The sequence below is a fragment of the Rhamphochromis sp. 'chilingali' genome, assembly GCF_963969265.1.
Source record: "Rhamphochromis sp. 'chilingali' genome assembly, chromosome: 7".
Lineage (NCBI taxonomy): Eukaryota > Metazoa > Chordata > Actinopteri > Cichliformes > Cichlidae > Rhamphochromis > Rhamphochromis sp. 'chilingali'.
Genome location: NC_137934.1, coordinates 27,522,331 through 27,666,509, shown reverse-complemented (window position 1 = coordinate 27,666,509; position 144,179 = coordinate 27,522,331). Strand labels below are relative to the sequence as shown.

Below are 144,179 nucleotides of genomic sequence, written 5' to 3'. Positions count from 1 at the left end.
TGGTCCTTAGGGACTAAGTAAAGCGCTATACAAATACAGGCCATTTACCATTTAAAAACATTTCCACCTCTGTTTCTTTCTCCCAAGAGTAAGCTTGCATGCATAAGTCTTGACACATTTTTGTTTCTTTTCTTTTTTTCCACTTTGAGCCTGAACATAGTCTCACAGGATGTAAAATATTTTTTTTAATATCACACAGCATGTTCAAAAGGTTAACTTGTGTTGTCTCTTTAAATTATTCCTTTCATATTGTTCTTTTCACACAATAAATAGCCATACTGTTATTCACGTTTCCTTCACTGTCAGTGCTCTCATTAACAATGCTTTTCTTTCTGACTTCATTGATGTTAGTGTTTCTTTTAGTGAATAAAAAAAAATAGTGGAACGCAGAACGAGCAGGGAAATAACACCTCAGAGTCTTACAGTCAGATCCTAGCTGGAATCTAAAATGCCTGTTGTAACTACATGGACAACAAAATACTGCTATTGTTGACCTTGAGGTGTACTTGGCAGTCCAACAACCGCCGCTTCACTCAGTTCATCAGTCCAACTCTGCGCGTACTACTACTTGCTGTGATGTGAATACACGCAAGTTTTCTTCCATTAAAGTGCAAGCGTCTCCTCAGCTCTGACTCCTATCTCATCTTTCTTTCAGTCGGTGCCTAACTGGATATTTGTCTTCGTTCCGGATGCTTTTGATCCTGCTGCCTACCGTGCTTCCCCTTCATCTTGCTGTGATCAGCTCTCTGAATGACCTTTACATTAGTTAGGAGTGCTGCGCTGAGCTGTGCTTTGTGATGAGTCGGATTCTTTGGTATACTCGAGGGCACGGATGGCTGCAGCAGTTAGGGCAGCCTTGAGTCCTAATACATGGCCCTGCAACTCAACAGCACAGGCTCCTTATAGTCAAACATACTCAGCATATTCAAGCATATTTGCTATTATGCAAAAAAGTATAGATTCTGCAAGTGTGTGTTTACATAAAGGAGACAGTTGTGCTTGTCTGAGCAGCATAGTTGAACTGTTCCTAGGCTTTTTGAAAGAAGCTATTGACTGCATAATAAAACACACAGAACCTAAAGCAGCAGACCTTTTTCCTATCAAAGCCAGCATAACATTTCTAGTCAGGCTATGCTGGAGAAAAACAATGATCAGACAATCTCGAGTTATGCGCTTGCTAGGGATGGTAATTGATAGGGGTTTAATGATACTAATGCCATTATCGAATATGCTTATTGATTCAATTCTTTTTTTTATCAATTGCCATATGGTTTCTTGACCAAGTTTTATATAAGGAAACGAGTAAACGCCAGCTACTGGTAGACAGAGCAGTCAGCTGAGACTGCAAGACTAGTCTAACTAACCTGTGCACTGCCTGGATTGATTACAAGAAGGCCTATGACTCTATTGCCCCATACCTGGATCCTGGAATGCCTAGAATTGTACAAGGACCCAACATCAACAGGACCCTAAGAGCCTTCTTCAGGAACTCAATGAGGATGTGGCAGACAACACTAGAGGCCAACTTCAAGCCCATAGCACAAGCCAGTGCAGGATCTGCCAAGGAGATGTGCTGTCCCACTGATGTTCTGCCTGAAGCCCCTCAGTGAGATCATTGGCAAGACTGACTATGTATCCCTACTACGGAACAGAGTAATTGTCCTGAGGTCTAAATGGGAGACGCCCCCTAGGGTGGTCGAGAATGACCAAGCTAAGATCCTGTGGGACTTCCAGATACAGGTGGACAAAATGGTGATGGCTAATTAACTGGACATAGTAGTGGTGGACAAGCAGAGGAAAAGGTCTGTAATGATAGATGTAGTAATACCGAATGACAGCAACATCAGGAAAAAGGAACAGGAGAAGCTGGAGAAGAACCAAGGGCTCAGAGAAGAGCTGGAGAAGTTGTGCGGGCTGAAGTTAACAGTGTTCCAAGTTGTAATTGGAGCACTTGGTGCAGTGACCCCCAAGCTAGGTGATTGGCTCCAGCAGATCTTGGGAAAGATACTGCGCAAGAACCCTCCCAGGCCTCTGGTAGAGGACCCGAGCTTGAAGGATAAAGTCCGCCTGCAGGGGCGAAAGGGGAATTTACAGTGGGGCAAAAAAGTATTTAGTCAGCCACCGATTGTGCAAGTTCCCCCACTTAAAATGATGACAGAGGTCAGTAATTTGCACCAGAGGTACACTTCAACTGTGAGAGACAGAATGTGAAAAAAAAATCCATGAATTCACATGGTAGGATTTGTAAAGAATTTATTCGTAAATTAGGGTGGAAAATAAGTATTTGGTCACCTCAAACAAGGAAAATCTCTGGCTCTCACAGACCTGTAACGTCTTCTGTAAGAAGCTTTTCTGTCCCCCACTCGTTACCTGTATGAATGGCACCTGTTTGAACTCATCATCTGTATAAAAGACACTTGTCCACAGCCTCAAACAGTCAGACTCCAAACTCCGCCATGGCCAAGACCAAAGAGCTTTCGAAGGACACCAGGAAAAGTATTGTAGACCTGCACCAGACTGGGAAGAGTGAATCTACAATAGGCAAGCAGCTTGGTGTGAAAAAATCAACTGTGGGAGCAATCATCAGAAAATGGAAGACATACAAGACCACTGATAATCTCCCTCGATCTGGGGCTCCACGCAAGATCTCATCCCGTGGGGTCAAAATGATCATGAGAACGGTGAGCAAAGATCCCAGAACCACACGGGGGGACCTGGTGAATGACCTGCAGAGAGCTGGGACCAAAGTAACAAAGGTCACCATCAGTAACACACTACAACGGCAAGGAATCAAATCCCGCAGTGCCAGACGTGTTCCGCTGCTGAAGCCAGTGCATGTCCAGGCCCGTCTGAAGTTTGCCAGAGAGCACATGGATGATACAGCAGAGGATTGGGAGAATGTCATGTGGTCAGATGAAACCAAAGTAGAACTTTTTGGTATAAACTCAACTCGTCGTGTTTGGAGGAAGAAGAATACTGAGTTGCATCCCAAGAACACCATACCTACTGTGAAGCATGGGGGTGGAAACATCATGCTATGGGGCTGTTTTTCTGCCAAGGGGACAGGACGACTGAGCCGTGTTAAGGACAGAATGAATGGGGCCATGTATCGTGAGATTTTGAGCCAGAACCTCCTTCCATCAGTGAGAACTTTGAAGATGAAACGAGGCTGGGTCTTCCAACGTGACAATGATCCAAAACACACCGCCCGGGCAACAAAGGAGTGGCTCCGTAAGAAGCATTTGAAAGTCCTGGAGTGGCCTAGCCAGTCTCCAGACCTCAACCCCATAGAAAATCTGTGGCGGGAGTTGAAAGTCCGTGTTGCTCGGCGACAGCCCCAAAACATCACTGCTCTCGAGAAGATCTGCATGGAGGAATGGGCCAAAATACCAGCTACTGTGTGTGCAAACCTGGTAAAGACCTATAGTAAACGTTTGACCTCTGTTATTGCCAACAAAGGTTATGTTACAAAGTATTGAGTTGTATTTTTGTTATTGACCAAATACTTATTTTCCACCCTGATTTACGAATAAATTCTTTACAAATCCTACCATGTGGATTCATGGATTTTTTTTTCACATTCTGTCTCTCACAGTTGAAGTGTACCTCTGGTGCAAATTACTGACCTCTGTCATCATTTTAGGTGGGGGAACTTGCACAATCGGTGGCTGACTAAATACTTTTTTGCCCCACTGTATATATAGGTGGTGTGAATTATTAAGGGGGAAAAATCCAAACCTACATGGCCCTGTGTGAAAAAACAACGACTCAGCAACGACTGACAGAAAAGTGGAACAGTGGTGAACCTTCCTAGGAGTGGACTGCAGGACTCACTTGCCTCAGTTAAGGTCAGTGTTCATGACTCCACCATAAGATTAGGCAAAAATGGCCTGTATGGCAGAGTTCCAAGATAAAAAAAAACTACTGCCCAGCAAAAGGAACGTAAAGGCTCATCTCAGTTTTGCCAGAAAACATTTTGCTGATCCCAAGGATGTTTGGGAAAATACTCTGTGGATTGATGACGTTTGGAAGGTGTGTGTCCCATAACATGTGGCTAAAAGTAACATAGCATTTCAGCAAGGGAACATACCAACAGTAAAATATGGTGGTGATAGTGTGATGGGCTAGGGCTATTTTGCCCTAACCCATCACACTAAACCACACCAAACCTTTTGCTGAATGTTTGCTGTGGTAAATGAACCATGAATTCTGCTGTCTACCAAAACATCCTGAAGGAGAATGTCCAGCGATCTGTTTGTGACCTCAAGCTGAAGCACACCTCAGGTCTGCAGCAGGACAATGATCCCAAATACACATCAGAACGTCCACCTTTGAATGGCTTAAGAGAAACAAAATGAAGACTTTGGAGGGGCCAAGTCAAAGTCCTGACCTGAATCCAATTGAGATGCTGTGACATAACCTTAAAAAGGTGGTTTATGCTCAGAAACACTCCAATGTGGTTGAATTATAACAAATCTGCAAAGATGAGTGGGCCAAAATTCTTTCACAGGGCTGTAAACGACTCTTGCCAGTTATTGCAAATGCTTGATTACAGTTGTTGCTGCAAAAGGTGGCCCAACCTATTATTAGGTTTAGGGGTCAATTTTTCACACAGAGTCATGTTTGTTTGGATTTCCCCCCCCCTTAATAATAAACACCTTCATTTAGAAATTGCATTTTTTGTTTATTCGTGCTATGTTTGTCTAATATTTAAATTTGTTTGATGATCTGAAAGTGTGACAAACATACAAAAACAGGAAATCAGGAAGGGGGCAAACACTTTATTCACATCACTGTATGGACAAACAAGGACTACTGAAATTGATGCGTCCTTTTTGTTTTATTTTAATAAATGGTTTAAATTTATCAGCTGGATGACATTCTCTTCTTTGCTGATACCTAGAAAAGACAGGGCCAGATCTCACCTCGCGCTACATTCAGTGGTGGTTAAATGAGATTCTTCTTCAGTATTTTATCTATTGTACATATTAACCGGCATCTGTGTGTGGACAGCAGAGAAAGAATTTCATTGTACAGAGAAATGCTTTTTCTTGGTACACATGACAATAAACGCTTTGAATCTTCAGTGGCTGCCATGCAAGCCTGAGTAGACAAACACTGTCCACCATTACTAATATAGCACTACACTCTGTAAAACATGGTGTTTACTGGTTATCCTTTTCCGATCTGAACACATTCATCTTCTCTGTGTTTAGTCAGGAAGCTTCCAACAGGAAGAACACCAAATATCCTTCTTAATTGACTGGAAATCGCTGTGATGTCTTTCTCCTGAGCCTCTTGACAGCAGGATATGACGAATCAGCGAGAGTCACATCATGAAGGACTTACTGTGTCATTTCAGCTTCATTCTGTCTTAGTGTATTTTATTTTTTATTAAACTGTAATATTTTTTATTTTATTTTATACATTAGAGTTTTTCAAATTCTGATTATGCCAGTTTTTGGCCACTTTTCTTTAAATAAATCACTTACTTAACACCTGCATTAAAGGCTTTTACGTACATCAGCATTCGGCTGTGAGTCCCACATTTAATACAAAAAGTTCCTCTTCACCCATGAGAAAAAGGCTTTTATTGCTCCCTGTCTCCATAGCACGTCAGTTATGGCTTTCATACCCATATGCTCTTCCAATTACTTATCAGTATTAACATTCATAAATGTGTCATTAGAGCACACATGCTGGCCTAATACAGTGTTCTTTATGGGTTGGGAAGGTTTTGGCTGTCATCCCAGCCTGACATTCATCCGCAACAGTGGATGTGATGATCTTTAGATAATTCTTTTTAATTTGTATGTCAGCTCCTGTGGGACTCTGATCTGCATCCATCTATAAACACTATTGGCTGGCGATGTTACATCTGCATAATTTAACGATGGAAAGGTTAACTCTAGCCCTGTAATTTGCAGCTTCAATTTTTCTTTCCCCTGAGTGGTTTATATGTCTCTGTTCGCCTTTAGTCTTCAGCAAACACCCATGACAGCTGAGATTTGTGAGGGGAGTGAACTGTGTGTGATGCAGAAGATTGAAAACAGGCTATAGAAAGTTGGTGCGTGAAATCTGATAAAGGAAGCATGTTGTGTGTATATCATACTCAGGGAGAACCTTCCCAGTGGGGCTGTAGCTGATTTATCCATCACAATAAACCCAGAGATGAGTTTAACCATAATGGGACCAAGGGATGTGGCTTTTAGTGAGACACCAAAGATCGATCCCCCACAGACTGCAGATCCTCGATGCAACTGGTGGCTTACTGGTAATTTCCTACTTAATGTGTCATGCGAATAACGCAGCCACTGATTTGCAACCTTAATATTGCTGCTTTGAGGGACATGCATTTAGTCAAAGGTGCATTCTTGTTTCAAAGGCAGAACCATGAAAATCTCTGTGAATTAGGTCTGGAATGAAAAAGACTCTCCTGACTGATCTGTTACATCTGCCAAATGAAGAAATAAAATTGAAGAAAACAATCAGAAAGCACTAACCTCTACCAACACTGTAGAATCATCTCAAAATGTTATTGTACTTGAGTACATTTTGGGAGGCTTTTAGTCATTCTAGTGACATTAGTTTGCCCGTGGTAATGTTAGCTGGTGCACCGTTGTGGTGCAGGTGTATACACGATCTTCTGCTTTGCATTAAGGATCACCACCTGGGGACATTTGACTCTTTCTCTTGTCCTTGTCCCTCCAAATGGCCACGGCCTTCCTATATGTTCACTTCTAATTCGGTCCAGGCTTGGCACTCACAACACTAATCTCGGCATCTTTAACTGAGATACTTCCAGCTCTCACCAAACATTCCTTTCACTAATAATATTTTTCTTTTTCTTTTGTTTTCAATTTCAATTTCATTTTATATTTCTAATAAAACATTGCCCAGACTTTTCCCTAAATCGGGATCAATTTGCTACAGCCTTTCTAAAGTACTTTGGGCAACTGTAAAGAATAAAGTGTATTATTGCTTTCTTAAAACCAACACATCAAGATACAGCAAAAGTAAATTAGCTCTCTGAGAGCTAAACCATCATAGGTGGTAACCCAAACCCTAGCCCCTATGCATTTTTTCTATTTGTTTCAGTTAGAATTATTACTTTCTATATTGCTAGGACTTAGAAAAACATACATCCTTCCAATTTCTTACGCTTATCCAATTTAGGGTCGAAGGGGGGTCAAAGCCAGTCCCAGCTTACATGGGGTGAGGGGCAGGGTGTGCCCTGGACTTGTCACCAGTCTGTTGCAGGAATAACGCAGAACGACAGACAACCATTTGCACTTACATTCATTATGGGCTATATAGAATCACCAATTAGCCTAACCTCACTAATCTCCTGTCTTCAGACTCTGGGAGGAAGCCTGGAGAGAACCCATACAAACATAGGGAGAACATGTCAACCCCACACTGTATGTTTTTCTAGAGTTTGGCGTGGGGTGGTCAGCAATGGCTTAGAACTCAGATAAGGTATATACAAGGCCGATGAGCAGGTCACATCTGAATCAAGTCACTGGCTGACTGAAAAGTGGATCTTTAATTGAAACGAATCCACATTCACATGCTCACCATTCCTGCTCCCTGCTCTCTCTACAGAGTAAAATGTCATCTGCAGTCATCATCCACAGAGACACTCGCCTGATCTTTTCAGTCAGCCTGCCTATCACCAATGCAAACAGAAAAAGGGAAAGTTTCCTGCCAACTTCCTAATGCGACACTACTCCTCATCTCTAAGTACTAAGGCTGGACAGTCATTCTGACATCAGTCACTGGATTCTGCAATGTGAAATGGATTAAAAAAAAACCTTAAAGAAGTCCAGTTGCTGCTACCATGACCTGAATGACTGAGAACCTACAAAGATATTTTTAAAGTTGTGGGATTTTGTTGTTGTTGTTGTTGTTGTTGTTGTTGTTGTTGTTGTTGTTGTTGTTGTTGTTGTTGTTGTTGTTAACTACAAGGGGTCATATTTGGATGAAAGGGTAGATTGCAAGCAGCATCTACACATGCAGTAGTGTACAACAGTCTTGAAACATGTCCAAACATATATGACAATACAGTGTATAATTAAAAAAAAAAAAGTTTGTAGAACTTTAGTGTGCATGAAAGTCAATATTTACTATGATATTATTCTGAACTGTATTATCAAAAACTTTCTTGCCTAAGGAACAGTTCCTGCTTCAAGAGGAGTTCTTCGTGCTTCTTGCACAAATTGGACCAATATCTCAATGAAATGCTCCAAATGGTACCAACAGCACTAGCAGGGATGAGGGGTATAGTGCAGTGACTAGACTTAGCTGAGATGAAGCTGTAGTTTTCAGAGTCAGCCTAAAGTGGGCACACTTTTAGGAGACAAAGCTTTTGTAACTGTGGCCCCCAGATTGTGTGCTATATAAATACGATTTTACTACATATGAAACTGCAATCTTTACAAACATTGTATTGCTTATTTGTGGCCAGAATCCATACTCTGCTCACTAATCTTTACCTCTCTTCATAACTTTCTACAACTTCACTGTAGTTCATCAGCTTCATTGCTCTATTGTTAATGCTGATGCGGTGAGCTTGTATGCACATGACAGACAATTCCAGGTAATGCTGCACCTTAAAGCAGTGGTAATTAATGGCAGCCATTCTAATGGAATGAATGTGTTTATCTCCTTCAGCGATAATGATGATGAATGCATGGCTTTGAGTGTTCAATTAAGAGACACCATTAGAAAGGGAGGAAATGTGTATGGTTTGACTCATTCATTTGATTAAACCAAGACCTCTGAAACTCTATAGCAACAGTGACAAAACAGAAAGCTCAATTCTTTAGAGAAACAACATCTAAACAGAGGAGCTCAGTGCATCCTCTCTAAAAGGTATATGAGTCAGACTTTGGATGAGACCACAATTGGGAGCCAACCTGATATCCTCATTAAGCCCAAAGAGGAGATGTAATGAGGTTTCTGAACTGTAACACGGTAGTGCCAAAAGGTACAACACAGCAGAAAGGTTTATGTTTATGACATCAGTCAGTCTGTGTTTAGAAAATAAACTGGCTTAAAATAAACTTCCTTATGGACAGTAGTGAAGTTTTGGGAACTTTTTGTAAACCTACTTTCAGAAACTGAACCTGTCATTTGTTTTTAAAATAATATTATATTTTAAAATAGCTCTTTCAGAAAGATCACAACACACTTCATGCTTAGCTGAGCTGGAAATAAATCCAAAGTACACATAAGAACAGATCTAGTAAAAGGACAGTGAAGGGACTTCAAACTTCATCAAAATATCATGTGAAAATGCAAAAACAAACATACTCAATTACTCATTGTTTACTGTCAGCCAAATGACAGCAAGGTGTCCAGGTCCTGTGGCTGCAATACAAGGCAGAATCACCATAAAAACCTCATTTGTGCTGCCATGTTTCTTTCTTCCTTTCTTTCTTTTTTTTAAATTTATTTTTTAATAGAAGAAGCTTTATCCTGGAAACCCATCTAAACAAGCAGGGGTGATAAATTAATTTTCCAGAGCTTGTCTTTGTTAGTTTACTTTGAGCACTGCACAGTGTGACCTTGGGGTGACTTTGCACAAATGTCCACTCCTGAGAAGATTGTGGCCTTGTGTTCACACACAGCTGAATGGTCCAGACCAGAAAACTGCCAGAATTTGTGTTTTTATAGAGGCAGTCACACTTGCTGACATCATTTAATCAAGTACATTTGATCAGCAACACCTGGCTGTGTCATTGTCGTCTGAGTCCTCCTGTGGTGGCACCTGCTTTCTCTCGCTATCTCTCTCGCTCTCCCTCTACTTTTTGCTACTCCATCCCTTTTCCCCGTCTGAGCAAGTGTGACCATGAATGGTCATTAACCAATTTCTTCCATCAGTGGGCATGGTCTTTGGAAACTCTTGGTAGGCCCGTCTGTCGTCCATCAACAATCAAGCTCAGTATTTGAACTCTGGCTTTACCACTGTACACTGCCAAATTGTTAACCTGCTCTTGTGGTAGTGTTGTTCAGGTTTTCTGTGTTCAGGTCCGTTTTCTGTGAATAACTCACTCACCTTTAAAGGCCCGTTCAGTTCTGTTCACAACACCTCTGGAGAACCCTCCTGGAGCCCATTAAATTACACTCTCCCGTTTCCTTGAGGGAAAAGCGAAGTCCTGTCACAGTAATCCTGCACATAGATAGGGAAGTAGGGAGAACTAGCTGAGTAAACCTGCTTTTTGCTCAGGAAGTGGACCTAAAGCCATAATGAGCCCAGATCAGAGATTGTTAACCTTTTCCACTAAGTCCCCTGCACGCACAAGAAGAACATGCAAACTCTACATATAATAACACACAGCAACATAGGGACAGATGGACTTCTTCATGTCTTTTATTTATGAAACACCCCAAACAATCAGTTAAAGAGCAGGACAGTGGACAATTGCCTTTGCTTTAACTTCTTTTATCACTAACAACTCATATCAGATGTTTCCTAGTTGTTTATAAGACAATGTAACAACAGGGTGGAATTTTGGCTGCTTTCATGTACAAATCTCTTTCAGATAAGTAATGCTTCTTGGATGTAAATTTGAAGAAATTTCCTCTATGAATTCCTGTAATACAGTCATGTGAAAAAGACTACGCACAGGACTACACAAAGTCCTGTGGAAAACAGTACACCCTATGATTTAATAGGTTGTAAAATCACCTTTAGCAGCAATAACTTAAAGTAATGGTTTTCTATAGACTTTATTAGTTTTTCACATTGTTATGTGGAAATCTTGTCCAACTCTTCTCTGCCACATTTCTTCAGCTCAATGAAGTTTTTTCATGTACAGCTTTCTTTAAGTCCCACCACAGCAGTTTACTTGGGTTGAGGTCTGGACTTTGATGGGGCCATTGCAGTACCAAGACTTTTTCCTTTTCACCTTTGATGCTAGAATACTTTGTATAAAGAGGAGTTCACGGTCAACTCAATGACTTCAAGGTGTCTAGGTCCTGTGGCTGCAAAACAAGGCAGAATCATCACACCTCTCTTTGTCCCCAAACATGATGCTGTGTATTATGGCCAAACACTCGGCTCTTGTCTCATATGTCTGGGTGTCAGTACCCTAAAACTCTTGTCATTTCTTCATATGCAACTTACAAACCTAAGCTGTGCTGCCATGTTTCTTTCTTCCTTTCTTTCTTTTTTTATTTTATTTATTTTTAATAGAAGAAGCTTTATCCTGGAAACCCATCTAAACAAGCAGGGGTGATAAATTAATTTTCCAGAGCTTGTCTTTGTTAGTTTACTTTGAGCACTGCACAGTGTGACCTTGGGGTGACTTTGCACAAATGTCCACTCCTGAGAAGATTGTGGCCTTGTGTTCACACACAGCTGAATGGTCCAGACCAGAAAACTGCCAGAATTTGTGTTTTTATAGAGGCAGTCACACTTGCTGACATCATTTAATCAAGTACATTTGATCAGCAACACCTGGCTGTGTCATTGTCGTCTGAGTCCTCCTGTGGTGGCACCTGCTTTCTCTCGCTATCTCTCTCGCTCTCCCTCTACTTTTTGCTACTCCATCCCTTTTCCCCGTCTGAGCAAGTGTGACCATGAATGGTCATTAACCAATTTCTTCCATCAGTGGGCATGGTCTTTGGAAACCCTTGGTAGGCCTGTCTGTCGTCCATCAACAATCAAGCTCAGTATTTGAACTCTGGCTTTACCACTGTACACTGCCAGATTGTTAACCCGCTCTTGTGGTAGTGTTGTTCAGGTTTTCTGTGTTCAGGTTCAGGTTCAGTTTTCTGTGAATAACTCACTCACCTTTAAAGGCCTGTTCAGTTCTGTTCACAACACCTCTGGAGAACCCTCCTGGAGCCCATCAATTTACACTCTCCTGTTTTCTTGAGGGAAAATCCTCTGGCTTATGGAAGCCAAGTCCTGTCACAGTAATCCTGCACATAGATAGGAATGTAGGGAGAACTTTAGCTGAGTAAACCTGCTTTTTGCTCAGGAAGTGGACCTAAAGCCATAATGAGCCCAGATCAGAGATTGTGAACCTTTTCCACTAAGTCCCCTGCATGCACAAGAAGAACATGCAAACTCTACATATAACACACAGTAACATAGGGACAGATGGACTTCTTCATGTCTTTTATTTATGAAACACCCCAAACAATCAGTTAAAGAGCAGGACAGTGGACAACTTAACACTAACAACCCATATCAAATGTTTCCTATAGTTGTTTGTAGGACTGATGTATTTATTGTTATTAGATGTATTCATGTCAAAGTTTTTAAAGGTTCCCTTAATCCTATCCCTCATACCATGCAGCATCTGAACTAATTTAATGTCAAAACTCTGACATTCACAAAACTTATTTTTTGGCTATTAGTTTACTTGTGTGCTTGGGTGCAATTGCATTACTCATCTTAGTTTCAGATCAAGAGCAGCAGCCCCGATATTTCATTTCTAAAATTTCTTGATATAATTTTTAATTTGTAAATGCAAGGCTTCCATTCTATGCCTCCCCTGTCTACCACATGTGCATCCATGTGTGTTTTCCCCAGCTATCTTTCTCTCACCCATCTGTGTCCCTGGCTCTCTCACCCTCCCTATCTCCTCAGTCTTTTTGTCCCCATGTCTGTTCTTACCCCAGTCCCAGTGTCAAGCCCATATGTCTTAGTCTGCATTTTTCCTGTGTTATTTTGGCAGTCTCTCCTCCTGTGTTTAGTTTTGCTTCACCTGTGTTATTATGTCAATTCATTCCAGCTGTGTTCTCCATGTGTTCCCACTTCCCTCGTCATCTCTCTGTATATATATTGTGTCAGTGTCCCTTTGTTTTTTGTCAGGTAGTCTGTTCACCATGCTCCTGTTATCATGTTCTGTGTTCTCTGTGTTTAGTGTATAATTTGGTTTAGTTTAGCTTCTCCCAGTTTAGTTATAGTTTAGCTCCCTCCCATTTTTTTTCTTTACCGTTCATTGCAGCCTAAGTAAAACACCATCCCTTTTGGTTTCACGCCTCGTTTTGTATCTGCATTTGGGTCCACACCCTGCACCAGCCTTCCAGCCCTGACAGACACTTAAGAAAAAAAGAAAAGTTTGAATTTCATTGTTTAAAATTATGTTTAAAAACAAACAAAATGTGCAAATCTTTTAAGACAGAACTCTCACTTGAGTGCCCTAAATTTTCACATTTCCATTCATATTTCTTAAGGCCAACAACCCTTGTCTTCAGTGTTAGTAAATGGATGGATTTTTACATATTTTCTCTTTTTTCATTTTTGTTCTGTCCTTTTTCTTCTCTTTTTTTTTTTTGTTTTACCTGCACTTCAGTTTTTGTGATTCATTGTGACTGCTGACCTCAGTCTAATGAAAAACAAGAAAACAGAGTTTTCATTCTGAAGGGTTACTCTCAGTCAGTGGGGACAGCTGCTGTTGTTGCTGTCGGTCCTTGTGAAAATAATGCTGATCATGTTTCTTTTTAATGATGTTTTTGTTGTGAGAGCAGTTCCAATGTGGTTAGGGTTAGGGCTTTGAGAAGAGGTACTGATACTGGAGAGTGCTGCAGTTCTTATCAGTGATACACAAAAGTATTAAGCTTTTCATTGTTACTGAGACAAGTGATCCTGACCAAATCAAAATAATACGTTTTTTTTTCAGTTTGCTGTCTTAAACAGATTTGTAGCCAGTTAAAAAAATAGTGGGTATGTTACTACACCACATTAAGGGTCACAGCTGGTACCTTTTTAATCTGATGCTTGGATTGACTGTGAGATGTTGTGATTGAGACCACAGTGTGAGTCACTACACCCTCAGGTGTTGCTGCTCAGGCAGAAAAACGCTAAAACATTGATTTTATCTTCTCATTCACTGGCAGCTGCAGAAGCTGATTGAGACAGACTGTAGTGGTGATTATGACTGAGGCCAGGGGATCTCGCTGTACCAGTTAATGTGGCTAGAACACATTAGTTTAAAATGAAACTACATGCAGCAGCTGTGTGAGTGCACTGACGCTAATGTGTTGGCAGAGAGTTTTATTGGAGCTTTAATACTCATGAACTTCTGTGACATGTTGTTAATTCATCTGTAACATGATAGGTACACAACTCATATTAACACAGTGAGATTTGTTAATGCTAACACACACAACTTTAGCCAAGGAAATAGTTGTAATACAATATATCAGAAATACACTCACTGGCCACTTCATTAGGCAAAAGTTCAAGTGCTTGTTAACCATCTCTATGGTTTACATAGAATGATCTGAAAAAGCAAAAATGGTTTGTTGCTGTTGCCATCTTATGCCAGAGGTCACAGGAGAATGATAAGTAAGTCAGTAACAAGCTAAGTCAAGTGTGTGTGTGTGTGTGTGTGTGTGTGTGTGTGTGTGTGTGTGTGTGTGTGTGTGTGTGTGTGTGTACATACAAAAATTCAAGCATAAAAAGGCACTCAACTCAAGGCATGAACCAGTGTTGTGTCACATAAAACGTGAAAGGGAAAGGCATTGAATAGCCTGCCCAAGATTAGTGAAACAGAGCGGCATCATCTTGACAGAGAATGGAACAAAAAAGTAAGACAAGATCTTAAGGAGAGCTTTGGAATGTCCTTAAAGTAGTCTGGCGAACTATTCCTGACTACTTAAAGGAATTACAAGAAATCTTGCCTAAGAGAGTACCGACTGTGAAGAATAAAAGTGGTCCTGCTAAATAATGACTTTCAAGCAGTAATAAAGAAAATCAGTTTTTGCACTATATATTGTATTAACATGTATGCTTCTACATGTTTGAATAAATTGCTCCCCTCTTTTCCCATTTTCCTATCGAATTATAAAAATATGAAGGGCATCTCAAATCGTTTACACAGTGCTGTTTAAAGTAGCAGAAAATGGTCACTTTTTAGCCTTCAGTTCAATTTCTAGTGACAAACAGCACACAAAACTAATAGAGAATAATGTGATTTTCAGATAAACCATTGCATTATTATTCCTCTGGTGTAAATGTGTTGCACCTCTCTTCCTGCAAATCAGCCTTGCAACCACTTTACCCTCTTTAACATCTTTAAATGTGTTTCTAGCTGGACACCTCTCTCAGCAGTACAATTAAATCCAGCCTTCAAATAGCTCTGTGAAATCATTTGTAAAACACTCCACATATCAGCTGAACATCTAAACCCCAACTCAATTGAACACAAATTTGGAGTGAGCACACTCCTCCACATTGACGGTACCTTGCTATGTTTGGGGCGAGCCTTACTCACATGTGTGCACACTCACACACGCACAATTGTTTAATGTGGGGGAAATGTCAGTAAATGTCAGTAGCTGTCTTTATTTTTGTCAGTATCTGTTCATTTACAACATATTTTTATTTGATATTAATAACAGTGCTTCAGAAATCGTTGAAAGCACTTTTAACTGATTAGGAGGCATCAGTGGAGTAAAACAGTAAAACATGAAGACAGGAATTAAATATCGGGCAACATAAGGATGAAAAGGCAAAAATTAGAGCAGTGCCTTCCAGCAAAGCAATAATAAAATAAATACTTTGTCTCTGTTTCAACCCTTAAATCACCTTACTTATCTTCATAAAACCTTCCCCCGCATATGGGTCGACATCATCCTGAGGTTTTTATTTTGAACTTTAGGAGGAAGTAAGTGTCACATATGGGCGACGATGAAGTCCTGAGGTGATGAGCGGATACGTGACACATCTGAATGAGCTAGTCCCATCAGTTTCCGTTCAGGGTTCACAGCCTTGTAGTGTCTCTTTGAGCTGCATGCCCCCATGCAGCTGCAAACAGCATGTGTCTAGCAATGAAAACACACACTGTACACAGGAAGGTTGTTTGAAAGTCACCACCAGTACACAAAGGAACAAATCTGGACAAACAGAAAAGAGGTCAGCCCTAAGCTAAAGGTTAAAGAACATTTTTTTGTACACACCAAATGAACTGCTGAAATCTGGCAGTAATATAGGCACTAACCTTCTGGGTGGGATTCACACACAGTTCAGATCCTAGCTAACATTCATTAGTAATCCAAAATGTAATTATGGTAGTTTTTGTCACATGAATGTTGTTTTTCACATACTGTTGATATAGCTATTACTTTGTACAGTGCAAGCCAACTGGGATTCTACTCAACAGGCAGACTGAGAAAACAGAAAATGACTCATCTGTACTTCAGGATGAGTGCATTAGAAAGATGTGTGTGCACACGTGTGTATGTGTTTGAGCTTCATATATGTGCTTCTTATGTACACAGAGTCCCTGGTGGTTTAGTGTTAAAAAAATGAACTTTGTGTGTTTTACAGAGATGAACTGGGACATCATATGTAAAACATGACTGAAACTATATGTACAAGAACACCTTATTGATTTGCATTCATAATGACTCTGGGGGTCATCGAGGCTCCGTGTTCTGCTTGTCTCGGCATCTACAAGAGGACACATGTATAACCACAGGGAATTTCGTGAAATTTTAGAAATTTGGTGGCAGACACTTTTGGGTTGCGAAGAGAATAAAATGGGTTGTGGCTAATGTTTTTTGTGGCAAAATATAACAAATGGGAATGACATTGAAGACAGCCACAAGTACTTGGGAATGACAGCAACATCAGGAAGAGGGAACACGAGAAGCTGGAGAAATACCAAGGGCTCAGAGAAGAGCTCAAGAAGATGTGGAGGGTGAAGGCAACATTAGTCCCAGTGGTAATTGGAGCACTAGATGCAGTGACCCCCAAGCTAGGCGATTGGTTCCAGCAGATCCGAGGAACAACATCCCAGATCCCTGTTCAGAAGAGCGCAGTCCTAGGAACAGCAAAGATACTGCACAGGACCCTCAAGCTCCCAGGCCTCTGGTAGAGGACCTGAGCTTGAAGGATACACTGCCCATATGGGTGAGAGGGGAAGTTGTTTTGAGATATTACATATATAATATAATATAATATAATATAATATAATATTATAATAAACAGGATTGTATCAAATATATATATTAGTAAACTCTTCACAGTCTATGTATGAATATTGATGCTTGTGCATTAAAGAAAGATTTTTGGTCCCATGGCTTCCAAAAGTCTTGACTTTATCAGTAATTTTAGATCTGAAGATCCTCATTCCAAAATCAAGCCTACTTGATGTTCTCTTGTCAATGTTTCTGTAGCAGTTTGGGTTTTACGGTTTTATGTGTAGTTGCTAGCCCTATGTGCACCTGCGGCTCCTTTCTTATCAGGGCTTGGGATCACCCACGGCAGAGTTTTGTTCACAGATACCCAGGTATTTTTATTTTAAGATTAGTTCATTCATAAAGTCACATTTTCAGTAGCCAGAAGCTGCAGTGGTTATTATTGTACAAGTATTGTGTCTAATGAAGCTCCCCATAACAATGATTAAGGGTAAGTGATCTAATCATTAAAATAATGACAAAAGGTTGATGCCAGGTAGCATCATAACAAGGAGTCATTGTGTTTTTGCCTATGAGCACCAAAAGCTAGAGCTAGAGTGTAATTAGAGAGGTGGCGTCCAAAATGTTCATTTGAAGTACTTTTGATACAGTTAGAATGTCTGTTATGTTTCTTTGAAATTAACTGTTTTGCTAGTTGAAATTGCTTACTTGTGAGTTCTGGTCAGATTTTTGTCTTGACAATGCATCAAAGACATAGCACACATCTACTAAAAACAGTACAAAATCACATTACCTTGAGCTTTGTTCTGGCTCCATGATATAACTCATTGAATGTACACTTAACAATTGTTCTCCTACTGTACTGTAAACTCATATGTACAGCCTAATCCCTGTATAAGAACCCTCAGGCACTCTTCTCCTTGTCACAGGTGCCGCAGACAGCAGCACCTGTGAGAAGGTGGTCTGGTGACAAAGCCAAAAGCACCGTCTGTCACCCGCCGACCTATATGCAAGGTGCCTCCAACGCACACACTCGCGCACATACAAACACACAGACACGGCGCTGCTGTCAACCTGCACTGTTTAACTTTACTAGAATTGTTTATATAAAGTTTCCAGAGCAGCAAAACATTTTTGAAAAGGCACTCTTACTGTGCTCCTGGAACACAGCATGTATAGACACTGCCGGGAACGTCAAATCTATCATAAACCACTTCCTGTTATAAGTAAATGTACAGTGTACATGAGAAACAGATACTATCTGTTGTATTATATTATTTTTTCACAAGCATTTCATGTGACTGCTCAAAAGTAAACAAAAAGCACTGAATATAACCTGACAGTTAAAACAAGGCTTTTAGCTTTGCTAATCTGGTCTTTGCAGCAGCCTTAGGCTTATGGGTATGGCTGTAGTGGCACGGTACTGTGTATACCTACAGAGAAGACACAGAGAAGAGACATTTGTGGATTGATTTTTGTGTCAGGTGACCCTGAATCTTTTATTAGTTATGCTGCAATAATCCTAGCCTGCTAGGGGCTTCCCAGGATACCCGTGTTTCTTCTTCACTCACTTTTTTTCACTCATTATTTGGTCTTTTCCACTAGTCCCTACTCAGCTTGACTCAATGTGACTCAACTCTGTGAGTGTAGGGTCATTATAGCAATGTGACCGAAAGTCCCGAGGCTTCATTTGTATGTGACTTGAACACTACAACAATGGTGGACACCGAAACGATGGTGTAACTGCTGCATGGTGTTTTGCTTTTTGTCAGACTCTGGGATCATGGTGTCAGTTTTTATGTAGCCATTTCCCTTGTTGCTGGGTTTGACAGTGACAGTGATTGACAATGGTTTTTATTTTCGTCAAGCAGTCTGTCTCATGACTCATCAAGTAATGCCACTGATTAGCCAATCAGTAGAATGCAATCTGTTGTTGCCCAATTTTCAGATCACTTAGATCACTGGAACCCTGGCTGAGTAGGCACTAAAAAAGTAGCTGGTATCAGGTACTACCACCTAATTGAAAACCCAAAAAACAGAGACCCGCGTAGGTACTAGTGGAAAAGGGCTATGTGTGTTTATGCCACACTGCATTTAATCATATTGATTAAACTGCTTGAGCTTCCATTCAGTCATTGCTTTGAATACACAATGACGGTCCACATGAGAAGTCGACAAGTCCACATTAACATGCTGTGGGAGCAATATGCGCACTTATTTGCTTTCAAACTGTATTTTGAAAATTTGTCATGAAAATTCACTTTCAATTTTTCAGTTTTTAGCTTTGGAATTGCAAGAATATTCTGATAAAAATTAATAAGACAAGTTTATTTCTCCCATATTTCGTAACTGATTTTGTCAGGGTCCTGGTTGTTTGACACAGGGTTTTTAGTTTTGTTCTGGAGTTGTGTTATGCTACCAACTGGATTCATTGTGCAGTGATGAAGGACAACATAAGACTCAATTACAACATGTAGAAACCAAAATACAATTTAAAAATAAATATATAAAATACAAATAGTGTCTCAGTCAAGAGAGATTCAGTCCTCCTTGATTCTCTGAGTGTCCATCCCAGTGAGTTAAACACCATTCTTCCAATGATGTTGGAGACAACAATCTAACCAGTCCCTTTTATATTTTTGTTTTAGCTGTGAGATCTAGATTCTGAAGGCTACTATATATGATTTGCATTATGTTTGCACTTATCAAACCACTGAGTTGCCTCATGTGCTCTCCACATCAATGCAGACCAGTGCCTGTTCTTTTTACATCACTGAACTCTCAAATGTGCATTCATCTTTGCAAAGAAGGCTTTGTGCACTGGAACTCTGTTAAAATCTCCTTTCAGTTGACATTCTGAATCAACGAAGAACAAGTTGTTTTTCTCTTTTTCTTTCATTGACTTATTCACACATTTATCAAAAGCCATTTAGACTGTGGTAGTTCAATAAAAAGTCACTAAGAAACCTGCAGAAAAGGATCACATTACCCTGCTCCTTAAGACATCGCCCAGTCTACTCACATCTCTCAGAATGAATTTTAGCACTCTTTGATTTGCATATAGAGTTTTAAACAACTTAAAACAAAACAAAACAGTGAGACTCTTATTTTTTGCTGCTGTCAGATCACTGAAGTCCTTCAGAGCTTTTGTTTTCTGTTTCTGTTCCACTGGAGTTCCAGGAAGGTGGGTTTCATTTTTAAGCCCTTAAACAAACGGAAAATAGGCCTTAAAGCAAAACAAAACAACACCCAAATTAAATAAAAGGCAACATTCATTTAGGTAATGACTGCAGGTAAATGACTGTAATCGGTCTGCGCTGCTGGTTAACTTGATTCCAAAAGAGGCCACACCTCTTATGGCTGTCATGGCTGACAAAAACTTTGGCCCAGTCATTTTTTCATTTAGTAATGCAGGTCTATATGACAGATATTATAATTTACTGTAAAAAGGTCTGCCTTGACTCTGTATATAACTCAGGAGTTGTGATGTATTCTGCGTGGGTGCCAACATGTTGTGATTTATGACAGTCAAAATAAAGATGGACATGCAAAAGGTAATCAGGAGGAAAACAACAAAAAATTAACAAAATTGTTGTTCCACATAAATGCTTCATATTTAAACATTTCAAGATCTGCAGTCACAGGGGGAAAGAAAGCAAAGTACTTCCATAGGAAGTGATCGGATGAAGAAGATGGAGATGGATAAGACAAGTCAAGAAACAAGGCAACAACATTACCAGACAAGTCCTAACATAGAACCTGAAAGAAAGGAGTAAAATAGAAAGGCCAAAGAATGCATGGTGAAGATGCCCCCAAAAGGGATACCGAGCAACTGTGATACACCTTGCATGAGACCGAATGGCTCAAGACAGAGGCTTTGGGAGGGCCCTTGTTTACAGCCGGTACCCCAGGAGGCATAAATAAATAAGCTTCTCACCATTTTCTCAAAAACCTGTTGAGCAATCAAACCTGAGTCTACTGCAGGAAAAAGTACCAGCACTATGGAAGACAAAGAAAGCCACCTCTTCTGGCCTTAATGACTTCAGACCAGTTGCTTTGAAGTCACATGTCATGAAGGTGCTGGGGAGACTGTTTATTGCTTGACCTAGCTCGCAAATGAAGTCTTCAGTTTGCCTGCCAGTCTCTTGTGGGGGTAGGTGATACTGTTATATACCTGTTGCAGCATGCTCACTCTTCACCTGGATGGTATTGGTGGCATTGTGAGAATCACATTCTTCTATTTCTTTTTCCAAGATCCTAAACAGATTTTTGTATTATACCTTAATGCAGGTGTTGTTATGTACTAGTAGACTGTACATTTTTTCTCTTTATCATGCTGCTGTACCACATTTTTGCTTGTGGGATCAATAAAGATTCTAGCTATCTAGCTATCTATGAATTATACAACTAACAATGCAAGCTGGACAGGAAGCCAGGACTAAGAAACTAGGAAACTACAGGGAAAAAAATCAGAAATTAGAAACAAAAAGGAAAAAAAAAACCTCAGGATATAGGAACACACAGTATATAGGTATGAAGGAAAACACATCAAAGGACAAAGGGAGACTGAGACACATACATACAGGTAACAAGGGAAGAGGAAACAGGTGGGAGCTCAGCTGACACTAACCGCAGGGGCGAGACAATGGTAGTTAAACTGAAAACAGTGCACACAGTATGAGGGACTATTAAAATAATACAGAAAACTGAGACAGAGACTGAGCCATACAAACTTGATATAGACAAAAAAGAAAACAGACATGACTGACAGAGGAAACAGAAAACACATGACTGAATGAGAAAGTATGGTGAACTTAACAGATGAGAACAGGAGGACTAGACAAGGGAAATGGGAGACAGACAAGTATGGATGAGATTAAGACATCAGGGAACACAGAAGAGAACAAATCAGGGAAGATGAGACAGAGGGACAAATGACTACAGAAAATAACAGAAGCCAGACCCATGGCTGAACTTGAGGGAAATAGAAACACAGACTAAACATCAAAAGGTAAACACACACAAGACTGACTACACACATGAGACTACAGGACAAAACAGATGAGACAAGGACAGATACGGAAACATAAGGGAAGCAAGAATACAAGGGGACATAAGGAATAAACTGAAACCAGGAACAGACTGAATAAGAAACTAGATCTCTGCAAAATAATGAAACAAATCGATAAATTAAAAAAAAAGACGAAAAAAACTATCCAAACACTGATACATGCAAACATTTTTTGCATCTCATACTCTGCAAAGACACTTTGTATATATTCTGTTTTACTTAATATTTAATATTGTACTGTAATTTTTTGTCTTCAGGTCTGTATTTCAGATGGAATCCAGACATGATCACCGTTCCATTTCACAAGCTAAAGCAAAAAACCAAAATAAAAGCAGTGAGATTTTGGCAGTCTGTAACAGTTTGATATGCACAGAAGCACTTTTGCAGGCAGACTGGAGCATCCAGGGCTGGAACCCCCATCAGTCCAGTTAGAAAACAACCTGCTGTACTTCTAGAGGCACGGTTGTATACAGTGCTTCCCCGTTTGATTGAAATATGTTAGAACATTCTATGTTCTATCATGGATAAAATATGGGTTTATGAGATTTACAGATCATTGTATTGCGTTTTTATTTACATTCCACACAGCCTGAACTACCTTTTTGGAATGGGGATTGTAAAGTGATACGCACAATACTCAAAAAGCAACTATGATTCAGTAATATTATGGATATGATTCTGTAGAACTTTTATTTTGGGTATTTGGAGTACAATTTGATGCAAAACCTTTGTACTATTTGGGTATTTAAACAGAACCATAATTTAAATCTTAACAACTCTAAATACATGTTTATCCCTTCCTAAAACAGGTATTCAGTGCAAAATGAGGTTTAAACTTTTGTGCATACATTTTTCAGGAGCTACATCTGCATGGCAGTACGGAGCCTGAAAGTTATCCTGTGTTATCCGTTTATGCAATTAGAGTACAAACCTCGAACCTATAAACACACCGTTTTCCCTGCTCGTGAAGACTCCACTCGCTGTTTTCCCTCTTGTCAGCGCGCATCTGCGTCTGTGTGTTCTGCTCCATTTCAGGGAGGAGCGCAAACTGTTTGGCTCTGTCCAGCACCGGCTCCTCTCTGCGTGTAAATGCGCACTGTCTCACTCACCGGACACTGGAGAGAGACCGGGCGGCATTAATACCGGCGAACTGTCAGCCGGCTGCTCAGTTCATTGGGTGTTGACAGTCGTGGAAATTTAAGGAGGAAATAGTTTGTTGTAATCTGTTTTTTCTACTTTTCTACATGCACTTTGCAAAGCGAGCATAGATGTCATCGCAGAGCATGCTTATCACTGGAAGCTCACGATTGAAATGGACGGACGCATTTCTTTACTTGGGTCTGTTCATGCAGTCGGCGGTTTGGGAAACGGTGAGTCCAAACGCACAGCTTAACCTCATCTGTCTTATCACAAGGAGAGTTGGAACATGAAGTAATGTGTCTGTGTGGGTGATTTTAACACGATTTCAGTCACATTGTTTTTATACTGACATGACTTAAAAGATTTGAAAATTATTTTTCAATCAAATAAGATCAATTCTTTTACTTTTTTTTTTTATTAACTTTTACTTTTATTCACTTTGTACATTTATGAATTATTTCATTGTAGTAGTGGGACTGTACATTGGGTTTATCATGAGTGTAGCCTTTGTTTGAGCATTGAGGAAAGGGAATTAGGGATCTTTGCCCCTTTAAATTAGAAGTTACAGACTAACAGACATTTTGTGTGTGTAAAGCTTAGAATACAAATACAATATGAACAATAAAAAACCCCAAAAACGATAGTAACTGTACAATCTATATTTGTGACATTTTAAGATTCTCTTGTTCAGCTTCAGTCTGGGAGTTTAAAAGAAACATAACACATTTTAGTCTTATTATTATAGGCAGGCAGGATTGATAAGGTTTGCTGCCTAATGGTTTTTATTATTAGCAATTAGCCATTAGTCACTACCTCAATGAAAACAGATGGCTGATATATCTATTGAGTAAGTGCTAATAGTTAAATAGTTAAATGCTGTTGAAATGGGAGCTTTACTTGCTACACCATCATATACGTTACTCTCCCCAAATGTTACCTGAGCAGATTCCTCCATATTTTGTTGTAAACAAATTCATTTTACATTAGATGGACTTTTGTGCAAATGGTGAGTTATACATGACGCTGGCATTTTTGTAAAGAGCTAAACTAAACATCTAAATTGTAAAATATATATATATTTTTTAAATCAAACTGCACTGTATACATTTGCATCAATATTCTAACATCAAACATTTATTTTGTCATAAATAGAAAAGCATGTTTTAAACAATTTTATAAATTAAAGTGTTATAATAATTTTCTGCTTCCAACGTAATCATGATCTTATGTGAAAATCACTAATATTTGCATGAGTATTTCTAAAAATTTAAGGTGGAAACATCGCATCCATCATAATCACAGAATGTGTAGATTAGGAGTTGTTTTCTGATATTGACCTGCTGCGTTCATGTTTGTCTGGCACATCTGATTCGAACTAGGATGATAATTACTTGCTAGATGACTAATTTGTCTCCAGTGGTGACAAATCGCCACGGATCACGTGACTTAAGAACCAATACATGCATGCATTGCATGTCTGTCTGACTTTTGTTTTTCTGCTTTGATTTTTCTTTCCTTTATAACGAAAAAGTAGAATTTGAGATGTACCTCAGCCATCAAGAGGAGGACTGGATTTCAAAGAACAAACTCGTATAGCTCAAATAAATATTGAATAAATAGTATCTCCTGTGACTCCATTAACCCTCATTGCTCACTTGAGTCTTCTCTGCTTTTGGCTTCAAAATTTTTTTTCAGTAATGAGAACGTAGAAATATTTTCTCCCTTTTCCCCCATTTCTACTATGCATGTGGGGTTTGAAATTCAAATGGCGTAAACAATTTAGTGTGAAGCACATTTCTTTTGCATTTTGTCCTTATATGAATTTTGATTCAAAACCATTGTGGAGTTTCTTCTTTTGGTGCTATGGAGTGATTTGTGTCTTTTCCCTGATCCCGAATGCTCATAATAATCCTGTGTTGCCTCTTCATTTATTAGCTCTTTGCTCCAGATGAAAAGATCAGATTGTCATGGACTCAAGATGCCTTTAACCCCTTTTTCCTTATAGATGGCAGCAGATCAGTATCTTTTGTGAGTTACTGATCAGCTGGAAAACTTTATTCAACAGAAAATGACTGCCTTTTATTACTTTATTGCTGATGTTTTCAGTGTAAGGTACAGTAACAGTCTTTACTTAAAACCCTGGGTTTTTCATATTTCTCTTTCAAAATCACTGCCATCCATATCTGACTCAAAGGCTTTTGTCGAAAAACATTTGACCACATGGAAACACTTGATCTTGATTTAGTCTGCAAACATGAGATGGCGCCTGCATCCGATTGAGATTATATAGCTAGTCGAGCGCCTTCCAGACCTGCACATTCGTAAGTGCAGTCACAAGAATGTATTCTGTGTCTCCCAGTACAATCTCAAGTGTGTGGAGGAAATATCGGAAAACTGGTCATAACACTAGGGGAGCTGGACAGGGCTGTAGAAGGGCATCAGTCAAGCAGCAGAATTGTACCAGGAAAAACAGGAGGAGCATTGCCACTTGCACTGACCTACAAAAACTCCAGTAGGCTACGTGTGCATGTTTCTGACCAGACAGAAACAGTCTCAGAGAGGTTGCCATGAGGTCCTGAGGAGGCATGTCTTTGAAGGACATAAACCTCCATAGGCTAGCCAATAAATACTCTAAATGCTGTTAGGTATGGAGATATAATGCTCAGACCCATTGTCAGAACTTGTACTGTTGCAGCTGTTCCTGGATTCCAAACACTGTCTATACACATTACTGAGCCATATGATGCAATTAAAAAATGAAAAGAAAAATTAATAATATAAAATCCAGAGAAAATTGTAACTTGTACATTAACAAGTTGAGTGCACTCAAGCACAAGTCTAAATGGTTTTAGCATCATGCAAGGTGTTACCATGAACCATAACCAGTACATATGCACCAGGCAATAGCTTTTAGGTGAAGAGGTGTTCTGGTGTAAGTCCAATATTGATTCTTCTGTCATCCAGCAAGTCTGTCTCTATAACAGATGAAAATTTTAGCCAGAGATTTTTATGAGAATGCTGACTGAACCAAAATGGGAATAATGTGGACTAAAAAGTAAATCATAAAGATATCCCAGTGCAGAATAAGGTAATTGTTCCTAGTTTGTTTGATAATAGGAGGCACACATACAGTACAGTACAGTGTAGTACAGCTTTGAAATGTTAGTTTTTGATCTCCATGAAGTTGTTTTTCAGTACTACATTCCCATTTTGAGTGCATGTGCACACCAGTGAGGCCACAGACATCCCTACTAATGGCTTTACACGGTTCCTCTGATCTACAAGCACTACATAACAAGGAAGGGAGTTATACAACTACAGCTGTCTTCTTCTTCCCTGTTGTGGGTGAAAACATGAACGTAAATAATGAAGGTTTAAAATTACCAAGAAAATTCAACACTGCATTTAACTGATGGAGAAGAAAGCTGCTATATTAGAATGATATGTATCAGCCAAGTTCATAAAGGTGGGTTCAATAAATTCTTAGGTTATTTAATATAAAAAGTAGTGCTGTCAGCGTTAATCTAGTTAAAATGACATTAACGCGGAAAATCTCCGTTAACGAGTTAGCATGGATCGCCCCGTGCTTGGGGCTGCACGGCGTTAACGAGCTAACTGCACTAACGCATTGATGCTGTGCAGCCCCATGCATGGGCCAATCTGCACTAACTCGCTAACAGAGATTTGCCGCATTAATGCGGTTATGGCGTTAATGTCATTTTAATGAGATTAACGCTGACAACACAAAAAAAAAGTATAATGTGTTCATAAATATGCATAGATTACTGTGTAATTATGTCTGTTATATCAAGAAATTGATGCACTCTGACAAACTTATTGTCAATCCATTGAAAAAACATAGGAGCAGGTTTTTGGTTTGTGGAAGCCTCCATATTTAATATTTACAGTGGTCAGGAAGGACATTTTTCTTCAGATGAATTCTGCATTTTTTGGATGTGGCTAGAGACAGGCCACATACAAACACTAAAGACCAAGGAGGGGAGAAGTGGTGTTTGCATGCCATGGAGGGAGATTTCAATTCATTTTTTTTCTATTTGAAAAATACAAATAGAACTACCTTTAATATCCTAATAGCAGGTCTTGAGTAACAAGTTATAGATTGTAACGTTCCTATCGCCTGCAGAAGCCTCTCCCATTAGACATCAAATAACCTGTTACCCTCTGTCTGCAGCCCAAGGCAAGCTCTACCTTAAAAAACAAGCTGTAAAATGCTAAAATCAATTCTAAAGGCCACATGTAACCAGTGCAGAGAAGCCAACATGAGGAAATGTGCCATCATCCTGTTAGTGCCCTTCTGATGGCTGCGTTTTTTTTTTGAAACCGAAGGCAGTCAATTGATTTTTGGGGGCAAATAATGAGTGACATTAACTCAGTTGCTGAAAAGACAGGAAGGACTTTTGTGCCTTGAAATGAAAAGATTGACTTCACAGTTGATTTTCAGCATACAGATGGTTCACTCTTTTATATCTTATAAGAAAGTCTGATTTTAGAGAAAGTATATAAATAAAGTATATAACGCCAGCAATTTAGATAATTTAAAAATGTAAAAAGTATAAAAATATTTTTTAAAATTTGATTTAATCCTTGCACTCCTCTGGAACCTACAGTAAGATAAACATGTGTCCTTTTCAAGTTTTTTTATTTGACCTTAACAACGGAGTAAAATATAACTCACATTAATCAAAATACCATCACAGAGGTAAGGAAGCACCTCGACTTTCTTTCATCAACTACAAGTGCATGGATAGAGCTGGAGTTCTTTAAGTATTTCCCAAAGCCTTAGATCACAATTTTAGCAAAAGGTTTCTATCAAAATATTACAGATCTTAAACAAACTACAAAGTGTTAAAGTGAAAATGACAAGGGCTGGTCTCTGGATCTATGGGTTAGCTTTAGATGAAGCTGGGTTTGCTGTTTCATTTACAGTCTTTGTGCTAACATGAGCAAATTAACTGCTGTACAGACATGAATATGAACCCTTAGTAATAAGGCAAACATGCATGTTTACCAACATGTGAGACATTTAACAAAGAGGACAGACAGACAGACTCAGGGACCAGTGTATGTTAAAAAAAAAAAGGAATGCTAACAAGTGGAACTGACTAAAAATTGGCTGGAGGTGCCTGCAATAACGACCTGTTTTAGATAGTGATTGGATTTAAATGACACCACAGCCGCATAAACTCTGCCAGATAGGATGGAGAGTTACAATAATTAAAGTGCTGCTCAAATGGCACTCACGCTCTTCTCTCTGAGTGAGTCTATTATTCGGCATCTGTTAAAGGAGAGAAACCATCAGCAAGCTTGTGTTGCTCATATGAGCTATTCCAGGTTCACTGCGCATCACTACATTCGAAAGTGACACCCCGTGCTGCTCCATCAGACAGTATGTCATGTTACGATCTTGCTTGTATAAAAGAGGCTTGTTCTATAAGCCTACAGGGTAGATAAGAAAGCACTGTCTTGTGTCACAGTGAGGCTGTGCTGCCAGATCAAGTCTTCAGCCACGCGCACTCACGTGTTACTCCCGGACATTTGAACTATTAATGATGTAGGAGTTAACAGGCCACCCAGATGGAAAACGTTACGGGAATATTTAATATTTTCACTGTAAATTCTCCTCCCTCGTGTACAGTAATATGTTTAAAGGGCTGATAGAAACAGTACTTAAAATAGAAAATAGCTGGTGGAAAGATGGCCTTCTATGTTTATTAATGACGGAATATAACAAGAAGGTTTTTATACAAGGATGTAGTCTGACATCTAAGGGAGCTCACGCCAGAGCACCAGTTTACTTTCAAGCATGTGTCCTGACACACGTTACCTTCAACCTGCACAATCGAGCAATTCTTATATACACAATCGTGTAAGCTTCTGTTGTTGACTGGTTTGTACTGTATATTTGTAAATGTGTAAACTGGTGCCATCAAAGGAATATGTCCCGTTGTAAATCATTAACTCACCAGTCATCATGCATTAGCTGAATTCTAGCAATTTCTGGGTAAAATAAAACTTTTTTTATGGCAAAAACAACAATTTATATAGCTGTCATGATCCTGGGTCTGCTGACCCAGCGTTTTGTGTTTAGTTTATGTAGCCTTCAGGTTTCCTAAGTTTATCATTATCATGCCTAGGTGTTACTAGTTATTTTCCCCTCGTGTTTCCACTATGTTAAGTCTCCCCTGCTTTCATGTATTTTATGTCTGTGGCGTATGTTGTCAGTCCAGGTTGTCATGTTTATATCTCACTGTTTCCTGTCTTATTGTGAAGAGGTCTGGTGTGTCTGTGTTCATCGTGTTCAGTTTTACTCTCCCATTGTCACGTCGTTATGTTCATGTGTGTCAGCTGGTTCCCCATGTGTTGCCACTTCCCTCATTATCCTCCTGTGTCCATTTAGTCTGTGTGCTCTCAGCCATTCTTTGTCAGGTCGTCTGCGCATCCATGTCAGTTCACTATGGTTAAGCTTTTTCATGTTTTGTTATTAGTTCACCCAGTTTAGGTTATTGTTTAGTTTTCACCGATGCCCGATTATTTTTACCCTCATTGCTAGCCTCAATAAACGGCTTGTTTTGTTTATCCACACTACGTTTTGGTCTGCGTTTGAGTCCTCCTCTGCAACACATACGGTCTGCCCCAGCCAGACCGTGACAATAGCGCTTTTCAAGAACCTCAAAGCGCTGTACAATTCCACTATTCATTCACTCTCACATTCACACTGGTGGAGGCAAGCTACAGTTGTAGCCACAGCTGCCCTGGGGCAGACTGACAGAAGCGAGGCTGCCATATCGCGCCATCGGCCCCTCTGGCCATCACCAGTAGGCGGTAGGTGAAGTGTCTTGCCCAAGGACACAACGACCAAGACTGTCCGAGCCGGGGCTCGAACCATTTACTTGTATTCATCGAGAACTATCATGTAACCAACCCAACCTATTGCCATCTGGTGGCCTTAAAATGTAGATTTTTAAACACTTGTAAAATAATAAGTAGGCTGGTTCTTCTTATAGTGCTTTTCTCTTTACACACTTGAAACACTTTATATAGCATATCTCATTCACACAAGTACTTTCCCCCCTACATCTTAGTATTTTCTATATGGTAAATGGACTAGTTCTTATATAGCATTGTTTTACTCCAACCCCTCAAAGCACTTACAGAACTATAAAGCATTTTCTATGCTTGGTTTCTCCTCTACATAAGTGCTTTTTATCAAACAATCATACTCTGATGGATGCATTCGAGAGCAGCTTGGCGTTAGTATCTTGCCCAAGGATTTTTGCTATGCAAACTAGAGAAAAAAAAGGAAAAAATTTAGGTCACTGGGTTGCTGTGAGAGCACTAGGTTAAATGTCACACTCCCCTGCAGTGTCACCATCTGATCTACAGGCAGGTGTTCCACTAGAGCTTCTTCACACAGTTTGAATCAAACACATCCGAAGAAATCAATTGCATGCCAAAAATAACAAACAAAACACACAAACACTCTCTCTCTCTCTCTCTCTCTCTCACACACACACACACACACACACACACACACACACACACACACACACACACACACACACACACACACACACACACACACACACACACACACACACACACACACACACAAAACAAACAAACAAACAAAAAAAAATTATTCACTTGATAGCAAAGTATGACACAAATTTAACCACAGGTTCCAGATGCTGTTGGAATCTACATTTTTGGCACATGTTACTATAATCTCAGATTTTTTTTTAGATCTAAGCTTCTGACGTCCTCCTGTTCACATTCCTGAGAAGGCGTGAATATAAGTAAAAATAGAGAAGCCTTGACAGCAAATGTCAACGCTTTGAGAGGACGTCAAACACCCACATTTTTTGCTGTCATGGGTGCTCATTACAGTTCATCCCAGGGGTTCATTTCAAGACTCCAACCTCTGAATGCCTCATCCAAAATAAAAAAGGACTTCCGGCTCGTGGCGCTTCCACGAGCAGGCAGCGGCTGATAGCGCTTTGGCAAATTCAGTGTTTTTTTTAATGGTGTATTCTTTTTTGACCCCTCACACCCCTGACAGGACTTTTGTCCCTCTTCCCATCTGGCAGATGCTATCACAGCATCAGGGCCCGATAATCCAGACTGCGAGATAGCTTTTTCCCAAAAGCCATCAGAGTCCTGAACTCACTACCGGCTCAGCCACTCCCCCCCACCACACATACCCACACAAACCATTAACGGACTCTATTGCACTCCACATACCACTGCCTTTGTAAATACAGATGCTGCTCTATGGACAATCCTACACTTAGGAATATTGTTCATGTTGGTCACTTTATTTCACTCAAGGTCACTTTAAATCACTCATACTGTAAACTGTAACGCTGCCACGTTGGTCACTTTAAACCACTTCAAGGCTAGTGTAAATTTACAATTGTAAATTGTAAAGTTAGACTGTTATTGATCCTTTTTAGCTTAAAGTGTATATTTACTCCCCTTACCTTAGTCTTAAAGTGTATATTTATTTCTTACTCTTCCTATGGAACTGGAGCCTAGTCGTCTCGTCTCTCTATATCCTGTACTGTATATAGCAGCGATGACAATAAAGTTTCACTTTGACTTTGACTTTGAATAGTAGATTCTCTAAGCCGTCACAGGGAGAATGAAGTAAATATGTGCACTGGGAAGAAGAATGTTGAAACCATGTCAAAAGATAAATTGACACTTCATTTTGTCACCAAAATCTCAAAAAACAAAATCTGACTAAATCTGCTGGTGAGATATTCATTAAATCTTCTAGCTTGACCTCAGGGCTGGACTAGAGACCGGCCCACCAGGTATTCTAGGAAAAGCCATAAAGCCTTTGAATGAAAACAAACACTGTTGTGACAGTGGTGTACACCGTCTTGTTGGTATATGTATGATTTCTATACATTTTAGGTCATAATAAAAATTTGGTTGTAAGATTCAGATAATTATTTAATAACAGCTAGACATTTTAAATGAGAATAAGAAAGAAAAGTATTTCCTTGTGCCCACCTCTCCTTGTTAATGCCCTACCTGGCCCCATGGCAAAACTTTGCTAGACCCGCCCCCACACAGTTACCAGCTGTTAGCTACATAGAAAATGATATTGGTGTTATTTATCTCTCAGAAACAGTTCATAACTTCCCTTCAACTCATTCATGTCACCTAAAAGGTAAACGTGTTTCTCCATCACCTGTTCAGCTCTGATGATTCAGTAAGGACATCTCCTGGTTTCATCTTCATGTTTCCCTCTCACCACATATCGAAACCGATATCATGACCAGCAGCTTTTACAGCTGTGGCTCCAGCAAACATCAGCTGATACTAGAAATTAATATTAAATAAATTCTAACAACAGCTGATCAAGCTTAAACGTGCTGCTGTTGTTTAGCATCCGCTGGTTTCCTCTTTTTGGCGCAAAGTGGGTGATAAACAAACAAGAGAGACAGGACTTGCGTCAGAAAAGCCGATCAGCTGATCATTGATCAGTTTCATGATTGAAGTAGCAACAGGAGAGGGAGGGGGAGAGAATGAGAGAAGAAGAGGCATCTGACAGCATAACGACAGAATAAATCCAGCTTTGTGTCTTTTTCCATCCTAGCTGTGTTCCTTCTCAGCTCAATATTAAACGCACAATATTTTCTCTGAATACCAGATGATTCCATTTTGTACGGGACGGTTGGCAACTCTACTAACTAACCTTATGACTAAAATAAAGTTCACTATCAGTAACATCATAGCACCCACCCAGCTGTATAGAAACTCCATCATGCTAGCTAGTACGCAGTGCGAGTTATTGTAACTGACTGTAAAAAGTCAGCACAACGAAAAAAAAACTACACCTAAACTTGGTTTATATCTGACCCAGATAGACTGCAGGTCACAACTTCTTACCTGAAGTTCAGTTCACCTGACACTCGGACCGGCGGCCGCCTCGAGTCTCTCCTCCACCTGCCTCCCCTTTCCCTCATCCACCTGCTGGCCTCTGTGGAAGCTCCGCCATAGCCACCACCAAACAACTGAGTTATTTTTACACATCGGCCAGCATCTGGCCAATCCACCACCCTTCATTGTTTATACGTTTACAAAAAAAAAAAAAAAAATCATCGGCCCATAAAAACGAAAAATCAAAGCCAGCCCAGTTATGTTTGACCTCATGAAAAAGTCACACAATCAAGTATCAGTAGTTTTCCCTTAGGAACCTTGCCTCATCCAAAATAAAAAACATACAAATTAAAATGTATAAAAGTGAAAGCAATCCCTTCCTTCTCTTTCTATAATTTTTTTTGCCTTTTTTCCACCCATCCTTTGTGTCACTGCCATCTTGTATCTGCAGTTGGCTATTGTCACTGGAAGCATGCTTGGCTTGGATCCCATTGGAAACTGCAGCTTGTCTCCATTTCACCGGTGTGTCTATGTCCCATTAACAATGGCCTGAACTTATCAGGCTGAATGGCTAGCAGCCTTTTCTGGTTCCACTTGCACATTGAGGATAAACCTCTGGTCTTTGCATGTTCCACGTTAAATTTAGGCTGGCAGAGACAGGATTAACCATTGGGCCAATCACAAAAGGCCCTATAAATTAGGACTCAGTTTCCTGGAATCAGTCTGGACCAGGACATACCTCGTGGTGAGCCACACCTTTTGTCCAGGCTTGTAGGGAGGTGCAGGATTCCGACATTGGTCCGCCAGGTTTGTCTTCCAAAGATGGCGGCACCGGGAGAGATAGTGTTGAACTGAAGGAACTTCATGCTCACCATCGACTGCTGGAAAGAGCCGTGGTTGATAAGCCAGCTACGCTTCAAAAGAAGATAACCCAGTCGCCGAGGAGGTGAGGCTGTTGTGGACATACTCGACCCAGGCGAGTTGGGCGCTCATTGTGGTTGGAGTGGAGCAGCACAGTCCTGGGGTCTGGTTCTGAACAAAAACCTACTTGACCTCCCAAGAGATCGCCCTGATGGTGCAGGAGGCTGGAAGGATCAGAGAATCCTCTGGAGCTCCTTCTAAGGAGGAGAATTGCCAGGACAGAGCTTCGGGCTAGATGTTGTGTGACCTGGTGCTATAGGTGATTGTTTTTTACTCATTTCCATTTTTCCGAGTCCACCTGGCTTGCCAGGCGTTTAACCATTTAGGAGTTTGAAGGTAGGCAAAATTCTTGTAATCCGTCCAGACGATAAAGCCAGTGCTGGTACTCCTCCAAGGCGAGTTTGACTGCCAGGAGCAATCTGTCCCCTACATCATAGTCCCATTCTTTGGGGAAGAGATGATGAGAGAAGTAGGCACAAAGATGAAGCTTACCTTCATACTGTTGGACAGCTGCCACTCCCGAGTCCAAAGCCTCCACTTTTACAATAAACTGGTTAGAGACAGGTGAAGACAGGATAGGAGGTGAGGCAAAGCATTGCTCAACGTTACTGAAAATGGTTTGAGCAGCCTAGTCCCACTGAAAAGCACCTTAGAAGAATTTAGGTGTGTGAGAGGTGAAGCGATCTGGCTAAAGTTTCGGATGAAACAACAGTAGAAACTAATGAAGCCCAGAAAACACTGGAGCTGTTTCCAGTCAGAGGGTTCTGGCCAGTCCACCACCGCTTGGACCATGTCTGGGCCAGGTTTGAGGTTGCCCTGCTTAATGATACAGCCCAGGATAGACACTGTTGTCACATGCAATTCACATTTCTCCGTCTTGACAAATAATCTGTTACCATTCTCTCTCAGACCTATTTAAGGTATAAAGCTGCTATAAAGGATTCCTCAAAAAACTATGGTTTGCCATAAAACTGTACAACAGTTCTTTTTGTGACAAATACATACAATAATCACTATATAAGATGTCATAAACATTTCCGCATCAAACTGAATCCTTTGCATTATAATGCGCTATTTTTGATCAACTACTTTTGCTATTTTATTACTGTGCTATGTTTATTTAACAATGTTGTTTTTATATTGTATCATCAAGATGTTTTCTGGCAAAACAGAGACGAGCCTTTGTGTTCATTTTGCTTGGCAGTGGTTTTTGTCTTGTAACTGTGCGATGCAGGCCCTTCTAAACATTGACCTTAATTGAGGCATGTGAGGATGTGTTGTTCTGGGGTCTTTTGTGACCTCTTGGATGAGTCGTTGCTGCGCTCATGGGCTAATTTTGGTTGGCTGGGAAAGTTCGCAATTGTTCCACGTTTTTGCCATCTGTGGATAATGGCTCTCACTGTTGTTTCCTGGAGTCCCACAGCTTTAGAAACAGCTTTATAACCTGAGAAATCTCAGTTACTTTGTTCCTCATTTGTTCCTAAATTTCCTTGGATTGCTGCATGATATCTGGCTTTTGTGAATCTTACTCCACTTTGTCCGGCAGGTCCTATTCAAGTGGTTTCTTGAGAGCAGGTGTGGCAGTGATCCATCACATGGTGCTGTTACAGTGAGGAGAGACCTTGTCTTCTTCTTCCAGATTCCATCTGGACCAAAGGCCAACTATGTACCAAAGAGTCAAAGGAGCTTGCAAAGAAAAGCGTCTGGAGTTCTTTAAGTTGCTTGAAGACGTTTCACCTCTCATCCGAGAAGCTTCTTCAGTTCTAAGGTCAAATGGTGTACCAAAGAGACTGGGCATGGTATACTTGGCTCCTTTTAATGTTGAGAAGCAGAGGCTCTACTCTGAGCCACTCTCAGATGGCTGAACTTCTCACCCTATCTCTGAGGGAGATGTCAGCCACCCTTCGGAGGAAGGTCATTTCTGCCGCTTGTATCGTGATCATGTTTTTTTGATCCACAGTTCGTGACCATAGCTGAGGATAGCGACATAGATCGACCGGTAAATTGAGAATGTCACTTTTACACTCAGCTCTCTCTTGACCACAATGGACTGGAACAGCGTCCGCTTGACTGCTGCTGTGGCACCAATCCATCTGTCGATCTCCCGCTCCCTTCTGCTGTCACTTGCGAACAAGACAACTCTTCTACTGGGGACAGGAACTCATCCCTGACCTGGTATGAACACTCCTCCTGCTGAGGACCATGGCCTCAAATTTGGAGGTGATGATTCTCATTCCCACCACTTCATCCTCGGCTGCAAACCATTTCAGTGCGAGCTGGAAGCCATCACACAATGAAGCCAACAGAACCACATCATCTGCGAAAGGCAGAGCTGAGATTCTGAGACCAACCAAGTGAAAGCTTTCCACCACTTAGCTATGCCTAGAAATTTTGTCTTTTTACAAACAGAATTGGTGACAAACAACAACCCTGGCGAAGTTCATCACCCACTTGAAACGAGTCTGACTTATTGTTGACTATGCGGACCAAGTTCTTTCAATGGTTGTATAAGGATCAAATGGCCTGTAGCAATAGGCCAGACACCCCATAATCCCCAAGGACCTCCCACAGGACATTCAGAGGGACATGGTCAAATGCCTTCTCCAAGTCCACAAAACACATGTAGACTGGTTGGGCAAACTCCCATGCACCCTTAAGTATCCTCGAGCGAGTAAAGAGCTGGTCCAGTGTTCCATGACACAATGAAAACCGCGTTGTTCCTCCTGTATCAGAGGTTTGACTACCGGATCAACTCTCCTTTGCAGCAGCCTGTCATAGACTTTCCTGGGAAGGCTGAGAAGTACGATGCCCCTTCTTAAAGATGGGAACCACCACCCTGGTATGCCAATCCACAGGTACCGCCCCTGATATACACGCAACTTGTAGAGCAGTGTCAACCAATGTTCCCTCTAATTTTTCATGTGTCTGAGCGAACACACAAACTCCCTGAGCGGTCCCTTGGACCACTGTGAGCGACATCAGACGTGTGCACTGTGGTCACGCCAGCATTGAATCCATCCAAGTTACATGGTTTATTAAAATAAGCAAATTACAGCATTTACATTTATGTTAGACTACTTTTAATTAACTGCTTTGGCACACTTACAATGAAAATTAAAAAAAAATCTTGTTCATGATCTGTGTAGTATGTTAACACTATTGGAAGTAAAAAATAACTTGAACTCCAATTTTGAAAACACAACTTTCTTGTTTTTCTTTTTTTATATAAAGCTCTGACTTGTATTATGAGTCTGTGGTCTGGGAGAGAGTCTGTAACTCTTTGTCTGCAAAATACAGTATATAATGACCAATGTTGGGCAATTAATTATATAGTTACTTCTTCAAAAAAGTAACTGAGTTATGCAAACAATGAAGTTTTTTGCAGCTGTTTACCTAAAAATGCAGCCAATGCAGTTTTTTAAATAAACATTTCAACAATCAGCTGTTCTGCATCAAATTTGATGCCACACAAATTATTTGTGCCACTCCAAAAAATAATTTCTGTCCACTATGAGATAAAGGAGAACAACAGCCTGATACCTGCAGGCCTGACAACAGGAGATGTATCACTCCTGTAACACCTGTAACATTCAGAAGTTGCCTCATTGTTCTGACACACACAACAAAACTATTGACTACACTACACACTAACTACACAAGATTTGCGCAAATCTCTCACATCTCAAAACACCGCCGTCACTCCTAAAACGTCCCCCTTTCTAAACTACTAAATGCCATGTTGCCATATCATTTTTTGACTGGTCGACATGGTGCATTGTTCCACCAATAGGAAAGGGTGGGGGTTTTTTTGTTTTTGTTTTTGACCACAGGCGTTTTCGAGCGTTTTCCTTATAAAATGTATTTACTGTTTCTTCCCGCAGTAAATATAAACAACGATAGTATTCAGAAAGAAAACCAAACATTGCAGATAATTTTATCATAAGTCTGGGTTTACGTGGCTTATCAACACAATAAAAACTAATAAAAACATTATTATTGGCTGGACTATGGGATAAGGTGGCATTGTTCTAATCCCATATGGGAGCAGCCAGTCACTTACTGACTAACAGTGCAAAACAGAATTGTTAAAGTATTAGTTTTAATTTCAATTCAGGTTAGATTTCTTTTTTGCGCGCAACACAGATTTTCTGTGCGCAGAGACCGTGCCAGCAGGGTTAGGGAACATTGGTGTCAACCAAGACAGCCCTGCAACATACAGAGCCTTCAGGAACTCAGGGTAAACCTCATCCACCCCAGGGGCCCTGCCACCAAGGAGTTGTTTAACTGCCTCAGTGACCTCACCCCCAGAGATAGACAGGTTGTCCCCCTCCTCCGAAGACCCTGAAGAAAACTGAAGAAAACCATGAATCATCATATGAACATTACCTGATTGAAGCAGTGCAAAGTTACAGAGGTTTTATTTGAGTCACAGCTAAGAGTTTTGCAATTTGTCATAATTTTAAAAAGTTTACATTTCTTCGGTACTGAGGCTTTCTTGTCTGTACGCAATGGTAGACTGGTGTGTAAAAAGCAAGTGAATAATGTAGAAAACAGAGATTTTTAAATGGGAAACTGTTCTTGAAGTACATTGAGAGGGGAAGAGAGCTGTGCAGGAAGTGCGATTTTGTGTTTGGTGGTTGTTGAAATAATTTGTGAGGTTTAAGCTGAGATTCTAGCGTTTCTGGCAAAATACAAATATATATATATATATATATATATATATATCTCTATCTCTCTATCTATCTCAAAGAATTGTTCTATGTGGTGAATATTACATTACAATGTGTCTTATTAAAGCCTTTAATAAAAATAAGTAATACTTTTGGGAGAGGCCAACAACAGGTTCCATATGATATTTCTTTAATATATGGTCAATAGTATAACAAAGTCCAAAACACAACCACTACTGAACTACTGATTAATAACATTATCTTTGCCATTATCATGTCATGTAAAAGAAAATTATGGTATTTCTGCACTTCTGTGTGTCTTTCTGTGTTACTGGACTGTGATGAAAGCTTTTTTTCTCGCCTTCAGACAGAGGCCATCCACCCAGATTGCGCTCTGGTTGTTCAGCACATGAAGGCTGAGGAAGAATGTTATCAGATCCTCAAGCAGGAGGAGAACAACCACTCTGCTAAGACAGGTCAGCCCGTGTTTTAATCTCACAATGGGAACAGATATTTTCATGGTAGAAAGCATTTCACACTGGGGACAAATATACAGTCTCAACGAGGTCTAACACTTACTATAGTGTTACATTAGAATGGTATTCTTTAGATTTCATATAAGGCAGATAAGCCATATGTTGTGATGCTTCCAAACTTTTCAGAAGAATAACCAAAACACCTTTTTAGTTATATTTTATAATACTGCTACATTTTCAAAATTTCACACGACACAGTATGCTCTAATGTTTTATAGAGTTACACCTAAACCATGAGCTGTTCCACACCTTCACATTTTTTTCTAGCCATTATTCTGGTATAGGTTGCGCTTGATTTCATCTGTCCAAAGAATGTTTTTTCTGAATTTTGGTGGATTTTTTTTGTTGTTGTTAGCATCCATAATTTCTATTCATGAGGCTTGTCACTTGCATCTTGCAGTGAACCCTCTGCATTTACTTTCATGCTGTCTTCTCTCTATGGTAGACTTGGATATGGATGCCGACTTCCTTCAGAGTGGTCACTTGGTTGGCTGTTGTTAAGGGGTTTCTCTTCACCATGCAAATACTGTTGTCTTCTGTGGACTTCCAGGTCTTTCTTCATTGCTGAGTTGCTTTCTTTCATTCTCACAATTGACCAAATCAACTCCTTCTCTCCAAAACCAATGCCTTTTATCTGCTTAGTTGATTAAGATATAACAAAAGAACTGCCCACATCCACGCATAAAATTGCCTTTGAGTCAATCGTTCAATCACTTTTGGTTGACTTTTGGTTTTTAAAGAGGGTGTAACATGCACAGGTTAAGGAGCTGAAACTCCTAAACTTGTCACGGCTGGGGCAGCAGTCGTGTAGTGTATTGAGAAAAGGATCCAAAATGCAGGTACTGGCTAGGGTGCGAGTGAGTGTTTATTTACAGAAGTGACAAAGTGGCAAAAACAGGAAGAGCAGAGCGGGGAGCTAACAAACCTAAACTGGGGAAAACTAAAGAACTAACCTGAAACCAAACACTCACGGGAGGAGGAGCAAAATGCACAGAGAAAGATGGCAGAGAGCCGCAGAATGAACACCGGGTTACACAGAGTAATGCAGACTGACACGGAGTAACACAGACGACGCGACAGAGAGCACAGGAAAACACAGGGCTTCTATACACAGGGCGGTAATCAGGGAATGGGAAACAGGAGGGAGCCACAGCTGGGAGAAACTAGGCTAACGAGGGGAAAAGTAAAACTGAACACATTGACATCAGGCATGAACATGAACCTTCAAAGTAAAACAAGAAAAACGACTTTACTAAGACACGGACTAGACAGAGTGAGACAGACTTGACACGGAACTAAACCTGCAATAATAATAACCATAATCAAAACAGTATCACTAAATAATCAGAACATAAATCATAATCAGAAAAACACCAACACATAAGAAACAGAAAAAGCTGGGTCAAAATGACCCAGAACCATGACAAAACTTCCCTCAAATGAAAGTTGAGACACATTATGTCCATATATAACTATAACTGTACAACTATAATTGGATGTTTCAGTAAACAGGTAAAAAACACAAAAACAAAGCTTGTGTCAGTGACCAAATATATATGTGGCTAACTGTATGTAAACCATTTACAACAACAGCACTCTGAGCGCTCGACAGCCCCCCCACAATGTTTTTATTACCGTTTGCTGACGTCAGCCTGCTTTTATAACAACATGCTGATGTCTGACTTTTGACCAATGACTGTGAAGCATTACATACTAAAATGGTATTTTGTTATCTTTACCCACATGATTAAAGCAGAACTGGCTAAAATAATTGGCCAAAATCATTACATGAGAATTTTGAGCTTTTAAGCATTCACGCAGTGTGTATTTTTGTGATCATTCTAATGTCATAGAATTTTGTACTGAAAAAAATAAAAAGTGTGTTGTAGAGCTCTCTCCATGCCCTTTCATATGATACATTACTAAATATGGGTTCTTGGAGATTTTTTTCCAAGGTCAGCTTTGATCTTGGTAACCTACGATGAAGGTCAAGGTCAAATGCTTAGCCAACCTAGGTACTCATGTCCCCCAACACCTAGCATATTGTTGTAAAGTTTAAAGAAGACCCATAAAAAATTGTGGATAAGCTAAGGTTTTTGGTTTGACCTGATTGACCTTGAGCTGTTATTGGTATCTACCATTACACAAAATCTGAGCATGATATCTTAAAAACTGTGGACATTAAACTGCCAAAAAACAGGCAGCCAGACAAACAAACAAACTGAAAGGATTACATAGTCTTTCTTTTGGGGGGGAGAACATACCGTCTCACCTCAAAACAAAATAAAAAAAAAAATCATTGCCGTTTCCACCCCCTAAATAAAACAAGTGTAAACACAAAACAAGCATTACACTTGACAGTCCCTTTTCCTTGGTAGCACCTACATTTGGGGCCATCAGAAGCTAAATGGGCTCAAGTCATGTCACATAAAATTATAGCCATCCTGGGAACAATTTGAAATGTTCCATGATGTCACTGTTAAACATACATACTGATTTTACCGTACAGTAAAAATCCAAAGATGACAGAGATGTTGTTTTTTTAATCAAGCAATATTTAAAACATTGGTTCCTTTTAATGTTTATTTGATATCTAGGCCAACGTATATACTGTGCAGGACTGCATGTCCAGGAAAAACAAACAAACACACAAACAAAAACAACAACAACAAAACAGTCTAAAACATAACATATTTCAAGTGATTGTCCAGGCTTCAGAGATTGAAGCCTCCTTTCCAGGAGATGGCCAGCGGTGTGGGCAGCTGTAGCAGGTAGACAAAGGTGAAAAGTTTTGATGACAAAATCCTTCATCTTTATCAACTGATGTAGCAAATCCAATAACCAAGGAAGGCCAGAAACCAGTCTTTGTAGACTGTGATTAGCTGCCCCCTGGTATTCCTTACTGGGGCTTTTCAACCAATCATTGCACAACTTCTGCACTGTATAAATCCTGTCATAAATCATGAGGGGCTGAGAGCTGCTGGGTCCATAGTCGTCACGTTATTCTGTCATGCCGGCTGTGTAGCAGGAATCCAAGAACATTACATTACTCAAAAACAGCTGGAACTTTACAAAATAAACCAAAGCCTCGAACGAAAAAACTGACACAATGAATCTTATGTGGAAATATCAGTAGTGATGTCATCAGACAGACGGAAACTAATTAAGTAATAATGTTATTTAATACTGAAGAACAACAGAAAAATAAGAGGGATCAAAAATTCATTAAATGGTAGAACTTCAGGTAATTAAGGCTAAAGGAGTGTTTTGTAGTTCACTTTTTAAATTGTAAATGTAAACTTACTTTAAGTTGGTATTATTATTATTATTAAAATATTACATTTTTTAAAATAATTATATGTTTATACATCAATACAACAGAGCAAGAGAAGATTAATGGATTCATATCTGTGAGGGACACTGGTTTTATGACTGTTAAATAGATAAAACAGATCCGGCCTGTGTGTTAAATATCTAACTATTATTTATGATATGCTATTAAAAAAAAAACCTTAGCATTACCTTAAAAGCGTTGCTCTGTCAAAGCTGTTTTGAAATCTATAATTATATTTAAGGAATTATTTTTAAGCAATTATTTCAACTAAGCAAACACTTGCACACAAAGTTTTAGCACTGTACTATCAGGGGGAAAAAATTCAAAACAAGAAAATCGCACTTTCCTCAGCCTTGTCTTAATTTAATACAGTAAGAGATTACAAGTTCCTAATTTAATTTGAAGTCCTGTTATGAAGTATGTACGTCATTTTCATTTAATCTGATAACATCTACCAATAACAATCAATTATTTTCAAGTTAAGGAATTTTGTGTTAAAATCAAAACAAGAAAATTACTGCTATGCAGTGTGTATTTCGAAAAGAATAGTATAGGATACCAGTGGTCTGTGGTGTTATGGACTGAATACTGTGATATTTCCTATGTAAATTAAGAGAGAGAGAGAGAGAGATCTTATAGAGCATAGGCATCTACTTCTCAAGCATGTGGCTGAGCAGCTGTGGGATGAAAGTCTTGTCAAAATAAATCTGAAAGAACTTGGAAAAAAATGTAAATGATCATTTCTGATGTTGGTCTTTTCTGTGGAGCCTTTCCCACCCTAGGACTTTAGAAAATGCTGGAATTTCTTTCCGTTTAGGAAATGAGTACTGTTGATTTACGTAGTCCATGTTTGTCTTATAATGTCATGAAGCAACACACAGTGATTTGAGGTTAGTGGTTGTCTTCTGGTTTTTCTGGATTGCTGTTTCCTTATAGTGAGACAGATAGTTTCAAAGACAGTTGACATCTGGAAGGTCAAAGAGGGTGTCATCCTCAGTCATCCTCTGGCAGAGCATGTGTTCCAAATCAATCCTCCATGTGATGCTCGCAATGCTGAGTCAGAGATGGCTGTGTTGTTTCAAAGAGTTCAGAGTTACATGTTCTGCTTCCAATTGGGAAATTATAAGGATGATTTTGTAATGTCCTTAGAACTGTTTTCGCAGTCAAGTACTTTCCATATAGATACTAATTATAAAATATGGGCTTAAGTTACGTGAAATAAACTATCGTTTGCAATTACACAATTCACACTTTTAAGCACCAACTGTAGCATTTCGCCATAAAGCATAAAACATGGACATACTTTCTCAGTCAGAAAAATGAAGCCAATCCGAAAGTACCTTGTCTCTTTGCTGGTGATGTTATGGGGTCAGTCTCTTGTTTGGGGTCATACTAAATAAATAGTTCAGTTTGTTTTGTAAATCTTTTCAAAATGATGGATTGATTGTGGTATGAAACACTCGTTGGCCAACAATTTGTCAGCACAAGTTGTTAGCCAATGACCTGTGGCATCATGGTTGGAGCTGACACGCCTTGTTTTTTTTGCACCTAAGTTTGCAAAGGGCAGGAAAATCTCATCTCAAAGCTTCAAAATTAACATTCTGTGCCACCAACATGTTGTTTTTTATAATCCCACAAGTGACCAGACCTGTCAGTCTAAGCAGCCACAATTCTAATAGTAATAATCAAATACTGCAAAAGGGTGATTTAAAAATAAATAAATAAAAGTCACCAGCTTTACTATTGTTTGGAAGGATGATACCATTTGTTAAATTTTGTTTAGCTGAGCGTCCTTACCTAGAGCAAAAAGTTTAGATAGACCAAAAGGGTTGTATATTAATTGAAGCCCCATGCATACACAATATATTATTAGCATTATTATTATTGTTATAGGGAGGAATGACCAGGTGATGGAGAACAGCCGTGTGGGCTAGCTTTCCCTGACACCACACCCTGAACCCATTGCTCCACCCCTCCCCTGTAGCTGAGCCACAAACCACACCCAGCCACATTAATAATAATAATAATAATAATAATAATAATAATGCTTACAAGACAAAATGAAAAGAGAACAATTAAGAAAAAACAGTGAGATTAAAAACAGAGTCAAAGTTAAATATCAGAGGAGCTTCTATCCCCAAGCCATCATTCAGTAATGGCAGAGCTGAATGAAATGAGCAAGTGAATAAGGAGATTTGCTCTTTCATTTGAACCTTCACACACAGCTGGTCTAGCTGTCCAGTACAAACTGAGAACATGCTGCGGAGATAAAACAAGTGTAGCTTGTTTCACATTTGTTTTTCCTATATTAAATGTAATTACTAAAGACATGGTTTATACAATTTAACATATAAATAAGCTTACGGCCATACCACCCTGAGCACGCCTGACCTCGTCTGATCTCGGAAGCTAAGCAGGGCTGGGCTTGGTTAGTACTTGGATGGGAGACTGCCTGGGAATACCTGGTGCTGTAAGCCTCTCCTCCTTGAATCGCTACCTTATTGTGGTGGAGGGGTTTGTGTGTCCCAGGGATCCCAGGGGCTATGTTGTCTGGGGGCTTTTGCCCCCTGGTAGGGTCTCCCATGGCAAACTGGCCCTGGGTGAGGGACCAGACAAAGAGCGATTCATAAGACCCTTATGAAAAGGACACAGAGGGAACAGTTTACCCTGCCCGGGATAGGGTTACCGGGGCCCCGCCCTGGAGCCAGGCCCGGGGAGGGTGCCTGAGGGCGAGCGTCTGGTGGCCGGGCCTTAGTCCATGGGGCCCGGCCGGGCACAGCCCGAAGAGGAGACATGGGCCCATCCTCCCGCAGGAGGCGCCATAGGGGTCGGGTGCATTGTGTGCTGGGTGGCGGCCAGGAGCGGAGGCCCTGGCGGACTGACCCCCGCCTGCCAAGACTGGCAATAGGGACATGGAATGTCACCTCTCTGGTGGGGAAGGAGCCTGAGTTAGTGCGTGAGGTTGAGAGGTACCGGCTAGATATAGTCGGGCTCACCTCTACGCATGGCTTGGGCTCTGGAACCAGTCTCCTGGAGAGGGGCTGGACTCTGTCTCAGTCTGGAGTTGCCCCTGGTGAGAGGCGGCGGGCTGGGGTGGGTATTCTAATATCCCCTCGGCTTGCTGCCGGTACGTTGGGGTTTTTCCCGGTGGACGAGAGGGTTTGTTCCCTGCGCCTTAGGGTCGGGGAACGGGTCCTGACTGTCATCTGCGCTTATGCGCCGAGTGGCAGTTCAGAGTACCCAGCCTTCTTAGAGTCCATGGGGGGGGTGCTGGAGGGTGCTCCACCTGGAGACTCTGTTGTCCTGCTGGGTGACTTCAATGCTCACGTGGGTAACGACAGCGAGACCTGGAGGGGCGTGATTGGGAGGAACGGCCTCCCTGATCTGAACCCGAGCGGTGCTTTGTTATTGGACTTCTGTGCTAATCACAGTTTGGCCATAACGAACACCCTGTTCGAACATAAGAGTGTCCATAAGTGCACGTGGCACCAGGACGCTCTAGGCCGTAGGTCGATGATCGATTTTGTAATCGTATCAGCAGACCTGCGACCATATGTTCTGGACACTCGGGTAAAGAGAGGGGCTGAGCTGTCAACTGATCACCACCTGGTGGTGAGTTGGATCAGGTGGCGGGGGAGGACGCTGGACAGACTTGGTGCACCTAAACGCGTAGTGAGGGTGTGCTGGGAACGTCTAGCAGAGGCCCCAGTCCGCGAGATCTTCAACGCACACCTCCGGCAGAGCTTCAACAGCATTCCGAGGGAGACTGGGGACATTGAGTCCGAATGGACCATGTTCAGCGTCTCCATTGCCGAAGCTGCTGCATTGAGCTGTGGCCGCAAGGTGGTTGGTGCCTGCCGTGGTGGTAATCCCCGAACCAAATGGTGGACACCAGAGGTGAAGGGAGCCACCAGGCTGAAGAAGGAGTCCTATCGGGCTTGGTTAGCCTGTGGGACTCCGGAGGCAGCCGACAGGTATCGACAGGCCAAGCAGAATGCGGCTCGGGCAGTGGCTGAAGCAAAAACTCGGGTGTGGGAGGAGTTCAGAGAGGCCATGGAAAAAGACTTTCGGACTGCCTCGAAGAGATTCTGGCAAACCGTCAGACGTCTCAGGAGGGGAAAGCGGTGCTCTACCTGCACTGTGTATAGTGCTGGCGGAGCGCTGCTGACGTCGACTGAGAAAATTGTCAGGCGGTGGAAGGAATACTTCGAGGACCTCCTCAATCTGACACGTCTTCCGAGGAGGAAGCAGAGTCTGGGGATGAGGGGAATGACCCGCCAATTTCCGGGGGCGAGGTCACTGAGGCAGTTAAACAACTCCTTGGTGGCAGAGCCCCTGGTGTTGATGAGGTCCGCCCCAAGTTCCTGAAGGCTCTGGACGTTGTAGGGCTGTCCTGGTTGACACGCCTCTGCAATGTTGCGTGGAGATCAGGGGCAGTACCTGTGGACTGGCAGACCGGGGTGGTGGTCCCCATCTTTAAGAAGGGGGACCGGAGGGTGTGTTCCAACTACAGGGGGATCACACTCCTCAGCCTTCCTGGGAAAGTCTATGCCAGGGTGCTGGAAAGGAGAGTTCGTCCGTTAGTCGAACCTCGGATACAGGAGGAACAATGCGGTTTTCGTCCTGGTCGCGGAACACTGGACCAGCTCTTTATCCTCTCCAGGATACTTGAGGGTGCATGGGAGTTTGCCCAACCAGTCTACATGTGTTTTGTGGACTTGGAGAAGGCATTCGACCGTGTCCCTCGGGGTGTCCTGTGGGAGGTGTTGCGGGAGTATGGGGTGTCTGGCCCATTGCTACCGGCCATTCGATCCCTATACAACCGTTGCAAGAGCTTGGTTCGCATTGCCGGCAATAAGTCGGACTCGTTCCCGGTGGGTGATGGGCTCCGCCAGGGCTGCCCTTTGTCTCCGGTTCTGTTCATAATTTTTATGGACAGGATTTCTAGGCGCAGCCAAGTGGCGGAGGGCTTTCGGTTTGGTGGCCTCAGAATCTCATCTCTGATTTTTGCAGATGATGTGGTTCTGTTGGCTTCATCGGGTGGGGGCCTCCAGCTCGCACTGGAATGGTTCGCAGCCGAGTGTGAAGCAGCGGGAATGAGGATCAGCACCTCCAAATCTGAGGCCATGGTTCTCAGCCGGAAAAGGGTGGAGTGCCCACTCCGGGTCGGGGATGAGTTCCGTCGTGGTGAAGAGGGAGCTGAGTGTAAAAGCGAAGCTCTCAATTTACCGGTCGATCTACGTCCCTACCCTCACCTATGGCCACGAGCTGTGGGTAGTGACTGAAAGAACGAGATCGCGGATACAAGCGGCAGAAATGAGCTTCCTCCAAAGGGTGGCTGGCCTCTCCCTTAGAGATAGGGTGAGAAGTTCGGCCATCCGGGAGGGGCTCAGAGTAGAGCAGCTGCTGCTCCACATCGAAAGGAGCCAGCTGAGGTGGTTCGGGCATCTGACAAGGATGCCCCCTGGGCGCCTCCTGGGTGAGGTGTTCCAGGCATGTCCCACCGGGAGGAGGCCCCGGGGCAGACCCAGGACACGCTGGAGAGATTATATCTCTCGGCTGGCCTGGGAACGCCTTGGTATTCCCCCGGATAAGGTGGAGGAGGTGGCTGGGGAGAGGGAGGTCTGGGCCTCTTTGCTTAGGCTGCTGCCCCCGCGACCCGGCCCCGGATAAAGCGGATGAAGATGGATGGATGGATGGAACATATAAATAAATACAGCAATTTACAGGATTCTTGTACAAGCCAGCACATGTGTTTAGATGACATCTAATCAGGTTATTAAGTGTCACCAGGCACTTCTTTCTGTGCTTCTCGTCCACAGGAAATGCATCATGAATGAACTGAAGTACATTATTTCCATTTTTATTATTTATATTACACTGGTTACATGTCAAATTTGCTCTGGACACGGTTTACTTTTATTTTTGTCTCACCAAAAGACAAGAATGTGATGATAAAAAAGCAATGTCCATAACTAAGCTCCTTAAAATTTATAGACCACTCCACCATTTCCTTCCCATCATATGAACTGTTATCAGATGATTATAGCGCATTAGGAGGTAGACCAAATTTTAAAAGGAGGCCGGGCTTGATAACAAATACTGAATCATCAATAGTGGGAGGTGAAGCTTACTTGTCACACTGTAGGCATGACTATGTTTACTGCGGCTGTTGAGCAGGGGAGAATGTGCTGGCGGGTGCACAGGTGGAACAGCGGAGTCCAGGTAAGTGAGATCAGAAGCAGGTGAGCAAGTGTTTGGCAGTGGCTCAATTCTTCTGGAGGGTGAAATGTAACTCTCAGGAATACTGGAGACCAACAAGGAAACTTAGATTTGTCAATCTAAGAAATGCATTATCTGAAGTCACTAGGAACAGGTCACGTTACCACAATAGCAGAGACAATGATCTAGCAAAGAACTGTTGCCACAGCTGATTCTGAAATATGGTGGCTCGATGAGAGAACCCAGAAGTCTGACAGAAATCAGAAATCTTGGAGAGGGAGAAAAAAACAAACCCCAGCATGTCCAAATCCTAACAAACATAAGAATAACAAATGATATTAGGAAAGAAACAAAACTGGAACATAAATCATTCTCGAAAACGAAAAGGCAGTGTGTAGACAAAGTGGAAAGAATCCCAAGAGTAGTGAGTCTGTAAGGAAGATATAAAATGTGAGGTATTAGCTGTTCTCATTCTGCACTTTGTTGTAAGGAGTTGGATCATCTTGAAGAAAGGATTATACCCAATTTGCAGATGAAATATAATTTGTAGAGTGCAGGAGAATTAAACATATTCAAAGAGCTGTGGATGGAATAGTTTAAATCTCTTCTTCTCTGCTAGGATTGCCATGTTGAAATGTAAACCTTAGGGCAGGGCTCTAGACTAACTTTTTGCCATGGGCGTACCGGTACGCCTAACTTTAAAAAGTTTGGCGTACCGGCACAAAAGTTAGGCGCACACAAATTTTATAATAATTTATATAATATAATGTGTTTTTCTGGATACACTGTGCTTTTTCAGCATTCAAAGATTGATGACACCGTGTCAGAGCACTGGCTATGAATTTCAGAAGGATCAGGCCTTAACATAACAGAAAAGTTAGCAATAGTTCTTTTCCTATTACAGCTACATCCACTTCTGTCGTGCCTAGGCTGCTCACTAGGGCTGTGTATCATCACTGATTTCTATAATCCATTCGATTCCGGTTTTCAAAGTCCCGATTCGATTCAACTTAGCCTCAGACAGTCAGAAATATTATAATTTTGATCATTTATCAGTACTGACTTCATCAGAATTGTGAACATCACGGCAGATGCCTTTGTGCGAAAGTAACTGAGAATAAAACACAGAAAAACATGAAGGAGATTTTCCTGGTCTGGCTTTTTATAGCAGATAACCTTAAAAATATTCTACAATGTTCTGCATATAAAGTTCAAATTTCTTCAGTATTGAACAACAGAAAAAATAGGCTTTCTTGTCCGAGGTCATTCAAGTGAAAAAAAGAAAAGAAAAAGACAGCAGCCGACAGCGCTGTAAACAACGGTAGACTGGTGGGTAATAAGCGAATGAATAATACAGAAAACGGAGATTGGAGACGGGAAACTGTTCTTGAAGTACAGAGAGAGATAGAGAGAGAGCTAGCTGTGCATGGAGTGTGATTTTAATAGTCGTGGAAGCAAAACAGCAAAACAGTTGGTCGCACAGGTGCAACCAAATATTTTTTTTTAGTCGCACCACTGAAAAATTTGGTCGCACTCTACAGCCCTGCCTTAGGGGCACTTTGGACAGAGTCGGTACTTCCACATCTGGTTTTCTTTCTACATGGTCAGAAAAGGGAGTTGGTTGTTTTTTTAGGCGAGATCACTCACAATACTAATTCACTTCAAAGCCTAAATGGAGAATATTAACTTTTTGAATTAGTTTATTGTCATTATACAGTTTTAATCATTCTCACAGGTTAGTCTAGCCCCAAAATGAATAGCTCTTTGGAGGCTATTGTTAAAGCCACTGAAGTAAATGTCTTAGTGATTTACCAAGTGCTCAGATCATTTAGTGGAGTGCTGTTGTTAATGTGTGTAGCCAGTGACTGTACTTAATGGTTAGTGTTACTCTCTGAGTATGCAATTCTGGCATTTATATATTTTCACTTAAACTTTATTTTATTTTATTTTTAATGGGGACCAGTGTACCACTATAACTCTGTATCAAGATGGTACCTTATACATTGTTGCAGAAAGACTTGCAGTGTTAAGCCTTTATTATACACTGTTGCAGACACAGATATGGACACCAAAAGACGTGACCACTAAGTAGTCATTTCTATTATATCTCACACAAACAGAACATGTATTATGAAGGCATTATAGAATATGTGAAAACAGCCTTCAGACTTGATCACTTTCCTGAGTTTATGGGCTCAGTCACTCATTTTGGATCATAATGAGTAAAAAACGGAGTCTGATTGACCCTAGATTATCCAAGCCACATTGGCTAATGACTTGATTGACAAGCCAGTATGCATGTGGGTTTCACTATCAGACCCACTATCAGATCACACCTGACTTTAAAACACTAAGATGGTAATATCAAAGCCTCATAATGTTACTTCACAAAGCAGCTGTCGTAGCTACATCCATTGTCTAGATCAGAATCCACCCTTTAAAGTAAAACTTAAATAAACTAAAAGACGAACCGAGACTGAACTCTTACAAACAATGTGGCAGAGAGGCGAACACAGGAGGCACATGAAAAAGAAAAGCTCTTGGCAAAGCAACATAGGACAACAATAGAAATCATGGATCAATATTCAACAACCCAAAGGAAGAAGATTTAAGTTATAACATGTAGCGAGTTAATCTGACAGTAGAAAATACACACTGTGATGCTACATTAAACGTTTGATGTACAAATTTGGTTTAAATCAGGTGGGGAGTGCAAATAGCCAGCACATTGCAATATGAGTCATGAATTAGAGATTTAGAAACAATGCACTGTGTTACATTGTTACAGAAGCCCAGAACATAAGGCAGGGGCTCCTAAATGAATAAATAAAGGATTTGTAATCATTAGAGTGACAATTTGGCCGTCAAGGTTAAAACAGGACATGTAAAGCACACCAAAACCATTTTCTGTTTCTTTCAGCTGTCCATTGGCAGAGAGATTTGGCAGCTGAAATTTTAAACTTTGTTTTGTTACCCCCCCCCCCCCCCCAAAAAAAAAAAATGTTTTCCTCTAAAACTTCAGCTTAGGCTTGGTGTACAGTTTAAATTTGCTATATACTATTCATAAAATCTATATTAATACTACAGCAGTTAGCCTAAAGGGAGAAAAATCTACATGATCTGGTTCCTGATGTCTGTCTGCATAGCTTGATGTTTGGGCTATTCCTGCTTCTCTGTTCTGTCACTTCCACCTTTGCACAATCCTCTCATTCTCAATTTTCTTATAGCCAGTTATTACACTATTCAAACCGTTTTCTGTGGAACTCTCAGTTTTACATCTCTTCCTGGAGGTACAGAGCCTTACTCAAAGTCTCTGTGAGCCATCTGTTAAGTGTAATCATAACCACCAGTATTTAGACTCTGGAGCCCTGTCCTATTTCTTACCTTGATACACTTACACCATGCTGCTCAGTTGCTTCAGACTGTAAACAGCCAAAATACTTCTATTGCATAAACTCTTGTACAATCACTAATGTTCCTTACTTTCACAGAGTTCTCCAAATAATTCTTTTTTTTTTTTTTAATTTTCCAGAAAATTTGAGTAGCTAAATCTAAAATACATTCATATGTCTTAGTAATAGTAGTATCCCCGATTGTCAGATTGACATTATTCATTGACATTTTAGTAAATTCATTATTAAATTATTAACAGTCAAAATAATCTGATTGTGTTAATATTGACACAAGGAAGCTACTGTTGGTTTACTGATGCGGAAAACTGTGGGTTTGCCAAGTGTAAAAATTATGAATTATAGTAGCTAAATTGTTTTTCATGCAATGAACCGCTATTGCAAATGAAAATGCTAGTGAAAACTGTTGGGAAATATAGGTACTTTCTTTACACATTAAATTTATGCAAACTCATTACATGAAGGTTTTATGCCTTAATCTGCATCACAATGCAATGATAATAAAGGGCAGATATTGTGGTACATGTATCAAAGGTCCCTTTTTTGTAATATCAGTAGTACTGTCACAGCAGCAGCAATGTACATGCTTTTTGTTGAACCATGAAACACTGGACAGTTATAGCAGGGGGTAGTTGTAGCCAGATAGGAATAATCTCGAGATATTGTAAAGACAGTGTAAGGGGTATACAGGAAATATGTTTTAACTGACACTAAGTTAGTGTAATTTTCCTTCAGCTGTCGTCAGAAATGATGAAACCTTCGTCAGGCTAATCCAGACAGTTATTGTTTACTTGTATATGCTTTTTGAATTCTCATTGATCTTTTTTACCCTTATGTTTTGAGCCATAAGTGCCCATGAGAGCTTAAAGTGCATATTTATCAGTTAATTGTAGCAAACTTGGTTAGTAGGCTGTATCTATGAACTGTAAAACTGCAAAACACATAGTTCCACATCTGCTAATTAGTAACAGACTAAATAAAAGTTAGAAATTCACTCATAAAAATTGTAGGACAACCTTCTTGGATGGCCGATGCCAAATAGTAGGCCTTAATAATCACCACATACTTTCCTTAGAAATGCTCCAAAAGGCACAGACAGCCCAAACATAGTCAAGTGGTCAAGTTGAGTGACTTGAATTAGCAGAGGTGAAGCCTATCAGCTTCCCGCTGCAGCTTACTTTAGCCCTGGAGGGTGCCGCTTTACAAAAATCCCAATCCACAAATCTAAGAAAACACAGCAACAAAATTAAAATCTTTACCTCACCACCTTACTGTGTGTGTGTGTGTGTGTTTAACTAATCTCTGCAAATGTTCAACAAAATATTACGCTAAGGCTGTGGGTAACTTGTTAATCATGTGCACATCTCTTAGGATCTGTCTTTGTTTGTTTTGTTTTGTTTTATTATGTCAGCCCTGTATGAATGCATTATTATGATGAAGAAAAATCACATTGTTTGACAATGGAAAAAAACTGTGACACAAACCTAGAAACCAGAGACTTTGTTTGCCTTGTTGCCATAGGGCCTATTATGCTGAAATGTGCAAAGGTGTGCATCAATAAGATGTTCATGCATGGTGAGCATAATGATGCTCTTTACATCAATCTGTCACACAGACCATTGATCCTACTAGAATTATGGAGTCTCTGATGGAAGTAATTACTGACAGCATGAAAAAACAAAGGTCTTTCTGCTATGGATACTTTCTGCTAATAGAACACAAATCGCAACTAATAATACTGAGTAAGAAGAACCAGCCATTCATCTGTTGTGTCATCCTGTAATGCTTTTTATTGCTACATATGAAGGGTTCCATCCTGCCTATGGAGTGCAGTTACACACGCCAAGTTGAATAAAAGCACTGCATTCATTAGTACCAACCAGTCCTTAGTCTCTTTGTGGCAGTTCATTACTTGGAGGGTCATTAACGAATTTAGATTAACAACATGCTGTTTTCTTTCAAAATAGCATATGCTTAGTCTAAGTTAATGTGTTCATGGACAATAGTTGTGATGCAGAAGCCGGTGGGTGTGGTGGGGGTTATGGGGGTCCGATGTTTGCTTCATCACTGCTTTGGCAGCCAATCTTCCAGCACTAGCCAAGAGCTGTGTTTTATTATGAATGAGTGGCGGGGTGTCTTTTTGCATAGCTCTTTTAATTGACACAGGAGCAAGGAGCTTTGATGTATGAGACGTGGTGGTGGAGAGACTGAATCCTCATTACTGCTCTCTTTTAAACTCTGCCACCGTCTCCATGCCTCCCTCGCTTGGAGCAATGCAGACTGCAGGGAGAGCTCATCAGGCAAGTGAGGGGAACAGCAGAGACAGAGTGTGGGTAGAGAGGAGGGCTGAGGACGACACCAAATGAAATGCCTTTTCACTTTCCCATAGTGGGGAAATCCTGAATCCTGTAGTACCTGCAGAATCTCAATGTTCTAATGAAGGAACTTCTAAAACAAAGCTACAGGAGTAACAACAGGACATACAATATTTTACTGTATGGAATGGCACAAACGTGACACATAGGAACATTCATGTTACATACATTTTTTTTGTATGAGTATGCCTCATGATTCAATAGCTTACAGAGCCAACTTTAGCAGCAGTAACTTGAAGTCAAAGGAGTTTGCAAAGAAAAGCGTCTGGACTTCTTTAAGTTGCTTGAAGACGTTTCACCTCTTATCCGAGAAGTAACCTAGTTACTCCCACTAGGTTCTCGGATGAGAACCTAGTGGGAGTGACCCCCCACAGAGGGACAAAAGGACCCCCTGATGATCCTCTAATCGCCTGAGCCAAGGTGTGAAACTGGGTGTGGGTCCCAATCAGCCAGAGTTTCGGGTGTGTTCATTGTGAAACCTGGCCCCACCTTATCATGCGAATTCCTGAGGTCAGATGGCCCAGGATGTGAGTGGGCGTTAAGGCGTCTGGGAAGGGATCTCAAAACTGGATTATAGATGGCAGAGAGTTGGTGTCGTAAACCCCCGCCTCTGTTCAAAGATGGTCGCTCACAGTGGACATAGATGGCTTCTTTCACTCCTCTTTCAAACCATCTGTCCTCTCTGTCCAAAATGTGAACATTGGCATCCTCGAAAGAGTGTCCTTTATCCTTAAGATGCAGATGGACTGCTGAGTCTTGTCCTGTGGAGGTGGCTCTTCTGTGTTGTCCCATGCGCTTGTGAAGTGGCTGTTTGGTCTCTCCAATGTAGAGATCTGGGCATTCCTCGCTGCACTGTACAGCATACACCACATTGTTAAGTCTGTGTTTTGGCGTTTTGTCTTTCGGGTGAACCAGTTTCTGTCTGAGCGTGTTGCTGGGTCTGAAATACACTGGGATGTCATGCTTGGAGAAAACTCTCCTGAGTTTTTCTGATACACCGGCTACATAGGGGATGACAATGTTGTTGCGTCTGTCCTTCTTATCCTCCCTCGCTGGTGTCTGGTCTTCTTTTCTGTGCCTCTTTGCTGACTTTAAGAACGCCCATTTAGGATAGCCGCACGTTTTGAGTGCTTCCTTTACATGTGTGTGTTCCTTCTTTTTCCCTTCAGGCTTAGAGGGAACATGTGTAAAAGCCTTCGTTGTATTTGAAATATGTAGTGGTGAGGCAGAGGTCTAACAGTGTGCAAATCTGATCGGGTGTGAAGTTGGTCCTGTCCTCCAAGGAGCTGTCTTCTTGTAGTCGTTTTCTGACAGTCTCCAGAAAACGGAGGCCGTGGAGACTGTCAGAAAACGACTACAAGAAGACAGCTCCTTGGAGGATCGGGTGTGACCAACTTCACACCTTGAAATGCACCGTGTAGAACGAAAGACCATCGTACCTATCATAAGTTTACCAGTCTCACAAATCGTCTTCATAAATACACATTAGTTAACCGTTTATTAATAGGACCTTTGAGCTCAACGGTAATTAATTAGCAGTGGAAATAATTTCTGGTACGCGTTACAGAAATGTAGCAGTGACAATAATACTGTATGCTGTAATGGTACTGGGCAATTAGTGATACAAAAAAACTGTTTTATCCTGTGAATAAAAGTATATGTTTTTGTCAATGTACCATAATAACAGAAGCGAAACGCAATATTGTGTCAGGACAATTCACTATTTATGCACAATAAACAAAGGAGCGACAATATCTGTTCAGCGCCAGACTTGCTTGTAACCTATATCACCAATTATGTTATGAAAATGATGTGTTAACTACAACAGCAGACTGACCTTTGTGGAAATGCTAGGAGCAGACTAACCTGTGAGCTGGAGTGTTCTGGGACGTTATATTTGGTCTTTGAATGGCTGCAATCCAGGCCATCCGTCGCCTCTTTGTTACTTCGGAAACATGGCTCGAACAATTTCTCTTCAACGACAACCGATCTCTTTACCCGTCGGCTTCCCGTGGCTGTCATGTGACCGGCTATTGCAGTTAATAATACAACGGCTTCTTGACATTTTTGTGTTTCTTTTTATCGCTGTGTGACTGATTTCAATTAAAAGCCTAGTACCTCTTGCCACGAGTTCCCAGAATCCTTTGTGGTTCTACCCCTGAATGACATTTTCAATCTCTATATAATATGCATGTTAAATTTTATATTTGGGGTAAAATATCAAGTCTTTTCAAGTAAACCGGTTCAAGTCCAATTCAAGTCCCAGGTCATTGGTGTAAAAGTCTAAGTCAAGTCACAAGTCTTACAACATTTTTTCAAGTCAAGTCTAAAGTCATAAAATTAATGACTCGAGTCTGACTCGAGTCCAAGTCATGTGACTCGAGTCCACACCTCTGCGGACCAGTACCTCCTCTTTGACTCCCATCACCCTCTGGAACACAAACTTGGAGTAATTAGGACCCTACACCACCGGGCAGAACATGTTCCCTCTAAGCCTGAAGGGAAAAAGAAGGAACACACACATGTAAAGGAAGCACTCAAAACGTGCGGCTATCCTAAATGGGCGTTCTTAAAGTCAGCAAAGAGGCACAGAAAAGAAGACCAGACACCAGCGAGGGAGGATAAGAAGGACAGACGCAACAACATTGTCATCCCCTATGTAGCCGGTGTATCAGAAAAACTCAGGAGAGTTTTCTCCAAGCACGACATCCCAGTGTATTTCAGACCCAGCAACACGCTCAGACAAAAACTGGTTCACCCGAAAGACAAAACGCCAAAACACAGACTTAACAATGTGGTGTACAGTGCAGCGAGGAATGCCCAGATCTCTACATTGGAGAGACCAAACAGCCACTTCACAAGCGCATGGGACAACACAGAAGAGCCACCTCCACAGGACAAGACTCAGCAGTCCATCTGCATCTTAAGGATAAAGGACACTCTTTCGAGGATGCCAATGTTCACATTTTGGACAGAGAGGACAGATGGTTTGAAAGAGGAGTGAAAGAAGCCATCTATGTCCACTGTGAGCGACCATCTTTGAACAGAGGCGGGGGTTTACGACACCAACTCTCTGCCATCTATAATCCAGTTTTGAGATCCCTCCCCAGACGCCTTAACGCCCACTCACATCCTGGGCCATCTGACCTCAGGAATTCGCATGATAAGGTGGGGCCAGGTTTCACAATGAACACACCCGAAACTCTGGCTGATTGGGACCCACACCCAGTTTCACACCTTGGCTCAGGCGATTAGAGGATCATCAGGGGGTCCTTTTGTCCCTCTGTGGGGGGTTACTCCCACTAGGTTCTCGGATGAGAACCTAGTGGGAGTAACTAGGTTACTTCTCGGATAAGAGGTGAAACGTCTTCAAGCAACTTAAAGAAGTCCAGACGCTTTTCTTTGCAAGATCCTTTGACTACGATGACCTGGATGACTGAGAACCTTCACAGACAGTAACTTGAAGTCATTTCTCTATGACTTTATGACCCCATCACATCATTTTTGGCGAATTTTGGCCCATTCTTCTTCAAAATGTTGCTTCATTGAGCATTTGTTTATACATAGTTGTATCTGGAGTTGACAGGTGCGCCGGTGTGTCCAAAGCAAATGACTCTTTTAAGATGATGTAACAGCAAGATGCAGCCTGTTTCACTGGGTCTCCATTTCTGTAAAGAAATTTAAATAATTGTACAAAAACATCCGAGGTATTGGCTGCATTGTTATATAAATAGTTGTATGTAACTTTGTTGTGTTCAAAATTTGTGCATAAATTTAAAAAAATTAAAATATATATTTGCATTTCAAGTTTTGAAAATGATTTGTTAGACATGTTGGTTGGTTCGTCAGAGTAAAAGAAAAAAAAAATCTAACCTTTTCATACTTTTATGGTTTTTGTGTGATTTCAGGTTAATTGTATTAACAAAGTATATCAAAATGTAAAAAACTAACTGTAAATTCTAGCCAAGTTTTAGCTGTCGGGTAGACAACCTCACACTCCATTATAGAATCATTTTCATACAGAGTTCACGGTTGATGACTTAAATGTGTCCAGGTCCTGTGGCTGCAAAACAAACCCAAAATTACATCTCCTCAACCAACATGTTTGCCAGTTTCTATGAGATGTTTGTGCAGATATGCTGTGTTTGGTTTTCACCAAATATGGCACTCTGCATAATGGTCAAACATGTCCACTTTGGTCTTGTCTTACCAACAAGCCGTACTTGATTAATCTTTTTCTAATTGTCCTCTCGTGAACTTAAATATTTAACATACTAACTGAGACCCGTAGAGTTTGAGCTGAAGCCACATTAGCAACTTTTATAAAGGTCATCACACTTGCTGTTGAGCAGTTACTCATGTGCGTTTAATTATCAGCACCTGGCTGCTGTTTTACACTCCTAACTCCTCTTGGAGCAATAACGGTGTGCTTAGTGTTTCCACGCACTGGTTCTGTACGTTGTGTTGTCTTCTGCTAAATAAATAACGACAGAGTGAAATGTGTCATGCTTTATTGTTCAGCTGAGATTGCATTTATCTCATTTTAAGACCTGGTAAGTATCACATTACTCTTTAAGATGCCCTGAAAAACAAAACCTTCACTGTAACACTCTAGGTTAGTCAAAGACTAATGTTCTCATGTTTAAAAAAATTGAATAATATGTGTAAAGTGAAATCATGAAGGCGTCCCAACTTAGATAAGCAGAAGAGAACGAATGGCTGGATGGGTTTAGGAATTATAGGCTTTTTATAAATGTTTATACTTATACATTTTCAGAGGCTCAAAATTATTGGAACACACACATGATTTGAAATATCATATTAAAAGATAAAATCGTTTTTAATAATTGGATAAAAATCCAAATTCAGTGACTGACTACATGAAACCTAGAACACATGGACATTACTAAATGCTGCATTTCCTCCTGTGAGATGTCTATCAAACCTTTATTTTCCCTTAAGTTGCTGCTTGTTTGTGGGTCTCTCTGCATTCAATTTTATATTTAATAACTACTTTTAATAAAAGCATACTGGGCTAGGCTGAAGGAGGACTGACATTGCCATTGAAGAGTATGCTGTTATTTTGCTGTAGGGAATTTGCACCTTGTTGCAAACCTGTTTTTACATTCAGGATGGTGTCTCTTGATTTTACACTTTGAAAGTGAAACACCTGCCTCCTCAAGAACATTCTTGATTTACCTTTTGACCCTACTGGGAACATTTGCAGTGTTGTGGTGACCAGAGACTATGGATAGTGAATGACATTTGGCAGCTACAGGTGACACAAATTGGTGATAAAGTTTTCTCAACTTCCTGGCAAACAGCTTAAGCGATTACCAATGTCAGCATGGATTGAGATATTACTTGGTAGTAAATACGTTTTTGCCAAGGGCTACCAAGGCAACCAGGGCCCGGAAAGTCAACAAACAACCAGCTTTCAGTTTCAAACTAATGAAGATCAAGTGAATTACTTCCAGTTGTGAATGCAACTGTATGACTCGCAGGCTTTTTCTTTACTATGTAAATACATCTATCATCATGCACTTTTTTGATGCTGTTGGCATTTATTCTTTTTAAGAACACATCAGTTTTTGAGTTGACCAATCCAAATGTTTTCTCTTTCATGGATTTATGGTTCATGTTTTTCCTAATCTAATGATGGCTCCTCTCACTTGCACAGGCATCTCTTTTGAACTCGTATTTAAAATTACTAATGATGATGATGATGATGATAATAATAATAATAATAATAATAATAATAATAATAATAATAATAATACATTTTATTTGAGGGCGCCTTTCTAAAACCCAAGGTCACCTTACAAAGAGAAAACAACATCAATAAAACAGTAGATTAAAATAGATTCTAATAAATTAAAATACAGAAACCAGCAAAATACAACTACAAACAACAAATTTAAAAAAACAAACAAAAAAAACCCCACGATTTGACAGCAAGTTTTAAAGCGAGTAAGCCAGGTTAAACAAGTAGGTTTTGAGTTGTGACTTAAGTAAGGGAAGAGAATCCATTTCTTAAGGCTGAAGGAAGTGAGTTCCAGAGCCGAGGAGCAGAGCGACTGAAAGCTTACCATAGTGGTAAGGCAAGCAGAAGGAACAACAAGATGAGTGGCAGATGAAGATCTGAGAGAGCGGGAAACTGTGGTGATACGAAGCAGATCACAGAGATAAGGAGGGGCAAGGTTATGAATACACTTAAACATGAGAACTAAGATTTTATCTTAGTTTATCCTGGCTTTTATGGGCAACCAGTGAGGCTGTTGAAGAATTGGGGTAATATGGTCTCTTAAGAGAGTACGAGTTATGACCCGAGCTGCAGAATTCTGAAGAAGTTGAAGTTTATGGAGGGACTTATTAGGGAGACCAAATAACATACTTGCCAACCTTGAGACCTCAGAATTAGGGAGACATTCAAAAGGGCTGTTGGGGGGGAGTGGTATACATATACGTATATACACAATAAACTTGAATTTTGCAATGTTTACTTATCGGGTAAATAGGTTAAATGTCACCGTTATTATTGTCCGGCTGGAAACAGCAGAGGTGTCCAAATTCACAGGCTGTGTCCACCTGAGGACCCAGCCTTCGTGGTCTAAGTGGGCCGGGTCCTCCGAAGGCCGAGTAGGCCGGAAGTGAGCGACTGTGAAATTGGACGGTCTAGCCTTCAGAATTATGTCATGAGCTCTCTTGGTGGAGTGAAACTCTGCTGTCTGCTCCTTGCGATCTAAAGTATAACCTGACGCTGGCGTAAATTCTCAACCATCTTGGACTTCTGTTTAATCAGTTCTCTGTTTGACGTTTACTCAGCTGTGTGAAAACCCTGGAGCAACCCTCCCGAGGGATTAATAAAGTTTTATTTAATCTAATTTAATCTAATAACTTTAATCTCAGCCAAACTGATTTAGTCATGAACACATAAAACAATAACATGTTTAAGTTATTTAAGTGACTTATATATCATGTTTAACCTGAGTAGCGAAAGACCGCGGGGGTTTGAAAACGATGTGCCGGGAGTTTGCTGTTCTCCCCGGCTCAGATATTTGAAGTTTACACAGCTACATTCTCGCCTGAAAATATGTTAAAAGTTTATTTTGTGACCCACAAAGAGTAATAAGAGTAATATTAAAACTAAGTAGCTGCACCAGTAGTAGCCATTGTTGGAAACTGGAATTGCCTGAGCCAATCTGGGATATGGTTTTTCAATTTTGTTGTCCGAGTGGAAAATCGGGAGAAATTCGGGAGAATGGTGGCTCCAGGAGATTTTCGGGAGGGGCACTGAAATTGTTCGTAGAGATTATGGTCGTTGAGGTATGAGTGAAGCTGGAAGGCAAAAACTTTCTCAAGGATTTTCGAAATAAAGGCGAGGTTTGATATAGGGTGGAGATTATCAAAGTTATTGGGATCTGAACCAGGCTTTTTGAGAATTGGAGCGACAGAAGCAGTTTTCAGGGGTGGAGGAATAATTCCAGTGTTAAGGGAAGCGTGGATAATACTATGAGAGGAGCCAATGAGGGAAGACAAGCTTTAACTAATACAGTGGGAAGAGGGTCGAGCTGACAAGTGGATGATTTTGATTTTTGAATAAGATTTAATACATCAGCTATGGAGGGAAGAGTAAAACTTGAAAATAACTGGGAGGAAGACAGTGAGGAAAACAAAGTCTACTTCACAGTTTGTTTTCGCTGCTCTTGCGGCGACCAGCAGGTTGTCTCTGTCTGTCAGTGTCAGTGTTTTAACTTATTTAATTTCATTCTTGAGTTATGTTTTTATTTTTTTGAGCATGAGGAAATCCTACAGCATCCGCTTGTGCTTTGTGGAACTTCTTTTAACGAAGATGGGGTTTTTATTTCGCATGTTTTTATTGGCAATCCTGACTGTTGTTTGGAGTCATTGCTACTGACAAACAGTTACATACTCACGGGAGTTTCTTCTGGATCTTCGGTGGAAAGGCCCGTCTCTGGACTCTTTTCACCCTCCAGTGTTTTCCAGCTCTGGATTATCTGGTAACCACAGGGGCACTCTTGTTTTTAACAGAGTCAAAGCAAGGAAGCGGGGTAAGAAGGGAGGCCTACGTCAGCGATTGAGGAAGAAAATACGATACACTTTACTCCTCACTGAGGAGTAAATTGGATGAACTGCATTTGAATGTCGCACATTTACGGGACTACAGAGATACATGTCTAATGGCATTCACAGGGATTCTGACCTTGATTCTTCTCTGGAATTAAAGGGTTTCGGGTTTCCCATACATCTGGATCGAGACCCCGGAGCCACCCAGAAATCTCAAGGAGGAGGGGTGTGTTTGTATATAAATCAGAAATGGTGTAAAAACGTTACTGTTCGTAAACAAGTGTGTCTGCCTGACATTGAGTTCCTCTCTGTGTCTTTGAGGCCGTTTTATCTGCCGAGGGAATTCCCACAGATTAACGTCACCGTCGTTTACATCCATTCTAAAGCGAATCCTAAGAATGCGACTGGCACCATCTCCAACGTCATCCACTCACTACAATCTCTCTCCTGAGGCCCCTAATATTGTTCTTGGGGACTTTAATCGCTGCGATGTGAAGAAAACACTGAGCAGTTTTTATCAGTATGTGAACTGTCCCACGCGCTTCAATAAGACTCTGGATCTATGTTACAGTTCCATAAAAGGTGCGACCAGAGTGGTCGGTGTTTACAGAATCATGTAGAGACATTAATGAACTCACTGACGTTGTCTGCAGCTATATCTCCTTTTGCAGAGACATGATTATCCCTTCAAAGGTTTTGCATTTTTCCCTAATAACAAACCATGGTCTTCAAAAGCCCTTATGAGGCTGATTCATGAAAGGAAAAAAGCTTTTATTGAAGGGAATATCTTGAAAGTAAGAGAAATTAGGAAGGAGATCAGATCAGAAATTAAAAAAGCCAAAATAAAATACAAGGGTAAGGTAGAGGCGGAGATGGGTAGCAATAACTTAAGGGTTGCCTGGGCAGGTATGAAACACATGACTGGTCACTGTTACAGTGACTGTAATAAGATAAGTCTCCCTGGTTTTAGTTCAGACTCTCAGTTAGCCAATGAGCTGAATAGATTTTATTTGAGATTCATTGATAATTATAATTTTAGGAATACACTTGATTTCTTAATAGAGAGCACCAGAGCCCCCCTCCCCCCGCTTTGTTCTTTGATGAAAGAAGGGTGGAAAATCTTTTTAAAATGAGTAAGACTAATAAAAGTCCAGGTCCTTAAGTATATGTGACCAGGTTCTTGGAACATGCACTGAGCAATTATGCAGTATTTTTTTATTACATCTTTCTTTTATCACTTCAGCAGCAGAAGGTTCCAGAGGTATGGGAAAAATCAATTATTTCTCCAGTTGCTAAGACCACAAAACCTACATCATTAAATGATTTTAGGCCTCCTAAAGTCCTTTGAAAAACTTGTCAGGAAGGAGATCCTGCAGCAAGTAGAAAATCTTATAGACCCACTACAATTTGCATACAGGCCTCGTAGAGGTGTTGATGATGCAGTGGTCACTCTGTTGAATTTCCTTTATTGCCATCTCGATGGTGCTAAAGCTCATACTCGGCTTTTATTTATCGATTTTTCTTCAGCTTTTAATACTATCCAGCCACATCTTTTAGTTGATAAACTTCTTAACCAGTTTAAACTTGATTTAAACTGGTTGGTTGGATTTTAGACTTTTTAACTGACAGATCTCAGTGTGTGAACCGCTGTTTTTCCAAACAACTGAACTCTTCTACTGGCTCACCACAAGGTTGTTGTCTCTCTCCTCTACTGTATATTTTGTACACTAAAGACTGTCGCAGTACACAGGCCAACAGGCATTTCATTAAATATGCAGATGACACAGTCATTGTAAGCCTCCTTCATGGTGAAGAGGATTCCCATGGGCCTGTTGTGGATGAGTTTGTTTCGTGGTGTGATCAGTCCTTCTTAATGATCAACACCTTGAAAACCAAGGACATGGTTATTGACTTCAGGAAGACATCCCCACATCCTGCGCTAACAGTGGTAAATGGTGCAGCGATTGAACTGGTGGACAGTTATAAGTATTTGTGGGCTGTTCTTGATACGGCTCTGTCCTTTTAGTCACATCTTGCTTCTACAGTGAAAAAGGTTCAACAAAGACTGTACATTTTAAGGAGTTGAGAGGTTTTAATGTTTCATCTGAAATGATGACTCGTTTTTTATAAAAGTTTTATTGAATTTGTTTTAACCTTCTGTATCATTGCCTGGTATGGTAATATGTCCTTGAATAATAAGACCAGATTTAGCAACCTGGTTAAAGTGTCTGGTCAGATTTCAGGTCCAGCTTGTGAAATTTTCTAACAGGCAGGTGCTGAGGAAGGCAACCTCTGTCTTGTTGTGTTCAGATCATCCTCTCTTTAATGATTTTCAACTGCTTCCTTCAGGTCGTCGTTGTAAAGTGCCTGCAGTGAAGACATAGATTGTCTTTTCTACCTACTGCTATTATCATGGTTAATAACACTAAACCATAAGTGTTGTTGCCATTGCACATTGCACTTTCTTTAATGATAAAATTTAGGTTGTTTTCTCAGGGCTTATATTGTTTTTTGTGTGTATGTGATGTGTTTGTTTGTTTTTTATATTTCTGTATGGACATACTGCAAATCAATTTCCCGTTAGGGACAATAAAGTTACTATTGACCACTGACATTGACCATTGACAGTTAGATGCTCCTACCGAGTTAAGTTGGCGGATATCAGCGATTTTATCAGTGAAAAAAGATATAAGAGAGTTGCAAAAGTCAGCAGAGTTCATATGAGAGGAGAATGAGTCCGGAGGTTTTGTAATTTTACTAAACAATGAAAAGAGACCTGGAGTTACCTTCACTAGAACTGATTAAACCAGAATAGTATGCAGATTTGGCTGAAGCAATGCAATCCTTATGCAACAAGATATGATTGTTATACATTTCTTGTATCGTAAGTCCGGTTTTCTTGAACAGACGTTCCAGTTGGCGTCCTTTAGCTTTGAGATGGCGCAGGTTAAGAGTAAACCATGGTGCTGAACGGGAAAATGAGACAGTTCGGTGTTTAAGTGGAGCAAATGTGTTAAGAAGGTTATGGAGGTTGACATTATAGTGAGAAACAAGTTCATCTGGGGATCAGGAGCTGTGAATAAATGGAAGGTCATAAATGGCAGATGAAAGATCAGCAGGGTTAATATTACTAATTAAAGTGAAATAAAAATTCAACAATCTGATCAACTTTATATGTTATATCTACTTATGTCTGCTCATAGATCAGGTCTTCCCTGCCCATGAAACTGCTTATTAGTCAATGGTCTAATAATTTTTGAGCACTTGAACACAGCTCGAAAATCTGTCATTTCTAATCTGTAACCTGTAATTCTTAAGCTTTTAATGCAAAGTTTTGGAATTAATGCTAAAAATCTGCACTTCAGTCACATTGCAATTGTTTGACTTGAAGCATTTGATGGTGTGCAGAGGCAGAACTACAAGAACTGTGTCTTTGTCCAGCAAGTATATTTTTGTTTTGATGATGGTCTGACCATATGTAATATTTCTGTTTACTCACCTGTGCTGTGAAAGTATTAGTGCTGCTAACTGAGACTCTATAATGTTTGGTAATTACTGTCTTTCCTTGTTAGGCTGTCCAACAGTTTGGGACAACCTTCAGTGCTGGTATCATGCTGAGGTGGGACAGGTGGTCAATATCTCGTGCGCCTCTGGCATCTGGCAGCTGTTGCCTAATAACCAAGGTAAGTCCATTTCACCTCAAATTGAATGATTAGTTTTCTTTGGTTTAATTGGCTAATTTAAATAATTGCTACTGTACCAAAATTTGACATTTTGAGGATGCTTGGCTGTGTTTTTTTAATGCTCTAAAAACAATGTTCTTATGTTAGGGATCCTAACTTGATATAAACTGCAAGGAACTGCAGCAGAACCATCAGCGTTGGTAGAGGCAGGGCAACAAAGTGATTAATAATGCTGCCAACAGTCATGGCGATCTTTTTATCCTCCTGCTTCTGTCTGTATAGTGTTTTCCTCCTTGATGTTATCTGTGTGTGTGTGTGTGTGTGTGTGTGTGTGTGTGTGTGTGTGTGTGTGTGTGTGTGTGTGTGTGTGTGTGTGTGTGTGTGAGCCAACTCAACAAAAGAATGTTGTTGTTTTTTTTAGATGCCACTAAAAGGAAGATTTGAACCTAAAAACCATTTGCATTTGTCCATTTTCACTTCAGAGCTCAGCAACTGACTGTGGTATATTTAGAGATCTTTGAGCACCAATGTTTTGTTTTCACTGAGTGGTTTACAAAAACTACATTTTTCTAGACTGCACACTGTAGAGACTAGTGCTGTCCTGACTGTTTACACGACCCTCACCTTTTCCAGAACTCTGACTCATCCAGCTGGCTGGTTTAAAGAAAACATAATAGACTCTCTCCAGTCTCTCATAACAACAAATCACTGACAGATAGATACAGACACAACTAAGAATAAAAAAAACCCCATGCATTTCTGGATATCTGAAAGATAAACAATGACAAAGAAGATATCAGTATTTAGACATGAGATGTAAAAATAAGCCACTGAAACAAAATGTAATGTCTTTACTAAATGTCTTTTACAACCCTTGCCTAGACCTAGACACAACATAGGTGTGACTCCCCACTCCTGCTACTCCCAAGAAAATGGGACTGGACTCTCACACACATCACATCACCACACGCACTCTGGTTTTTCTTCATGCACACTTCCTATAATTAATATCTCTTTCTGCTATTTGCACATTTTTTACTGTAAATTTCTAAGTTAAATCTGTAAATTTTGTATAACCTATAAATTGCAAATACTGTAAAACCACTGTCATTTAATGGTCGGGCATTGCATTGCACAGCTACAAGCATTTCACCTCATGTCATACTGTGTATGGTTGTGTGTGTGACAAATAAAATTTGAATTTGAATTTGAAGCAACACACACTCAAAGCTGGTAAACAGCTGGCTCTTTACTGGGTACAGAGGAGAAAAGGGGAGTGGTGAGGTGAGTTGGAGGTTAAGAGGCCATCCGATAATCCCTGGAACTTCTCCAGTCTCCACCTGTCTCAACAGCTACCGCACACCACACACACACCTAGGAGGGAAACCTGCACACACCCACACACACTCTTATGGCAGGAACCATGGAAACAGACATGGGACATGATCATGGATCATAACAATGTATAAACTTGCAGTTTACTTTGAAAACAGTGTACATTAGATAAGCAACTTTTCTAATGCACTCCCAGAAGCTTCTCCACATTGCTGTAAAATTCTTACAGAAGTGCAAAAGGAAGAAATCTTACAAGCAAGAGCAACTAAATTTGAATCACATTTTTTGTTATTTTACCTGTTTTCTTTTTTTCTTTTTTAGCAGAAGAATCTACTGTCTTCTGTGGAACCAGTTCCCAGTTTAGATTTAGGGGACAGAAATTTACAGGATTAGGTTTAAAATATGGTGACCCTGAACCCCCCGTAGTTACACTGCAACTGACCTAAACAACTGGGGATTTCCATGATGTACTGAGTGTGTCTTCTTCCCTCTCTGTGTTTATACACCACTTGGAATTTAATCATTATTAATAATCCTCTGGCTCTCTCCAATGTGTGTTGTCTCACTTCCTTCACCCACCAAGTGGTCACGGCAGATTCCTCCCTCCCTGAGACTGGTTCTGCTGAAGGTTTCTTCCTATTAAAAGGAGATTTTTCCTTTTCACTGTTACCAAGTGCTTGCTCACACGGGGTCGTCTGATTGCTGGAGCTTTCGCTCTGTTGTTGTAGGGTGTCCATACTATAAGAGTTGAGTTGTGCCTATATTGAATGTAATTAAAGGTATGAAACTTTCATATGAACTGATCAAATAGCTCTAAGATCACTGGCTGACTGAGTGCCTGCCCTTTTGTTGTGTCAGCTGTTTTGCTAAATTGTTGCTAAACAGAATAAGTAGTTGCAGCAGAGAACATGCACAGTAAGTGAGAGGCTGTGTGTAGAAAAGATTTACTTGACTAATTTCCAGTCTTGAATAAAACACTGCTTAAATGAAAAAAAGAAAAAGGAAAAAATGCAGAGTGAAAGTGTATACTTTGCGTGGAGGGATCAGGAGGCGGAGGTAGCTGCTGATGACCTCATAACTCAGTGTTAGTGGGTTCTCGGACCCCACTGGATTTCCTCCTCCACAGACAGTACCGATAAGTCCAGCTCTGTAACTGTGCAGGTGATCCAGGCTTTTCAGTGGGAGAATATAATGAATTGGAAAATCAAAGAGTTCACTGTATAAGCCTTCCTTCAGGAATGAGTTGGCGCTGCTCGATAGGAATAGCATTGTGAGCTCTAATGCCCTCCCTGGAGCCTTGGCCTTCAACCTCCATTCACATCCTGCCATTTGCCGCGGCTGCAGGCCTGCAGGCTCTACATGCCACTTTATACTGAGGCTAATACAGCTGGATAACGCTAAATCCACCCACGACTCAAACCCACACTCTCCTCGCTTAAGCGTCGGACAGGCATTTTCAAATAGTGAAACAGATTTTTTTTTTTTAAGTGTAAACTTTGTATCCTCCTCTCACAAACACAAACTTGCACCATATACCTGGTGACCTTGTGTGCATCATTTATTCCATAAGGGTCACTGTGGCTGAGCTCCACTATTCTAACTCCAGGCAATGGTGGGAGAACATTGCTTTGAATTCAGCTAATTCAAATCCAGCATTTGCACCCTTCACCTGCATCATCTCCATTAATACTTACAGTTATCTAATAAAAACGTTTCTAATATTATGTTTTTGTTGTAACCTTGGATTCACAGGCAGCAAGTGACAGTTTATAGAAATCAACTAAAATGTTGCTCGCTGTGCAGACTTATGGAATGGGCTATTTTTATGCCCTAAAATGACAAAATCATTAAAATACAGCTTACAAGTACAATTTTATGTTTAAAGCTTGTGTAAAGTGTAAACAAAGCAGCCAAAGTAGCCTAGGCCCATTGCAATGTATTGAAGGGAGGATTTAGGGTCACTTTAGGGCCACTTCCAACCCTAACTATATGCTTATCAAAAGCATATAGTTAGGGTTGGAAGCAATGTGCCCTCTAAGCTGCGCGCGTGCGCAATTGCGCACTGCTGGAATGGTCTCTGCACACAGAAAATCTGTGTTGTGCACAAAGAAATCTAACCTGAACTGAAATTAAAATAAATACGTTAACAATTCTGTTTTGCAGTGTTATTCAGTGAGTGACTGGCTGCTCCTGTATGGGATTAGAACGATGCCACCTTATCCCATAGTCCAGCCAATGATGCGATTCACATTCTTATATACGCACCTAATCAATGTCGTTGACAGGTTATGACAGCGTCCTTATGTGCCGGTACCACTGTAATTTGATTATTTTAATAAACCATGTAACTTGGATGGATTCGATGCTGGCGTGACCACAGTGCACACGTCTGCTGTTGCTCACAGTGGTTCAAGGGACCGCTCAGGGAGTTTGTGTGTTCGCTCAGACACATGAAAAATTAGAGGGAACATTGGTTGGAAGTGGAAGTAATCTTGAAAGTAGTCTCACTAATCCAAACTGGGAGCTGGTTCCACAGAAGAGGTGAAAGCTGATGGCTCTGCTCCCATTCTACTTTAAATATCCTAGGAACCACAAGTAAGCCTGCAGTCTGAGGACGAAGTGCTCTATTGGAGTGATATCAGGCCATTTCCTATGGCCTGATCTAAGCGCTGTATTAAATTATTACAATCAACAGTATCAAACACAACACTGAGATGACAATCACAGAGATGACTCCACTGTTGGGGCCATAAGATCATTTGTAACCTTCACTAATGCTTTTTTTTGTGCTGTGATGAGCTCTGAAACCTGAGTAAAACTCTTCAAATCAACCATTTTTCTGTAATTGATCAGTTAGCTGCTTTATAACTTCTCTTTAAAGAATTTTTGCGATAAAAGGTAGGTTTGAGATTGTCCAATAATTAGCTAAGACAGATGGATGGAGTGATACCTTTTTAAGGAATGGTTTTATCATTGCCTTTAGTACTTATACCATTATTAGCTTAAATGTCTTTGGCAAGTAACCCAATAATAGAGACAGGAATGCTTGGCTCAGCAGAGTTTTGACTTTGTGTCAGCCTGGCTACAGTGAAGAAGTAGCCATCGATCATATTTAATCTCTGTATAGTTAATATTTATTTTTACATGCACTTTGTAGACCCTTTTTTAAAATCCATGGACAGTCAGTATATATATGTTTTTTTTAATATACTGCTTTATTGGCAATTTATATTAAACAATAAGGCAAATAATCTACCATATTTTCTGGACTACAAAGCGCACCTGAATATTAGCCGCACAAGCTAAAATCAAGAGAAAATCCTGTTTTGTACATACATTAGCCGCACCTGACTAAAAGCCGCAGGTGTTTCAATGTTGACTTATCATATGTAAGAGAATATGCAAAAGGAATATGCAAGGGAATTGTCAGGAAAGAGATGGCTGTTTGGAGACACATCCCTTTTATTAATATTTTGAAAAACAAGTTATGGGTACATATTTGCATAACTTTTTAGGTATACGTACAAGTACCGGTAATTACAAGTACGAAACATGTACTGTGCTTCATAAACGAGTAACAAATGTAGTATATAACAATAACCTACAGCACACCAGAAGAATAGATTCGGACTACCTTTTAGGCTCAGGTGCAGTGACACGGCTTTAACAAGAAGAAAAGTCAGTCATTCACCATTATCTTTCTCTTCTTCGTGCGCACTAAAACCACTAAAGTCCTCTTCTCCAGTGTTGGAAACGAACAGGCTCAGGATGGCTTCGTCATCCACTCTTAGCTCCTTTCCTTTGTTGTCACTTTCAAAACCAAACAAATCCTCGTTGTCAGTGTCAGAGTCGAACACCCTCTGAAGGGCCGTGGCGGTGTCCTCCTCTCCATCATGCAACAGTCCAGCCCTTCAAAATCCGTTGGTGATCATGGATGTTTTCACACTTTTCCACGCTGTCAGAATTCACTGGTGGAGTTGGGCATAAGTTGCTTTTCGCAAGTTTATCGCCGTTCGTCATCCACGCCTCCCGCTGAACACGTAGCACTACTTTGAAGTTTGTTTTTCGCGCTACTTCGTACGGCACTACGTTGCCTGGCGGACGGACATGTGACCAACATACCACTCTTGAACCCCGATACTGTGTATCTGATCACATTCCCTTCCGCCAGGCAACGTAGTGCCGTACAACAGCGGAACAAACAAAACAAATCCTCTTATGATATCACAAAAATCATGGACAATCCTTAGAAAAGCCGCACCTGACTAAAAGCCGCAGGGTTCAAAGCTTGTGCAAAAAGTAGCGGCTTATAGCCCGACAATTACGGTAATCAATCTGTCATATACATAATTAATATCCTGGTTCTCATATTTAACCTCAGTTCTGTTAAAAAGCAGTTAAAGGAAATTACTGAGGACTCATCTGTATTCTTCATTTTCTTTTCATTTACTTATGCTTTTAGTTCCTATCATAAACTGCAAAAACTGGACAATGGTCACTGATATTATTTATTAATAATCAACCTATTTACTTTATTTTCAGTATCATTTGAAAATATATTGTCTATAAGAATGCCATAATATGATGTGATTCTAGAACTTCTAATGATTTCAGGTTACAGGCTCTTATATATTATAGGCTCTGTCATTTTATGTTTATTTGGGTTTAACATTTTAATTTTTAAAATTTACACAAATTAAATTTTTTGGCATTTTCCTGTGAACTTTTCCTGCATCCAGTCTTTACAGTCTTTGTAGATTTCAACTGTTATGCATTCCAGCACATTATTAGTCAGTGTCATCACCAGAGGTTACTGTAATCCAATTACTTTTTTCAAGTAATGAGTAAAGGATTACTATTGCAAAAAAGGTAATTAGATTACTGTTACTTTCCCGTAAGCATGCTGCGTTACTGTGTTACTAAAACCGTGATTAATTGCGAGAGTGTCTCATGACAATGAGGTAAGCGAGTGTGACATTCGTGGCAACAGCTGTGTGCAGATCAACAATGGATAATATATTGAGTGCGGAAGAGCATATGATCATGCAGCGTTTAAAGCGTGGAAGTACTGACCTTACTTTGAGTTTGATTCCGTAAAAAGTGACAACATTAGCGTCCGCTGCTCACTGCGTGGGAAGAAAACTTCTTTTTACAGCGAAAAAAAACCCTTAACTTCTGAGCAAGCACCAAGTACGCTACCAGGGAATGGGAAACTCACAGACAAACCCGCAGATTCTTCCACTGACCACTGCGGCACACCTGCACCAGGGTAAACCTCCGCCTACCCAACTCCTGCTTTACAGGTGAAAATAGAACAACAGGACCGCTAGTCTTTGATTTTATTTATTTTCTGCTGTGTTTTACTTGCATTTATTTGAAAGACTGAGTGTAAACACCAAAAACCTATTTTATTTTATGTGCAGAAAATAGGTTTAAATGTTAAACAAATTTCTTCCAGTCAGTGAATGTTGCATATAATTGAATTTTTGCTTGATGCATAAAGTTAAAAGATTAAAACTAATAAAACAAGTTTTAAAACGAGACTTTTCCATTTGATTACATTTTGTATGATGGATTATGCAGAAAAAGTAGAATTGGGCTGAAAGATCTATCGCTTTATTACCTATTCAGGTTGTAAATCGTGTTTTTTAAAAATAACTAAGTAACTAAACTTATTTGCTTTGAAAATAAGTAATCAGTAAAGTAATGGGATTACTTTTTTGGGGAAGTAATAAGTAATTAGTTATCAATTACTTTTTTCAAGTAACTTGACCAACACTGGTCATCACATTATCCAGTCCCTTAAACTTTAAATATTTGTCCACACAAGGCCACTCCTCAGCCACCAAAGAAGCAGCATCACACTTTGATCCAGTAGCAGTCCTTGTGAAAGAAGTCACATACTGTTTAAATTCTATTCATGTGTACACATGGTTACAAAGAAAAAACAAAACATAAATACCTGACTCTATCCACAGAATCCCAAAAGACTGAAGGCGCTACACAAAAGGCTGATTCTGCTCCAAAATGACTGCAAGCATAATAGGCAGTTTCTCACGTGGATCAACGTGTGACATAGAATGTTATGTATGAATCCTGAATAGCTGACTTTGATTGTCAGTAGAGAAACATTGAACTGGAATTGCATGATTTAGAACTGACTTACTGTGGCAAGTGACCAGGGAATCAGCTTCAAATACATATATATCTAATTCAGCAGCCTGATGTTCACAGCTCTAGAAATGTAAGTGACATATCATAACCCATAATATTTGTGGTATGGTGTTCTGCTGGGTAGAATTATATTGTGTAAACTGGTGAATCAATAAAAGCTTGGTAAATGGCAAGACAGCAGTGCAATGGTTAGCACTCTCACCTCACCTTACAGCAAGAAGATCCTGAGTTTGAATCTTCTGACTAGTTAGGTAGATGCTTTCTATATGGAATTTGTAATTCCGCTTTAGCTGTGAAACACACAGCTGTTTAAATGTATTGACATTTTAAATTTCAGTTAAGGAAAAGTTGCAAAACTAGTTGCATATGCTGTCAGTTATAAATTTTAGAAAGAAAATATGAAGTGGTACAACAACTGAAATGGAAGACAAAAAAATTTCAAATGGTGAACGTGTAATTTTTAGTAGCAGCAGTAGTTATGTACTGTATCTGTGGTAATATTATCAGCGTTTACACGTGGTTGTCATGTGCCTGCTGTATTTTCACACTATTAACAGGAAGATGGAGTAATCCACTGAATCTTAAGAGCTGTGGTGCAGTATCTCTTCTGATAAACTCTCAGAATATTTGTGCTCATGTGCATTCCTGTGTTTATAAGGAGGTGCTGGTGTATAAGAGTGATGGATGAATGTTTTCTTATTGTGCATCTGTGTCCCAGTTTTTAAAATGCACGTGCCGATGCACACAGCAAAGGATATAACCCTAATCCCGGTCCATTTACACTTTTTTCCATTTGCTTTTTGGTTGGCAAATGGAAGAAAGGGGGTTGGTTGCTGGTAATTTGCACAGCAGCACTGTGCAAAAGTCTTGAGTCAAAGAACACCCCCATCCAGCTATATTGGAATTTTTTTTCCAGTTTATCAATCTAAAGTGAATTCACTGTTTGAGTTTTGCTCTTCAACTCCCAAGAATAACACCTGGCACAATAACCTTTTTGCCTTTTTGTTCACATGGACTTTTTGTGTACATGGACAATTGTTTAAATAAATAAACAAATAAAAAGAAATTTTAAATGAATTTCCTAATGCATATTTTATTGCACAATTCATTATTGAAGCACAACATTCTTCATTTGCATGCATGTGGCACTTCTGGTCCTCCATACTGGACACAGGAATGGAGACTTGAAACAGAGAACACAGAAGGGCACGGAAAAAAAACCTTGGGGAATAAGTGATAAGTTGAACTTCAAAAAGAAAACATAATCTGGATATAACATCACAGAAAACTAAAAAAATAGAAACTATAGCTAGAATATGTAAATAAAGAACAGACTATGCAGAAAATATAACAATGAGCAAAACTAAAATACTAAACTCAGTCATTTTTTCATTTGTTACGCCACTTAGGACTGACATGTGAATGACTGAAAAAATAAGAAAAGACCCTACTTAAAAGGGCTGAATGAGACTTCTGTCTGTACATAACAAGCAAATTTGAAACACCACAGTTTGGTGGTATTTCCCTTGGCAGAAACCGCTGAGTTTCATGTATTTTTGTTGTTGTTGTTTTAGGTTATATCTATAGGAACTGCACTGAGAAAGGATGGTCGGACTTCTACCCATCCTATGAAGAGGCCTGTAAGATTCCAGAGGATGAAGAAATCGAACCAGAGGTAAACATTGCTCATTCTCACTTAGAGATCCAAGACTATTTGCTGGATTTTTTTTTCTACTGATATTAAAAGAATTCATTGTGATAAAAATATTAAAGTTTTTTTTAATGATCTCAGCACCCTGCACATTTTTCAGCTACAGCCTTGCAGAAGACCATCTGGGTCGGTATATATTGTGATTTATTTACTATGTTTTGTTTGTTTTCATTTTATTTTAGTTTGCTATGTTGATTCCAGAGGTGGCAAAAGTGCAGATATTCTTTACTTGTGTACAGATACTATAAAAATACTATGGTAAACGTTTAAGTACCGAATCAACTTTTTTTACTCAAGTGAGAATGAAGTGGTGCAAGCTCTGAAATGTACTCAGAGAAATAAAGTTAAAAGTAGCTCCTTGAAAAATAATTCTACCAGATATTTTTGTACAAAGGGTAACTGAACTAAATGCTAATTCTAAAGAATGTGGTCAGATTGAATCTGTTATATAAGACACAAGCAGTAAAAAAGAATAAAAAAGAAATATTTTCTGTTGCCTACATTGTAAAGGGTGACTTTGCTTCCACATATAAACAGAAAAATACAGTAAGGAGTTCAAGTGGGATTCAGCAGCTGGGTGAACCCTACGACTACTTGTAGTAGCTCAGTGTGGGGACACGAATCACAACTCACAATATTTTCTAATGTGAGCTTCAGTAAATTGTCTTTGTGTACAGGTTGTGATCAGGTGACCTGCTGTGCTTTTTGGATTTACAAAGCCTAATTTAACAAGATATCAGCAGATGTTTCTAGCTAACCTGTTTACCCTGCACAAAACTACTGATAATTTTCATTTAGCATTTGAGTAACACAAATTTAATATACTTAGTTTGTTTTGCTGGACATTTCACAATATGAAACAATCCAAACACATATGTATATCTAATATGTAATTAAAAATGATGGCACTACATGTCAAATCTGCAGTTTATCAAGTATAATTGAGCGGTCCTTATCTATAAAAAAAATAAATAAGGGAGTCTCCAGAATTTTTTCATAGGGGTCGCCATCTTGGGGCAGCTAAAAAATATTGAGGTGGCATAACCAAAAACATAATTTCCATTTTTATTATGCTATTGTCAAATATAGTTTACTTGAAAAGTTTGGCAAAAAGGAGAAAGATAAAATAATAAATTTGTCTAGTTAATTTCCTGCTATTAAAGGTGATACCACTGAAAATATGTACATGTGAAAACCAGGTACTTGATTTTGAAATCCATAATACGTTTTAACTGACTGATCAATTGACTAGAAGTCCCAACCAACACTTTAATATTTCTCAGCAGAGCTGAGCAGAAGCAGCCTGAAGCGTCACGGTCAGCGGGAGCTGACTGTGTGCGGAGTAAGTAAACATCATTACAAAATAAAGCAAGGCGAATAGGGGCAAGTAAACTAAACTAAACTGTGAAGGACTGACTATAACAAACATGACATGAAAATAATTCTGAACATTATAAAGCAAAATAATTATACATGCAAGGAACTATGACGAGAAAACATGAACTGAGGAGAATCATGAAAATGCGTTAACCTGATGTGAGCTGGAGAGAAGGAAAACAGACGACCTGACACTGAACAAAGGAAGACAGGACTTAAATACACACAGGAGGTGATTGTGGAAGTGGAAACACATGGGGAAACAGCTGACTCAAATGAACATAATGACACCACAGGGGAAGAGTAAAACTAAACACATGGAACAAAGAAACATAAGACTTTTAAAATAAATCAGGAAACATTGAAGGATGTAAACATGACAACACAAGCTTGACAATATGGAACACACAGACATAAAACACATGACACAAAAACCAAGGACACAGATGATAGTAATTGCTGAACTGAAACTCAACTAGACCCTAAATAAGAATAACACAAGAACTTATAATCACAAACTTAACATAAGAACTCAAAAATACAGAGCGAACTGAAAATGTTGGGTCACAGACCCAGCCCCTGACATAAAGCTTCACTCTCCCAGAATGAAGTTAACTTGTTCAGGAAAGACAAATCAGTCCAAATCAAATTAGATCATGTAAGAGTGTGAAGTGTTTCCGGTCTCTATTTTGGGGGCTGGCCAGTGCAAACAATCCGGGTGATAACTGTGTGGAATCCTGTGAAACATGCTTTTTACGTTTTCTTCACAGGACTGCAAGAACAAGCATGTTTTGAATGTGATTCCTAATTAATCAAGTAGCCATGGATAACTGGAGAGGTGAAATATATTAATGCAGTTGCTGGTATTCTGGTCATCAGTGTTAATAATGAAACTGCTCCACCTATTTCTAAACAGATTTCTCCAGGGTTGGATTACAGTAAATTTGGTTCAGGTCGCATCAAATATAGTAGCTGCATTATTCAATGAACAACTCATAAAGACAAACATAATAAAACAGCAGATGGGTCATTATCTCGTCACATTATTGAACACTTGAAGGTTGTGAATGAGCGTTAGGTTAATACTTGCTGGTGTCTGTTTAGGATAATAGTTTGCCATTTCTGGACTGTGCTGTGCACACTGGGGAGAATGGAAAAGTCAGCATTTAAGTTTACCCCAAGCCCACACACACAGACCAGTATCTACTCTTTGACTCCCACCACCCTCTGGAGCACAGACATGGAGTAATCAGCACACTACAACACTGGGCAGAAAGCATTCCCACTAAGCCAGAAGGGAAATAAAAAGAACACATACATGTAAAGAAAGCTCTCAAAACACGTGGTTATCCCAAATGGGCTTTCATCAAGTCAGCAAAGATGGGTAGGAAAGAAGGTAAGGCACAAATTAGGGAGAAACAGGATGAAAAACGGAAAAGGTCACTCTTTCGAGGACGCCAATGTTCACATTTTGGACAGAGAAGGCAGATGATTTGAAAGAGGAGTGAAATAAGCCATCTATGTCCACTGTGAACAACTTGTTGAACAAATGCGGTGGTTTACAACACCAGCTGTCTGCCACCTACAGTGCAGTTTTGAGATCCCTTCCCTTAACCCCCACTCACTTCTCTTTTTTTTCAGACAACGTATTTCTCCAACTTCAAACAGGTGTACACTGCTGGCTACGCTACCTCCCTCATCTCTCTTATATCAGCTATTTTTGTCTTCACTGTCTTCAGGTAATGCTGGAGGTCTCATTGAAAAATATTAGACTCTTTTAGACTAAATGACTCTGAAATAAAATAGTATATGAACATTTATCCAAACAGATTAATTGAAGGTTCTTTTTTCTTCTACTCTTTAGGAAATTTCACTGCACCAGGAACTACATCCACATGAACTTGTTCTTCTCATTCATCCTGAGAGCGAGTGCTGTCTTTATCAAAGACGCTATCCTTTTTTCTGATGAAAACATGGACCACTGCTTTATGTCTACAGTGAGTATGTCATCTTCCATGCCCATCAAAGGCACTATATTTACTTAAGAAAACTGGCAGTAGGATTAAGGATAGTATGGTTATCTAAAAATAAACTAAAATTCAGCGTGACAAAACTATTTTACTTAAGTGAAAAACACATTAAAAACTAGGTTACAGAAAAAAACCCTCACTGAAATTATATTATGTGGTTACAAAATGAGCTAAAGTGGGAGATTGACTTAGTTTTTAGGGTTTGGAGGCATTGATGCATGTTGTTAATGATATATATATTTCATTCTCATTAAACATATAGCTCATAGACTCCAGTTCCCCCACGACAGAGATAGATGGGGGGATATGTGGATGTGTCTATGTGTCAGTGTGTCAGCTGTTTTCAAAAGGTCTCATTTGTATTGAAGCATCAATACAGAACATTGTAAGATTGACCATTTAAAATACTTATTTTAAATATTTTAAATAGTAAAACTAATACAGAAACTTAAAAACTAAAAAAAAATGTTTACATTTTTTTAATTATAAACTAGCTGAAACATAGCTTAACTAAAAGTAAAACCTGAAGATTGGGGTCATTACTCAAAACAAGTAATGCACTACAGCTTACACTTCACTTTTTAAAAGATTTTGTTTCTTCTGCTTATCTAGTGAAGGGTTACAAGGGTGCTCTCAAACTATGACTCTGTCCTGTCATAGTTTGAGAGGGAGGTACAACAGGCAGGTATGCAGACATCCATTCTGGGTTACATTCACCAGTCACCAGTTAGATGAGAAAACTGCAGTCCCCAGAGAGAATCCACAGAGGCACAAGGAGAAATATGCAGTCTCCACATAAAAGCGCACCACCTTGCTGGCCTTCACAGGGAAGGTTACTCCTTGTGGAAAATAATAAATTACACAACTTATTATATTTTTTATTTTGTTACTTGGCAACAGTGCCTGTGTAAATAGCAAACTAACATTAAAAATATGATATGTACACATATCATCCACTATTTCGGGACTGACCTCACTGACTGCTCTTTATGGTCCCCCTCTGATCCACTCTTGCAATAAGGAAGAACTAATGAGCATAATATCACTCCTCAGTTTTTAGAGTGCTTGGTCCCTTTTGTACTTCTGCAGCATGAATTAAACTCAATAAAAAATATAGCTTGGAACATTTTTTTCTATCCACCCAAGATGCAGATAATTAAATGATACTTAATTGTCAGTGTGGTACTTCAATTCAATTCAATTCAATTTTATATATATAGCACCAAATTACAACAACAGTCACCTCAAGGTGCTTTATATTATAAGGTATACCCTGCAGCAATACATAGAGAGAAACCCAACAATCATATGACCCCCTATGAGCAAGAGGGGCAGCTATCTGCTGCGACCAGTTGGTGTCAGAGAAGGAAGACAGAATAACAGACATGCTGTGGAAGAGAGCCAGAGATTAATAGTAAGTATGATTCAATGCAGAGAGGTCTATTAACACATAGTGAGTGAGAAAGGTGACTGAAGAAGAAATACTCAATGCATCACAGGAGTCCCCCAGCAGCCTAGAACTATTGCAGCATAACTACTAACTAGCATAACATACTAGGTAAATCTGTTGCAGGAAAAAAGGGGGATAAAATATCCATGTTTCAACTGCAAGGTTTCTTTAAACTGTAGCAATGAGTTTGGTTAGCTGTGTTTGGTTTTCTTGATATCGTCTCTGATGAGGTTAATAACTTAATATAAGAGCAGCAAGGAGCAACACTGAAATGCTGGGAATGGCTGAGCAAAGAGCCGGTGAGAGCATAAATGTGTTTCCCTTTGTGTTTTTCTCCTGATGAGGCTGTCTGGAGTGCTGGTAAGTGTGCCTCTTGTGTCGGTATGAGGGACCAGCACCAGAACATCAGCATGACTCGTAGAAATGCTTTGAGGCACAATGAATAGGTAATATGAAGGGAAAAAAAGCCTACTCATGACATCAACAAAAACACGGTTTAAAGAAAAATACAGTGGGCAAGGCTAGATATGGATAAGAAGATGGTTCTAGAACAGGATTCACAGTGAAATCTATCAATCAGTAATACATTATGTATTAATTACGAACTGTCCAGATGTATCAAATATCATGTACAAAAGGTTAGCAGCTAACTAGTGAAGAAAATAGAAGAAAATTACAGAAACAGGCAATGGAGAGCAAAACTAGAGCTAAAACACCTTGAATAGTTGGCATCCCTTCTGGTGGGAACTATCTAACTGAGGGTTACTCTTCAAAAACGTACAGGGAATTAGGCAACAGATTGCTAACAAGTCTAATTTAATATGCTATATGCATATAACATGCTTTTTAGCTTTCATAGTGTGAAGTAGGAAGTGGGCTCACCCAAGTATCCCAAAATTTTGTCCAACACCCGAAAGGTGACAATGACAGAGTAGCGAAAACTACAAGTAATGTTTGAAATACAGTGGGGCAAAAAAGTATTTAGTCAGCCACTGATTGTGCAAGTTCCCCCACTTAAAATGATGACAGAGGTCAGTAATTTGCACCAGAGGTACACTTCAACTATGAGAGACAGAATGTGAAAAAAAAATCCATGAATTCACATGGTAGGATTTGTAAAGAATTTATTCATAAATTAGGGTGGAAAATAAGTATTTGGTCACCTCAAACAAGGAAAATCTCTGGCTCTCACAGACCTGTAACGTCTTCTGTAAGAAGCTTTTCTGTCCCCCACTCGTTACCTGTATGAATGGCACCTGTTTGAACTCATCATCTGTATAAAAGACACCTGTCCACAGCCTCAAATAGTCAGACTCCAAACTCCGCCATGGCCAAGACCAAAGAGCTTTCGAAGGACACCAGGAAAAGTATTGTAGACCTGCACCAGACTGGGAAGAGTGAATCTACAATAGGCAAGCAGCTTGGTGTGAAAAAATCAACTGTGGGAGCAATCATCAGAAAATGGAAGACATACAAGACCACTGATAATCTGCCTCGATCTGGGGCTCCACGCAAGATCTCATCCCGTGGGGTCAAAATGATCATGAGAACGGTGAGCAAAGATCCCAGAACCACACGGGGGGACCTGGTGAATGACCTGCAGAGAGCTGGGACCAAAGTAACAAAGGTCACCATCAGTAACACACTACAACGGCAGGGAATCAAATCCCGCAGTGCCAGATGTGTTCCGCTGCTGAAGCCAGTGCATGTCCAGGCCCGTCTGAAGTTTGCCAGAGAGCACATGGATGATACAGCAGAGGATTGGGAGAATGTCATGTGGTCAGATGAAACCAAAGTAGAACTTTTTGGTATAAACTCAACTCGTTGTGTTTGGAGGAAGAAGAATACTGAGTTGCATCCCAAGAACACCATACCTACTGTGAAGCATGGGGGTGGAAACATCATGCTATGGGGCTGTTTTTCTGCCAAGGGGACAGGACGACTGATCCGTGTTAAGGACAGAATGAATGGGGCCATGTATCGTGAGATTTTGAGCCAAAACCTCCTTCCATCAGTGAGAACTTTGAAGATGAAACGAGGCTGGGTCTTCCAACATGACAATGATCCAAAACACACCGCCCGGGCAACAAAGGAGTGGCTCCGTAAGAAGCATTTGAAAGTCCTGGAGTGGCCTAGCCAGTCTCCAGACCTCAACCCCATAGAAAATCTGTGGCGGGAGTTGAAAGTCCGTGTTGCTCGGCGACAGCCCCAAAACATCACTGCTCTCGAGAAGATCTGCATGGAGGAATGGGCCAAAATACCAGCTACTGTGTGTGCAAACCTGGTAAAGATCTATAGTAAACGTTTGACCTCTGTTATTGCCAACAAAGGTTATGTTACAAAGTATTGAGTTGTATTTTTGTTATTGACCAAATACTTATTTTCCACCCTGATTTACGAATAAATTCTTTACAAATCCTACCATGTGAATTCATGGATTTTTTTTTCACATTCTGTCTCTCACGGTTGAAGTGTACCTCTGGTGCAAATTACTGACCTCTGTCATCATTTTAAGTGGGGGAACTTGCACAATCGGTGGCTGACTAAATACTTTTTTGCCCCACTGTATTACTGTTTCTGTTGCACAAATTAATCTTTTAAGATGTTTATAGGCAAGAAGGTAGATGTGTAAACTTCAAATATCTGTTCGATTTATCAAGACATGGTGTAAAAGTGCTCCAGTGTTTTCAGATAAGTCCCTTCCTGCTGGTCTAACAGCTAACTTGCTCCACCAGCTGTCAACTGACCAGAAGGTCAAGGCTCACTATACCCAACGAGAACGCTTATTTCAGGGACATCGTTTTAAGAACCCTCTGTGGCTTTCACCAATCAGTGGAAGTGAAAAGAAAGAAATAATTCACAAAGCTTCATAACCAGATTATTTAACAAATTTTAAGGATTACATAAGCACATAGGCTTTATGGAGTGTGATTTCTGCAACACTCAAAAGCCAACAACTCTGTGATGCATTGAGTGTTTCATCCCAGATGCCATGCTCCCCAAACACCATTTTGGCTGCCAGCTGTTTCAGAGTTCTGACATTTAGCGCACAGCAACAGAAAAAGACAAGAATATCAAAATTATTCTGAGATATAGACAGTGTACCAGTTTTGCTGGAGTTAAGGGAATCTAAATCCAATAACGTTTAGTTAAACAGTAACAGGCTTGAATATTATTTACAAGCAAAATAAATATCCCAAAGTCCTCATCTTAAGACTCAAGTATAAAATAAAGTTAATTTAATAAGTCCCTTAAGACAAAGGCAATTTATTGGTAATATAATTTATAAACTTCAATTAGCCATTAAAAGCCCGTTTCCATTTTGGAATAGCAAAAGAGCATTTACAAGAGAGTGACACGATGAATGAATTAAAATCTGTGGGAGAATTCGTCAACACCAAAAATGATGGTAGAAGTAGAACTTCGAGGTCAAAGTCAGCATGCTTTTTAAGTCGGTTCTTTTAGATTTGACAAAAGATTTTATGCATGCAGTGTGTTTTAGTGACCATTCAAATTCAATCAGATATACCATCTTAAAATGAGCAACATGACAATAAGATAAGATAAGATAAGATAATACATAATGTAGATGCTGCAGGTGGATTCAGATTCAGGTGAATAGTCTTTTGTGATTAGTTAATGAAACTGAAATCCCAGCTACATATGGGGGTCCCCGCTATGATGTCACTCACTTGTTGCTAAAGTCCTGTTGTTTATATATTAATGACAGTTGATGATTTATCCTTCTTTTTGATTCAAGTGGTAGCTCTGGAATGCAGCTCCATTGCTATCTCCTCTTCTTTGTAAACAACCTGCAGATTTATACAATACTCTGGCATTGCTCCCCTTCCTCAATCAGGAGGTCTAATCCCTGTTGCTCATTCATCTGCTTGTTAATAAGGAAGTTAAACCGGTCTACTACTTGAGTCCTCTCACTCTTTTAATGGCACATGTTATACTTAGTAGGACTCAGAAATTAGTGACTGACACCATAAAGCCACCAGGAAAGTGTTTACTGAAGAAGCTAAAGGCCATTATCTTCTATACATCTTGACTTCTTTTTGCAACCGCCACCTACTGTTTATTAAAGAGGTGCAGGTTTAAGGTGAAATATGACCGTCTTGTTTGACTACCATTATAATAAACTATATTTGAACCATTCCAGAAATATTATAGTGTTAGTAAGAGGAGGATGAGACTGATCATTAATTATAATGAGTATAAATAAATACAATGCAAAACCCATGACTTCAAGCACATGTGAAGGGAAATGGATGTTTCCCTGTAACACTAAAGTCTTATGTTTTTTATAATTCTGAACATCACTGTGGCTCATAAATTGATGTTTTTTATTGTTGCTGTCCCTGTAGATAAATGAGCCCTTCAGATGAATCTGATGTTCACGAATCTTTTTGTTTTTTTGTCCCACAGACATCCTGTAAATCAGCCGTGGCCTTCTTCCAGTTCAGTATCCTGGCTAACTACTTCTGGCTCCTGGTGGAGGGCATGTACCTGCAGACACTGCTCACTCTCACATTTGTCTTCCAGAAGAAATACTTCTGGTGGTACATACTTATTGGCTGGGGTGGGTACCTCACTTGTCATCATCCCTGTCTATCATATGTCCCTGTTTCCTTTCATTTGATTTCCTGTTTTTCCTCTTGCTCCACTTTAGTTCTTTTCCTAATGATCAGGTCACTCTGTTTGTGCCTCCCAGGTCTCCCGACAGTAATCATAACAGCTTGGATTCTAACTCGAAACTTCTACGACAACAGGGGGTGAGCAACGGCTGCAGGAAATCAAGACAATATCAAATTAGAGAAAATTTAAATAACAAAAATGATAGTAACACATACTCACTCAAATAACTTTAGACTAAACATAAAATGTTAACAAAAATAACATATTTTGTGATCTAGTCTTTGTGGCAAAAAAAGGCTTTTTGATAATATATTCATTTGTACAGTAATTCACACCCACAGTGCTGTACAAAACTCTCGAGGATGACTCATTTCTTTATTTTTTGCAATGAAAGCAGGAAATAGTTGGAGAAAGTTATTGGAACATGTTTGAATACAAGTGAAAACACAGTATACAAGGAAAAATTAACAAGTTTGTACAATTCTAATGAACTTGAAAGTGAATATTTGCTATGACTTTGTTCTTTAGCATTGAAACCTCTTTGGCAAGTGTTCTTGTAATTTTTTTTTACTTCAGGATTAGTTTTCCGGGCTTCTTTGAGAACACTCCAAAGTTCTTCTTCGGAAATTGACTGCTTTTGCATTCTCTGTCACCTAAATTAGAGCGTCCACCATGTTTTACAAATGACTGTAGATACTCCCCTGACCTCCTCTTTATGGAAATATGATGATTCATCACTACACTAATATTGACAGTTTCAGTGCAGTCCTTGTGCCATTGTGCATACCTGTCTTTTCTCCTGGTTCTGTTCCTTAAGAATGGCTACCAACATTCAACTGAGACCATTTCTGGTGAATCTTCAGTTAACAGCAGATGGCTCAACTGAAGGGGCTGATGCTTTTCTCACATCCTGTGTCAGGCTAGTAACAAATTATCTAAAGGGGAAGCTTATCTAAGGTTTAATTCAATTCAGTTTTATTTATATAGCACCAAGTCACAACACCAGTTGACTAAATGTACTTTATATTGCAAGGTAAAAACCCTACAACGATACAGAGAAAACCCAACAATCAGATGACACAAGCAAACACTTTGTGACAGTAGGAAGGAAAAACTCCCTCCTAACATTATTGAATCTCTGCTAAAACCAGGCTCAGGGAGGGAGAGCCATCTGCAGCAATAGGTTGGGTTGAGGAGGTTAAAACGGGACAAAAGACACACTGTGGATAGTGTAAAAAAGCAAATAGGGTGTCTGTCTCTCCATTTGTAATATAACATTGATTTTTGCAAAGTTGTCTGTTATATGTAAACACAACACTAGTTCTTCCCATAAATTATGTGTATTTTTATACCTGTATGATTCATGTTAGTAGGAAGTGGCTTAACAAACAAACAAAAAATAATTTGAAGATGGCCAGGACTGCAGTCAATACCACCTTCACAAATGACATTATTATAAGAAAATCTGGTTCCTTGGAAGCAAACTATGAAGAAATGTGGAGTGGCTCAAGATATTTGCACAGTACTAAAAATGTATTAGCTTATTACTATTGGTTTTAAGCTTAATATATATTGTTGATTGTTCAAAGATACTATAAACAGCCTTGTAAGCCAGTGGTAACACACATTTCTGCCTGTTGTGTGTCTCAGGTGCTGGGATGACACAGATGTGGCCTTTATCTGGTGGATCATAAAAGCTCCAATAACGGCATCACTACTGGTGAGTACAGTAAAAGTGGGAGCCATTGCTGGATTATCAGAGTCCTCAATCTTGGCACAGTCCTGCATTTTGACTCTGTGGCTGCTATTGCAGACACTTATCTTGTCTTCACACTAGGAGCGACAATAACAAGTCAGGGAGAGTTGAGTCATATTCTACCTGGTCAATGCACAGAAGGTCAACAGAAATGACTAAATCAGAATCTCTCTGGTTTTCCTGCTATTGTGTTATGTTTGTTTCATTAAGACTATTATTACAGCTCTCATATCCCTCCTGACTCTAGAATTTATTATATTATATGTTCATATTATAACTTTTTCTCTCTGCAGTGTTATAAAGTGCCTTTACACTGTGGTACTTGTTTCAGTTTATTGCATCATATGTTGGTGTGTGTATATGTGTGTTTACAGTGGGGGTACAAATTCTCAATTCTTACTCATATAATTTGCCCTTGACTTGCCACTGAAGGGAATCACGTCTAGATTCCAAACCTCTCCTTGCACATGCGCAGTCACTAAAATCTTACTTGATTATTTTTCGACTTCTTTAAGGGCATCTGCTCGTGCAGTGGCTTTTTTGGTCTCTCTTTTACCGTTTCCAGCATTGCTATTTTTAGATCGCTCCATGAAAGTCAAATTCAAACCACTCATACATGTATTTTGCAATTTTACCAATGACCTTAAACTCAGTAAGTGTCAACTTCCTCACAAAAATGGATTTTGGCCATCATAATTGGTGATAAACAGTAAATCTTGATCCAGAAACCAAACAGTTGTCAATGAAAGACTCTACAGCAGGGGTCCCCAATTCCAGTCCACGAGGGCCGGTATCCCTGCAGGTTTTAGGTGTGTCCTTGATCCATCACAGCTGATTTAAATGGCTAAATGACCTCCTCAACATGTCTTGAAGTTCTCCAGAGGCCTGGTAATGAACTAATCATGTGATTCAGGTGTGTTGACCCAGGGTTAGATCTAAAACCTGCAGGGACACCGGTCCTCGTGGACTGGGATTGGGGACCCCTGCTCTACAGTGTCCAAAGGTGGTGCATCTGGGATATTCAGCAGAAATGTTTCATTATTTGGTTGCTCTTGTGTGAATGGGAAACAGCTGGAGCTGAGACTGGTGAGTGGCAGCTTGGTGTCTGCAGTGGGGCTGGCTGTCTGGAGCAGCAGTTGAGGGTATGTAAGGGATGAGACTGAATTGAACTCTGGTGAATAAGGCCGGATGGGATTAATTGACTACAATTGTCTTTCCATCTGGGTCATGGAGATACACATGCTTGAAACTGTTCGAGACTGCAGCATTTTAGGACAGCTGGAAATGATTCCTACTAGCTGACAAACCCACTGAGAGAGGCTTGTCCATAGATTTTTAAACTGGGGAGGAAATCCTAAAGATCCTCATATCTCCCCAGAGATCTTCTGGGTCCATGTTTAGTGCCAATGTTTTGTCATAAATTTCAACGTTTTTGACTAAAATGCAGACATATGAAGACAGGCAAACAAGCCTTTACTTTAGCTGAGAAGCAAAAAATTCACTGGGAGAATAAACAAAATCCAGAACTGGCAAGAAATATGCAGGAGAGAATAACAGACACTGACAGAAAGGACCAATAAGAAGACAGCGCTATGTATACACAGAAGGACAATCAGGGAAAGGGGATACAGCTGGGAAAAACAGGTGCAGACAATCAAGACAACCAGACAGCAGGGAATGTAACAGTAAATGCAAACCACTACAGACAAGTACAGCTACCAAAATAAAACAGGAAGAGAGAATGATAGCTAAATGAGGAAATCCTGACACATGAATGAACTAAATCTAGGGGCATTTATATGAGTGTAAAACAGAATAACTTGAACTAAACACTTAAAACAGAAAATACTAAGGAATAATACATCCATGTAGAGACGCTGTGAAACTTTGAGGCTTCTTCCTGATTGTACTGAAAAAACAGGCAAAGCTTCAAAGTCTCAAAGGCAGATACTACTAGTATCTGTCTACATCTAGTGCTCATGTGCAATTATAACAGCCACAAATTTCCAAATGATTCACACAATTCAGTGATTCCAGTTCCAAAACAAAAGAGATAAATTAAATCTTAAGAATCAGAATACTTTATTAATCCATAGGGAAATTGTGTGGGTTACAGTTGCTCCAAGACAGTAACAGTAACAGACTAAACTATTTAAACAATACAATATGTTACAGATTTTGCAAATTTAAGAAATAGCACCAATATATAAAAATCACTCAATTATAAATATCAAGGATTAACAGGGGTGGTTATAAATAGATATCAAGAATATTGACAAGAATATTACAGAGTAGAAAAGAGCATATGCAAAAAGGGTGTAACTATTGCTGTGTTTACAGTGTATTTGATGGAGGAGTTCTGCAGGGAGACGGCCAGGAATGATTTCCTGTGTCGTTCAGCAGCATCTTCCTTCTAAGAATTATTGACCACACATGAAAGTGCTACAACATTTTGAAATGTCAAGTTGCTAATAAAATGTTTAACACTGGAACCACGATGGAGTCATTTGAACCCGTAGGAATTAATGCAACACCACTTTTCCAGGATGCTGGGTTGACTAGCAAAACTTACTGTTCAGAGACATTTTGACATAAAGACTCACAAGATTTTTTTTAAAATATATATATATATAAGAGGTTGTAATTAGATAAAAGATTAATAATTAGGCTACTGCAGGCCTGAATGGGTAGTACAAAAACATGATTTCCTGCATTTAACTGTTGTAAATTACTTATTTATTACTTATCAAACCCGTCAAACATCCTCTCATGAATGATATCGAGTCATTTTGAGGTGAAAGAGCATTCCTCTCACAGGGTAGAAGCTGCAATCAATTTAGGCAAAGTCAGTTTTTTAATATTCTTTGTTTATCCAGGTATAATTCAATTCAATTCAATTCAATAAAACTTTATTGATCCTGAAGGTTGACCCCGAAGGAAATTGGGTTAAGGCTGCCAACCTTTGCCAGCGCCGACTTACCCTTCTGACCATACATACATTACACAAACATCACATGGGGAAGACAGGTCAGAGAGGTATAACAATGGAAAATGCACCACATGAGGAAAGATAAGCAGAAAAAAAATAACTCCCCTCAGACTGAGCTCCAATAGGGAGATCAGTTTGAGAACAGAAAAAAACACCTCTGCACATAGCACCTGAAAAAAACTCTAAATACGCCAAAGAAACACATGACAAGCAACAGGGGTGGGTAAAAGGTGAGAGACAGCCGACTTAGACAGTACATCCGGGCCTGCACCCTTTGCGCTGGTCTCCATGATCCACCATCAGCATCGGAAGGGAATAAGCGTCGAAGGCGTTTGGAAAGGGAGGGGGGATGAGTGTGTGCATATCAGTGTATATGTATGTGTGTGTGTGTCCAGAGTTCAGCTGAGACAGTGTCCTTCGCCCTGCCAGGCTAAGTAAACAGTCTTTCAGCCAACCCAGGTGGCCTTGCATGGAATGGGAAGGAACAGTCTAAACACAGTCGTTATCAGGGTGTTTTTTGTTCGGCTCCAGCCTTGCAACTGCAGCTGGCGCAGAGAGGGTATCCACATGAAGTGATGGTGCTTTTTACTTTAGTGCGAACAACTCATATGAATTTCAAAGCTGTTCTAACAGTCCAACACTGGTCTCTCAATCTCCTGTTGGAGAGCCTTGAGCTTTCTATGATGTTATCCAAACTTACGTTCCGTGATGTTGTCATTCTTTTTGCTCAAAGAGCAGGTTCTGAGAACTCACGACCGCAGTGCACTTCCCCAAGATGTGATCGAATTTGCGCTCAAAGGTGTTATTCGAGCTAGTCCCTCAAGATGTAATCCAGTAAATGCTTAATGGAATTAAAAATGTCTTTTTCAAAAGAAATCTGTCCTCAAAGGCAGCAGAAATTACAATAATTATGCCACTGTGAAGTGGCTTAAAGGGACTAGATTGATTATAATGTAGCTCGCACAATAGGTAAAAGGCAGAGTTATGAAGATGCTGGTAAAACAGGTATTTTTTTTACAGGCTAACCCCTTGATAACTTCTGCTGGCTACAGGCATAATAAACATATCAAAGTTTTTAGACATAACAAAGTAAGTATGAGTTGTTAAAACCAATAATCAATCAATAATTGATCTTTTTTAAAATTCAAAAAGAAATTAGATGGAAATAGTCAGGATGATCCCACCTGGCAAATCTAGTGTTTAATGTGTCGTCCTGTTATCAGGCTACTTAAAACATCATTTAACCCTTGTGTGGTGTTCGTATTTTTGTTACTCAGCCAGTGTTCATGGGTCTGGTGGACCCGCTAGAGTTTTGGCTTTCCAAATTAACACTATCAAACAATTTTATGTTAAATTACTCAACAGATGTTTACTTCATCCCAATTACAAGACATATGAACAGCAAACATGGTTAATTTTTTCCCTTTACCTTTGTTAGATCACATTTATGAATTAATGTGCTTCTCGTTTTTCTTTTATATAAAATGTTATAAATAAATCAGTTATAATCAAGTGGAGTGAGTGGAAAGACACAACACATTTACACGTGAAAAAATAATTAATTGTTTAATTTTTCTTTTGAAAAAACTGAACACGGGTCTCACAGACCCAAACACCATACAAGGGTTAAATTGTTATGACAGGTTTGTACTGTGAAGTAAGATGATAAGTATTTCAACATCAGTGTTTTGGAGGTATGATTGAAGGTTTTTGGCAACTTTTAATGCCACAAAAGATCTGTTGCAACACTACAAAGCAGGGAAGGTACACCAAACATTTTGCATTTCCCTAAAACAAATGAAACAATGTTAAAGAGTTGAACCCATCACCTCACTTCCAGTGTTCCACTGTGACGTATGAAGCCTCAAGCATTATCTGTCATATGGTCACAGAGGTTTGATTCAAGCCTCAACACAGTGTTTTGGACCAGTCTGCTTCAACAGAGTGAAACAAGCTTCAGCCTAAGAGCCAAATGTTCCATCTCTAGTTAAATGTTAACAATATTCTGACAGATTACTAATTTGGTGCTTCCCACTTGTTTCATGTAGGTGAACTTCATGATCTTCATCAACGTAATCCGTATTCTGGTCCAGAAGCTTAGGTCTCCTGGTGTTGGTGGCAATGATACCAGTCACTTCAAGTGAGACAGAATAAATGCTGCTGCGTGTGAATGCATAAACAACAAATATAAAGTCACAAGGGATTGTGAATCTGCATGTGTAGAATGTGTCTGTGTTTTGCATGTGTGTGTGCAGGAGGCTGGCGAAGTCCACGCTGCTGCTCATCCCACTGTTCGGGATGCATTACATGGTGTTTGCCTTCCTGCCAGAAAACACAGGGACAGAGGCACGCATCTTCATAGAGCTCGGTGTGGGTTCCTTCCAGGTAGAACCGAAAATACACATCAACATATAAAGGTAAAAAAGAATAAATATGTGTCATGAAAGCATAAGTAATACTTTTGAATACTATTTCTCTACTCTCAAGGGCTTTGTGGTGGCACTGCTCTACTGTTTCTTGAATGGTGAGGTAAGTAAAGTAAATACTAAACAACATTAGGAGATGTAATGCCTCGACTATTTCATAGTCATATATAGTCTGACTGTAGATTTTTCTTTCATTTAAAAGGTTCATAAAACTGCACAGATGATGCAAATCAAAGATAAAATACACAAAACAGTGCTGCAGTACGGCAACCTTAATTAAATGTAATAATAATAATAATGGATTGGATTTATATAGCGCTTTTCTAGGCACCCAAAATATCACTATTCATTCACTCTCACATTCATACACTGGTGGAGGCAGCTACAGTTGTAGCCACAGCTGCCCTGGGGCAGACTGACAGAAGCGAGGCTGCCATATCGTGCCATCGGCCCCTCTGGCCAACACCAGTAGGCAAGTAGGGTAAAGTGTCTTGCCCAAGGACACAACGACCAGGACAGAGAGCCCAGGGATCGAACCGGCGACCTTCCGGTTACAGATGCGATTCCCAACCCCCTGTGCCACGGTCGTAGAAAGTTTATTAAAGATTCAGTATTCTGAAGTAGGGTTGGTGGAATCAATATCAAGTCAATCCTGAAGGAATCTAGCTTTTAGTGGAATTACCAGCACAATCTCTCTATGTGCTCCATTTTTTGCTTCTTTTTGCCCTTCCCCCCGACAGCCTGTCGCAGTCAATAACTACCACCCCCCAAACCTAGTTCTGCCAGAGTTCAATAAACAAAGATCACTTGGATCACTTGGAAGAATTGAACATGATAATGTTCAATTCTTCCAATCCTATTGAGATAAAGAGATGAATGTATTTGGCCAACAGACTCCGGTGGCCCATCATGGCAGTGACAGGATTTAGGACAGGACCCCTGGGAATCTAGACGCTGGTGGTGGTGAAAATGAAGGTTGATCCTTTAAACTATGCAACATGGAGGCTGATTGGTCCAAAGAAGGCAGGCAAGAAGATGATTGGAGTAGAGTAATGATAACAGTACTGAGTTTGAGTTAGTTAAATTTACCCTTTTAAATTTTTCATATTTATTTCCTATCTTATTCATAGCCTTTTCCTTTTTTTTTTTTCTTTAGGTCACGAGCAGTTGTCTAAGCATTTCACTGCATATCGTACTGTGTATGACTGTGTACGTGACAAATAAAATTTGAATTTGAATTTGAATTTGACAGTGTAGAAAAGCAGGGATGTAAAGAACAGAAAAGCAGCCTTACATCAGCGAAAGCAGGAGGAAGACTGATTACAGATTGTTGAATGCACAAGCTTAATTTCTTCCTTTCCAAGTGCCACTCAAGGGATTCTCTGCTGTATTACATAAAATGTCACTATATTACAATTACTGTAACTGTTGTGTTGTATAAATAAAACTGAAGGGAATTGAATAAACTAATAAGATGTCAGGAACCTCACAATCTATAGGCACCTGAACAATGAGAACTATTTAGAGATGCCATTTAATCATCGTGCTTAGAAAAGCACTAATCAGATTAAAGCACCTGAGTAGCAACAAGAAAGACTTGTAGTGTTTTGAAATAATTACTTTTTGTTTTACTATCTCTTACTAGATGAGGCATATTTAACAAAATGTGCATACTGGAAAGGCTAAAATTGGTTTAGTTTAGTTCTCTTTTATATGGTAGAGAAAAAAACACTTGGAAAGCTTCATGCAGGTACATTGTGTATTTCCTGCTTCTAAAAACAGTTATTTGGAATGTATGTTTTCCATCTTGATTTCAGGTGCAGGCTGAGCTCAAGAAGAGGTTTTGGAAGTGGCAGACTCAGAGTTACCTGAGCTACAGTAAACGACGGCGCACCCTGTTCACTGAAAGCAGCACAATCACTCAGATATCTGTCCTGGACAAATCTAGCCCAAAAGATAAGCCAGGCTCTGAGACACACGCCCTCACCAATACCGTCACACACAGCAACGTCTCGGCTGTGTGAAAAACAGCCGACAGCACGTAGTTGTCCTTTTCTACACCTGCCTGGTTAGCAGAGACTAAATCACAGAGCCTGATTGTTGAACGTTTAAGGTACCTCCTAATTTGTATGCTACATTTTTTTTTAGAAGTGTGGGACTTGTAGGCTTACCGTACACTAAGCCTAATTTGAGTTCAGCTCATTAATTCATAACATCCTATACATCAATTCACATTAAACCTTTCTCCATGATGACACTAGATATCATGTTGGCAGAACAAGAGGTCATTTGTTTTTTGTTTTTTTCAGATTTTGTTTTTATGCTCCGGGGCCCCTCCTCCACATCTTACTCACAACCACCAAATTTTTTTCTTGCCTTGTTTATCACAAAACCATGTCTTGAACTGCTCAGTTTTGTGGGTGACTGTTTTAGTATTTAGCTTTCATTCTCATTATTTTCTTCCAACCTGCTCTTAAAAGGAAATGGGCAAAAATAAATAAATACATATGTATTCATTGTTGTCTCAAGCAGGCACCAGACAGACAGTTTTAAATGTATAATTACAGGCGAATCAATTTTAAACCTTTCTAAAATTCTGAAAATTGTATCACTCCTTTTTGCTTAGTTGTTAGTGGTTGTCCAGTATTGATAAATCTATTTATTGATTAGAAAACATGAATTAAACTGATCCTGTTACGCGCATTTCTAGCTCCATAATTTTATATTTGGAGAATACTAGAATAGCTTTGCATGACAGTTCAAAACAATCCTTATTGTTTTATACTGGGCTTTAGTGCTGTCCATCCACTGTTTGAAACAAGCTCCTTCCTCCTTTTATCTGATTGGTTCTCCCCTAACAGCAGATGATCATATTTGGGAGATCTCCTCTCACTTATGTTGTAGATTACTTCTGCAGCCAGTGACCTCGTTGTGACCATTCAACACTGTAACAGTTTAGTATATGAAAAAAAGGAAAAGCAGAATAAAATAAAATAAAACAGATATACAGAGCATACGTAGTTTTTAAAACAGGTTAGTGAGAGACAGAAAAGAAGATGAAAACAGGGTAAGGATGAAACGACCATGTACTTTTTACTAAATATTCTTCTGTTTGCTAATTCTAAGGTGAGCACAGCTCATGAATGAGTTTTCTTTCTCAGTCTCCAGACTTTACCAAAGCCCTGTACATACAATAGTTAGTTTTTAAATCACTGCTGAAGTAAACAATAACACATGTTAATTAGACTAGATAGTTATAAACTATATATAAATGCTGGACATAGCTTTGGGGTATAAAAGTGATGCCAGTGCAAAAGTGCCTTACATTTGGGATTTTTCACGGCCAGTAGGGGGCAACTCCTCTGGTTGCAAAAAGTCTTGAGAGAATGACGCTTAATTCAATTCAATTCAATTCAGTTTTATTTATCACCTAAGGTGGTTAATATATTTTAATGTAGACTTTACAATAATAAATAAATTAGCTCCCTCTTGGGGCACTTTATGCACTGACTCGGTAGTTTCAGCTCACAATGATTAAAATATAAAGTTAATTTTGTTCAAGTTTGTCATTGTCAGCGTCAGAAAAAAGACTTATTCTGGAAGCGGCTTGTCAGTCACTGGTATCCTTGATTTCATTTCTGAGCTAAGTCGTCAGTGAAACATCAAGATGGCAACAGTAAAATTGCTCAACTTGAAGCTTAATAGGACTTCAGTAACCAGTGGGTGTTGTTGTGGTGGCTGTGTACATGTCTTATATACAGTCTCTGGTGATGACAGATTAAGTAAGAGACACAAAGGATTTCTGTATTGAAGTACAGCCTGAAATTATTTTAAAAAGTGATTTTATTTATTATGTTTAAATACAATAAGCCAGCATGCAACTACCGAACACTGCTGTTCCCCAATGTTCCCTAATGTTCCCATCACAATCGTACAAGGATACATAAATTCAAATTTTATTAAGACTTAAAACACTGGCCACTTTCTCAGAAGACATTAGGCAGCTGTTCAGATTTTTCATTTTGATTTAAACTATCCAACAATAATCATCACATTGAAATTTAGATGCAACTTAGTAACCAGACTAGCAAGCTAACACTGATAGTAGCTGATTACAGAGCTCTGGCTAATGTTAGAGTCTTTTTTCTTGGCAGTAAAAAACACTTGCTCCCTCAGCAGCTTCACGTTCCCAATTTAGTCATAGCCAGTTATATTTGCTGTTACACATGACATGCGGTGCTGCTTGTAAAAATGAAAACTCTGGGGAAATGTTCACAAAAGACACTACTCTAGTTGCAGACACTTTTGACACCTCTAGACCTGAGGCTAGTTTTTCATGTACTAAATACAAATAAAGAGTTCCTTGCCCACAGATCAGAAGAGGACCTAAACATGTGTTCCCTAAAAATTCATGGAAGCAGATTTTGTAGGGGTACAATTTCTCAGTCTCAAAATTATTAAAAAAAAATAATTTTTTGAATATAAAATAGATCCTCAATCAGATGATTTTTTGTTGTTTTTTGGTTTTTTTGGTACCTTCAACTTAAATTATGTCTGTGATTAAACGGGATGTAAAAGAAAAGTCTAAAAGGTCCCACATACATGTTCACTGTGGCATTTAAGAGCTCTAGTGAACAGTGATTAATGGCATGTTGAATGTTGGGTATTGTATTGTAATCAAGTTTCAGAGAGACAGGCCGATACACATTACACATTGCACAGTGCACTTGTGCACATCTGGAGCACTACACTGTAAAATCTATTTATTGTGAAATTATTGTTTTAATGTCTCTGTGTGAATGTAAATAGACTTCAAATAGAGTTTACATATATTTTATGATCTTGCAGTTCGACTTACAGATTTGTACAACCACCACATTAAATGACCTTCTTATCATAGTAAATAAAAGATAGTTAAAATGTTTAAAATTCCCAAGTTGATGTTTATTCAGTTATATTCAGTTTTGTTTATACAGCACCAAAGCACAACCGACGCCTCAAGGCGCTTTATATTGTAAGGTAGACCCTACAATTATACATACAGTGTACATTCAGCATTTTTTGTATCATACTGTACATACATGTAACTTACTTTTATTCTTATATACTGTAATATTACAAAATGTTGAAAATGAAAAAGAAGTGTTTGTGTACATGTTCCTATTTATTAGCATAGGTTCAGATAAGTCTAGTTACTAATTACTAAGCTAATGCTAATGCCAACACTGATCCAGAACCTCTTTCCTCTAATAAAGAATTTTGATTGATAGGCTGCTTTTACCATGTTAACTGAGTACTGATGTGGTATCACTCTGTCTTTTGACACAATAGGAATTACGCATGTATGTAGACTGCATACTGCATACACAGATATGTACATGTGTATACATTTCAAGTGTTGTCCATGAAAGACATATAACCTTAATCAGCTACTTACCAGGATAGTGCCTTTTCTCATGCGGTATAGCTCGATGTTTCCCAGCAGTTCAGCTGGACTGTAGGTTTGCATCCAAACTCTGTGTAATCCAGTAAGACTGTGATACTGTACCACATGCTTTTGGCTTTTGCTGAGCTATGTGATAAATGTGTTGCTCTGTTGAAAATTGTATAATTAGGAAGTTAATTTTTATTGTAATGAGGGGAAAAAAGCTATGTATGTTGTGTGGACCTTGCAGTTTAGATTGTTTTCATTTACATTGTAGGAATTGGACAATGCCCCCCCCCCCCCCCATTTTACTTATAAGTGTGATGTGAATGTTTCTCATGCAGGTTCCAGTTTACTACATGTGTGCAAGTTTCTGCTTTGGTCTTTGCTTCTACAGGGAGGAGATACATAAGCATACGGCTGGCTTTTAATCAAGCATAGCATTAGTTCACAAAGTGAAGCTCTGCCGCAGGCCCAGTAGATCAGCTGGACTGAGTGTCAGCTCACATCAGCTGATGGCTCAGCTGATATTCGTTTACACGTCCAACTGATAATGAAGAGCAAATTATTTCAACTGTACTTCATTTTATTTTATTTTTTTTAAATAGCACCTATTAACCACAATACTCATCTCAGGGGACTATTGTAGTATATCTTATACTTGCTTGCTGCTTAATGTCGTGTAACAAACAGAGTCATACTACTAAATATAAACATGTAGTAAATGTGCAGAAAGAAATATTATTCTTTTGATGACAATGGACCTCCCTGAAATATTATTAAGTATAATTTTGGTGGTGTCTTTGGCCCTAAATACTAATCCTACAGGAAATGTTGGGTAATGTATAAAAAACTCCATAAAAGAGGGCTGGTGCCACCCTCTGACCCCTCTGGATGTTGCCCTGATTAAATCCTAGAGTGCCCAGTTGTTATATGAACAGCAGTCTTTTAAAAAATAATAATAGTATTTCAAAGATTTACATCTTTGAAATACAAAACAGCATTAACAAACAACATTGAAACAACAAGTTAAAAACATTTATTGTTGATATTTACATGATGTACAAAAAAACCCTTCTAATGTGCACCCCCCCCCCCCCCCCCAAAAAAAAAAGAGAGATCAAATAAAAAGGAGCTGATGAGCAGACAGGAGCAGACTCATAGCAGAGATCTTGAAGTTAATTTTACATTCAGCAATCTGAATCTATGATGAGCCCCATAGCAATCAGTACAATAAAACAATTGAAGAGACAGCATATGTCAAAAAAGAAATTCATTAGAAATCAACTTTGTTGTCATGCTATACAAAAAAAACAACCCAGCAGTTTTTATGGCACTGTACCTTTCCTCATGTTTGTGAACATTAACATTCAAAGGAAAAGTATTTAATGGGTCATGATGGGACTTAAACTACAATCTGATAAAGCATTCACAGTTGAAACCCAATATCTGTGTTCTAGCTTATTAATTGCTTCACCCACTCGTCGGAGGGATTTAAAACAAGGACACAGCTCAGATTCCCTTAATGGCATGGAAGCACGACCCTCCCCTGTGATTACGTCTGCTGGTCAAATGAGATCAAAACGTTTTAAAGCGCATGCATCAGCCGATTAGAGTACAGAGGCATTACAGGAGGCTTTATACTTTTAGCAAACACAATCACCATTTACTAAAAGTAAAAATATGAAAACAATCACAGCGCAGTTTTTGAATGACAGCTATTTACTTTGAACCACAAAAACTTTTTGCAAGGTACACTAGCAGCTTGTTTCTGTCTTGCACATTTACACTGCAGTTTATTTAGTCACAAAGGTTGATTACACACCTTTCAAACACTTTAACTAACTACTTCATTGTCAAAAACAACAGGTTCCTATAGTAACAGCAACATCTTTGTTTGACATCAACATAGTACTGGCAATATAAGGCTCTAACTTTAATTTTAACATTAAAGGAAATCATAAATATATGGTTTAAAACTGGACTGGTGAGATTGTCAAAATGTTTGTGATGAGCTCAACTGAAGACCCCAAGTGAACCAGAGCAGAGGTGGTGATTGACCAGCCCTTTCCCTGTATGACCCCCCTATGGCTGCTGTTGCATCTGCACTGGTATTGTTTTAGCTCAGACTAAATGCATACATAGCAGATTAGCAGGACAACACAGTTTCTGGTCAGCCCTTCTTTTCTCTCTTTGCTTTTGACTCATCTGAACTCCCAGAAAATGTGAATATTTGCAGGTCCAAAGACGCCTTAAGTTTAGGGGGGAAAATGACACTCTTACAGTTACAAATAGTATCTATGTGAATTTATTGGCTACATTTTAATATCATGTAGAGAATTTCTATGTTTATTAAGAGAACCACTGCCTGTAGTTGTAACCTCTTAACATTAACAAGACTACGCATGAATATATATAACCTAGATGTCTACTTTTTTTTAGTCATACTTTCAAATGAGCCAAAGCATTTAACCTAAACATACATTTGTTTAGGACAATGTTATCTTTACTTTAAAATATCTGTTTAAGTGATTTTAGTCCAAGTCCAAGTTATTATTATTTTTAACTTTTGGGGTTTAATATAAGGCATCTTCTTACCTGTAAATCACCAGAATGATATTTATGGTGTAAATTCAAACAGCCGATATGGAAAACAGCTCAAACTATGATAACATGCTGAACTGAGGAGATGTGGTTTTCTTTTGTTATCGGTCATAAATAATGTGTGACATACTTAGCAAAAATGCATTATGCTAATCAAAGAATTTAATCAGTTTTTGAGTTTTAAAGGTCGTGTCTGTCTTTCATATTTAATAGATAAGAGTTTATCTCCTGTAATGAAGAAAACTGTCTTATTTTTTGCAAATCCCCCAACAACAAATCAAAAAGAAAAATCATTAACCCCTTTCTTTACTGGCTCATGAGAATTTTTTCTCATATTTCTGCCATTAAGCAAAAAAAAAAAAAAAAAAACAGAAAAAAAAACAACAACCCCAAAACGGCCCACTAAATTAACCATTTATTAGTGTGTAGACGTGATGTTGTGCTGCACTGTACAATGGCCGCTATATTTAGAAGCCATTATACTGTAGCACTGCTTTACTGACAACACTAACTGGTCATGTTCTCTGTGTCTCCTTAAACATGCTTTAAGGACTTTGAAGGCCTCCGGGGTTAAAATTAGTGTGAAGCATTGTAAAAGCACTTTGTAAAACCCTTTACTTTGCAGTTTAGTTTTTCAAAAAGAAAAGACAAATCTCCTTTTATTTGAACTCATCAACAGAAGTCAAAATACTTATTTTGTGCTTAAAGGCACTTTAGGAGACACAAAGTAGAGTCAAACATGGGGTTTTAGAGGATAGCTGAGTCAGACCAAAAGGAAAAATCTGCAGTGACATCAGTTGCAATGCAAACTTGAGCATCGCAAACAGATACGGCCGTGCAAATACTCACTGAAGAGCCGATTCATTTGTCTTTGGAATGAGAAAATTACCATCTTGGTATAAGTAACATCCATCTCAGCGTACTTGTCTTTAAGCAGAATGAGCACATACAGCATCAGTAACAAAGAGCTGTTCCAAGCGAGGAGAAAACCTCATTAATCAAAATAATTCAAACAGATTTTTCAAATGGTCCTCTGTAAGGAGAAAAATACAAAGGTTTTAGCCCGAAAAAGAAGTGCTGTGATGTTTCTCATGGTCTATATCTCCACTTAGACCATTATAGTTTTATACAGTTTCCTCGTGCAATAGGCTGTGGAGGAGATACATGTAGTACATTAGCTCCACAGCAGCCTGATAAACACTAATAACCCTAAGAAAAAGAAAAAACAACATCCAAAAAACACTGAATTCTCACAAACAACCCACGTGGACAATAAATGCAGTTTCATGCAAGCAACTGAACTCATGACATTTCAGTCGTGTGCTCATTTTCATTGACATTTTCTGTACTATCGGCTGTTAAAACTACAGACCTGCTGACTACATCAGTGTCCTCTTCTTAGACTTTCTAGAGATTAAAAAAAAGGCCTGTTTGTGGTCGCATTTGCAAACCTTAGCACTGTGGACACATCTGAAGATCAACATGATACATATTTTTAACTTTAATGGCATATTACACAGAAATATGTCCATATAATAATCTAGTAAATACTGATTGGTGAAAATTTTCTGTGACAGAAGTTGTCTTCAACTACCTTTATATTGTTTTAAATCTGTCACAGCTGAGGCTGCGAATGATAATACTAAGCTTACACACAGTCACTGTTTGTGCATCGCGGGTGCTGCAGTCATTGATAGAAAAAAAGAGGATGGCTTTTTCAGTGTTTTATATGCACCGAAACAGAGGAGACAAAGAGGGATTGTTTTGAATGCGAGTATGATGCCAATGAAACTGGCCAGGTTTGCTTTAGAGTCCCTGATTCAGTCATTAACACTGATAAAGAGGCTGAAAAAGAGAAACTTTCCTCCATGTTCAGGGTATTAAATATACAGCTTCTTTTAAAAGATTACTCCTGGTGTTTAGGGTTAGGGACCCACACCAGAATAAACTGGAGTAGCAGCAGCACTTATCCTTAATTTACATGCTCAGATTGGGGCAGGCTTCACTTCCATGTGACACAAATTATTATTAATATTTATTTATTTTATTATTTTTTCAACCTCATCTTTCACACATCTCCACAGTGTGTAACACAATCGTTTTGTTAAAAAATCCAAAGTCCCAGTTGAGATAAGCGTCGGACACGGAGGACAACAGTTTGTACAAGCTAATAGGAAACTAATCTTCATATTTAAATCCAGCGGCGTGTCCCAGTAAAATATTTACATCAGAGTCACCAGTGTTTACTTTCTTCAGTTAAATCACTTTCCATGGCACAGGCGCTAGGAGATTAATTAAGGAATTAAGTGTAAAGTCATCTAAAATGTATCTTGAGAAAAGTGTGAAACCTGAAGACCAAAGTGTCCTCAGACAGACTGGAATGATCAGTGTGATGGGATACATACTGTATTGTAGAGCTATTTGGTCCCTCTGTGTTGCAAAGTAAATACTGCAACACCAGACAATTCTGAACACCAATACAATATATACAGAGAGAGCCGGCACACATGCCTTTTTAGTGGGGTTCCAGAACGGGAGAGTGAACCTACAGGCTGCACCTGAATGTGTCATTCAATTCACCTGTCATGACCTGTTTGGTCATATTTCATTGGATGTGGACTCAGACAAGTGGCTGTTCTGGGTCGCTGGAGGTGAGTTGGGTTTCCATCATGATTTCATCGGGGTACGGGTTGGGGTAGGGATTGAGGAACGGGTTGGTGAGGCTGGTCATTGGGAGGATTGTAGGTTTGGTGGCATCAGGTCCGGAGGCGGCAGTGTCGTCATCAGACTTGGCGTCCCCGAGAGCGCTGCTCAGGTGGCTGGAGTCTCGGCCTGCAGGCTGGACATGCGGATCTGCGAGCTGCTCTTGCTGAGGATGGACAGCTGCGTCCCCCCGTTCACCCCACTGCTCGCCAACGAAGGATGCCGGTGCTTCAGGTCCACAGCAAAGTACCTGTTCACCGTCCAGCTGCGCCATTTCCTCTTGATCTCCGATTGCACCTTGAGGGATATACTTCACAAGGTCATTATTAATGGACCTCGCTGGAAAGAGACAAGCTCAGTGCCTTCAGGCTCTACATTTCTGAGTGGACTGTAAACAGTCATTTTCTTGTACCAGAAAATGCAGTCTCATGGTTTTACATCTACACACAGTTAAATTAGTCATGCATTCTATTCTAAGAAAGTGCTGAGCTCCAAAAAAAAGTTTCTACTAAAGGGATGAAAATGCGAATGTGCCAGACTCCCTTTACCCCTCGTATTTTTTACAACCTGTTAAACTGAAGAAAGTGTATGTAAGACACACAACATCTTTAAAATTATAAGGGCACGCTGAGACAATGTTTTCTGCTGAGGTCAGTGCTCACTTTCACAATTCATAGCTAGGGAAAAGTCTCTTCATGAACTAATTAATAATGATAAAGTTACAATTAAAAAATATTGTTCAGTACAACATTTTTCTACACTGGGTCATAGTGTTGCTGCCACATTAGCTGTTACACTGTGTTGCTACATTATGTTGTAGACTTCATCTATTTATTCTCCTCTAACACACAGTGTTTACCTGCTGTTGGTTTACCATTATGTCATGTCATTTATTTATCAAACTTTATTATTACTGTCCTTTTTTATTTAATACTTTTTAAAATTTATATGTTCCTTTTTTTATCCTTTATTTATGTAGTTTTCAGAACTGCAAAGTGTTTGTGTAAGAGCATTTTGATTGGCATCAAACTCTAGACAGACCATGGTGTGCTGCAGAAAGGTGACATAATTCATTTAAAAAAATAAGAATATTAATAGTAAAAATGTTTTGACTGTAAATGATATTTTTTTCACTTCAAATTGAATTCTTTAAATATTGACTTAATTAGGAAATATCTGGTGGAGACCCCAAAAATAAAGTGCATTTCTGTTCAATGCAGAGATTCATAACTCAAACCTCAGATCTCATGTATAAATATTTGGATTGAGAGATTATGTGCTGTTATAAAGTACTTTAATAACACCAATGTGTTGTGGCGATAGCTTGCTATAAAAAAGACTTACCTCTCCATTCAGGAAGCAGTAGAGGACGGCCACCACAAAGCCCTGAAGAAACACAGAAAGTCAGAGCATGAGACAAAGAGACTAACTCATCTAAAGTGAACACGATGCAGTCAAGAATCCTTCTGCTTGACTTTAACCATTAATGTGGCAGTTTCAGCTCAGGATGGATGGCTGAATATGCAGGGTGAATAAGTCACGCTGCAAGATGCTGCCTTCTAGTGGAGGTTTATAAATGTTGCTAGCAAAAATTATGTTCTAAATTTTGACTTTGGATTTGAAAATAAATGTAAAAAAATGTTTAGACCTACTTTGCTCATTTCCAGCTCCAGATTTTAATTCTTTGACACTACTAGATCAGAATTTTGTAACTTAAGACTTCAAATTATTAATTATTATTAATTATCTTACTGGGCCTTGAAGCATCCCCTCAGTTCACCCTCTGTGTGAAACAAGTTGTTTTAGCTTCCTTCTCACTTTCTTTAAGTCAAATTTATTCTGACTGGCTGCCACCCATAAAGAAAAAGTTTGAATAGGGGGTGGGCAGAGGTTCTGTGCTAATATTAAGGATGTTGTCTCCCTATAAATACAGATCATAAACAACAACAACAACAGCTATAAAAACAGATCAAAGAGTAGAAAGAAACTGATGCACTGCCACAATATAGACTGAAAGTTTTTTTCTGAAAATAGTTCACACAGGCATTATCCTTGCCTACATTAGGCTATGCAGGAGAAATAATTACCTGGAAGGATCCGAGCCCAAGCTCAAATACCAGACGTTCCCTCTTGCTGACATTCTCAGGAGAGAAGGCGAACACAGTGTAGTGGATCCCGAACAGAGGAATCAGCAGCAGAGTGGAGCGTGCCAACCTCCTGTAAAGCAAACGCATGAAACACACTCATCATCATCACCATCACAATGAGAGAGCTGTTCTACCAATGTGTCAGTCCTCATACACAGAAGACTAAATTTACAGTAGGGCATATATGCATGAGGATAAATATACCATTTCAAGGTTTCAAGGTTTTAAATTCAGTCAGTAACATATCTGTAACTTATATATCTATAACTAAACACTTTCCCCCACAATCAGATCAGCGTGAGCTCTGAAAAAGCTGGCAAATCAGAACTTTAACTTGGAGAATAAATAATAGGGTTCCAGGAATCATGGAGCTTAACCCAAGCTCCCACAAGGCTCCAGCTTCCTCCCACAGTGCAAAGGCATGCATGTTACATTGACTGTAGGCATGAATGTGAGTGTGAATGGTGATAGCCCTGTGATAGACTGCTCAAAGCTCCAGTGCCCCTGAAATGTAAGGATGGACAGCTGGACTACATAGTCATCCATATGTATTCAGATCTATCCACAAATGGGTCTGTGACACTGGGGTTACTATTGTATATAGTGAGGTGACTAAATGTAGTCAAGTAAAAAGTGAAATATGTTCTACAAAAATGGAAAGACAAAGTTAAAGTTTTAAGATGCAGAAATACTGAATTTGTCTCCAAAATACCTCAATTTTTTAAAAGTAAATGCTAATAATAATGTGCTAATAATGTGTTTTCATTAACAGTGAAGCAAACTGCATGACAATTCCAAAACTTATAGATAGGGAGAAACGCTCTCCTTATTGGGTAAAAAGTACTTGTTGTTAATTAATTACACAATGAAACACTTGTTATGTTTTAGCACTGATCACAAAATGGTATAAAATTATGTTAAATACACAAATAAGATATTAAACACATTCAAAACAAAATGCATTTACATCTTAACTCATCTAATAAGAAACTTTATGTTAATGTCAAGTACTTACAGGTAAATACTGGATTCATTTCCACCAATATCTGGAGATTGTAACTTCTGAACCAGGATGATGATGATGCCAATGAACAGCACAAAGTTAACCTGTAGAATAAACCAGTTGTATAAAAGTAATACAAATATACTTGACAAAAGAAAGACTGTGTTTTTGCATCCTGGCTTCTCACCATAATTGAAGCCAGCACAGGTCCTTTTATCACCCACCAGATGGCAGCATGGTCATTCATGTCCCAGCAGCTAAGAGTGCATATGATAAAATGAAATGTTCAGCACATATGCAACAAAAACATGAGACTCTACTTACAGTGTTATTCATAACTCACCCTATATCATCAAAGTGCAGCCTCAGCACTGCCCAGATGGTCACACACACCGTCGGGGTCCCTGAAACCAACATCACCAAGTAAACAACATGACATTTGGAAATATGAATACAACGATAGCATGGCATGTAAGACATCTCACCCCAGCCTATTATGATGTACCAATAGAAGTATCTTTTCTCAGGGAAGAAGGTCTCCACTAGTAACGTGAAGAGATACAGACCCTCGATGAAGAGCCAGAAGTAGTTAGAAAGAACACAGTAGTGGAAGAATATCATCACCGCTCGACACTCCAGCTTCAAGAAAAGACAGATAAAAGCAACGTGCAAGAGAGTGTCAGCAAAGGTGCCACAAACCATCACCAGCATGAGTACAGCCTGCTTTACTGGCACATGTGCAGCTTGTTTTACTCACAGTGTGTATGAAGCAGTGCTCGCTGTCCTCTTTTGCATACAACACGCCGTCTTTGATGAAGACAGAAATAGCTCTTAAGATGAATGACACAAAGAGGTTCATGTGGATGAAGTTCCTGGTACAGTGCAGCTTCCTGTGTGAAGGAATAAATGTGAACACTCTGGATAAAAATTGATTATTTTGTAACTAATATTTTCTTTTCCCTGATAAACACACACAAGTGCTGTTCTGCAAAACACTGATTCACTGTTAACACATAGACAGGATACCAGTGTTAGAAGCATAAGTACTACTACTTTTGCCACATTAATTAGTGTCCATAGCCACTTGAGGCTGGCTCCAAAAGCATATCAGTCTCCAGAGACTTCCATAGGAAAATGTCCAAAAGGTAATACCAGTAATATGACCAATTTGGGTTTTTCTAAATCTGAAGTTAGGGGCGTGGCCATTTTGACTGTGAACCACTGAACTGGACCTCTCTGCTGTATTTGGAAACATTTTAATGGCATTATCTGATAATTAATATGGACTGCTAAGCAGAACAGACTACTCAAATAGTTTGTGCTTCAGTGTTGGTGAGTGAAATTTCAGTGTTTATTGTAGTGCGATAATAAAGACCTATTGGCAGGTATCTGCGTGTTTAACCTGTGGAGTTTATGGATGCCGTATCTTTTATATACAGTCAAGTCTGTCAGATCCTCACACTAACAATTTGTACCAACTTCATAAACTGAGCATCCACAGGCTGACTCATAAATGGCACAGAAAGATTCCATTACAAAGACGAGGTCCTTAGTACTCTTTACTTCACCTGTCAGTGGTTTTGATCTTGTAGCAGATGCATTTCATCTGGTTTAAAGTCAGTCTTATCTCCTATAAGACGTACAGTATTTCTCACCTGAACCTGCACAGGATGACCATGGCTGTGGTTAGAGAGACCAGAGAGGTGCTGTAGCCCACAGTGTACAGAGCTTTCACTGACACGTAATACATGTCCTACAATGGTGATAGAGACACAGAGCATTTCATGTAGAAAATGTCAAATACAACTGTGCATTAGACACAGTTGCAGATGCTGAGGTGCTGTTTAACTCACAGGGTGGGTGCTGTTTCCTTCCTCGTACAGGCAGGCATCAAGATAGTGGGGAAAGGGCTCCGACCAACCAAACTGAGTGCAATTGCGGCTAACCTTTCCCAATTCTGCAGACACAGAGCCCTTTATTTACTTACAGTAAACACGCCAAACACACCAATGTAATTCTACAGCAGTAGAGCTGTCTGAAATATAAAGATAAATGTATAGAAACAGACCGTAGTCTTCTTCACTCATAAACTGAGAGAAGAGTTCAGGACAGTTGACCTCAACCACCTCCCCGAGCCTGGCAGGCTGCCAACATGTCAGATTGTCCCAAAACCACGGGCAATCTGGGGACACGACGGGGAGAAAAGCTCAGTGCTCAAGTCCAAAAAGCCATATGTTCATTTCATATCACTGCTACTATATCAAATTACATTTTGACCAGGTACCTTTTCTTTGTTTCCATCTAATTGGTCTTTGGACTAAATAAATCAATTATCAGACTACTACATGATGATAGTAGTAAAAAATAGTCTTTGCTGTTGCATCTTTTTCTACAACACTTTTATACAGGGATCGGTTTGCATCAGAAATCAAGGAGCAAGTCTCATAGATTTGTAACCTTTTAATTTGTTATTCTGTTTGAGTGTATTTACATGTCACTCTAAATTAGACACAGTTTTAAAGGATAACTGGAAAACAACTGGATATTTTAGCTTTAACTATAACTAATAATTTGTTGTGTAGTTACATTGGTGAGGTATGCCCTAATTTGATGATGTGGTGTGTTTGATGTCAAACATTCCAACGAAAAACACTAAAAAGCTGTGTTGAAAAGCTACCAAATAATTTGTCCCTTTTTTTTCTTCTGTGTCATAAAATATGATAGTGACAAGCCATCTTTTAGATTTATTGTGGGATTCTGCTGCCATTTTGTCCAGCATATATATATATATATATATATATATATATATATATATATATATATATATATACTGTTCCATGATTTGTCCCATTGCAATTAGGGAAGTTCTACAAAAACAGACTTATTTCAATTAAACTCTCGATTTAAACCCCGCAAAATGTGCTTTTTAAAAAAGGTATTCACAAACTAATGAAGCTCAGTGAGTAAATGTTAAGTAATTGGTCCCCATGTGTTCCACTGCCCCCTCAAAGTGAACAGTGGGCAGTGAACCAACATAAAGAACGGTTCTTTAAACAGAGCAACTGCACAACAACACCCTGGCTTGAATTATAATCAATCAATCAACTCAGCCATTCAACTTCTGCTCCAGATGCTCTCCTTTTAGTGTTAATTTAGTGTTGCATTTTGAATGTCTAAAGCTCACTTAAAACAGACCTTGAGTTAGAAATGGAGAGATGCCTGCAGAAAGCATGTAAAGTGGTACATCAGGTTTAAATTCTGTTTTTAGGACATTGTTGTTAGTGGTTGTTGTGACTGTTTTTTGCAAATAGTACAATGGGCTCTATATTCCATGCTTATATTATCATTAAAGTTTTAATATTAGCACTGGTCTGAAGTTCTGTGGTACTGGTTACATAGTTTGCTTTTGTGTTTTGAAGCCAATTTCATGATGACAACAGCTTCTAGCTCATCTCAGTTCAGTGCAATTGCCATTTCTTTGTGTGTTTCAATTGCCCGAGTGATTTTCTTCTGTGCTGCCCCTCCCTTAGGCCAGTTCTGCCAGAGGTTTCTTCTTCATGGGTGTAACATGTTCCAAAGTAATCTGTTATTTTAATCAGTGAAATACTTGAAATACTGAATTATTTCTATGATTTCTAGTGCCATCACATGCAGCTAATGAAATGAAACATCATCTGGGTAGTGTAGGAAGGGTTGAAAAAATTTATATGGACTAAGTCTACCTAAAGACCAGTTGAATTAACATTTGCTAGAAGGCAGTAGGTTAACAGTCCAGGAATGTCAAAAACATCTTCCTGCCCTAGATTTAACAATATATTCTGCAGACTAGTAGACAGACAGCACAGACCATTAGGAAATGGGGGGTGAATCAGGATCTAACAACGTAGTCTAAGCACTGCTTTAATCAGTGAGCTTTCCTGTCAGAGATTATTAAACCTGCAGTTGTAAAAAATTGGTGCACATATACGTTAATGATATGGTTATATATGTGTGTCTGTTAAACCGACTCTTTGTATTTGACAGTGAATTTGTCCCAAAAAGTGAACATGTTTTGTTTCTCAAATTCAACTACTGCTGAAATGTTTGTAATATGCCAAGAAACCATGATATTACAATTTAAAATCTATACACGCAAACACCAAAAACAACTGCTAGACTCCCACAACCCACATGAAAAAGATATATATAAATCTTATAAAGTTTGTCTTGTGTGAAACTTGTATGAAAAGCATACAAGAGTGAAAACAGATACAAGAACCCTTGAAAAATTATATAAATTAAACTTGTATGTTTTGGATACTTACTAAAACAACATATGAAAGTAATGAGAAAGTGGCCACTTTAATGAGTGAATCATATAAGTTTTTACTATTTCTTTTCCATATGGGAATGGTTGCACAATAGTTGGAAAGTATTTAAGTAGCTAATGTTAGTTTACTCTGTAAGATTATCTAAATTCTAGCACCACAAAAAAGTTTTTAACAACACATAACAAATGTTTTTTTATTAAAGGTCTGTGGAGACAAAATAAAAGGCAAGGCTGGATATATATGACAAAGGGTTGTTGAATATGGAACAGTTCGCCGTTAGTTTCTGACAGTGAGAGTTAAGTCAGAAACTAAGGTCACAAAGGAGAACTGACACAAGTTGCCCATAGTTTTAATATTCCCTTCATTCATCATCTAATCAGCCAGAGAGACAGCTGTCACTCACCGATCAACTTTCATTTTCAGAATCATCATCACAAGACACTAACAACTAAAGCACGTGCCCTTGCTCCAAAAATACAGTCTTCCTGTGGCCTCATTAGTTATCCGATGCTTCAAATCAAGCACAGAGGCTATGAACTGTGAGGTTCGTTTTTTAAAAAACATTTTCCAAGGATCAGGTGAGTCATCTACAGTTTGTGGAGTTATCACCAGCTCATTAGCACGAAGAATCCAAAGATGCTTCTGTTTTAATACAAGTTTATCATGAAGGCAACAAAGACTCACCAAATTCTTGATTGTTGGAATCCAAGGCCATCATTTCCATGCATTTCTCCTGCTCCATCTTGATCACACAGTTAGAGGGGACCTGTTGGCTTGAAATCTAGAAGACAATACACACCCACACAGGGACACACACACATACAGAGAGTGTGTGTGTGAGTGAGAGAGAGAGAGTCAAGCAGCTAAAGAGCACATAGAAAAGATTCAAAGGCAAAGTGCTTGGTTGCTTCATTAGCCACTCATGTGCTTCAATCTACTGTGGGAGAGGTCTAAGTCCTGGGATCTGTCTGAAATCCCAACCAATTAAACTAATCATTTCAGAGCTGCTGGCTCTCTCTCCATTCTAACTGACCGACAGGACGACATTACTCCAATGAAAACAAGTCAGGAAAGATGAGCCTTTTTCACACCACACGTTGCCAAGCTTTAGTCCCATCTGTTCTGAACCACAGACATGAAGTTTATAATTGTGCTCTCCAGACATCCAGACACGGATGACTGCATGGCTACGACTGCAGACATGGAGGTTATGACCAGGGGCACATCATTTACAGCCCCTATGGTGAGGATCAAGGTATGAACATGTCTCTGTGCTGGCGTCAGTCCAGGAGACTCCACGTGTTAGCTTCAAGAGGAATATTAATCTGCTGAATAACATGGATAAGCTTCAAACATCTGGCATACACTGAGTGCAGTTTGTTAATAAATATTTATTATTTGATGTAATGATTTAACATAAATATTATTTTTTTAAAATGTTGTAGCTTAATTTACCAGGTAGCATAATTGGTTTGAAATAATTTTCAGTTTCATGTATCTTAAACCTTTCCTTTATACAGCTTGTCCATTGTTTGATTGCATCCTTTTCAGGCCATCATGTCTATAGAGCAAAGCTGAAGCTGGTGTTCTTTAATCAGAAGGAACAAACTGTCACTTGTCAGTAGGACGATTCTGAAAACAAACTGTAAGCCTATTAAAAATACAATTCTTTGACCTTGACTGAAAATGAAGATGGGGATTTCTCAGATATATACACAGGTGTACATGGATGTAATAATTAGAGCTAACTTGCATTTGAATGTTCATGAGTCACTGGTTTGCAGGTATTCAGACATCAGGACAGAGGCAAGTAAACACTGTTTAAGCTTTCAAATGGTAAATGATGACTTGAAAGAAGAGTGTTGGTGATTTGCAGTATGTGAATATTAATGAAACCAAGTTAAATAAGGAGAGATCACTTGGAAGAACCCAACATGATTTATTGAGATAGAGATAGATAGAAATGAATTTATTTGGCAATTAGACTCCGATGACCCATCATGGCAGTATGGAATCCCAGCAGTGATAGGATTTAGGACAGTACTCCGTGGAGTCTAGAGATTGGTGGTGAAGATGAAGACTGAGGTTTGGATGGAGCTCTGACTGAGGTGTCTGTGAGGTGGAGATGGGAAGGAGGTGGGTTGCACGAATGACAGCCTGAAAGGGAGAACGACGGAGAGCACAAATTTAAACCATGTAAAGTGGAGGCTGACAGGCTCGAAGAAGGCTTGCAAGAAGATGACTGGACTAGAGTAATGACGTCAATGTTGAGACTGACAGTGTGGGAAAGCAGTAGACATGTACACAGAAAAGCAGGGACAGAAGGCAGATGAGTGATTAAAGATCTTCCTCATTGAACTTAAGCATATGCTTCATTTTTGATGATGTAAGTACTAATAGTGCACTGCATGTACACCCACAAAATTTTCAGACCTTATCTTGTAATTATGAGATGATGTACAATGGACTAATGAGCCAATAAATATAATTATCCCAGTAATTTGGATAATCAGGCTTTGTGATTTATAGATTCGGTCAAAAATCATTTACTATATAGATAGATTTGCAAACTAAAGTACATTTCAAGTAAAGGAAATTGAAACCACTTGGTTAAAATGTCAAGAACATCCACTCATGTGTTTCAATTAGTGTCTGTTTAACTCAGATTAAAGTTGCTGAAAATTACATCCATTAATCAAAAGAAGAGATCTATTCTAGTAAAACAAATGGAAACACTTGTATTGGGCATTTTGGCTACAGATACATTTCAGCTGTTGCTAAATATAGCAAACCTTTGTGTATTGATAAATCACACAATTGGATAACAATTGTTGATTCTCTGTGTTTTAGATTTAGCATCTAACTAAAATATGATGTTTTTATTTTCATTCATGTAGACATTAAACTGACTGCATTGGCTTGCAGTAGGGACGTGATTGAAATGTGGGCTGTGAATTTTATTAAACTCTGAGGTGTAGAAAAACATCCACCCTGACGAGTTCCACATTCTGCTTTTAGATTTTAGATTTTAGACTTTGGGACTGCTCTCTAAGTGCATATGAGACTAAGTCATAGGAAGCAGAGGTATTAAAATGATAAGTGGCTTGAGAGGCAAAGACATACAGTGTATTCGGCTTCCTCTGTTTATGTCTCTGCTCTGTAACCTCCTGTGGTTATATCATATCTGTCTGCCCTTGGTCACACTGCATCAGATCAGCATCAAATATTAGTATGTTGCTTGTCTGACTAAACTTGATCGTGGGTTTTTATTCTTATTTCAGTAGATTGTTATGTGAATCTTACAACAGCTCAGAATGAAGTTGAACTAGTTTACAGGTTTTTCCCATCAAAAAACTAAATAATTGGGGGGGGGGGGGGGGGGGGAGGGATAAATAGGGATTTGTTTTAAATCCCTATTTTACAGATTACTTATTTTATTTATTTTAAATTAACCAAAGAGATTTTTATTCTTTATTAAATAATTATTAAATATTATTTATTTATTAAACACACCTAAATACCTCCCTCACATTTTCTCAGTTTAGACATTTTTCATACGTTTTCTGTGTGCTATTGTGAATAAAATATGGGTTTATAAGTTTTGCAGATTCATTTTATTCAGTTTTTATTTTCACTTTACACGGAATTGCAACTTTTTGGGAATTGGGGTTGTCATCCAGGGAGTGTCTCCATTCTTTTACCAGCTCCAGCAGAAAAACACGTTGACAAGGAGAGATTTCTTTGAAGGTCAGACACTTTCTAAAGACTCATCTTAATAATTCTGAAACAAGAGCTAGCTTATAATTTAAACCTGTGTTTGAGAGACTGCATTTTAAAAAGGCATGTAATATTATTAATGATGTTAATAATGATAATAATTTATTAATGATGCATTAAGAACAGAGACAATTAAACATGAATTGTCTCAGGAAGGATTGTGAATGAATTGTGAGTTGGGAATGGATTTGTATTGTGTTAATGCTAGGCGCTGTCTGTATTCTTCTCTGGCGGAAAAAGGACATGTCAACCTTTAAATCCTGTATTTGTATTCCATATGTCCTTAGTGCCAGATGAAGGGTTTTGAACAGACTTGGCAACCATTGCTCTGTCTTCTGTTATACAGAACAAGATGCTAAATAAATTTCCTCGTTTTTGGTTAGCACTGGTTTGTGTGGGTATATGCAGCATCGTTCACTGACTGACTTGTACAACTGAAGCACTATATTCAATCTAAAAGTTTTCACTTGCATTGTACATGTTTCTTAATAAAATATTTGAAACAGACTGATATTAAACTGAGCTTAGCAGTAGCTATCACTACAAAACATACACACTAGCAAAACAATCAAGTCATAAGACAACGGTTACTGAAGATTGCAAATGTATGATTTAGAATTAAAGGAAAGGGGACCATAAATAAAGTTGGTATATCTGGCAAGAGAGTTATGATAGTTATGATAGTTTTAACAGACAAATTGAAATATATATTATTTAAAAGCATATATATGTTAGCAAAACAACATTGGCCAGTACATTATTATATAATTCTAACAGTACCAATAACATAACACTGGTTTATGTTTACAAATTTGCAAAGTTTAGTTTGAAAGAACTTCAAATAACTTTAAACACATACTTGGTAATTTTGTAACAATTGTAAATTATTTTGGATATCCACACAAGGTAGTAGCTTTATCATGATACAGGATACAAGGCCTGTTGAGTCTGTGTTTTGTCCCATCATCCTCCCCTCACCACCAACTAGTTCTGGCAAATGACTGGCCCTCCATGACCCCGGTCCTGTTAAAAGTGTGTTTTTCCTTCCCACTGTTGCCAAGTGCTCACATATACCCAGTGCTGGGAAGGTTACTTTTAAAATGTATTCCAGTACAGATTACAGAATACATGCCCCAAAATGTATTTTGTAACGTGTTGTCAATGAGAGTAACGTATTCTGAATACTTTGGATTACTTAATATATTACCATGCTTTTTACAACTACATGAATGTACTATTGCTGTGTGATTTATTGCTTTTACTGAAGGTTATTCGTCATAGCAATGCCAACTAGATTTTTAAATCTTAATATAAAATGAGTAACAGGGTGGACATTAGGTGAGGCTGCACTTTTTTCAGTGATCTCGTATAGAAAACTATTCCGCTCCTATATAAAACAGGTCCGCAGCTCCGAACCGTAAAGGTGTAAAACCGTAAAGGGACCTCTGGCTAATACGTCAGGTTCTGTGTCGGGCTCGTAGCCAAAAACTAGCTTTACTTTGTTGTCTGGGTCAACTTTGCTAGTGAGAGACAGAGAGAGGCGTTGAAAGGCTCCAACGGAACTTATTGTTTCAGAGGAAAACACGAACACAGTGTACAGTTGAGTCTTAAAAGCTTTCTTACAGCTGGGCTCGTCAGGCACTGTTTTTGGCTGCAGTGGTTATTATTATATTTACATGCTTCCAGCTCCCGTTTCTGCCCCGTGACAGCTTGTACTTTTCCACTCTCCTTTTTCTCCCTCCTTCGCTCACAGACACATAACAGGTATAGCAGTCCATTCTCCCTGCAGCACGGACTACTAGCACGACTAAAGACTGTAAGCTCTCCATTTATTTCCCTTCCTTCAAACACCTTTGAATTCAAACACCATTCATTTTGTGTGTATGTGGGTATGAGTGATTACATACATAGTGACGATTTGTAAATATTAACTACTGTCTTCTGTGTCCCTTGACAGGAGAGGCCATTCTTTCCTCACACAGTTAACAGGCTGGAATAATGCTGAACAATCCATGAATAAATGATGAGGATACATCTTTATCCATTATTCCTGTCACATGCTGATCAATGAATTATTGAATGCAGATACTCCATATGGTTATTCTAAGTAAATTAGTGTACAAGTGTGTGAAAATCAATCTAATATGCAAACACTGCTGAAGTGAATCTCCACCTGCTGCAAACAGAATGTTTCAGAAGCACTTTGACATGAACAGTTATCCTTGCTGCACACGTTTTCATAAACCCATTTATAAGACATGAGTAAAGAAATAACACTTACCGAGGGCATAAGGAAGAGTAGGGTGAGGGTCAGTGAATTGATCTTTGCACCAGACATTTTTTTTACTTCTTAGGAGTTTCCTCTACAAAAAAAGATCCAGCACTAAACGTGATGGGATGTCACCTCACCTTGGGATCTGAAAATCACAAGTGTGGAAAAGTATGAAACAGCATGTCTACATTACATCTCATTAGTAGTTATAGACAGACACTTAGCATAGTTTTATATGATTGCTTTCAATAGAACATTGCTTTGATGAGTGGTAGAAAGACCTTTCTAAAACCTCTGAATAAAACTGAGATCTGCTAACTGTAAAGACCACACCCTAAGACATCATTTTCACCGACATGAAAAAAGCCACTGACCTCATGCCTCGAGGCACTGTCCACTGGTAGAGAGAATTAGCATGAGAACAGAAAAAAACTGACAAATGGACCTAATCCATAGCAGCAAAAGACCCCACACAAAGTAAAAGACCCAAAGGATACCCTTAATGCAGGAGTCAAGGGTTTAGGTTTTTACTTTAAAATAAATCCTCGATATCTGGACTTGTTTTAGTGTTAAGGTCCATTATGGCCTGTATTTGTATAGCGCTTTACTAGTCCCTAAGGACCCCAAAGCGCTTTACACAACCAGTCATCCACCCATTCACACACACACTGGTGATGGCAAGCTACATTGTAGCCACAGCCACCCTGGGGCGCACTGACAGAGGCGAGGCTGCCGAACACTGGCGCCACCGGGCCCTCTGACCCTCTGACCATTATGTTTTACAACCATTATGTTTTTACAAAGGCAGTATTGCATGTGCACAATGCACTGTGAGTCGAGGAACTAAAGTGATTTCACTTCACTGCACATTTCTAATGTGTATGCCAAGAATAAAGGAAATATAGAGTTTATGGCTGTGATTTTTTGTTTGTTGAAAGGAAACAAGACAAGTGATAGTAAGGTGTTCCCCATTTCACTAATTTGTGCCTCCTCATATCCTCTATCCTCTGATGAATTTATCCCTGGATTGAATGGTAATTTGAATTGAAGACGGCTTGTCAGATAATGCATGTATGAAGGATTACAGTGAATCCAGAAAGTATTCACAGTAGTTCACTTGTTCAGCGTCCATGTAACCTGAGCCCTATTTCAATGTGGATTAAATTAATTTTTCATCTCAAAGTTCTACACACAAATTGAGATTCTTGCAAATTTCTTGGAAGAATTTCTTGCAAATTTAGCAAAACAAAACAAAAAATTCCCTTCCCGGGCAGTCAATCCTTCAAGCTCGGGTCCTCTACCAGAGGCCTGGGAGCTTGAGGGTCCTGCGCAGTATCTTAGCTGTTCCTAGGACTGCGCTCTTCTGGACAGAGATCTCCGATGTTGTTCCCGGGATCTGCTGGAGCCACTCGCCTAGCTTGGGAGTCACCGCACCTAGTGCTCCGATTACCACGGGGACCACTGTTACCTTCACCCTCCACATCTTCTCCAGCTCTTCGCTCAGCCCTTGGTATTTCTCAAGTTCCTTGTGTTCTTTCTTCCTGATGTTGCTGTCATTCGGAACCGCTAGATCTATCGCTACAGCCGTCCTCGTCTGTTTGTCTACCACCACTATGTCCAGTTGGTTAGCCACCACCATTTTGTCCGTCTGTATCTGGAAGTCCCACAGGATCTTAGCTCGGTCATTCTCCCATTTTGACCTCAGGATTTCCAGGCCATACTTGGCACAGATGTTTCAGTACACTATGCCGGCCACTTGGTTATGGTGTTCCATGTATGCCTTGCCTGCTAGCATCTTTCACCCTGCTGTTATGTGCTGGATGGTCTCAGGAGCATCTTTACACAGCCTGCACCTGGCGTCTTGCCTGGTGTGATAGACCCCAGCCTCTATGGATCTTGTGCTCAGAGCTTGTTCCTGTGCTGCCATGATGAGTGCCTCTGTGCTGTCTTTCAGTCCAGCTGTCCATCCACTGATAGGATTTCTGGATATCAGCCACCTCCTCTATCTGCTGGTCGTACATACCATGCAGGGGCCTGTCCATCCATGATGGTGCCTCTTCTAGCTCCTCTTTCTTGGGTTTCTGCTGCCTGAGGTATTCACTGAGTCCGTTAGGGCCATCTTCCTGATTTATTCATGGATGTTTGCTACCTCATCCTGGACCGTGGTGCTGACGGCCACCAGTCCCCAGCCTCCTTCCTTCCACTTAGCATGCAGCCTCAGAGAGCTGGACTTGGGGTGAAACCCTCCATGCATGGTCAGGAGCTTTCTTGTCTTGATGTCAGCAGCTTCTATCTCCTCCTTTGGCCAGCCTATTACCCCAGCAGGGTACCTGATAATGGGCAGGGCCAAAGTGTTTATAGCCCAGATCTTGTTCTTGCCATTCAGCTGACTCCTCAGGACTTGCCTGGTACTTGGTGGTTGCACCTTTCCTACCTGCCTCTTCATTGTTCCCATTTGCCTGTGGGATCCCATGGTACTTGTAACCAATGTTCCCTCTAATTTTTCATGTGTCTGAGCGAAAACACAAACTCCCTGAGCGGTCTCTTGAACCACTGTGAGCAACAGCAGACGTGTGCACGCCAGCATCGAATCTATCCAAGTTACATGGTTTATTAAAATAAGCAAATTACAGCATTTACATTTATGTTAGACTACTTTTAATTAACTGCTTTAGCACATTTACAATGAAAATTAAAAACAAATCTTGTTCAGGACCTGTGTAGTATGTTAACACTATTGGAAGTAAAAAATAACTTGAACTGCAATTTTGAAAACACAACTTTCTTGTTTTTTTTTTCTTTTTTCTTTTATAGAGTTCTGACTTGTATTATGAGTCTGTGGTCTGGCAGAGAGTCCTGTAACTCTTTGTCTGCAAAATACAGTATATAATGACCAATGTTGGGTAATTAATTATATAGTCACTTCTTCAATAAAGTAAGTGAGTTTTGCAAACAACAAAGTTTTTTTCAGCTATTTACCTAAAAATACAGCCAAGGCGGTTTTTTAAATAAACATTTCAAACTATTTACAGAACATTCAGCTGCTCTGCATCATCTGATGCCACACAAATTATTTGTGCCACTCCAAAAAAAAAATTTCTGTCCACTATGAGATAAAGAAGAACAACAGCCTGATACCTGCAGGCCTGACAACAGGAGATGTATCACTCCTGTAACACCTGTAACATTCAGCAGTCGCCTCATTGTTCTGACACACACAACAAAACTATTGACTACACTACACACTAACTACACAAGATTTGCGCTAAACATCGCAAATCTCTCACATCTCAAAACACCGCCGTCACTCCTAAAACTTCCCTCTTTCCTAAACAACTAAATGCCATGTTGCCATATCATTTTTTGATTGGTCCACATGGTACATTTTTCCACCAATAGGAAAGGCTGGGGGAGTTGGGAGGGGGGCTGTTTTTGCTCACAGGCGGAGAGTGCTTTTGAGCGTTTTCCTTATAAAACGCCGTTTTTACTGTTTCTTCCCACAGTAAATATAAACAATGATAGGAAAAAAACCAAGCATTGCATATATTTTTTTTTATCATAACTCCAGTTTTACGTGGCCTATTAAAAACTGGTATAAAGTCCACACTCTCTTTATTTAGGCCTCCAACTTTCCCTCATCCAACGCCTGCAACTAGTCCAGAATGCCGCAGCACGCCTTTTAAGCGGCACTAGAAGACATGACCATATCACACCCACCCTCGCCAACCTTCATTGGCTCCCCGTATGTTTTTTAAAATCCTTTTATACACTTTTACAATTTTAAATAACCAGGCACCCAGCTACTTAATCGACCTCCTTGACCTATACATCCCCACGAGAGCACTCAGATCCTCTAACCAGGGGCTCTTAATGCAACCAATGTCTTGACGGAAGAGTAGGGGGATCGTGCTTTTGCTTTTACCGCACCAAAACTCTGGAACAGCTTGCCGATTGATGTCCGTGCGTCGGAATCCATCCAATCCTTTAAATCACGTTTTAAAACCCACCTGTTTAAGCTTGCCTTCCTAACAACTTAGTTTTTAACTTTTCCCCGGTCCATGCTTGTTTCCACGTCACCATCTTAAAACTGTATTTTCTTTTGCTGATAACTGTATTTTCCTGCTCCTTTACTGCTGTAACCCCACAAATGCGCCTTGTCTGTGAAGCACTTTGATGTACCTGGGTCTTTTAAATGTGCTATAGAAATAAAATTGAAACTGAAACTGAAACTTTTTTCATCAACTGTCCTGCTCACATCTCCAATGGTTGTACACGTTGTCATTAATGTGGCTTCACTCCACATCAGCCACGCCACTTTGCTAGCTAAAACACCGGTGCCGGCACATAAGAACGCTGTCATAACCTGTCAACGACGTTGATTAGGTGCGTATATAAGAATGTGAATCGCATCACTGAGGCGGTTAAGGCCTATGCAGAACAGCAGTGGGGTCAGAGCATCTCCTTGGTAGATTCCACACTTGATGGTGATTTGTGCTATGGGCTTGAAGTTGGCCTCTAGTGTTTTATGGCACATCCCCATTGAGTTCCTGATTAAGGCTCTTAGGGTCCTGTTGATCTTGTATAGTTCTAGGCATTCCAGGATCCAGGTGTGGGGCATTGAGTCATAGGCCTTCTTGTAATCAATCCAGGGATTGCACAGGTTGGTCAGCCTAGTCTTGCAATCTCATTAGTTACTTATGATGATAAAAATCTTTTGCCCATCACAGTTTGTGTGTGTGTGCAATATTAAAAAGGTAAATCTTGTAACATTACACCATGTTCTGAATTTGTAAAAAGTAATGTCACTTATATTTGAGCAGCAGTAGTTGGGGAAGGAATTATTATTGCAGTCGTGCCACATGTCGTATTAAACCGGCATTTTAAAATGAGACTGCAAGGCGAGGGTGCTTCACATAGTTCCTATTGCCTGGACTCCTCCCTACTCATGTCTCTTGAGAGTAAGATATAAGTCAGAAAGATGAGAACTGAAGATGTGGGGAATGAGAAAGGGGGTATGTTTTTACAGCTTTATTGTTGTTAAGAATGCCCAAAAGACCCATGGCTGTGTCACTGCGTTCTCAGACAAAGCTCTCAGATAAATTCTCTCAGTTGGTGAAGAGTCGTTTTCATCAAACAGACCATTTCTTCTCTTAGAAAAAATAAAGTATCATTCAGTAAATTTTCTTCCTTACCTTACACTGAGGATCAATTTGAAAATGTTGAACATAACACGCTTATCTTGCTGTAGGGACAAAACCTGCTTGAACCACATGATATCTTTAGTCTCACTGCATTGCAACACAAAGAGCAATAGCGCTCTAAATATTTTGATATATATATATATTTTTTCAATTTGAAAATAATTATCTCTACAGTACGTCAAATGTTGTTAATGTGGGATTTAAATTGCCGACTCAGGTTTTCACTCATCCATATTCAGCACAGTTTTGTCAGTCAGTTCTATTTTCAGATTTATTATCATAGAGAAGAACTCTTGTATCGTGAATGCTGTGCAGAAGAGACTCAGTCTGCCAGCACAGCTTAAGTGATGGACGTTTTCATTCCAAGTACTGGAGACCAAGCAAGAGACATTACAGTGGACTGTACGGTAGGCCTTCATTAAAGACATAGTTTAAAAATCTTGAATCTGCAACTCACAAGCAGAACATTAATTATTAACACAAATAACGCAATGTTTTGAGAAAAAAACACCGAACATCCTTTCATCTGTGCTGAAGGAGAGAACATAAATATGTTCAGAATATTTGTTTTGAGTTCATAGGGAAATGCAGTTTGAAAACCAAGAAAAGAATATTATTTCCCCTACAGCATCAGTTGTGAACCATTACAAAGTCACTATCTTGCTATCAAATGACTGAGTATTCAAACTGTACATGAACCAGCAGGTCAGGTTGTGTCCGTGTAAAGAGCTCTTGTGTATGCATGTGTGAGCCCTCATGGATGCACTGTGACGCAGCAGGCTTAGAGGGCTTGCATGAACAAAGCCAAGTATCAGGACTGGGCCTGGGGCATCATCCCACAGGGAGAACTTGGCAGCTTGGCATTCCTACTCTACCAAAGCCCTGCCAGCACAAGCTCCTCCTTCTGCTGTTGTCAAGAGCAACCGCTGAGAGAGCTGCTGAGTTTGGATCTAAAGTGGACCACGTGGCCCTGGGACCTCTTTCTGCTCCTTCTTGAGCTCCACTGTAAATAGTGCCCCTTAAGTTTTCTAATGTGCTTCTATTTATCTCTTAGACAATAAACACCAAAAAACATAGTAGAAACAGCAGAATCATTAAAGCCTAAAATCAGTCGGTTTTCAAGTCCTGCTGTTAGACCACAGCCACACAAACACTACCTTCACTTGCAGTTTAAAGTAAGAAGGACACACACACATCAGACAAGACTCAACATGAATGGGAGTTGCTTCATTGCCAAAGCCACCTCAATCACTTCTAATGCTCTTCCTTAGAAAAGCTTTCATGGTAAGTGCTAAAGCACAATCTCCCATGAATTCATTTATTTTACACAACACCATGCATCACAGCATTGATGATATATTACCAAGGTGTAGAGAAAAAACAAAAAAAAAACAAAAACAAAAACCTAACACTTCAGTTTCATTTCCATGACACTGGATTGTTTAGGAAAGCACCTACAATCTTTCTTTTTTTAAAGAACGCTTTCCTTTACGGTCCCATCAGTTTAGAAAAACTTAGATAAAGTAACTCAAGCTCAGCTGAAATTCATTATACTAGAGACTTGATAGGTCTGTCTCTCAGACTGCATACAGTCTGAACACACCTTGTGAACATATTGTATGTCCATGAAACCAGAAACTAAAACTCAGTGGGAAAAAGCCAACATTTACAGCATCTCAAATATCCTCCTATCTCCATGTGTGTGGCTATTTAGGGAGATTTTGTAAACAGCAAACGCACTGCACATTAAAAATGTTTGTGATTTGATACATAACATTGAACCTAAATCATGCTTCAGTTTCAGTGAATGAGAGATAGAGTAAATATTTAGATTGCTGCCAGTGTAACCATACTCCAGTACTCCAACTAGGCACCCGGAACTGTCAACACCTCCCACTCTGAACTGCCTGAGGCCAGCTCCATCGAGTGCAGTTGATACGCTCGTCTTGGTCTTTCTTTTCAGTTGATTTGAAATTAAACACCAGGAAAGCAGTGTTTTATCACGTCTGCTGATTTATTAGTTGCGGTTTCATGGATGAGTTTTTGCTTTATTCATGTACGCATGGAAATTGTCTAAGTGTGGCAACAACAGGTCCCACTCTGTGCAGCAAAGGTTTTCCTCCACAATCAGGAGTATAGACATGAGCGCTGGTACACCATCAGCATGTTGTGTTTCCGACGCTGCTTCGAACCTCTGACATCATAAACCGTAGTTTAAGAAATGAAACTGATTATTATTATTATTATCATTATTATTATTATTGAGATATGCAGGAAATTCTGGTGCCATCTTGACTTACAAGACTCCAGATATGACCTACATTTCACCTCAGTACTGGAACAACGGTGGGCGTGTTCCCTATTAAAGCCTTCTGTCAGCAGCATCTCTGGTCTATATTTTTTGTTTATTTGTTTTAAGTCAGACTGTCCTATCAATCACAAAGGACATCAAACACACTCAGGAACTTGCTTCCACACTTGCTACTCCAACGTTTCTTACACTTGGACTTGTATTAAGTCACATCCTAGTACAGGGAGTGCAGAATTATTAGGCAAATGAGTATTTTGTCCACATCATCCTCTTCATGCATGTTGTCTTACTCCAAGCTGTATAGGCTCGAAAGCCTACTACCAATTAAGCATATTAGGTGATGTGCATCTCTGTAATGAGAAGGGGTGTGGTCTAATGACATCAACACCCTATATCAGGTGTGCATAATTATTAGGCAACGTCCTTTCCTTTGGCAAAATGGGTCAAAAGAAGGACTTGACAGGCTCAGAAAAGTCAAAAATAGTGAGATATCTTGCAGAGGGATGCAGCAGTCTCAAAATTGCAAAGCTTCTGAAGCGTGATCATTGAACAATCAAGCGTTTCATTCAAAATAGTCAACAGGGTCGCAAGAAGCGTGTGGAAAAACCAAGGCGCAAAATAACTGCCCATGAACTGAGAAAAGTCAAGCGTGCAGCTGCCAAGATGCCACTTGCCACCAGTTTGGCCATATTTCAGAGCTGCAACATCACTGGAGTGCCCAAAAGCACAAGGTGTGCAGTACTCAGAGACATGGCCAAGGTAAGAAAGGCTGAAAGACGACCACCACTGAACAAGACACACAAGCTGAAACGTCAAGACTGGGCCAAGAAATATCTCAAGACTGATTTTTCTAAGGTTTTATGGACTGATGAAATGAGAGTGAGTCTTGATGGGCCAGATGGATGGGCCCGTGGCTGGATTGGTAAAGGGCAGAGAGCTCCAGTCCGACTCAGACGCCAGCAAGGTGGCGGTGGAGTACTGGTTTGGGCTGGTATCATCAAAGATGAGCTTGTGGGGCCTTTTTGGGTTGAGGATGGAGTCAAGCTCAACTCCCAGTCCTACTGCCAGTTTCTGGAAGACACCTTCTTCAAGCAGTGGTACAGGAAGAAGTCTGCATCCTTCAAGAAAAACATGATTTCCATGCAGGACAATGCTCCATCACACGCGTCCAAGTACTCCACAGCGTGGCTGGCAAGAAAGGGTATAAAAGAAGAAAAACTAATGACATGGCCACCTTGTTCACCTGATCTGAACCCCATTGAGAACCTGTGGTCCATCATCAAATGTGAGATTTACAAGGAGGGCAAACAGTACACCTCTCTGAACAGTGTCTGGGAGGCTGTGGTTGCTGCTGCACGCAATGTTGATGGTGAACAGATCAAAACACTGACAGAATCCATGGATGGCAGGCTTTTGAGTGTCCTTGCAAAGAAAGGTGGCTATATTGGTCGCTGATTTGTTTTTGTTTTGTTTTTGAATGTCAGAAATGTATATTTGTGAATGTGGAGATGTTATATTGGTTTCACTGGTAAAAATAAATAATTGAAATGGGTATATATTTGTTTTTTGTTAAGTTGCCTAATAATTATGCACAGTAATAGTCACCTGCACACACAGATATCCCCCTAAAATAGCTAAAACTAAAAACAAACTAAAAACTACTTCCAAAAACATTCAGCTTTGATATTAATGAGTTTTTTGGGTTCATTGAGAACATGGTTGTTGTTCAATAATAAAATTATTCCTCAAAAAAACAACTTGCCTAATAATTCTGCACTCCCTGTATAATTGTAGATATGTTGATTTATTTGTGGCTTGCATAAATGAGCTCAACAGTATAAAAACATAAATACAAATATAAAAATAGCAAAAATGATTTCTGCATATTGAGTTCCTCATTTATTCCTTTATGAATGGTTAAAATCCTATTTAAGCACAGAGTTGTTGCAGCACCTCCTTGCCTCATACAGCAACAACTCCATTCATTTAGATAACCCCCACCCCCTCTTTCCCACAAATTGAGTGACCCATAGAGGAACAGACCTACAGTTTCTCAGTACAAACATGATCATGCGTGGGAGGAAGGAGTGTTTTTGCTTCTTCCCATCAGAGAGCAATGACTGTACTGTTGAACAGAATCAACCCGTAGTTCAAAAATGGTTAATGGCAACATTTCTGCTTGAATATGTCTAAAATAAATGCTGACAAGTTAGTCTGTAATAATGGTGTTAATAATGGAGACACAAATTTCACAAATCTCCAGGCCAGAAAAGAATAGCCAGACTTCTTCAAAATGATAGAAAGGCAACATTTGACACAGATGGGCTACAGCAATAGAAGTCCATACCGGGTTTCCCCTTCCATTACCTAAAAGCAAAATACATGGGTTGACTAAAACTGGACAATAAAAGATTGGAAACATCTTCCCTTGCATAAAATACATGAAATCATGGATCCATCCTGCCTAATAATGTGGGGTATTTTTTCTAGGGACGTTTTGGGCTCCTTAGTACAAACTGAGTACTACCCAAGTACTGTTGATGACTATTTCCATCCCTTTATGACCACAGTGTACTCATCTCCTGGTCAGTACACTGCCATAGTCATATACTGTAGTTACATATGTACTGTGTTTGTATATATGTAACTGTGAGTATATATGATCAATCAACATGGCTGTGGCCAACCACACATTTCCAATCTACAAAAACACCTAAAGACCATCTGGAACCATTTTCAATGGTGTGGTCAATAATCACAAATACATAAGTAGCGTAGTTGGAAAGGACAGCTATAAGTTCATGACAGAATGTTTATAATGTTTCACCTAAAAGTTACAAAGTGATTCACAGAAACAAAATAAATTAAAAACTTTGAATAAGAGCAAAGGAAAACAGAAATCTGAAAAGCAGTGGAAGCAGACAGCATTAATATTCATTCTTGAACTCTTGGATCTAAATGTTTGCAAGATGATTACTGGAAAACATTTTAACTGTGTGATTAACGATCAAATTAATTTGATTTACAATATTTCCACACAGTGCAACTGTGGTAGCAACTGAAGCAGAAAGCCAGGGGCAAAGGAGCAAAGGAGCAATAGCTGCGATTAATGAAGGGAGACATACTGCTGTCCAATACCCAACAGAAGAAACAAGAATTGAAAGCAGTAATTCATTGTGAAGTTATCTATAGAAACTCTCCTGATAGAAATTTGTGCACATTCTTCCTGTGCATCCAAACATCACATGAAAGATAACACTGGGGAACTCAGGAAATTGTGGGCAGTGGCCAGCAGGGAGTCTAGAGAGGGCACAATCTCACACGATCACATAGCCAATTGACTATATCTATTAGCACTATCAATCTCTATATAGCACCAAACTGTGATCAACTCACAAACATTTGTTTAAATAATAACCAAACTGGTCCTACTTAAAAACAAACATATTGTTACCCATGAACACACATAAAATGAGAATGCATGAGTGTGTGTGGGTGTTTGCCTGTAAGCTCAGCAGCTGCTCAGAATTCTCCTCCCCAAGCTGTAATCAGTGTCCTAATGAGTCTCAGCGGCTTTCATGTTGAACAGTGTCAGCCTGGATGTGTGTAATGTTTGATGCTTCGTTTAAAGAGCACATACCTAATTAAAAAAAGCACACACTTATGCACACAGAGGCACAGTCACTCTCTAAACTAAACATACACACAATGTGGAGACTGCGGTCTGTACTTTGAATAAACATTCGTGTAAAGTTTCACCCAAGAGACTGAGAATAAGCAAAGAAGGGATGGAGAAAGTAAGAGGGGAGCAGGCTGGCGAAAAAGAGCTGCATTATGAATATGTGGGTGCTGAGAAAAACTATTCACTCGGGAGAAGAGGAATTGGTTCGCTCCGGCATAAGGAAAAGGAGAAGCAAGGATATCCTAATGATCGCTCACCTGTAACACTGCTGCGGTGCCGAGAGACACTTTCTCAGTGATGAGATGTATCATTAGAAGGAAAAGAGACAGGGAGGAAAAAGCAGGATTGCAAAAAGTGTGAGCCTCCTTTGATTTTAGTTAGAGCAGTCTAGCCCCCCAGGATGTGTTCTGGTCAAGCTTGACAGCTGTTGTAGCCGGGAGAAGAGGCATGCACTGGCTTATCCCCCTCTACTCACTGAGAGAACCTCAAACCAAAACTATTCTTCTCTTTCTATCTCTAATCAAGGAGGTGCTTACTCCTCTTTTCAGAAAAATGAAATGTTCTTTTTGTGCTTCAAGATTAATTATCTCATGTGTTAATCCACCACCAGACTGTCTAATTCCCACTGAATATCTCACTAAGTCACTCAAGTCTCTGGCTCTATATTTAGCCCAAGGAATTATGGGAGGAATTAATATACACAGACATGACTTAGTCTTCATTATTTTGGAGATAGAGAGAGAGGTTCACGCATTACAGAGAGAGGGATGGAGAGTGGGAGACAAAGAAGAAAAGACAGTATGAAAACTGGCCTGGTTTCTCGCTCCTATTATGTCCCATTTTTCCCACAATTCTGTTGGGAATTATGCAGTCACAAGGCCTCGGCAATGGCTTTTTAAAGCGCAAAAGAAAGTAACAGTTTAAATAACATTAAAACATCCTCAAAATGCACCACAGCTAAGAGTCATTAAACAGCCAGATTCTCTGTGAGTGTCACAGACTGTATTGCCAATTTTCATGGCTACAAAAACCTGGCTGTAGGCAGGTGTGTTTTAGGAGCCAGTACATTACATTACTTTCAAATTACAATATTGTGAACACAATGAGACAGAGAGAAAGCTATTTACCTTGCATTTGATTGGTTCCTGTGTGGCATAATTCATAACAGGCATGATATTATGACAGAATGCCTAATATTGAAGTTGATTTCTGCCAAAACAACCCTGAAGGAGAGCTGTGGTTATCTGGCATCAAGATGTTAGCAACACATCCTTTAAACCTTGTAATTTGCAAGATGGGGCCTCTATGAATTGGACTTGTTTGTCCAGCACATCCCACAGATGCTTGGTTGGATTGAGATCGACTGGATTGAAGATCAGGTCAATAAATCCAACAATTTGTTCCTCAAATCACTCATGAATGATTTTTGCTATGGTAGGAGCATTATCCTGTTGAAAGAGGCCACAGCCATCAGGGAATACTGTTTCCATGAAAGGCCGTAATGGTCTACAGCTATGCTGAGGTAGGTGGTGCATGTCAAAGTAACATCCACAAGGTATATACAAGGTTTTTCAGGAGAAAACCTTGGTTCGCAGCAGATGGCCGTCCCTCCTGAGCCTGGTTCTGCTGGTCATTTCTTGTTGTTAAAAGGAAGTTTTTGTCACAGCATTTTCTGTTTCTTATGTTTTGGTGTTTTTCTGTATTATGATTTATGTCTGATTCTTTAGCTATCCTGTTTTGATGAGTATTATAAATCAATGTTTCAGTTTGGTTCTGGTCATGAGTTTAGTTTGATGTTAATTCTTCTTTAAGTCTCTGTCGTCCCTGGGTTCCATGTGTTATATTCTTTCAGACTGCCTCTCAGCAGTAGCGGTTTTTGATACGGGCGACACAGGCGGTTGCCTGGGGCGGCATCGTGGTGGGAGGCGACATCACGGGCATCGGCTAAAAATAAATAAATAAAAAAATAGCTCATTCTCATGCTGCCCCGACGTCATGCCAGCGCATAGTAGGAATGTCATAGGCACCGATCGGTTTTCTATCGCCCATTTGCTGGGAGTAGGGGCGCCCTCCGTTTGCGAGGTGCGCCTGCTGCTTGCGGCACAGGGAGGAGAGGGCGGGGCGACGGGGGATTCTCTGGCTGGCTAGAGCGGCATCTAATAACCAACTTGCAAAAGAAAATAAAAAAGAAAAAGAAAAATCATGCAGACTTATAATTTGCACCGATGTTTTTTCGAAATTCTATATGCGAAAAGTGAGCGCGAGAGCCCTCGGTGCGCCTGCTCGCTGCTGGAGTCAAAGTAAACTTTATTGTCATCTCCGCTACATACAGTCCAGAGAGACGAGACACAAGGCTCCAGTTACAGCAGTGCAAGTAAACAAACAATAAATATAAGAAGAGTAAGAAAATAAATATGCACTTTAGGACTCGGGGTAAAGGGATCAATTTAAAATTTATAATTTACAGTTTGATGATTTAAAGTCTCACACACAGTCTGCCCCCCCTCCACTTTCGTGGAGGGGGGCCGGCTGCTTCCAAATAGAGCACATTTCATTCATAATGATGTAAATCCAAGCCCATTATGTATTCATGATTTGAATCCTGGGTTGTGTGAAATCCCAGAAATAAACCCTACACAAAGTGAATCTGTGAGCTAAGGTGTAGGTCTATTAGGTTATGTAAAACGAGCAAAAGATGCAGGTAAGCAGATGTGTCATTGGATAATGGCAGGTCATCCTGAAACAATCAGAATCAGAATAATTTATTAATCCCTAAGGAAGTTATGCGGGTTACAGTTGCTCCAAGGAGAAATGGTAAAAATAGTAACAGTAACAGACTAAACTCCAAACAATACATTATGTTACAGATTTTAATATTAATTAGTCAATTGTTGATTTGTCCTGTTCTCATTGTATGACGAATTATCATGGCTGTTTGGTAGCCGTTTGCATACAATGCACACTCTCTCTCTCTTCATATGTGTGTGTGTGGTGGGGGGGAGTGTTCGCCCAGGGCGCCAAACAGGCTAGGACCGCCACTGCCTCTCAGTGTCAAGTCTGCGTCTTTGTGATTTGTTTTGTGTTTTGTGTTTTATTTTGATAGTCCCAGTCTGATGTCAGTGTGTTCTGTTTTACTTCTCCCCTGGTTACTCCCCAGTGTATATAAGCCCTGTGTTTTCCTTTGCTCTCTGTCGTGTCGTTAATGTCTGCTCACCCTCAGGTTTTGCTGTGTGTTCCAGTACCTGTTTTGCCTGCCTGTTAGTTTATTTTCCCTCAGTATAGTTAGTCTTCTGTTCAGTCTGCAACCCGCAATAAAGCTGTTTATTTTGAGTTCAACTTTTCCTCAGTGAGTCATGCATTCTGGGTCCTTCCTCCCTGCCTGCCTGCACACAGCCATGACAGTTTTTCCTTCCCACTGTCGCCAAAGTCCTTGTAGGGCTATATGATTGTTGGGGTTCTCTCTGTTCTCTTTTATTATTTTAGGGTCTTTTCCTCTTAAATTCTCAAAGCACCTTGGAGCAACTGTTGTGGATATTTGGCACTATATTAAAAAAACTGAATTGAATTGAACTGAAGCATCACACTGCCTCCACTGGCCATAGTGCATCCTAGTGCCAGGTTTTCAACAGAAGAACACCCTCTCTGCCATCACAAAGATGGCAGAGAGGGTGTGTGCTGGCCTAGTGGCGCAGGTCACTTTCTTCCATTGCTCCGTGGAACAGTTCTGACAGTCAGGCCCATTGTTGGTGCTTTTGGCAGTGGACAAGGGTCACCATGGGCTCCTTTACTGGTCTGCAGCCATGCAGCCCCACACGTAACAAACTGGTAAGTACTGTATATTCTGACAGCTTTCTATCAGAACCAGCATTAATTTTTTAAGCAATTTGAGCTACAGTAGCTCGTCTGTTGAATCAGACCACATGGCCCTGCCTTCATTACCCATGTGGATCAATGAGCCTTGGCCACCCACGAGCCTGATGCTGGTCAAAGACTGTTCACCAGTCAAAAGATCGTAGTGATATTTGCACCTCTAGCAACTTGCATTTCCTGGTATGGGTCTGTTCACTGTACACACCGCCTCACGATTCCACATCCATACTGGGAATGCTGGAGACATGGAGTGGAGCAGCAAAAGCCCAGCTCAGAGTAAACAGTGACACCAGATACAATATTTAGCCCTTTAAAGCCAAGTGTATCATATTTAATACATGTGTGTTGTGAGTTTTTGAGACTTCTACATCATCAGTGTGACTTTTTTTACCCTCAAAAATGATATAAATTGCATGACACATTGTAATGACTAAATTGCAAACACAGAAAATTTTAAAATCATATATGTAGATTAAAATTTATATATCTACATTGTCTAAAGGTTCAACAAACACTGTATTATCAAAAAATTAAAGATTTCTGGCAGTTATTTCATTGGTTCCGGTTTTAAAAGGTTAGGCACAGAAAGAGAGATGGGGTGGTGAGTTGCAGATTTGCAGCAACTGGGGACATACAGCTAACGCCTTATGTGAAACAGACAATTGGATGTGTAAAACAAAATCAGCTGATCTCCTGTAATAGTGGCTGAGCTTTGCGGCCTGCCTGGAATAATGCTATGCTCAACATATTGTATTGAAATAGTAACATTACTTCAGTGTCATTTACAGTTACAGGTTCCTGGAGCATTAACAAACTTGAATTGAATTGAACTGCAAAGCACATGTGTCGTTTTGGGGAGCTGGAAAGATCACCTCCCAATATTTAGAGCAACCCCTGCATACCAAAAATAAAAACACAAAAGAATCTCATTGAATACAGCCACTACATTTTTTGTGATGACTGTAACTGCAGTTATATAACCATGGATGAGCCAGAAGGAAGTGGGATAAGGACAAATGTCTAAATACCAACTAAGCAGTGAATGTACACGTGAAAACACACCGCATATGCAAACACTGGAGGCTGTACATATCTCAATGTACAATACTCAATACCTGCTGTTATTAACACACAACCACTGCACTATAAAACATTTTTTCTGCTGCTGTAACAATGTGAATTTCCCAACTTTTGGACTAATAAAGTTTATTTTATCTTGGAAAGTTGTAGATTTCTGTTTTTGGAGTTTATAGCCCAAGTGTTGTGGCTAGAGATGTACATGAGTCCTAAGAATGATCAAAAAAATCCCCCAAAATAGTAACCACAGTCAAAACTGAGAGGTTTATAAGTTAATTGATTAAGACATTCAGGCACATTCAGGCAGGTCACTTCCCCAAACAAATCAGCCTGATATTAGACAGAAGTGCCAATTTGTTACGCTCATGTCTAAAACCAGGCAAACACAAAAGAGGACAGAAAGGTAAATCAGGCTTTTATGTATCTGTATTCTGCAGGGAGAACATCCAATGAGGGAAATTAACAATTAATATTTAAAAGTGATCAAGAATGCCAGGAAACCTCACTGTATAATATTTTTCTTCCTGTGATTAATTATTTTGATAGAGTGTATATACATACCACTGTCTTTACTGAGTCTAGTGTCAGTTGTGCCCTTGCATTCCTTATGATTTGGTGGGTTGGCCATCACTGACAACACATAGAAAACAAAAAGACGATAGTGGATAAACTTTCAGTGTGCCTTTCTCTGTCACAGTTCCAGTTATCAGCTACACTCCTTTAAACAGTTACACCAAGGGTTTTGACAGGTCTAGGTAAAACACTATTTTCTTACTTTGCACCTTGGACTTGAAATAACTTGCAAAACTTTTAATATGATGTTTCTAACAACTGGTGAATTTAGCATATAGGCATAAATAAAATGATAAGGACCCCAGTGAAGGAGACTTACATGTTTTTTAAAGGCAGTTTTTTTTTAGTGGTGGACATTCGTATACATCATGATCTAGATCTTGAAATTTACATTACATTTTAAAATATTTTGTGTATGTATGGCTGCTACCATAACCAGGTCTTCATTGTGAAAGGCCTTTAATTTCAACAGCATATCCTGGTTACATTTTTTTTTTAATTATTTTCTTTTAGATAAATTAAACCACAATGCAGAAAAGATAAGTCTCCAATACTCGAAATTTATTGGGGAGAATTGCCAGAACCCTTACTCAATGTGTCCCCTAAATGCAGACCCCCAAGCCTCCCCCATTCTTCATAATCTGTTTAAAGTGACATCAACAATTACCGTCCAGAATGATATGTACTAATATGAAGAACTCTGCTGGCAGCTCCATATTTGGTCAAATTTATAAAGTTCAAATGTAAAATTTTGTGGATTTTGTGTGCATTAAATGATGCACATCACATCCAGAAAACTCCTATTTGATCGGATGGTGTAGCCATTAAAATGTGCTCTCTTTGCCATTCAGTTCAACCATCGTATACCATTAATTGCAGACATGGATGTGGCAAGTATTTCAAAACTAACATTACTTTTTATTGTGTTCACCCTTTTGCATGGGAACTGGATCGCCTCAATACAACTATAAATGACACTCGCTCATGCATGACACTGGGTGTGTTACAAGGCTGCCTTGCTGAGACTGGGCCTGATGCCTAATATCTTCTCCTTCTCCGGCCTGACTTTTTCTTCTCTTTCCTCTGCTGATCAGGCCAGTCAACACAACAAGGCTAATTGGGTCATTTAAATGTCAGCATCACTGAGATCTAAAGGACAGAAAAGCTCTCTGGTCCTACTTGTGCTGTTACACTCTAAATGTCTCCTCACTTTCCTGCACGAGGTATTATGGGAATGTTTGTTACTCTTAGGTCAAGCAAATCTAAACAGGATTCTGTGGTTTCTCTGATATGCTGAGCTGTATGTGACCTGTAAATTTAAACAAATTAGAACTGCATACACACTTTTTCTTTGGGATGAACCAACTCAGATATTTAAACAGTTCTCACGCATGTTCAGATAGAAAAACAGAGCATTACTTATCGCATTTGTGGCGAGTCTTATGAATGATGCTGCAGCTGAGCATTCCGAGATGTAAATAAATAACTCAACAGCATTTTATAATGTCATCGGAACAGAGGGACGCAGACTTGCATGCACACATATTTCCCCCCATCATTAAGAAACACAAGTTCTGAGAGAAAACACATCTTCTGCCATCATTCAGACACAACAGACGTGTAGATGTAGGCGGCTGGGACTGAATAGCTTTTTCAGTGTAGCTTTAACCCTCCCAAACCAGCCAGGCAAAGAAAGAAGAGAAGCCGCAATTGTTATTCAGCGACAGCAGGCTGCATTACAAGGTCACACACAGCATTTACTCAAAGGCCTGGATTTCAGACAGACAGAAACACACACACATGTGCATATGCATGTGTGCGTGCGTGTGTGTGTGTGTGTGTGTGTGTGTGTGTGTGTGTGTGTATATATATATATATATATATATATATATATATATATATATATATATATATATATTTGTATGTGTGTGTGCCAAATTATGGAATAGATGATAATATTAATCTTATCTTTGAGTAATTGAACTGAATACTCTAATAACAGAGGAAGGACTGGATAACTCTTTTATCCATAAAAGAGCTCATGCATATTATTCTGATTTTAAATATATATAAATATATTCTGATTTTAAGAATTACTTAATCAGAATATATTAAAGACTCCTCATGTTCACAGACGAATATATAGACAATGCGCTATTTTGTACATAGGTGCTTTTCTGCTCCAATATCCTGTCTTTCTGTTTTCTCATATTCATTGCTTAGTGATGGTCCTTCTCCTTTGCAGTGTGCAAACTGCGCGCTGCCGGCAGCCACTGATAGGAAGCAACCTCCTCACTGAGATCATCCGACACATGCCGCAAGATCCCGGCACGCTCACTTCCATTCTCCTCCCTTTACATGCAGGTTTAACCACTTAAAATGTGATTCGTGAATTCCCCCCGCAAATCTTACCATTTTATCAATTTGCTCCAAATAGAACTCCTGCGCCGCGGCCCCTTCGCGCACACCACAGGAGACAAATCAAGCCTGGCGGAGCTGTAAAGATACAAGATTCCCCGGTGGCTCCAGGCGATGCAACTTCCAGCCGGTATGCAGTTTGGGTTTGTTGCAGAATTACCGCTTGGAAGAATGCGGTAATTTTGCTTTTGCGGCAGAGATTAAGGAATGAAACGAGGTTTCCCGTGCCGTGCGTGGAGATTGTTCGGTTGTTAAGTGCTGATATGTCGCTTGGCCCAAGGACTGCTGCCTGCTCGTCTCGTCTTCCACATAAGAATGTGCCGCGCATTTCAACTAGTCCACTCGCTATCAACCCCCCCTTCCCTCTCTCTCTCTCTCTCTCCCTCTCTCTTATCCATGCACAAACACTCTCACACATGCGCGCAAGGAAGCTGAAATCCAATTCTACATGATGGATGTGAATAAACGGGGTGTGTTAAATTATCTAGTCTCATCTGATTCTACACAGAGACACAGAGATGTGGTGGAACATGAAGAAAGTGTGTGTGTGTGTGTGTGTGTGTGTGTGTGTGTGTGTGTGTGTGTGTGTGTGTGTGTGTGTGTGTGTGTGTGTGTGTGTGTGTGTTATTCCTGAGGCATCAGAACGGATCAAAGAGCTCAAACAAAAGAGATCAGAACCCCGGACAGCGACCGTGACCATTTCAATATAAATGTATCAAAGTGTGATGCAGGTGAGCAGCTGTGCTAATAAAGTCCATTTACAAATCTGCACGTTATAAAATGTCTGCAGGAAATTATCTTGGAAAGTCTATCCTCTTAATTTTTTGAGAAATCGTCATAAAATCTGTAAGATGATTTTAGACACTGTGTGTTAGTACACTATGTGTTTAAAGCTGCTCAAGACATTTTATATTATATGTAACTGGCTGCCTTTCCTGCAACAGGCTAATTATGCCTCCCATTCCAAGATTATAAGGTGTGTTTACTGGGAGGAGGTGGTGTGGCATTACGATAGTCATTTGATGAACACTGGCAAAGACAATGGCAGTAGCTTTTAATGGCTTCTCCCATTTTTTGTGTGTTTCTCAGTTTGCCTTATCAGCTTTTTCTTGGCACCTCTTTCAGTTTGATTCCTGTTTTAATTGAAGACCTGTTCTTCATATAATTTTCTCTGTTTTTATTTCCCTCTTTTGTTCTTTTCCCACCCTCGTCAGTGTCTGACTGGCATTCTCTGTGCCTTATTACCCTGTTAATCCTCTCTGATACTGATTGTGCACTGCACACTCTGTGAAGGTGATTTACCTGTTTTGCATTTTATTTAGATACAACTCCACACATATAGATGAGTATGCTGTGGTTATTTCGGAAGGACCACCTCAATTATAAACAGAATAAACATGTCTTTTTTGTATGTTTGTTGACCTTTCCCACATTAGGTTATGTATTGGCTGTGTGAGCTGGTAATTCTGAACCCAAAAGGACAGAAGGCAGGAGTCGAACTCAAAATGAGCATTTAATGCTGATAGTCCAAAATGTTACAGCAAACATGGAACTGAGTAAGTGAATCAAAAACACAAAGAAAAGCCACGAGATACAGATTTGTTGGGGACGTCAGAGTGGGAAGATATAAGGCTGGGGTTCACAAAGACATAAAGGACGAAGGAAAAATAAACAGAGAGAGACAGATAGACTATATACACTCTCATTATAACAAGGAGAGATAGGCTCGAAAAATGAGACATAATGAGACGGAGGAAGCAAATTCCACACAAGACACACACCTCTGAGGCCTCAGTGTCTAAAGAATGGTTGCTGCAACAGATGATGATTGCAAAACCTCCTCTCTTAAGCCAAAATTTAAAGAGGATCTTTCTGTTTTGTTTTGTTTTTTAATTTATTGGTTGCAGGGTGTGGTTTTGCCTCAGCTAAAGGGGAGGGGTGGAACAGAGGAACAGGGGGCATTGCTAGGAGACAAAGGAAGGCACAGCTTCCAGCTATTGTCTAATTACTTCTATTCATGTAGTAGTGCACCAGAACTGAGGTGTGCAACATCCACTTGGACTGGCAGCCAGGGAAGCTGCAACAACGGATAACACTGAGTGAACTGTGCATTGTCTAAAAAAATCATTAAAGATAGTGTGTAATGTAATAAATAAAAGTATAACAAAAGTGTTGTGTCTGACTGTCTGTGTTAGGGAACCCACAGTGACACAGAAATACTGCACTGGTGCCCAACACTACCAAACAGCAGAAAAAAATATTGGACTCACAGCCTATAACAGCCATTGCAAGCACTGACACAGATGGTGGCAGAGCTGTCCACAATGCACCAGAAACAGATGACTGGAAGCAGCTGGAGGCACGGTACTGCAGGCCTAGGTCAAGCAGCACATCCAGGAAGTGGAAAACCTTGGACCTTGGTATACGCCCACCACTCTGCTTCACCTTGTTACCTTAATCAAGAAGCTGGAGATAGGTGATATACATTCTTGGAGAATGGCAAGGCATGGCTGGCCATCTCTGCTCTAATCCATCTCAAAGTTGTTCTGTTGGCTTGAGGTCAGGACTCTGTGCAGGCCAGTCAAGTTCTTCCACACCAAACTCACTTACCCAGGTCTTTATGGGCCTTGCTTTGTCCACTGGTGGGCAGTCATGTTGGAAAAGGAAGACCCCTCCCCAAACTTTTCACATACAGTTGGAAGCATGAAATCGTCCAAAATGTTTTGGTACAGTGAAAAATTACATTTCTTTTACTGAAACTAAGAAACTACGATCTAAATGTTGGAGAGCTGTGAGCTTCTACGAGATGTTATCAATTTTGCGTTCAAAGAGCATAGTCTGAGTACTCACGACTGCTGTGAGCTTCTCCAAGATGTTATCTGTGCTGCATTAGATGAGCACATTTTGAGTATGCACTGTTCTTTTGCTAATCTCAAGGCTACAGGAAGTTTGGAGGTATCTGGCAATGAACTCTGCAGAAAGTTCTTGACCTCTGTGTACTATGTACCTGAGCATTGCTGACCCTGCTCTGTGATTATAGGTGGCCTACCACTTCATGTGTCGTGGTCTGGGTGGTTTTCCACAGCATCAGCTCCTCCCCACTGGGTGGAGTCTTTGTTGTTCCTCACCTGATGGCAATCGGACCAGCAGTATTTATGACCGGCGCACTCAACTGGTCTTCGCCAGATTATCTGCCAACTTTAGTCAGTTCTCGGCCTCACGTCCGTTCCTTGGTGACTAATCGTGTGTATTAACCGTATCTCTGTTTTTTTCGTCAGCCTCTGAAAACCACCTACCAAGCTCTCCTGGATACCAGTTTGCTGCCACCGGTAATCCCTCTCCGTTTTGGAGCTGCCATTTTCTCCTGCCTGCCTCCCTGCCTTGCATGCAGCACCCACCTGGACCTCTCCTGCCTCCCCCCTCCACGCAACCCCCACCTGCAAGCTTGTAAGACAGCTCAGTGTACTATTTTTTAGATTCACTCGCAACCCTCTGTGGGATTCCCCTGACTGCTCTGTCCTCTGTTTCAGTGCCCGGGCCCGCCACAGTTTTCCCTGCCCAGTACCTGCACCCAGTTATCCCTGCCATCTAGTTTTCACCACAGTATTTTTCTCTCGCCTCAGACATCTAGTTTATGTTCATTGATTCTAGTCTGCACTTTCTGTTAGCCTCTGAGCATTGTAAAAATAAAGTCTCTTTTCGTTACACCTCACCCCTGGCCTCCGGTTTTGAATCTGCGCTTGAGTCCATCCCATGTCCACGGGCCACTGCGCCTGACATCATGGCTGCTTTTCTGTCGTTCCCAATTGCTTCCACTTTGTTACTGTAACACAATTGTGTTACAGACATAATCAACACACACACACACACACACACACACACACACACACACACACACACACACACACACACACACACACACACATATACACACAAGCAGAGCCGGTGTTTGCAGGGAAGTGATGGATTATTTTCAGTGTGATTACACAACAAAAATTGTTCTCCTCCATCTCAGCTCTTCCTCTGTCCCCAGTCCTGGCGTAACTGAAATAGGCAGAGCATGATTAGGGAATTGGTCCCAGCTGCTCTGCCAGACACTGCCCTCTGAACTTATTTCACCACCCCTCCCTCTGTAGCGGACCCACAGACCGCACTCCTCCACAGATATAATAACACTAACAGTTGACTGTGGAATATTTTGTAGTGAGGAAATTTCACGACTGTACTTGCTGCACAGATGGCACATTTTCTTTTTCTTCAACCAGTCTTTGACACTTATGTTTGAATGGGTGAGCAAATCCATAGAATTGAGGCTGTGATTAGCTCCTGCCTTGCACACCCTTTAAGGCAGGCCTTTGCAATATTCAACATCAAAAGAGACATTTTCTGCCAAACACATTGGTATTCTCTTTCTGGCCAGACACACGGGAGCTTCTGCAATAATTTTGTTCGTATTTAACAAAATAAAAATGCAGACATAAGTGTACACATTAGTTTTTGACTGCTAGTGAAAACTAACAAAAAAAGTATATATGTATGGTTAACTCTAATTCTAACCTGTGGCTCGTAAGCTGCATGCAGCAAAAGAACCAGATGAGCCTTGTAAGCAGTAGGTTGCCTTTGCTATAAGGGATGGACTGACCTCAGTTTAATAAGTTTGTGGAACAGTGTGGGGATCAGTCTCATGATCACACTCTATGCTTTGCTTTTAACCATGTGACGGTCAAATGTTGTACCTTGCCACAGCACAAACATTCCTCTATTTGGCAATGATTAGAGACAGACTTAATTATTGAAAAAAATCAAAAAGCTAGAAGCCTGACGCTGACTACATTTGCACATCACAATCAATATCCAATCCATTTTGCAAAACACAGTTATGTACGCCTTTGGGAATCCAGTTTCCTTACTAATGACATTTGGAGGTAGAAGGGGGAGTGTGAAATGAATAGACCCTACGTAGCCTCTGGTGACAGTTTTGTGGTGTTTATTGCCACAATATTTTTTCCTTTTTCCTGACATTAGGAATTCTTTTCAGCTGCTTCTCCAGTCCACACTCAGCTCCTCTCTCAAGCCCCAGCATCACTGAAAAGGGAGAGTCTGATTACTGAGTGGCAGCAGCTGCCCTGCCAGCCACCCTGGCACTGCCCCTCAAGCCCACTTCACCACCCCTCCACTGTAGCAGAGCCAGAGACCCCACCTCCACCACAGTGAGCCTTTAGAAGAGTGTCTCTAAAAGTATATTTGTTCAAGTTTACTGGCTTGCCCAGTGCAGTTGTTGTAAAACTCTGCTCATCTGCCAAAAAATGGAAAAACAAGCAGAAATGTCAGTCCACTGGAAAAAGAAAGAGTCCAAACCCAAATCCAGTTCAAGAGAGAAATAAAAAATATATGTATAACCTGGAATCACGCACTGTTAGCATGGCTTATTGGTTTCACTGGTGCAATGAACTCACCAAAGATCTCCTCAGTATTCTCTGTTCTTGTGTTGGAAAGAAAAAGGTGCGAGAGCTGCTGCAGAGTTATAAAATTATGATGGGAGTTATTTTATCAATTTGTACTATCAGAAAAATGGCAGAGCAAGGTCACTAGTTGACGTGGAGCACATTTTTGTGCTACTTTTTCCTTGAGGAGAAATGTGATACTTGCACCTGACATGTTGCTTCCTACTTCGTTCCATGTCTCGTTTTCATCTAACCCTCATGCTGATAATCAGTGGATTTCATTCTGCTCCTGTTCTCCATTCTGCTGCCATCCAGGCCTCCCACACAGTGTGTAGTGGTGGTGACTCAGGCACCCCAAGTCTGCCTTCATCTTCCAGCCTGAGCTGCAAGGAGAAGAATCTAACCTTGCTTTTTATTTTTTATTTTTTTAACCGTTATTTACACTTAAATTACTATGTACCATTAAAACCCCTCTCTCTCTCACACACACACAGGCTGGGACTGGCTGCTCTCAGGCAATCGAAATCGGGATTTGAGTGTTTCTCTTGACGCAATGACATCATCACTAATTGATCCTCTTTTGAGTTCTGAAAGGGGAATAATATGCTGGTGTATGGGGTTGCCATGGAAACTGGGCCACTTCATTGCAAGGGGATGTGGAGTGCTGCTGGATGTTGGGGGTAAGTCAGGATGCTGGGGTGGGAAAAATTTGGTAGCGGCTATTTCAATATGTGTAAACAGAAAGGTGGTTGTGAGTTTCCAAAGAGGAATGAAATAGTTTAGAGCAAGAGGAATGCAGCATTGTACAGTATAAAGAACTGATAAAACTCCATCACTGCAGTGTGATGTAATATAAAGAGGAGAAGGGAAGAGCTGGTTTGCTCAGAGAAACAAATCTACTTATACTCATGCTGGTGATAAAATTATGGAGACAGAGCTAGTGAGATTTGGATCAATCACAAGGCTTCCTTCAGCTGGAAGCTACTGAATTGACCTCATACCTTTCTGCAAACCCAAAGGTCACACACATCCACAAGAAGAACAAACACCCCATGTACCCATTTATTGACCTCTCTAAATTAAAAGAGCCACTATTACATCAGTAAATCAGTGCACAGTGTCACGGATCAGCCTTTTCCTTTACTTTTGGGGATGGTTGTCTCAGTGGTCAGAATGGTTTGTTTTGAGCCATAAACCAACAGCCAGCCCAAGGAAGTATGGCTTCCATGTGTCTTCTAACAAACTTATCTTGCAAAGATCATACCCCTGGCAATCCAGGCGTATGCATTTGTCATAAGTGACTTGTAAGTGAGGTACAGGGTTTCTAGATCAAGATTAGAAACTTGAAAATGGAGACCTCAGAAACTTTCCATAACTGTATTATCGAGCAAGCATCAAGACTTAAAACAGAGACCAAGTCAGAGTAATGTTGATAATATTGTATTCTTTAAGCATCGTATGGTTTCTCTGATCTGAAAAAAAGAAATAGTTGTTGTTGTTTTTTTATTACATTTTTCTTTGTGAAACCTCATTGATAACTACAGGGCCAACCTACCCCACACCTTGTGACAATGAGGGGTTGGCTGAAACAAAGGGCCAGAGTGTCTTGATGGCTAATTACCTTTTGTTACAAGTGTGACAAGTGGCAAATTCCCTTATTCTATGTATTGATCACATATTTTAATAATATCACTTTAGTAATAGTAAAATCACTTTCTCACGTAGTTATGTGCATGTAGAATAGCATCACAAATTTTGTCCTTATCTTGGGAAGGGGGTATTTGGGACATAATTCTTGACTGGTGTGTAGGGATGGGAATCAAGAACCAGTTCTTGTAGAAAACAGTTCCCACTAGTTCAATTCTTTGGTTTTGTTAGTCTGCTTGCTTATCGGTTCCACTTATTAATTCCACTTGCACTAGCACCACAATCAGCAGATTTCAGTTCAGATGTCAGAGGAGGAAAATAGTGGCACAGTCTATAGAGTGGATATGGAAATTACTTCTTTTTATTACGAAATTACTTCTTTTTATTACACAAAAGGATGAGAGCAGAATGGCAAGAAGCAAACTGTATCCAGGACAGAAACAACTGCATTGTGTTGCTAACACAACAACAGTCAACTTTGTAGAATCTTGGGTGGAATTTTGTACCTTTTCATGTTTCTAAAGCAGAATCGTTGAGGTGAACACTTTGAAGCCTCTTTTGGCTGGTTGTCAACTTTGCTTTGTATTGATAAGTAAAGCCTAAAATAAAGCTATTATTTTTTGATATGTGGTATTATGAGACAATGCATTTCCGGTCAAAGTATGTAACAAGTAGGGATGGGTACCGGTGTCCGGTGCCATGATGGCACCGGTTCTGACATAAACGGTAGTAACCAGACCGAAAAGCAGCGCACATTTCGGTGCTTTATTTCGGTGCTTTTTTTTCCTGAGCTGTGATACACTTCTAGCCAATCATTTTACGTTTCCGAGGATAGTAGGCGGGTCCAGGTACGTACGTTCTTTTATGCAGAGCTACAGATTAAAAATGCCCAAGGCGAAGCGGTCAGAAGTCTGGCTGTACTTCACAGCAAAATATGCAAACTCAGCAGCCTGCAACAAGTGCTTTAAGCTGATACTGTGATACTGTCAAAGGAAGTAACACCTCGAATCCGATGAAACACCTGGCGACGCATAGTGTTTTTTTTTTTTAAAGCTGAGAAATGCGCCGTATTGGATGGCAGCAGCAGCCGTTCTTCTCTGCGTGAGTAGCTTAATGTTGTTCGTGTGTAATTTACGTTGAGTAGGCTAACCACGTTATTACATTAATGCATGTAAGGTGAACTAGCAAACATCAAGCATGTAGCTATGACAAACATCATCATAGCTACATGCGGCTGCCTTATTGTTTGATGGCAGATGCTCCCTTCACCCTGGCCAAAAAGGCTAAAATGACCAAAGAAAAAGTGGAAAACAGCTAAACATGAGAGGTTTTTGGACAAAGTTTGTATTTTTTCCATTGTTTAAGCACTGCTTCCAGCTAAGAGTGATACCATATATGCCCCATAGCTGCAGAAAAGGCTAACATTGTTATCTTTTTACAAAAAACAGCTGAATATGAGAGGTTTTTGGACCAATTTTGTGTTCTCCATTCTTTAAGCACCGGTTCGAGCACCGTTTGAGCACCGGCACCGTTTCAAAAGTACCGATTTGGCACCGGTATCGGATAAAACCTAAACGATA

General features: G+C 39.9%; 2 protein-coding genes across 5 annotated transcripts; one reads left to right on the top strand and one right to left on the bottom strand.

The window, feature by feature from the left end:
• The first annotated feature begins 23,071 nt into the window (after nt 1-23,071).
• ghrhrb (growth hormone releasing hormone receptor b) lies at nt 23,072-94,683 on the top strand. The gene is made up of 13 exons (XM_080888071.1): nt 23,072-23,325; nt 38,966-39,074; nt 66,136-66,246; nt 75,330-75,430; nt 78,485-78,582; nt 78,708-78,840; nt 84,755-84,908; nt 85,041-85,101; nt 86,615-86,684; nt 91,758-91,849; nt 91,965-92,094; nt 92,197-92,238; nt 93,953-94,683. The coding sequence occupies exons 1-13, from the start codon at nt 23,224-23,226 to the stop codon at nt 94,157-94,159; spliced, it is 1,410 nt and encodes a 469-aa protein (XP_080744197.1). The 5' UTR covers nt 23,072-23,223; the 3' UTR covers nt 94,160-94,683.
• Nucleotides 94,684-100,509: 5,826 nt separating this feature from the next.
• adcyap1r1b (adenylate cyclase activating polypeptide 1b (pituitary) receptor type I) lies at nt 100,510-135,855 on the bottom strand. 4 transcript variants are annotated; one of them, XM_080886522.1, is made up of 15 exons: nt 135,503-135,855; nt 133,079-133,147; nt 116,386-116,521; nt 111,012-112,484; nt 108,086-108,199; nt 107,871-107,974; nt 107,673-107,770; nt 106,775-106,907; nt 106,503-106,656; nt 106,361-106,421; nt 106,205-106,274; nt 106,030-106,121; nt 104,955-105,084; nt 104,212-104,253; nt 100,510-103,177 (listed from the first exon to the last, which is right to left on the bottom strand). In XM_080886522.1, exons 4-15 carry the CDS (start codon nt 111,067-111,069, stop codon nt 102,785-102,787), a joined length of 1,449 nt encoding a protein of 482 aa, XP_080742648.1. In that variant the 5' UTR covers nt 111,070-112,484; nt 116,386-116,521; nt 133,079-133,147; nt 135,503-135,855; the 3' UTR covers nt 100,510-102,784. The 4 variants fall into 4 exon arrangements, with proteins under 4 accessions (XP_080742648.1, XP_080742647.1, XP_080742646.1 ...); XM_080886521.1 differs by having other exon boundaries at nt 111,012-111,108; XM_080886520.1 differs by lacking the exon at nt 133,079-133,147 and having other exon boundaries at nt 111,012-111,108.
• Nucleotides 135,856-144,179: the final 8,324 nt, after the last annotated feature.

Excerpts from the sequence above, each read along its gene's own strand:
- ghrhrb (XM_080888071.1), top strand. The coding sequence starts at position 23,224 with ATGTCATCGCAGAGCATGCTTATCACTGGAAGCTCACGATTGAAATGG. Across the intron at positions 23,326-38,965 it reads AGTCGGCGGTTTGGGAAACG|ACAGAGGCCATCCACCCAGA; the intron begins GTGAGTCCAAAC and ends TCTCGCCTTCAG. Across the intron at positions 85,102-86,614 it reads AACTTCTACGACAACAGGGG|GTGCTGGGATGACACAGATG; the intron begins GTGAGCAACGGC and ends TGTGTGTCTCAG.
- adcyap1r1b (XM_080886521.1), bottom strand. The coding sequence starts at position 116,442 with ATGTCTGGTGCAAAGATCAATTCACTGACCCTCACCCTACTCTTCCTT. Across the intron at positions 107,771-107,870 it reads AAGGAAACAGCACCCACCCT|GACATGTATTACGTGTCAGT; the intron begins GTGAGTTAAACA and ends TCACCATTGTAG. Across the intron at positions 105,085-106,029 it reads AATGAATCCAGTATTTACCT|GAGGTTGGCACGCTCCACTC; the intron begins GTAAGTACTTGA and ends TTTGCTTTACAG.